The sequence below is a fragment of the Carassius carassius genome, chromosome 44 (assembly GCF_963082965.1).
Source record: "Carassius carassius chromosome 44, fCarCar2.1, whole genome shotgun sequence".
Classification (NCBI taxonomy): domain Eukaryota; kingdom Metazoa; phylum Chordata; class Actinopteri; order Cypriniformes; family Cyprinidae; genus Carassius; species Carassius carassius.
Genome location: NC_081798.1, coordinates 14,796,701 through 14,910,552, shown reverse-complemented (window position 1 = coordinate 14,910,552; position 113,852 = coordinate 14,796,701). Strand labels below are relative to the sequence as shown.

Genomic DNA, 113,852 nt, shown 5'->3' with positions numbered 1-113,852 from the left:
CCATGATTACTGAAAGTACCTGGTAACCTTCTGAAGCAATAACACTAACCTGCTGAGTGTTAAAAATGAGTGTCAACATATCTAACGTTAACACACACACACACACACACACAGCTTCTTGGGTAACTCAGCTTCTCAAATGACAAGTTTATCAATTATCAACCAATTTTGCACATACTTCAGGTCAAATTTTGAAGTAAAAACTAGAAGTATAAAAAAAAAAAAAAAACACGAGTGAAGTATGTGCCACTTAAACGGCTAAACAAGTAACCGCTCGCTCTATCTTAGTTGTCATTTTTTCTTCAAATCCGTTGACAGTTTCTCGCAGGCCACACCTGAGGAAACCTGACACACATGCATTACCTAGAAACTTGCCCTCAGACTTTGCAAGATTGTCTTCCTTTCTGCCTCAGAAACGTTTAAAACGAGCTCTTCAGTCAAACAGAGACTTTACGGAGTGACTTATAAACGTGATATTTTACAGCAGCATCGAGTCGCTGACCGTTATCTGAGATCCGTCACTCACCCAACAGCAGCAGTTTCACTTCTTTGGCGGCTTTCTCTCCGTCCTCGCGCAGATTCCTGTCAATCATCTTGGACCGCTCCGCCGCGGCTTTATCTTCCTGGCTCACGGTACAGCCCATGGTCCCGAGTGCGCGCTTCAGGGCGACGGATTTATGAGTGTAGATTAAGGAGAAAAAACGAAAAGGTATAACCCTTTCAAAGCGACTGGAGGTTTTTTTTTTTTTAATAGTCTTCCGTGACTAACTTCCTCTTTTGGCTTGAAAAAAAAAAGCCTGTCGCAAGTCCAAGGACGGGAAATGTCTCTAAAAGACTAGTAAAGTTAGATCCAAAAGTGACGTTTTATACGTCCGAAAAATCTTTTAAAAGACGTTTTGGGATTGGACAAAAAAAATAATGTATATATTAAAGATTACACTCAGATTAGGACAACACCTGGAATGTTTTGACGTGTAAGGCTCCCAAGAGAAACCAAGTAACTTCACGTTAACAAGTAACGCTGGAGTTTTACATCACGCGGACAGGGAGGGAGAAAAACTCATATCCACAGATCCAAAAAGTTTGTTTAAAAAAAAAAAAGTTGAGATCAATCCCTTGTGCTCAGGTTTTTAAAAAGCACACTGGACGATGAGATCGATAATGGGCGACGAGAAGCTGAATGAATCTGAAAAAGCAAAAATCTCCGCTGTTTTCTTCCTCGGTTAAGTCCGTTCACTGATTGTCGAGGGTTTTGGATATTATGCGCCGTTAGTTAGCTAACGTTGAGCGCTCTCTGATTTCCTTCAGTGTTTTCACAGCCGCCACACCCCAGTCTGCTGAGAAGTTGCTCTCTCTGGCACACACAGCAGAAGACAGTTCAGAACTGCTGGGCTCCTCACGCGTTGCCAGCCAGCTTCTCTCTGATTGGTCCGCCGCCGACGCTCATAGGAAATGTAGTTTTTCCGCAGTATTCGACTTTAAAGAAAATACCAAGTATCTACTCCCGAAGTACCTTAAATAGCTAAATAAATAACAAAATAACAGCGAATTAATTACAGAACAATGTAAAAAAATATTATTTATTGTATTTTATAAATTCATTTAAACTCTCTTTTTAAATTTAGTGGGTTATTTATTTATTTGTAGGCTATTAATTATTATAAGAACAACTATTTTTGATTATGTAATATATTATATTATATATGTATTGGTATGTTTCTTTACACAAAATGGCCTGTGTGTGTGTGTGTGTGTGTGTGTGTGTGTGTGTGTGTGTGTGTGTGTGTGTGTGTGTGTGTGTGTGTGTGTGTGTGTAGTACAGCTGACTTTCTCTTGTTTGCCCTTCAGTGGTGACAAATGACATTCTTTAGGGCCTCTTTTAGAAATGTATTTTGTTGAGACTTATGTCAATATTGACGCACTGATTTCAGCATGTGTTCTGTATGATTTGCGCTTAGGCAGGAGATAAAACCTTGTTTAAAGTAATAGCTCGCAATGATCTTTCCATATGGACTGCATTTCCTTCGTTGGACTAGCTAGAGCAAACAACATTAGGACAGAGAGCTAGACCTGTCTGTTTATACCGCCCCCGTGTGTCTGAAAGTAGTCATACTTTACTCTAAATTCCATTTAGCCTGTTTAAAAGTCATTCAAAAAGTGAACTGTTAACAATTGAGTTTAATAGCTGTTTAATTTGCATCTTAAGTCTTTATTTCTAAACTCAAGATAGAAAGACAGTAGCCTACTCTCAATTAGCAGAATTTCTTTTTATTTTGCAACTCGAAATTTCTGTGAATGTGCGAGACTTCTGATTTATTAGCAACGATATGTAAATGATTAGAAGAATCGTGTAGTAAACAGCAAAACTATTGTGTGAAATAATTTGATAAGAAATACCATTTTGAAATATTAAAATATAAAATGAAGTAAAACAGCATAAACATAACGAGTTCTTGTAGCTACTACTGCTAACAGAATATGAAGCTAATGACACCGGAAGTTTCACACATTAAATAATGTGGATAAACATTATATATATAGCCTACTGAAAGGAGTATAAAAGTGTGACTGCATAATTTCCTTGTGAAATGAAGATTATATCAGATTATAATTGGATAACACATGCAGATAAACAGCATTATATGGAAAGTAATTTAGATAAATTAGAGCAATTTCAGCAATATGCCACAGAAGAAACATTTTGATTCTGAAAGAACCTTTCAGTGAATCATTGTTTAAAGAACTTTTTTTTTGTATCATGTTTGAAAACAATTAAATAATCTAAAGATAGAACTTATACAGAACTTTTTGTCCAGTAGAAAAGTTCCATGGGTTTTAAAGGTTTTTCATTCTGCCAATAAAGTGCCTCTATTTTAAAAGGTGTATTGATGTCATCCACTGTACTGTACATTCAACTTTAGTATATTTCTGGAATTCAGCATGTCTGTCAAATCGAATGAATTCAAATAGATTATCCGCACATTTTCTTGTGAGGAGGAAACACAAACCATGTGAACATTTTCAGGAAACTGCTGCTTCAAAGCAAGATTCTGTTTTGACATAAACAGCTTTACACTTAAGTGAACAATCAGCAGGAAGGAAAAGAGACAGCTGCTGAGGGAGGAAGAGAAGATCTGTAGGTTTGCTCCCCGGAACTGCTTTCAGACCAATGTGCCCTTGAAATAGACACCTCATCTCAACCTGCAATTTTGCTTTAGATAGATCTATGACACGTAAACAGAGCATTCAACTCCCCTTTGTATTGGTCACCTGTTCTGTGAGCCACAGAGATATCAAATAAACACATGAATATGAGAAATACAGCTGTAGACTGAATCAAGAATGAATTAATATTATTTATTCTTTATTTTATTTTATTTGAACATTGTTTACAGTACAATAACTGCCAGCAATGTACTCGATACTGAGAATAAAGAAAATAAAGACATAAACTGACTTTTTAAAAAGCATTTTTAAAAATTATTAAGTTTTAATCATCAGACTAAACATGATCTGACTATTTACAATATACAAACTACAGATGTGCTTATAATATAAAGGGTTTACATTTATGTACATTATTTATAAATGCTGCCATGTAAGTAATGAACTCGTTTAAACTGTTACAAACAGATGACACTTTCATTACATCACAAGGGAAACATCACGCTGAATGGACACAAGTACACAGCTGCTAAAAAGACAATTCAAATCTTATCTGCTACTTTGCGATACCTTGCAGATTTGGAGATCATGTAACGATGTGATCTGCAGGTGCAGCCCAGGCATCAGCTCAAAATCAACAAAGCTGTGTGTAAAAGCCTGGGGATGGAAGCACTGCATCATGGGGGATCTTGTCATTCAGGTCAGTTTCTGGTGCACCCCTGCTAATGCTGTAGTTGCAGCAATCAGACTGTGCTTTAATAAATGGAACCATATTTATCCATGATTCATCATTGATACTAAAGATTTTTCAACTGATAGGAAGTTTATAAGATCTTACTGATTAACTTGAACTACCGTCATCATAAAATCATTATTTTATGCAGTGGATACATCAGACAGAGTTATTTCTAAGATATAAAATACTCATAGACATAAAATACTCATAGACATTATGCTCTGTTTAAAAATAATCATAAACACCATCAAATCAAAATTAAAATCTCTCTCAGTGAATCTCACCAAATGTCACCCCAAAATCAAATGACAGTTATATAGATATATAGCCTGTTATATAAAAAAAAATATATATATATATATATATATATATATATATATATATATATATATATATATATATATATATATATATATATATATATATATATATATACATACATACATATATTTATATATATATCATAATTGAATAGATATGCACATCTGGGGCCGATGAGATTTTTTCAAAATATTTTTTTTAATATATGCTGATTTTGTGCTGTTTGTTCGAATTCTTTGATAGTTCTAAAAGACCAGAAACATCTATTAATTGTCACTTTTGTCCACTTTGATGTGTCCTAGCTGAATACAAGTATATAAATAATGAAACATATATTATATATTTATTCTTGTCTGATTTTGGGGTGAAATGCAACTTGGGCAACGTGACTACTTTCAAAGTAAAGTTCAGACTTTGAATCATTTAGAGCCACTGGTATATTCAAGGACGGATACTGGCAATTCTTTAACAACTGGCACATTTAGTTCTCAGGCATGTGAACAGACATCAACACACACTGCTAAAACAATGGGACACTTTTGTGCTTGAGAAACCACATTGGTGTGTGAGGCATTACACCACTACAAATAACATCTCACCATCACCAGAACACACAACTTAATGCTTCTTTACCAAAAAATGATCAATGGGTTATTTCAGTGATGCACTTCAGCAATCATGCAGACATATTTAATCATTAATTTCTCTATATATGTATCTATATCCAAAAGACCACAAAGAGGGAAATGAAGCCATGATAAACAAGGAAGTACAGATTGTAATCTGGAATAAATTACAGTGTCTTTTTACTGTCTGACAGGCCCTCGATGCAGCACCAGGGACATGTAAAACACTGAAAAAATATATCAAGATATGTAATTATGCTAATACAGGTTCACAGATATGATGATTTAGTTATATGTGTGGCTGGTCTATCCATTAAACATGAATTAAACAGACAAAAATGAATAAAAAAGTACCACAATTTATCCATTTAGACATCTTATAGTCCATTACAGTACATTCACATACTGAAGTATTTTTTCTCCATTAGCAAGAAGAGGAGAGAACACACACATACACACACACTAAAACACCACAGTGTTACCACTAAGATCATTATGGGCCAGTAAGTGCTTAATTTATAGTTTTTTTAGGATGACAAGTTTCAATTACAATGTTTAAAATATTCATGTACCATGTTAGACATCCACACATTACTTTTTATCTTCAAACAATTTACAGTTAGTAGTACATGTGATTTAATTCATATATCTGTCTACAAAATATATTAATCTATGATTATGTTGTAACTTGTAGCTGGGTCAAGAGACTGAACGCAAGTTGTGCTTCAACTGAAAGTGCTACAGTTTCAATATTCGCTAAATGACCAAAATCATCTGTCTACTTGGGTTAATAGCCTCTCTTTGAAGCCTATCTAGAAGCAAAACTGATCAGCTTCCACCGGGCAATGTTACCATCCTGTAGCTAAAACATTAATGTGCATCAATGCACCACATTTGTTTCTCGACCCTGTGAATCTATGTTTTTGGTGTTTCAAAATCAGTCTGTCAGCAGAACTCATGGGATCATTATAAACTGACCCTATGATTGACTGTGCTTTCCCATTGCAACCAGTAGTGTTCCTAAAAAAAGAAGATTGTGCCTTCATCTTGGATGATTCTGTCTTTTTAAATCTAAATCTTCTAAATATCGCATTTTAGCTAAATATAATATTGTAAAAGGATGTGAGAGACAACCTTGAGAACACCAGATGAATCAGAATACTCTTATATATATCATGTATATTTATGCTCATATATCTACTAATATATTTATCTGTAAATACTGTAGAAAGGATAAATATTATAAATCCATATAAAATGTGACCAGTTCATCTATACGTACAGTTTGCATAAATTTGAAATTGTGTAATAGACTGCAGCCAAATCAAGGCTGGATTCTGGACAAGGCTTCTCAAGAGCCTTCAGTGTCAGATATCTCACAGCTATTGCACAGAGTATTGCTATATCTAACATGAAATATGATGAAATATGCTTTAATAACCACCAATCCTCCCATAAGGACTGAGCACTTACTGTGATTCTAATCTCTTGTGAATGTGGCCGAAGGGCAGAGGTATGAAGGGATGGATGGGAGGTTGGGCCAGTGGATGAGTCTGTTTGGTTAGAATGCAAAATCCCTTTTGTTTGCAAACCCTGCATACTGCTTTGTTTTTCTTGTTCTGGTTATTTCTCCCTATTTCCTTGTCCCAACCACTCCTTTTTAGGAGCGGATGGACTTTAAATGTTTTTATTGCGGCCTGAGATGGGGCAAGACCCCATTTATAGCATATGCAGGTCGCATGGCTAAATAATACAATAATTGAATGCAACTAAAGCTAAGAATCTGGTACTACTCTTGTGACTGATCACTGAGAGATTATGCATCCTCCCCAACTACTGACCCGAGAGTAATACTAAAGAGCATAAACCATTAGAGGGTGAGGCCTTAATGACCAATGCTTCCATTGCTGGTCCCTGATGTCCAATCAATGATGATGAAGCTCAGGCTCATTATCATAAACAGGACTCCTAATAAGGCGAAGCAAGCAGCCTATAAAAGAAGGAGAGAGGCAAGATTACTAACAATGTTGCCAAAATGATTAACGAAACATGTGATCTAAAAAGTATTACAGGGTGCACATTATCAAGAAATGTCAGGGTCAAAATGAAATTTGCAAACAAAATTAAGACTTTTCAGCACATTACAGGTTTTTTCATACGTTTTCTTGCATTGTGTGATTTAACTTTTAAAATTAAGCACATTTAAACATGTTTTGTATTAAAATTAAGCTCATTTGAGCACATTAAAATGAAATACATAATGGAATATGTATTCTAAAAATATGATTGGGTGCATATTATGAAGAAATGTCTGGGTAAGAAATGAAATAAAATGTGCAAACAAAATGAAGCCAATTTTCTGAACATTAAGGTATTTATTTATTGCATTGTGACATTTGTGACACTTTTATTTTATTTATATATATATATATATATATATATATATATATATATATATATTTGCAAACTTTACAAATGTATTTTTAAAGTTACTGTAATAAAAAAAGAGAGGGAGAAAAAATGCTTATGTCATGTTAAAATGTCTTTAAAAAACACAAAAAATATACTTTTTTAAAAAAGATTTAATTATTTTTTGAACGTTTCATGAGACTCACATATACTAAAATTATACATTCAGGTTTCGCCCCAAGATTCCTGGAGTTTGCTGTAATTTAAGGAGGAATTAGTTTACTAGTTTACAATAGTCTTGGATCGCACCAAAGATTTACCCAAGGGATTTCCGAAGCTCTTAGCATGATTGCTTTTCAGAGGATCTCAATTTAACAGTGTGAAAGTTTTCAAAGCATCTACATTCCTACAAGAGGTAAGAAACCTGATCCCACTGTGGATGAATGGGAAGGAATCAAATACAGCATGTCCAAGTACTCACAATGATTTTCGGCGCTGAGCGCAAGGGTTCCTCTTCCTTGGGAACAATGCGGATGTAAAACACAGCTGGAAATATAAAGATGAGGCACGGCGCGGACGTGGCACCTACGGAACAATAAACACATGTACAGTAAACCTAAACCTTCATACTTCACTAACATCGTGCCTCATGCCTAAGTCTTAACAGTGTCAGAAAATCTTGAGCTAATGCTATTTAAGTTACATAAGCCACTGAGAGATTTCTCATGGCGGTTAGGCACTTGCAGAACAATAGTGTTCATTCTTCTCTGAGGTAGGTAAAACTCACAATTAGTGTTGTCAAGATAAGTGTGAGACCAGGAGAAACTGGACTTTGCTGATAATTATATACACATTCCAAAGGAGATTAATAATGTTGCTGGCAATGGATTTATGCACGGCTGGAACTGTTCATACAGTATTATAGTCTGAGACTTTAATGCATGTGGAGATAAAAGTGACTTGAGGTCCTTGATGTTGTCATGGTGAAACTTAAGGACACTGTATCTCACACTCTTTTCACGCCAATGAAACTTCACAAGAAAGAAGAAGAGAATGTGTGCTATAAAGAGACTAGAATAGCACCAAACCCACCGATGACCCCGAAGATGCCCAGGATGTTCGGGGCAAAGATGACCAGTAAGTTGATGAGGGTGAGGAGGGTGACAGCTATGGCAATGTGACGTGGCCACCAGAAGGTTTTATTTGCGAAGAACAGCTGCTGAATCGCTCTCCTTACCTGAGAAAAGACATTAAAAGGCAAAGCTTTGAAATACTGCCAGTCATCTGATCCTGTCTCCTCTAACAAAGCTGTAACCTGGTAAGATGTAGTTTATTTTGAATTGTAAAGGTCTCAAATGTGTGTGAGAGTGTGTAAAACTCACGGGAAACAGCACGATGGGTACAGTGAGTGTGACGGCGGTCAGCACCGCCACACGAACGCACAGGATGAGTGTGTCATACGGGTCGATTCGACTGTAGGTGTGCAACAGCTCAGCTTCCACCTTATCTACACACAAATATATTCATTTCAATGTAATATCAAGTTCAATTTCATTTTAAATGTAGAAAAAAGAAGGTTTATTCAATTATACTAATTCTTAATAATAAAAATGATTCAATAGTTCTCAAACTTTTTTAAAGTGGTGGACCATTTAAAAAAATACAAATAAAATAAATAAAGAAATAACTTTTTGAAAATTGCGGAGCACCTAACAACTAAAATCTGGGGGAAACCAGAAAATACTCTCACTTTTAATAAACCTTTTAATTTACTGAAATTAAACAGACTAGTTAAGAAGCTGGACCGAATTGAATCAATTTCTAAACTGACACAACAGAAATATTTGATCACAAATAAATGTTAACACAAGTTAATTCATTAAAATATGTTGATAAACCAGCTGAATCATTACATTTATCACTGTACATTTATACCTATTTAACATTGATAATAATAAGAAATGTTCAAAGTTTTTCAAATCAGCATATAAGAATGATCTCTGAAGGATCACGTGACACTGAAGACTGGAGAAATTATGCTAAGAATTCAGCTTGCATCATAGGAATGTAAAAATTTTTTTTAATCTTTTAAAATATATTAAAATAAAAAATGGTTATTGTAAACTGTAATTATATATATATATATATATATATATATATATATATATATATATATATATATATATATATATATATATATATATATATATATAAACAATAATAAAAAAAAAACATTAAGACCAAATTAACTGAGTAACTGATTTTTCATTGACCACAGTTTGAGATTTACGATTTACTGCATCTGATTACTCTTATTCCACACACAGTTATGGTTTTTATCCAGACACAACGGCCACTAGATGGAGTGCTAGTACTACTTCAACATGACCTTGAGTTTATAACACTGACGAAACTGATGAAAATAGATCTGTGACATCAGCAAACACATGCTGACAGCTGAGCAGGTCTCAATCTGCTCTTATGCTTCAAAAGCTGTAAATATTACAATTTTGTATCTAAAACAAGAAAGAAAGAAAAAAACCTCTTTCCTGCCTCTTTACCGCTGCAGTCACTGATCTCAGCTGGCCTCTGACATCTCAACTCGAGTGACCACTCAGCACATTCATCCTGACAGGTCTCACCTCCTCTTTCTCCTCAACAAAACCTCCTCCACTCTCTCCATCTCAGCTGAGTCACACTGCTGTCTCCTCATGATCTGTAGTAGTTGTCCTGGACGACCACATGACCTTCAGCAACTGTGGCAACTACCATTCCCTGCTGCTTCTTGCTCTGTAACGTACTGCATTTCTGTCTTGCCCTAGATTTTGGTTCACTCTGCATTAGCCATCCAAGCAAGTCCAAAATCAGACTCTGAATCTTATCTTTGGCCTACAATGGAGTCAACAGCCTGACCACAATGAAACATGAACATTTGGAAACTTGGAAACAGTTGCATGCATTTTAAGATACTCTTATCTGTTTTAAAATAGTGTTCCCTTCATATTTGCTCATCCAGTACAGAGACTTTCTTATGGATTCTATAGTTTAAGCCTTAGCAAGCTAACTCAAGAAATAAAATAACACCTCCCATTCACACATTTACTGTTGTTTGATAAAATTTCATAAGCGAAATTCAGTGATTTCAAATTTTTTCTGTTAAATGTAAGCGTGACTACACCTTAATATTTCAATATTACAAATGCCACTGCAATCCGACTGTTATTTTTATTGTCACTTACTCCTGTCATCATTTTACTCATGTTCTATTTATTTTGAGAAAATTGTCTGCATGAAGAAAGAATGCACATATAGTAAAGGGAGTGATGGTAATAGTCCTCACCAACGAAGGTCAGATACCCGAACAGAGCAGCCAAGAGGTACATGATGTACATGACTCCAATGGAGATGTTGGAGACGTGTTGCATCTTTGTCTTTGTAGGGCTGAAATCAGTGAACATAAGGATGGGACAAAAAAATAGTGATAATAGTTCATAAAGTTTATAAAGTTTAACACACTCCAGTCTCATCTAACAATCTCTGATATAGTCATAAGGCAGAAATATTTACACTAATTTCCAATTTTGGCATTTTAAAGTCTTTATAAGAGACCGTTTTTTCTATGTACTTAAATATAATATTCCATGTTTTGTGGTGTAATGTTGATAACCAGAAATAAATCATTTCAGCTTGTTTCTTCTTGTATAAAAGCAAAAATTAAGGTTGCGGTGTAGAGAAGTTTTCAGGGTGTGCAAAATTGTAAATACACTACTGTTCAAAAGTTTGGAGTCTATAAGGCTTTTAATGCTGTTGCAAGAAGTCACTTATGTTAACCAAGGCTGGATTTATTTGATCAAAATACAGTGAAAACAATAATATTGTGAAATATTATATTATATTTTAAAAGAACAGTTTATGGTTTTAATATATTTTTACATTTAATTTATTCCTGTGATGCGAAGCTTAATTTTCAGCATCATCACTCCAATATTGAGTGTCACGTGATCCTTCAGAAATCATTCAAATATTCTGATTTGATGAACAAGAAACGTTTTTTATTATTATTAATGTTGAAAACAGTTGCTGCTTAATATATATTTTAAAAGAGTGATACAAGTGCCTAAAAGGCTTTACTGTCAACTTTAATCAATTTAATTTAATTAAAAAACAAAAACTCTTACTGATCCCAAACTTTTGAACAGTTTAACTTCAAATAGAAAAGGTTAGAAGTTTTTTTTTTGTTTGTTTTTTTTGCTAAAACCAAGCTAACATGCATATTGCTTAAGTTCTGTGGCTGTATTTTTATAACAGTATTTTAATGTTTAGAGATCAACCCCAATTTACTTTCATTCTAAGTGCCAGTGTCTTAAGTCACTGGGGTATATTTGTAGCTATAGCCAAACATAGATTGTACGGGTCAAAATTATAGATTTTTTTTTTAATGCCAAAAATCATTAGGATATTAAGTAAAGATCATGTTCCATGAAGATATTTTGTAAAATTCCCACTGTAAATATATAAAATGAATTTTGATTAGTTATATGCATTGCTACGGATTTCATTTAGACAGCTTTAAAGGCAATTGTCTCAATATTTCGATTTTTTTGGCACCCTCGGATTCCAGATTTTCAAATGGTTGTACTGTATCTCAGCCAAACATTATTGTCATACCATACTAACCATACATCAGTGGAAAGCTTATTTATTCAGCTTTCAAATGGTGTAGAAATTTAGAAAAAAAAATTACCCTTATGACTGGTTTTGTGAACATTATTAAAAGAGCATGCCAAAGATACTGTTGGTTGGGGTTAACTTGCATTGAATCTGTAATATTCCTTGAATGCCTGAGTAAATCTGCTACTTCCAGCATGGTTAAACCCCAGCTCTCTGGACAGTGAAGCAGATGGGTAGCCACGCACAGTGTAATAGCATCCATATGCACAGCGTGACTCATGTGTGATTCTAGACCTGTGAAAGAACTTGCCACCTACTTGCGCAGCTCAGTGTAAATTGGCAGCACCTCTGGGTGGCACACGAACGCGAACGCCAAGATGGGAACTGTGTAGGCCGTCTAAAAGCACACAAACCAGACCACATCACGTCACCACGGATACAACAGCGGCAACCATAAACCCCAAACCCCACGCTTTAAAGCCCATTAAACACTGTAGCACATAACAGAGAGCTAATTGTAGCTGTGATTAAGTCAGAGTTGGACAGAGCTCAGGCCTGGACTCATTTAAAATGCCAGTCCTGTGCACACAAAGACGGACTGAGCTGACTACAGACTTACACATTTAAGAAAGCTATATGGGTTTGACATGAGGGTCAGCAAATGATGACAAATTCTTTATTTTTGTATGAACTGTCACTTTAAGGAGATGTTTGTGATTTTTGTACCCTACAATAACAGAGCGGTAGTAAAAAAGGTAGTGAGAAATGGCCATCTTTCGGCTCATATTTTTCCAATTTAGCGAACTTCTTGGCAATAATATATAAAACCACAGTCCATTAAAGGTTCCCGACTACATGTACTTTATAAATGTGAATATATTACATAAGCTGAAAATCCAGATTTTCATACAGTTTGAGAACTGGTATCTAAAGGCTTGTTTGGATTAAGCCCAAATATATGCGAGTCATGCAAAGGCTTATTGGGAACTGCAGTGTTTGTCATTTAATTTTGGCTTAAAGTCTTATATCACACGACTCATATGAATGTCATAGCATGATTTCAGTCACACGGTGATATACCTGTGAGTTGATGTTAAAGAGGCGGGGGGTGCAGGCAGGGTCACCCTCAGGGGTCATCTCCACTCCTCCGGGACCAGCTGCCACACTTGTGTTAAAGCCCAACCCTGTCCTGTTATAGGCAAAGTCTTCAAAAGGACATTTCACCTGGAACTTCTTATAGATCACCTGGAGAGAGATGAGAGATTGAATAATTAGTCCTGTGTAGGTTGTGCTGATCTTGCAATGAGTTTTTATGGGTTCATGTCATCATTTAATCATTTTTCTCTTTAGGTTCCACTTATAGTTAATCACATTGGGAAATTAATGAAAATTTCTTGATTTCTGTCCCTCATTATAATCAAACAGGACATGATTTTTAAATCATATAAAGCCTTTTATGTTATCAAAACTTATTGTACATAATCTACTACATGCCTTCTGATGTGTGACTGCCAATTGTTTACTATTTTTAGCAAGTTAAAAGTCTTTTAGTATAATTCTAAAAACATCCCATTTCAGCTTTTTTCCCTGTAAAACCTATTTTTATAAAGTAAACATAAGAATATATTTTATATTGTTAGTAATATATCAAGATAAACACTTGGATTGAAGCAATCTTTTTTTTTTTATCATGTTAAAATGAAAGTATCAAATATGATCAGGCTTTTGGGGAACATTTATCTGTTAATTTCTCAATAATTATTGTATTACATTGCATTATATGTTGTGCACCACAATAAATAAATATAGTGCTTTGATCATAATACTAAGCATTTAAATATCATCTTACTAAAACATATTATTGCGAGATATAGTGTGACAACTGATATTCATATGCATTTTATGTTAGTAGTTTGAGCTCCATATTCTCCAGTATCATACTTTATGAGCCATAAAAGCCTGATGTATTAAATATGATCTCGCACAAAAAACACATATTGACACTATTGACATTGTCTAAAGCTTTAATAACTGTTCTATTTTTAAAAAACTAGATTATTCTAAATATTATTTTACACTTTACAGGCTTAAGACTTAAAACATGCATTGCTATAAATGTAGGTAGTATTTGTTTTTTTTAGTATTCTGATGTCAGAAACCCAAGGAGGAGTCATTCTTACTGCTTGCTTAGTTTCAAAAGATGGTCTTTTTGAGATGGTTTAGCATGATTTCTCATGATATGACCCCTTTAATCCTAAAAGGTACACATCACTGCTTTATAATGTCCTTCATCAGTCACATGACCAGCCGGATGAGAGAGAGAGAGAGAGAGAGAGAGAGAGAGAGAGAGAGAGAGAGAGAGAGAGTGTATGTTGAAGTGGCTCCATTGTGTCTTTTCATTTGGTGCTCGCTCACATCACAGCAGGGATGATGAATCAAGAGAAGAAGAGAGAGGCAATGTTATCATATTCAGACTTTGGTGTGAAGACTAGACGGTTTTATAAATCCAGCGCAAACATGTGGCACAGCCAATGCCACAATCACACACCAGCATGAGGAGAGAGAGTGAGAGCCGTGTGCAAAGATTAAAGCTCCCCTTCAAAACTAGGTCAGTGAGGTGCACCAAACACAACCCCACTCTAAAAATACAAGGCACACTCACACAACATAACACACTGATCCTGCTGGTGGAAAACATGAGCACATCCTAAAATCCCCCAGCTTACTATGAGATTTATAAACTGTTAATTGGAACTGTTTCAAGATTAAATAATAATTTTCATGCTCTCAGCATTTTATTTAGAGATAAAATTCAAAATAGCAGAGTACTGCTTTGTGATTAGAATACTAAGCAGCACATGGCAACTGAATGAAGCATTTTTAAAGGGATAGGCAACCCCAAATAAATTAACTTTTTTAACAGTTAAATAAACAAGAAGTAATTTAAATTTTAGACACAATATTGAAAGAAACGTTGTCTTCATTCTTTGGTCCACCATTGACAATATTTATAATTAGAGCATAAAACATACCGCAATAAGGAAGAAGACCATACAAGTGAGAGAGAAACCGCTGGTGTAGCCCAGGTACCCTGAAACACACCGTGAGATGAGTAAGTGACAATTACCCACAACACCTCTGTGAGAAGTCTGATCATTGCAACACTCTTACAATTCAATAAAATATATATGCTAATAATTTACATCATGTGGCTGTGCAGACATCAAGTTACAAGCAGAATAAGAGATGTGTGCATAAGAATCAGTTTGAGATGACTTACCGAGCTGCTTCATTAAAGCCAGCGGCAAGATGACACAGCACGATACAATGACAACCAGGTAATTGCCGTTTAAATACCACTCCCTGCCAAACATCACAAAAACAGAATTAGAAATGGTTCAGTCCACACTTAGTCCGCAATCCACAATCCTCTTATCCACAACTGATAACTCTGTGTAAATGAAAATTTCCCTAAAATAGTATGGAAGATGATGAGGATTGTAATTTTTGTTACAACAATAGATGTATTTAGTTATTTAAAATAAATCAATTTCTTTGTTTGTTTATCCTTTTTCACTTTTGGTATGCGAGTCAAAGTGACTTTCCTTTTCATTTAGTTTATGTCAGATAAAAATGATGGTCAGATATTATTCTTACCAGTGCTATTGTAATCTAAAACTATTAAAAACCATTTTTGTTAATTGAAATAAAAAGGAAGAAAAAAAACATAATGAATACATAACATACAAAAAAAAATTTTTTGATTCTTACATTCATAAATTCAAACTGTGCGTTGTTTTACCATTTTTATTTGTTTTTTTTTTGGTTGTTTTACTAGCTTATTTTAATGGAAGACTTGTTTATTGTGATAATTAATACTGATGCATTTATTAATTTAACTTTGTGTGTTTTTTTTATCATATTGCTGTTCCTGCTGTTTTTTTTTTGTTGTTGTCAAAATCGGACTTAAAGTTTTTTTTGGAGCAGCAGGAGTGATCAGTGCCCTTTAAATGTTTTGTGATATGTGACTAAGCAGCTATTTAGACCCAAACCCTTGTGCTCAATCACAGGCCAATTTAGAGGAAATCCTCTCCCTCTCTAAATCGTCCTAAAGCTGCTAATCTTGTTATTCTGCACCCATTAAGACTAGAAACATGGCATCTCTTGAAGAAGCTCTGAACAACAAAGATATAGAGAGAGAGAGAATTATTAGGGACGGCCTGTACCCTGCCTGGAAATTCAGCTTGATATGAGACAACAGAGTGACTCCATCAAGCCAAAGATGTTCAGTTGAGGGAGGATTTTATGAGGTGGAGATGTGATCTCAGTGAGGTGAACAGTACCAGGTACAAGATCAGCAGCACTGGTGCTCGTCCATGGTACTGGTTAGCTCAGCATCCATATGTGTGCGATGTTCATTATCTTTCACATGGGCAGGAGTGTGAGTCAGCCATTGAAAGGCATGCCAACACTTGCCTGAGTTACTTCTTCTCAACAGTTCTGCACCCATCCACCCCTCCATGTCTAGTCTGGATGAGGACATGTCTGAGTGCAGAATGAATGGCCACATTTACACGCTTTTAACCAGCTTTCTTACCAAAGTGACTTAAAATACATTCGACAAATAGCAAGACAGGAAAGAAGGAAAGCAGCCACTTTCACACATGGAACAGCTTTCTGTCTTTTATCTGCATTGCCATCATTCGCATATCAGGACCAAATTGCTGTTAAAGATTGCTAACAAAAATATCCAGACTGTAAAAAAAATTCTAGTTCTAAATATATCTAGTTTGTTCTAGGAGTCATTTGAACTTTTTTAAAACTGTTTAGTTGAATCTCATGATTTACAGAAAAATAAAGTTGCAATATGTAGTCTGATTGATCATGTAATTTTTTTTTTACATTCTTTATATTTCTTTTTACAGTTTATCCTAGCTGTCAAAAGGTTTTTATTTTATTTTATAGAATGCACATAAACATTTTACATAATACATCTATTTAAAATAAATGCTATTATTTTGAATTTTCTATTCATCAAAGAATCCTGAAAAAACAAATGTATTGTGGTTTCCACAAATAATTTTAAGCAGCACAACTGTTTTCAACATTGATAATAACAATAAAAAATTATAATAATTTGAGCTGCAAATTAGCATATTAGAATGATATCTAAAGGATTTTGTGACACTCAAGACTGGAGAAATGATGCTGAATATTCAGCTTTGCATCACAGGAATAAACATTTTAAAATATAGTGAAATAGAAAACAGTTATTGTAAATTGCAATACAATTTCAGAATATTACAGCTTTTAGTGTATTTTCGATCAAATAAATAAGTGACTTTCAAAAACATTTAAAAAATCTTACCAACCCCAAACTTTTGAATTGTTGAGCATATAATCAAATATTTTGACATATTTTGTCTTGCTGGCAAAATTTACAGAATGGACTGTTTATTCTTCTTCCTTGTTTTCATTTGTGTCACGGTCTACAATGACAGGTCTTTTTTTTTAACTTTCCTACTGGTGTTCATTTCCACAGACTGTCACACATGTAGATTCATGGGCACTGCCTGCTAAAACTGAAATGAATAGTCACTGTTACTGCTTCGTGATCCTCGCTCGCTCGCCTGGAGAGGTGAGGAATTCAAATGAGGCAGCCAAAGGTCGTTTCCGTGGAGTTTTTGAGGCGTCCTCCAGAGTGTGTGCACAGGCCTTCGGTCAGGCCGAGCTCCAATCACAGCATCTGCAGTCAGCTTGCGTCATGGACCGTCACACACACATACACACACATATCCTTTGCTGGCCATCCGAGTGTTATAGTCAGGGGAGATCTGACCTTCACATGCATACAAACCTGTTCTCATCAAATCTAGTCCATCTATCATAGTATTCCTCTAACACGCACACACTTCCACACAATACTGCCGGAGGATTTTAGTGTGTGACTCAGAAATCCTCAGGGACCTATTGATCTGAGAGAAACTGCACAGCTCACACATACACAAATTGGCAGTAATCATTACCAGGGGCCAAACTGATGTGGTGGCTAGCATTAACACCCTCGTGCCCACGATGAAAGGCTGGCATTTGACAAAAAGAAAAAGGAAAGCATTGAAAGAGATGCTTTTACAGACTCAACTAATCAGACAACCTTTTAGTGCCCACACACTGCTTTCTGTCTCTTACCATTTTTCTCCCCAAAGGACATTTTTAATGCTTTTAATTGTGTTTCATTTAAATAAAAGTTCATAAAATTCTAACTCGGACGACGTTTAATCGCATAAACACAGTCTGAGACTTTTGATGAGACATCACTGGGTCTTTTTCTCAAGAGAAACATTTGATGCAGGAAACTTGCAACTCTGTTTTTCATTTTATGCCACTGTTATCTCGCAGAAACATTTAGAGAAGTGACACAGATCTCATGTTTTATTTGTCTTTCTAGTAAGTCTTTGTGCACAGCTGCTGATACCCTAACACGCTCGAAACGGGTCACATGGTAATAAAGAAATTCAAGATGATGTATCTGTGTTGCTTTTTGAGAACTAAACCACGACTTTAAACGTGCACAGACATGTGTACTCACCCTGATGGATTGTCCACCTTGAGAAAAGCCTGGATAACCAGTGGAAACTCATACTTTACTATGTACAAGTAGCTGGACATGGCTATGAAAGGAGAAAGAGAGAGAGGAGACTGTGAGATTTATACACACGCACTCACATATACAGTAAACAACCAAATCCAGGACACATTCGTCCACTCCAGGGGATTGTGGTTATTATCCTGGAAGCAAATGTCACAGTAAAGAAGAGAATGAGTTCTATTTTTAGTTTTAATAAACATGCACCAAACGCCAACCAGCTCAGGGTCTTTTTCCATCACTGTAGATTAAGACACAGTTCAGCTTTAAAAAATAAAATAAAATCATGTTGTACAACAGACTCATTTAATTAATTTAGATTTATTCATAGTAATTAACTAATTATCAGACATCTTGGAATAACCTATAAAAACATTCAATATTTTTTAAAAGAAAATTATTTATATTTCCAATAATAATCAGCAGATAGTCTGTAATAGAAGTGAAATCCTGGGAGGACAGGTTACCTTGATAATGAAGAAACTAAAAAATAACTGTAAAGACCTAGAGTGTAAATGAGAAACAAATAGCATTGCTATCTATCTAAGCCCAGTCACTCTCTCTGCAGACGTGTGCTGTGCCCTTGACAGGCCACAAAACAATACATTGTGTCTCCTGAGACGTAACGTTTGACAATCTCACCTCCAATGTTCTGTAGGGTGATCGCAATGCCGGCAGCCATCTTTCCTGGTGTGCCAAAGGCTCGGAAGCCCAGTTGTTCATAAGCTCTAATGCCTGACAACAAAAGGACAAAGATGTGAATAATAATAAATAAATCAGGTTCTGTTTTATAACATTTATTTGACAGTCATTCAAATTGATCATTGAATTGTAAATCAGTAAGTAATATCATGTTATATGTAAGGTTTGTTTGTATTTCAAGGTAAGCATGGGGTAAACATTGATTTGGGGAAACAATGTAACCATGGGCTTATACTGTCAATGACAGCCACAACTGATCAAGCACAGCAGACGCTTGGCTATTTTTAGCTTAACGCACACCAGAAATATTTTGGCCAATTAAAATCTCTCACAGAAGAGTGAGGCAGATGGTCAAAAGAGAGAGCAATCCCACATCAGTTAAGCACCTCCATCTAACTCAGCTCTTCAATGTAGGCTAAGTCTACATTAATCCGGAAGCATCTGAAAACTGTGCTTTCGTTTTAAATTGCTCCCCGTCCGAAAGTGTCTCATCTGCACTGAAACATCAGAAAAAGTTAAATTCGCTTTCTGTGCATGTGTAAAGCCGTTAAGCTGAAGATGATACACACAGAACAGATATGAGACGTTTTCATGCAGTTTTTCTGACAGGATTATTTTATTTATGAAAATAACTCATCATTCACTGACGCGTCCAGGTCGCACACACTCACGATTGTATGTCTGATCTATAACGCAACTGCTCTCGTATTTTGCCGCAAATAGCGATCATGAGTAAATTTGCTTTCATCTTTGAAGGACTGTGATATGAAGAGTGTACAAAGTAACACCTCTGTAGCAATAGTGTGAAAGTGCATAGCACATAACATGCACATTACCAGTATAAACACGGATATGTATTGGTATAATAATTGTCACATGACAAAACTTGTGTTTTTCAAAAGCCTCTATTTTCAGAGTCCACACTGCGTCGTGAATACAGCGGTAACTAATACTTGTATATCCACTTTGTAGAGCATTTTCAAAAATCTAAGTTATCCTTGATGAAAACGCCATCTCAGTGTGGATGGAAGGCCAAAACGGAGAGAAAAAGATGCATTTTCAAACGAAAACGTATCAGAGTGGACATGACCTTAGCTCAGGCCAAAGCTTCAGGAACAGTTTTTAACTATACTGAGGAGAGCCTTAAACTGGTACCGGGTCAGTGTAATGAAATACTCACCCACAATGCCTGAAGATTTTAGCAGCAGGTGAATGGAGTATGCAGACAGACCAGCGATAACAGTGAGGAGGATTCTGAAAGACAGAGAAGACAAATTAACTGCAACTGGAACCAAATGTCACTGTCAAGTCTGAGTATGGCTATGTGTTATATTTATAGAGTTCTTTAAAACAGCCTTCGGTTCAAAAGCACAGTATGGAAAGCTTAAAACACACATGGAATAAGCCCACTCAAGACACAAAGTAATATTCTAGTGTAAAAACAATTACAAAAAAAAGAATTTCTATCAATCATACAATATAACTGCACTGTCATATACATCATACTTGCTGAATGAAACCCAACACTTTCCCAAGATACTGTATGATGCGTTTTGTCACATTTTTGCTTTAAGAACCATTTGTAACGTAAAAATATATCATATAATTAATGTATTAATATAATTTGTAAAAGCTTAATTCTTATTTTTATGGGAGGAAAAACTGTATGTTAGGTTATAATTGGGTAATTGTAGGCCATTTTTTACAAATCAGAAGAAAATTTTCATGCAAAATGCAGGATTGTAGTGTGTGTGTGTGTATGTGTGTGTATATATATATATATATATATATATGGCCTAATTATAAGAGCTCAAAAGTCTCAGTAAGGTGGAAAAATACTAGACATCGTAATCACAGGCACATCACAAATAGCACATAAATGCAACGGCACCCTCCAGCTGCCAACATCTGGATAAACATCTCAAGCTGGGAACCCAAAATATGATCTACTGACTCTTTTTCATCCATCCAAATGCCCTGTTTAGTCCCCTTTCCTAGTTCCAGAATGTCTTGGCATCTATACTGACCAGGCCTAACCGCCCTCTGCCAAGCACTCAGTTTCAACTCCACACTTCTTACGTCTTCCATTTTCCTTCTTTTTTTCCAAACGACATGGCCAGACTGCAGGAGAAGAAGTCAATGAGTGCAGTTCTGCAAGAAACAGCAGTGCCCTGACTCACATGAGCTCTGAAACGGATATTCAGCATTAAAAAAACAGCCTTGACTAACATTCCACTCATATTTAAACAAGTGGAGCACAACTAGTACAGCTAATCGCTTACATTTAATAACAAATTACACTGGAGGAGGCAACATTGTGAAGGTTAAAAAGCTTTGAAAAATCGAAGACAGAACATGCGATTTGTTCACCAGCTGCAGTGTGTCAATGGAGGCAGCTGGCTTGAATGAATGTGATCAGTTCAGTATCAATTCATCCTCTTTAGCAGCTGATTGTGATGAGATATTTAATATCATCTAAGCTCAAAAAGTCACAGGAAAAAGTTCTTAATTTAGCATTTATATCTGCTCCAAAAGCTTCCTAACTGAAATGAAATCTCGCTCTCACTATTGACTGATTTGGAACACTCAACTTACTTGCATCTTAGAGGGCTTTTACACTGGGTTCGTTTGCTGCGGTCCGAGCCCGAGCGCGAATGTTCCCGGCACCGCCCGCAGTGTTGGTCTGCTTTCACACTCAATAGTTGTATCAAACCCAGGTGCATTTGCAGTCACCTTACGTCATTGCAAACGCACACGGAAAACGCATGGAGAACACAACGCAAATGAGCATAGTTGTAATTTTTTTGTTATTTTGGTGCTATTATGCACAGCATAATTTTAATTATTTAATTTTAATAAATTTAATTGGGACTTTTAGGAATGTGTGGAATCAACCTCGGCTCTCTAGTGTGTTGAGGAAACAATGATATCGACAACAGTGTTGGCAGACGTACGATAATTATCGTATTTGTACGATAATTTTTACCTCTGTACGATGTACGATCAATAATGAAAAAAATCCCGTAATGTACGATAATTTCAGAATTTTATGAAAATTTAAATGAGGGTAGTTGCAGTCATATGGCTTCTTTACTCATACAAGAAATCGGCTCATTACAGACACTCTAAATGCGTTTGTGTGTACCTGAGGGTGTGTTAAGAATGCAGGAGGGTGCCCTGCTTTAAAGACAACGAGCACTAGTTGCGGTCCATGACAGAAAGAACCCCTTCAACATCGGGCAACACGCAGGATTCCGATGACAGCGGCTCAGATGTGGAGTTAACTGCACCACGCATAAACAGCTAAATTCCTTCATCACTGGATGCGACGAAGCAAGTGTTAAAAATCATTTAAATATGTTTTATTATGCCACGCCGGAGACAGTAACTGAAAATAATGGGATAGTATTTTGTCTCACTGCTTCCGTCCAACAATACGCCTTGTTATCTATTGTGGTAAATTGCAGGTCGTGTCGAAATGTTGTTGGTTTAGAATAGATAAATAACTCTTTTGACTCGTGTACGATAATTTTCTTCCAAATACGATAATTTTGAACTTCTGGTACGATACTTGGGCATTTCCAATCTGGCAACACTGATCGACAATGTTACGCATGCGCGGGATACTTTACTTCCTGAACAAGTGCGCACCCAAGTCCGTGTTGCTTGCACATTCACGCAAACCGCGCCACAGTTCGGGAGCAACCGAACTCAGACCGCCTTATACAGGTAGCCTCGGGTTCGGTACCCCAGAGTCCGATGACAGCGTTCACATTAGCGATTTTTCATGCGAACCGTGCCCTGTTCCGCACTAAACTGCCAGTGTGAAAGCCCCCTTAAATGACTTGGATGAATAGAATAGAACATGACTTGCAAATGGTTGCGTAGTTATAGCCATTTTTTGTTTTTTTCCCTTCTTATAGCACCACCACGTGGCCAAACTCCACAATTTTTTTGAAGTGACCTCCGATTGAGCTCTTACATAAGTGTTCTGAGTTTGGTGACAATATCTCATTCTGTTCAAAAGCCATTTTAGTAAAAGTGGCCCTGCCCCTTTCAAAAGTTTTGGAGTCCTTTTGCGATGGTCAGTCAAAAGTTCTACTTTTTTAAATATATATATTTAATTGATATTCATTGTCCAGAGAAGTATATCTGCACTGGTTCGGTTCCAATCCGGTGAAAAACCTATGACTAATAGTTCACAAAATAGTTTTTTTAAATAATCCAAAATACCCAAAATTTTTGCCAGGCTCACAAGCAAACCTTGCATGCATTTTGTCCAATGTAAGCCAAGGATTCCATCAGCATAAGACACTTGAGCCTGCGACTGACAGTTTAGGAGTTATAAGCGATTACATACTTTTGACTGCTGTAGCGCCCCATCAAGCCGATTAGGGCGAGCCTTGGTGACGTTGTAGACAGTGTGAGTACTTCCATCTCTCCAAGATTCAGATTCAGTGCTACATGCTTGAATCCCTAATAAAATCTTTTGTAACATTATTAAAGTCTGACTTAAAATAATTAAAAAAATAATCTTACTGACTCCATATTCTTGAAATGTAGTGATATAAATGATGATAATATAAAAAATTATATTATAAATTTTTCTGTTGATTAATTTCAGCACAGAATAAAATTAATAATCAACATTTCTCTCATTTCTTTTTTTTTAAGAGTGTTAAATCTGAGCTCAATACCAGTCTTGAATGCTTTGGTGCTAGAACACATTAATTTAGTATCTCACACAATTTATTCCAGAGTGTCTAGACGTGTTTTTACATTTATTAAAGGCTGTTTATCCAAGTGGCTTCATCAGATCTAAATTAATGGAGCAAATGGAGGAAGAAGTGGATGACTAGAAGCACACTGTTAAATGAGACTCCAACAGCACTCTTGTCAAAGATTATTTTAACTGAGAAAGAATATATATACATTTAACTGAGCATGGTGCTACAGCAAATCATCATATCAGATATTCAGTTCTATTTTTGGCATATCTACTTTGTATGACACAATTCTTGTTCCCACTTTCCCGTTTTGAGACTTGACTCCTAAACATGTCTTTATAATTCCAGGAACATGAAATAAACGCATATCCTTGAGCAATAACATTTCCCGGTAAGCCACTGGAAGCTGAATTTCAAAGCAAAGGTTTTTTTGTTTGTCATTATCTTGTACAAAGAGCTGCTCTTTCAAAGCCAATCAATGGAGTCCCCAGATATGTTTAGGCTAATTTAGATAATGAAGTGAAGTGAAGTGAAGTGACATTCGGCCAAGTATGGTGACCCATACTCAGAATTTGTGCTCTGCATTTAACCCATCCGAAGTGCACACACACAGAGCAGTGAACACACACACACACACTGTGGACACACACCCGGAGCAGTGGGCAGCCATTTATGCTGCGGCGCCCGGGGAGCAGTTGGGGGTTCGGTGCCTTGCTCAAGGGCACCTAAGTCGTGGTATAATACGATTGTCCCAGATGTTTCTCCTAAAATTTCTTAAAAATAGAAACAAATATATATAAATACATACAGTGTGATGACAAATAGTTTATTGATATCTTTTCCTAAACTCCAGAATAGACAAATGTGAAATCTGTGAGCAGTTTGCTCTCCATTTAATGTCACTCCTGTAAGAAAAGAGGAATAGAAATGCTGGATATTCATAAGTTATCCTTGTTTTTGATGTTATGTATTTCTCAGAGTCGTGAATTCACTCTCGCCTCTAGGGAACCACTGCCAAGATTCAAAGTGACACAAGTCAAACCCACAGCTCAACAAAACCCAACATCACCATTTCAGAATCTTTCTTCTATATACACCATATACAACAATAATCAGCAGAGATGTTCCTATGTAAAATTTATGATAGTATATACAGTACAAAATGCTCATCATAAAAGCCATAAAGCATACAGATGAATACAAAGAAAATGTTTTTATACTAGCATAGAGACTCCACAATGATGTCCTCATAGCAAGGTCTAAGAAACTTCCATAAATCTTATGAATTCATTCCCAAGAGCCGTCCCATTATTGAAAGAAATAGTAGCTGCATTATTAAATGGTGTCTGGGATTGATTTATGAGTAGCCCGAAGCCACAATCTGTACTGGAGAAACACTGCTCTCAGATCAGACAGGTACAACATGTAGAGAATGGGGAGTATGGAAAGATCAAGTTTGCCAGATATCGCAGAACCCCAGTCACGCCAAACAGCTCAAACCCAAAACCCTCTCAGAAAGAAAAATTAAAAATCCTCTGTACATTGCTCAAGCAAGATCAAAAGGCTTGACAGGTTTTCATTAAGCATGTACAACCTAATCTTCACGATCACAGCAGAAAGCCCACGCTAAGTAGCACAGACCATTAGATCATAACTACTGTAGACGACAGACCCTTAGTTAACAAAAGTAATACAGTGTGCCTGGCGTGAACATGGAGCTCCCGTGGAAAGTGACAGTCTTGGTACAGCCCGCTCAGCTCTACTAAAGGTCAATCAGGACACAAATCTCTCTGACATTCTGACTTTTCTAATAAAGGCTGCTTTGCTAGAGGATTAATACAGCAGGAGGACCAGTTCACAGAACGGGAATTAACACAGATCATTACAAACTGTAGGGAAGACGTGACATTTAAGAAATTTCGCTGAATAATAGTTTTTCTTTCAAGAAAAAATTACAATAAAAATGTCAATGAGTCAAAAAGTAGGGGTCCAGAATCTCCTTATTAAAGGAATAGTTCACTTCCAGTATAAAAAAATTCGTAATAATTTCTTTCTTTCTTCAGTTGGAAAGAAATTAGGATTTTTGAAGAAAACATTGCGGGATTTTTCTCCGATATAGTGGACTTCAATGGGGATCAGTGGGATGAAGTTCTAAATTACAGTTTCCGTGCAGCTTGAAATGGCTCTACACAATCCCAGCCGAGGAATACGGGTCTTATCTAGTGAAACGATTGGTCATTTTCTAAAAAATAAAACTTAAATGTATATACTTTTAACCACAAATGCTCATCTTGCACTAGCCTGACCTCATGCATAACGTAATCAGGCACACATGACGTAGGCAGATGTACCGAACCAGTACTTTCAATGAAGAAAGTAAAACACCCTTTACGAAAAAAACAAAAACAACGTTAACGTTATTCTGGAAGTGAACTAATCCTTTAAAGGTTGTGCAAGTTCTTCACAAGCATTCATTAACATTATCAGTTATACTAATTTAACAGCATGATGACAATTCAATTGCACATTAATACACACCACAATAAACTCATTAGGATACATATTCAGCAAGAATTACAATGGCTTTCATTCTCAATAAAATATCAAAATTTGATGTTTCAATTCTGGCTCTAATGTTTCCCCACAGAGTGGTTTAGGATGCTATCAAATGCATGATTTTATTAATTGTAGTTTAAAGTGGATTATCTATTCTCCATTAAGCCATTTCCTACAATCTGAATGCATAGAGTTTGACCTAAAACTGGAACTTACACAAAGAGGACAATGCCCGTGTTAGCCATTGCATACGCTAATCCCAGAATTCCACTTCCCATGATGGCGTTTCCCAAGTTGAAGACAGACATCCCAAAAGAAGTCTTTCCCTCAAACTAAAAAAAAAAAAAACAGAATCCACACATTTACATCTGAAAAATATCATGATCTTGACACACTGTCAAAAATTGACATACATGAAATCTTACCAAAAGCTCAACTTACATCCGTGAAGTGAGGGGTTTTCTTGTCATCTGTTTTGGACAGGAACTCTGAGCTTTCTGCCAGGTTTGCCTCTGCATTACCTGGAGTCCTGTCAGTACTAAAGACACACATAACACCCATGAAGGATTGACTGGCAGTGCATCACAGATAACTTACTAAAGGGGTTAATGCCACCAAAACACTGATTTACAGTGGGTGCTTTGCTTTATTTACAGGTGCATGATGTGCAGCTGCAGAGAAGTAGTGTTTTGTTTGCTAATGATTTTGCTCTCTGCATGACATACAGTACCTGGCATTTTCAGTGCTATTTGGTACAAGTTCCCTACAGAGCAGTGTTGGAGCCGCATATACGAAAGCACAAGAGACAGGGAAATCATGATGAACACACCCGTAGAAAAACACACTACTGAAGGCATGTGGCAACAAGGAGAAAGTGATGTCTAGTTGAAAAACATTTCATTTGCTTTTGTGAAGACGAGCGGTTCTTCTACATGCAGGGTGATTTTGTTATGCATATAAAAGAACATACAGCTGTTTCTTCAACTATAGGCACGTTTAAGTCTTGCAAAGAAAAGAAATTACATTCAAAAACACTTTTTGCTTTCTCAATAATAATCTTAAATACACACCATTGAAGGATACTATCACACATTTTGCACAATCTGAGATCAATTACAGCTGAATATTTTCCCAGTGTTTACCTTGATGTATACCCTGATGTTTACCTTGGTTTCCCATCTCAAGCCTGCTCTTCACTGTTAAAAAAAACTATTAGTTGAAAAGTTTTTGTTGTATTCTAATAAAAATGATGGCATAATTGTGGGACTGCATTAATTTGACTAAAAATATAATTTAAATGTAAAAGCTTCATTCATCTTCGGAACACAATTTAAGATATTTTGGATGAAAACCGGGAGGCTTGTGACTGTCCCATAGACTGCTTAAATTGTGTTCCGAATCGTGATGTGTTTGGATCGACATGGGGATAAGTGATTAATGACAAGTTTTTAATCCCCAAAAATGAAAATTCTCTCATTAATTGCTCACCCTCATGTCGCTTCAAACCCGCAAGACCTTAGTTCATCTTCAGAAAGTCGTACAGGTATGGAACAACATGAGGGTGAGTAATTAATCATTTTCATATAACCTAAAAAAACTAAATTAGTTGTAATGAAAAATGTATAGTTGTCACATAAAAAGCTCCTGTAGTTGAAGAAACATCCATACACATTAATTTGCACAAAAACATCTACACAATCACAGACACGTTGGAGCTTTGAACATGAGAGCATATCATCAGTGCTACTGAATGTGCTCAGTGATGTCTGAACTATGCTATTCAGTGACATTTAGGACTGTTATGACAGACACGCTTCACCTTATTAAGATGACATGACTGGATGCTTTAATGCTAGCTGGAAGATACTGCAAAAACACACACTAATGTTCACACATACTGTATATATGCACTAAACGTATATAAAGCTTAAGGCACCCCTAATATAGACTGAAGGAGAAATATATACAACCCGAATTCCGGAAAAGTTGGGACGTTTTTTAAATTTTAATAAAATGAAAACTAAAGGAATTTCAAATCACATGAGCCAATAATTTATTCACAATAGAACATAGATAACGTAGCAAATGTTTAAACTGAGAAATTTTACACTTTTATCCACTTAATTAGCTCATTTAAAATTTAATGCCTGCTACAGGTCTCAAAAAAGTTGGCACGGGGGCAACAAATGGCTAAAAAAGCAAGCAGTTTTGAAAAGATTCAGCTGGGAGAACATCTAGTGATTAATTAAGTTAATTGATATCAGGTCTGTAACATGATTAGCTATAAAAGCTTTGTCTTAGAGAAGCAGAGTCTCTCAGAAGTAAAGATGGGCAGACGCTCTCCAATCTGTGAAAGACTGCGTAAAAAAATTGTGGAAAACTTTAAAAACAATGTTCCTCAACGTCAAATTGCAAAGGCTTTGCAAATCTCATCATCTACAGTGCATAACATCATCAAAAGATTCAGAGAAACTGGAGAAATCTCTGTGTGTAAGGGACAAGGCCGGAGACCTTTATTGGATGCCCGTGGTCTTCGGGCTCTCAGACGACACTGCATCACTCATCGGCATGATTGTGTCAATGACATTACTAAATGGGCCCAGGAATACTTTCAGAAACCACTGTCGGTAAACACAATCCGCCGTGCCATCAGCAGATGCCAACTAAAGCTCTATCATGCAAAAAGGAAGCCATATGTGAACATGGTCCAGAAGCGCCGTTGTGTCCTGTGGGCCAAGGCTCATTTAAAATGGACTATTTCAAAGTGGAATAGTGTTTTATGGTCAGACGAGTCCAAATTTGACATTCTTGTTGGAAATCACGGACGCCGTGTCCTCCGGGCTAAAGAGGAGGGAGACCTTCCAGCATGTTATCAGCGTTCAGTTCAAAAGCCAGCATCTCTGATGGTATGGGGGTGCATAAGTGCATACGGTATGGGCAGCTTGCATGTTTTGGAAGGCTCTGTGAATGCTGAAAGGTATATAAAGGTTTTAGAGCAACATATGCTTCCCTCCAAACAACGTCTATTTCAGGGAAGGCCTTGTTTATTTCAGCAGGACAATGCAAAACCACATACTGCAGCTATAACAACAGCATGGCTTCGTCGTAGAAGAGTCCGGGTGCTAACCTGGCCTGCCTGTAGTCCAGATCTTTCACCTATTGAGAACATTTGGCGCATCATTAAACGAAAAATACTTCAAAGACGACCACGAACTCTTCAGCAGCTGGAAATCTATATAAGGCAAGAATGGGACCAAATTCCAACAGCAAAACTCCAGCAACTCATAGCCTCAATGCCCAGACGTCTTCAAACTGTTTTGAAAAGAAAAGGAGATGCTACACCATGGTAAACATGCCCCGTCCCAACTATTTTGAGACCTGTAGCAGAAATCAAAATTGAAATGAGCTCATTTTGTGCATAAAATTGTAAACTTTCTCAGTTTAAACATTTGCTATGTTATCTATGTTCTATTGTGAATAAAATATTGGCTCATGTGATTTGAAAGTCTTTTAGTTTTCATTTTATTAAAATTTAAAAAACGTCCCAACTTTTCCGGAATTCGGGTTGTACTTATACCAACTGAATATGTATTACTAAATATATAAACATTGGATGACTGACAATAAACCATCCTTAACCAGACGGACATTATATTGCACCCTTGAGCGAATACTTACTGAGCTGCATCTTCTGATTGGATTTTTATTGCAGTCACAGTAGTCTCCTCTACAGCTCCGTGGCCCTTCCCGTTGGGGATAGCGTTCATCTCTGCGGGCTCCATGCTTTCAGAGCGATTATTTTCAGCCTTCAAGTGTGCGAGTGTGAGAGAGGAAGATCTTTAGAGAAACTTTGTGTTGGTCCCTTATTTTCCTATAAGAAAAGGATGCAAAAACCCAGCTTGTTTAAAGAACACATGATATGTTCATGTGTAAAATGGAGCAGTGAAGTATTAAGTAAGACCTTGAAATAACATATGATGTGAACCTCAATGTCTGAAACACACTATACGTAGGTACATGAACATCTAAACAAGTTCAATTTAAGGTTGTTGCTTTCTGAAATTTGAAGAGTTTGAGACAATTTTTCTAGTTAGTAAAAGTTAGTTAAACTGAACATATTTTTGAAATGCTACATCAACAATGTCCCATTTGGTTTAAAGCCACAAGCGTTTAAAGGTAACTTTATCAATTCAATTCAGTTACAGAATTTAAAATGAACTTAAAGCAGAACTGCAATTCAAATTTGAGTAAAAGGAAGGAGATTTATTTCTACACCGGATGCTAGCAGTGCGACACAACCAAATACAACAGAGGTGATCATAAAGACAAATTTCCAACAGTAAACTGATTCCCTGGTCTATTTTTGCCATATTCAAAGCACCTTTTAATCTAAAACATTTTATGTGTGCTGAAAAAAATGGAAGCAACAAAAAAAGAACAGGATAAAAGCTTGAGGTAAGCAGTTTTATGTTTTAGCGCCATGTTGCATTGACTTCATGTCGCATTTTCATTGGTTGGTCAGTAAACGTGGATCATACCAGCAAACACACTGTGCGATGATCATGCTGTTTCGTAGCCTATCTTTGGTCACGAGACACGTCTTTGAACCTCTCTCACTGTACAACACAGGACCACCGATTTAGGAGCCACGATCACAGAAATCGGCACAATTGTTTCACGATGCCAATCTTTTGTCTGGGCCAACCGAAAATCATGCAGTGTGTTTGTGGCTTAACACTTCTGGCACAAAAGACAAATGGATTTGCAACAAACACTTTTTGACACCTGGCATCTGGTGTGACGTGGTGTTAAAATAAAATAATAAATAATGAATTTAAATAATCTAATACATCTATATAGCTGTAACAAAATAGGTTTTTTAAACAAAAATTAAGTGTATATTTATATATATATATATATATTCTCTGTATTTCTCTCATGTGTTTCTTACTTCTTGCATGACAAAACAGCTCCATCAAACCTCTGCCACTGCCAAATGAACTTTGCAAAACAACCAATAACCTTTTGCACCGATACCATACATCTGAATAAGTTTGTCACTTTTTTCTGACTCTACTGAGGAGTTGTTGTCGCTTTGCTCCTTTCACTATATGGCTCCTGATGTCTCTATAGCTGTTTTTGTGGTCTCTTCCTGCCTTCATTGGTGCCTGACTCCCTGTGGCTGCTTATGATGGACCTGTTGGAGTGCTGAGTACTGAAAGCACAAGCTGACATGCGTCTCCAGGCTCCCGTTTGGCCCCTGGTATTCCCAATCCTGGTCTGAAAAGAACGAGCCCTAGTATCACATTAGTTACAAAGCATAAACAGAAGTAGAGGGGAAGAGGAGGGGAGGAAACCTACACTCCAAACCAGCGGGCCCATTGAGGAAGGCCATGAAAGCCAGCAGAACCAGCTATGACCAGCTCAGATCCAGTTCTGGCCCTCTTTGTCCATTCATCTCACTTTTTTTTTTACAGCTTTTTTCCCATTCCTTTGCTTTTAATTAGGAGAAGCTTAACATAACAGTCATGCTCTCTTCATGCTTGAAACTCTGGGCTGGCATAACCTCAAGTTCCCCCTTTTTATCCTCCTGCTCCCTCGCTACGCCCCGCAATCGTGAATTAATAATCGTGCAGAAACTAATCGGTGTGAACTCTGGGAAGATAAACTCTGGTTCATCCAGCGAGATGCCACGTTACTCGGCTTGCTGTGCAGCCACGGCGAGAGCAATGTGGTTGGGCAGCAAAGCGCAGTATGCAATTGTGCATGCTGTGTGGATTCCTGGGAACAGGGTTGGAGGAACAGAAGGGTGATTGTGCCAAGCGTCATTATACCAGTGGGGCCTCCTCGGCTCGAACTCGCCAGGGCACTCGAAAGGCTGAAAAGGTAATTCATCGGGCTCCCTAATTCAAAAAAACGGTGAACCTTAAATTTGGGAATGTCTCATGAAATGGGAAGCGGACCTATGATGGGGGCAGAGGTCTGTGTCAAGATGCTGAATGGAGGACCAGCCTGTCATTCATGCACTGCACTAATCAGACAGACACTGGACTGACCTTACCAAATAGATTGTTACACCTGATTGGCTGAAAAAGTTCAAGACTTTGGGCGGAGTCAATTGAGTTAACCCGCAACAGGTCCCATTGTCGCATATTCAAACGTGTAATAGCAGCTGTGTTTACTCTGTGCCGGAACATATGACAACTTTCAACCGGGTCTGAAAAACACAAACAGAATTTGTTTTCCTGATGTCTGGCAGCTCCTAAACACACTGGGGAAGAAACAGCTTTGCCAACTGGGTCATAGCTTAAGTTTCTTGAATAATGAGAAGTTTATTCATGGATTAAATACTCCACGGAGTCTGCTTTCAATTGTGCATTGAGATTAAACTCGCTAGTACAGACGCACACTTCCAAAGAGTAATAACATCGCCTGACGTAACAATGTCCCACTATCTCAAAAAGAGGCTGGGACATGCTCATCTGTACTCATTATGTCTGCATGACTTCGAACAGTCACATGCAAAAAAGCATGAGCGCTGCATTTGTCGTGACATGATGTGGTGTTGTCAGGAGCTGATTTAGCTCTGTGTCTGTGAAAAGCACTTATTAGAAGTGCTGCAGTGACACATCAGTGCTCATTAAAAACAGCCTAAGTGTCCATAAATTACTGTTATTAAGACTGGTGCATCCCTCTCTGTCACAGGATTCAACGGCAGCGAAAATTTGAGTGTGACTAGGAATGGAATAGAGCAAGAGGTGGAAAGAAAGAGATTTAGAGCAAGAGGGATTCAAATTTCATATTATCAGAAGAAAGTGTAAGATTATTGTGGGTGGTTGTCAGGATGTTGCTACGCAGTCACTCTGTTCTGGAAGGTTGGCTCTGATAGACTTTCCATTCTTAGACTCTCAAGCTGACCATTTATTTCTTTAAAATTATTTCTAAGAAATTAATTTGATTTCTTTCCTATTTTAATATATTTTCAAATGCAATGTATTTCTTATTCCACTTACTCTTAGTGTCACGTTACATTAGAAATCATTATAATGTGCATATTTTTTGTTGTGCTGTTTAACATTTTTTTTGTACCAAAATTCCTTGATGAATAGAAATAAAATTAAAAAAACACTTTATTTAATCACTAATTTTTTTGAGTAGAACAGTAAGTTGTGCAACTAGTGTATGTTCAATAGTAATAACACAGGCAATACATCTCTCCTGGGGACGTGAGAACAGTGTTTTATGCGGGCACAGCATGATTTTCTAGGGTGAAGCAGTCCTAAGATAACCCAAACATCGGGAAAGTTATCATCTCTTTGTCTCCTTAAACCACAGAATCGTATTTACAAAAGTGAACTGAAAGACAAAATGAAATGAAGTGAGACTGAAATATAGATTAGAAAAAAGAGATGTAGAAAGAAAAATCTAGCACCACCTTAACACAGCGAGACCAGCTGATGCAACTCCATGGCATCAGTGACGTGTGCAGAGCTGCATTAGGATGTCACTCGGCCCAGAGGTTTACACAGCTCTGGAATGTTTGCCCTCAGCTTTCAGATGTGCGTGAGCTGTGTACGTGGTTTGGTGTCCCGCTCTTTTAAATGATCCCTGCTGTGTGATTACTTACAGACATACCAGTGGTGTGTATCTGGCATATACTTACACACCTCTGCTATTCACTTCGTTAAACCTGCACTGTAATATCCAGGCTAATTGCTCAGTCAAAAGCCCCAGGTCTTTAATTAACTGATGAAGGATTTGGAACTGCTGCAAACAGCCGTCTGTCCACCCTACCATCTGGATTATAATCTCAGATTAATTGTACTCTGACATATTCTCCCCGTTCCAAGAAAAATGAATCAGGTTATTACTAAAACTACATTCTTGGAGACTTGTTTCAGTTTAACGTACTGGGGAAATTGAAGGGGCTCTTCCCTTGCAGAAAGCCATAGGATTTTCTATAAAGAAAACAAAAAGCACACAAATGTTCAAAACAAGATTAATATTTCAGATGAATGCTGTTCTTTTGAACTTTCTCAATCAAATTTCTGAATCAAAGAAACCTGTAAAAATTATTCTCAGCTGTTTTTGAGCAGCAAATCAGAATATTAGAATGATTTCTGAAGAATAACGTGACTGGAGTAATGATGTTAAAAATTGTGCTTTGAAACCACAGGAATAAATTACGTTTTGAAATATATTCAAATAGAAAATATTATTTTTATTACTTTATAATTATATATATTACTTTATATTATTTTAAATACTAAAAACATTTCAAAATGTTACTGTTTTTGCATCAAATAAATGCAGGCTTGATAAGCAGAAGAGACTTCTTAAAAAAACATTAAAAATCTTACTGTTCAAAATCTTAACTCTTGACTGGTAATGTATATTATATATTATTTTATAATAAGAAATATAATATAAAAATAAATAAGAAATCAAAAACTAAATATAATTAATTATATAATTATTAAAAAATAAACATAACAAATAAGCCTAGCCTAGTGTTTGACCTGAAAATGAAAATTCTGTCATCATTTACTCTTTTACGCTTGTCCTAAGCTGGTTATAAACTGGTCATGTGCTAGTCCTAAGCATATACTCATAACTCATCAGGACCAGCTTACACCAGCTCAAACCAGCTGCCATGCTTCAAAACATAGACATCGATATATGGAGGAGTTATTGAGAGGTATATAAAGTACATATTTTTGCGGTTTTTGGAGCTTGATGGCCTCAGTTCACTTCACATTCTGTGGAAAAGAGTAGCAAACCTGCTGCCTGATTCCACAGAAGAAATACAGTCATATGGGTTCAGTTGAGTAAATGATGACAGAATTAAAATTGGAGAAATTAAGGGGATTAAACATTTACATTTATGCATTTAGCAGATGCTTTTATCCAAAACGACTTACAGTGCATTCAGGCTATACATTTTTCACAGCATGTGTGTTACCTGGGAATTAAACAGACTAAGACACTGACAATGACATTTCTTTCCTATTTTAGAAGAGCAGCTAATACAGCAATGTTTTAATGAGCCATACTCCAAAAACACAATCCAACGCACATTCACACAAGTGCAGAATCTGTTGGATTTTTCAAAGCCGTCACACAGGAGCTAAACTGGATTAAAACTGGATCACATGCCCGCCTGACTGCAGGATAAACATCCAGAGTCTCCATTTGCTGTCAAAAATAGCAACGAACATTCACACTCAGTCACCGTTTCTCCTGTGTGGTGAAGAGTAGACGTTCTGTCAAGGCTAATGCTGAAGTGTGTGGGTAACAGTCTTCTGCGCAGGGCATAAACAACATATAAACAAATGCGTCAAGGATTGACTATCATGATAAAAACCTTGCATTCATGCAAAATTCAGTTGACAGTTTAAGTAAATGAGTGTCTATATTAGCTGTTCAATATTCAATATAAGCGGAAAATTCTGCTTAATTTTAACCATAATATAATTGGTTTCTAATAGAGCTCTGGGCTGCCCTTAACAAGTGTATGCCAAACTACAAGAAGATGCTGGATGTCAAATGGAATGGACTGTGTAAAACTGCATCATGCATCATCAGTGCTTGTCTTCATGTACTGCACCTCACTGCTCTTTTTCCCTTTATCCGGAGAGGATTTGAAGACTCTGTGATTAATGAGATCTGTCTGACGGAGATTAATTCCAAACACCTTTAGACATCAACTATCAACCTTTAGTAAGATTTTTTTTTAACAATACAAGTCTCTATGCTCATCAAGACTGCCTTTATTTGATGAAAAAATAACAAGTGCTCTATTTGAATACATTTAAAAAAATAATTTACTCCTGTCATGTCAAAGATGAATTTTCCTCATCATTACTCCAATCTTCAGTGTCACATGATCCTTCAGAAATCCTTCTAATACGCTGGTTTGCTACCCAAGAAAAATGTATTTTTATGAATGTCAAAAACAGTTACGCTGGTTAATATTTTTAATTTTTTTTGTGAAAGCTGTAATTATTTTATTTATTTTTTTATTTATTTTTCATTTTTTTTCAAGTTCAAAAGAACAACATAAAACAATTACTGACCCCAAACTTTCGAAATGTAGTGTATATATATATATATATATATATTTAAAAAAAACTTTTTTTGTTAAATGATGCAAATGTACTGTAGTATTACAAATCATGCATGCTCATCATCATCTCAAGAAGGGGATGATTGTCACATGGAAGTACGTCACATGCTTCCAGTGCAGCAGGGAGATTTAGCAGATCTCATTCATCCCTCATCTCGAAAAGAAGCTTCAGGCTCAGAATGAATCTATCAGATCCTGGTGAAGAGTTTTTTTTTATGTCGGCTGCTGCAGTTGAGGGGTTGGAGACGTCACAGACATCAGGCATTGGCTTTCAGAATGAGCTTCGCCTGGCCTCTTTTTCCTCCCCAACTCTCCTTCATTCCCTCTTTCCACCCCCAACGCTTTCTGTGTCTCTTTCCCCTGAGGCAGCGTGGAGAGTGACTCATTGCAAATGTGATTTATTTATAGGCCTGTGCTCCACATCCTGTCGGAGCTGCTCAAGTTACCACACTGAGATCGCCACAGGTAGTGGAGTTAACATCACACATGCACAAACCAAGCACAGGATAAAAACCACACCACTTGACTCACACGGCAGACACATGTTCTAGTAGACAGGGAAACAAGATGTAGTAGACATAGTCCTCTGCTTAATTATGTCTTTTATGTCAAATGAAAGTGATTTTCATTTCATTTAAGACTGAAAAAATTATTACCATTAACAGTTACTCCAGCTGTAAATGCTGTAAATGGTGAGGGCTTTTTAAAGTTACAAGGTTTTGGATGAAAGCCTTGTGTGAAGAATAAAGCCTTATCCAGTGAGAAGGGACAGATTAAAAAGTGTGACTAACATGAGGGATCTCATTACTTTACTAAGCTGTAAATAAATAATGTCAGAGAAAAAAAGCAAAGAAAGAAGTTATGTGCTGGCAAGCTGTCACATTAATCCAGATTGTATAAGATGATGGCATGAAGAACGAGAGCATGTGAGGCCATAAGAAACGCAGAGATTAGATGCTACTGCCTGACTGCACCGAAGATAATAAATCAAGTTGTTTTTTGTTGAAACTGTAAAGAAACAGTTACAATAAAAGAACTGAAAATCATTCACATATTGCATTATGGGTAGATGACCCTAACATAATAAGATCCTTGTTGCATTATGGGTAGATGACCCTATCATGACAAGATCGTAATTGCATTATGGGTAGCTGACCATAGCATGATAAGATCTACGATCCATATTCTTATTGCGATTATTTTTCATGTTGGTTTACTGAGCAGCAGTATAGTATAACTGTCCTCATTAAAAAAAATATAGCCATACAAAGTAACAAAGAAAAACAATGTTAAAAAAACATTTATTATATTAATTATACATTAATTAATTAATTAAATTAAATAATAAAAAAGTACATACAAACTATTAACATTTTACTTTTTTGGGATCATCATTGTATATATTTTTCAGCATTATTTTAAATCTTTATGTGAAAATATTTTGTTTCAAAAAATTAGTTGATAGTTTCTTATTTAATGCTATGACATTCACTTTTTTGTCTGTTGGCTAGAAGTATTGAGAGAGTGATGGCAATTAAAAGTACTTACTCTCTAAGTCCCATAATTAGTATCTAAAACAATCAAGTTAGAGTAATTACAGTATATCCTGCTTACTAAAAAAAGGCTCAATCTTCAATAAAAATCTTGCTTATTTTACTCAAGTTCACTAGGTTCAAAGGCTGTGACCTTCACACTTTCTTCACACAACTGCCATTCCCGGTGAGTAGGGCCATGTTTCGCTGTTAGGAAGTTATTGTGTGTCTCTGAGCATCGAGGAGAACACTGAGGCAGTGTTGAGTCAGTCAGGCGCTCGGCAGATGAGGGAAGACTCCACATGTTGGCATGTCCGCAACAATGGAAGAGAGTAACAGTGGTCCAAACAGGGCATATCGTTTCATGTTGGCCCATCAAATGACATTCTGTGCCAGTGTCCACACACCAGCCCCAAACAAAGGGACACCCTCTCCAGTCTTCCCTGATGTTCTTCTCTTGAGTCACATGATATCGTGAGGGGATGTCACCATGACCAGATGGCAAATCTATATACTGTTGACACCTCTGATGAACCCGAGCGAAGAAATGGGATGCCAAAGCTCAGATGATGACATGAAAGGAGCCCCAATCACATTCAAGGTCTCAGGACAAAGGATACTAGGCGTTCATTTCCTTTTTACCAATAACACTATTGGTTGAGTAGAGTGAGACAATGTTTAATTGACTTGCAGCATACTTGGCGAGAATTAACGGTGTTGTAATTGGAGTCACCTTCCATCAAATCTGAATAAAGCATTTTAATTGTGCCCCTTAAAGCCTGACACATATATTTTTTTAAATGGAACCTTTAGACAAAATATGAGTATCATATCTGATACATCGGGCTTTTACAGCTCATATGGTATTATATAGGAAAATATGGAGCTCATACCCGAAGAGTAAATAACTAAAGTAAATGCAATACAACTACTAATAGATAAACAAATAAACATTCCTCAGATGATCTCATTTTTTATTCTCATATTTTCACATTATTTTTCTATAAAAAAAACATTGTGGATAATCAAGTAAACCTATGCTGATTCAATCTAGTAAGAGTTCATCTTTAAATATTATGAACAATATAAGTAATTCTTATATTTACTTTGAAAAATCAGTAAAGATTTCACAGCAAAAAGACAAATCTATTATAACCTGAAGGGAGAACTTTTTAGAATGATATTAAAGGGGTCATATGATGCGATTTCAATTTTTCCTTTCTCTTTGGAGTGTTACAAACTCTTGGTGTATAAAGAAGATCTGTAAAGTTGCAAAGACTGTAAAAATCTGTAAAGTCTCAAATCCAAAGAGATATTCTTTATAAAAGTTTTTTATAAAAGTTAAGATTCAACCACGCCCTCCTAAAATGGCTCATCCTAACACAGCCCCACATGTCTACATCACAATGTGGGAAGATTTGCATCAGCCACCCAAATGTTCACACAAAGAAAGAAGGTATAACTTTTATTCTCGCTGTTGCCAGCAGCATGCAATGTTTCTGTGCACAAAGGCTGTTTCTATATTTCTATATATATATTCTAAGTGGGGCACTTCCAACTTTGCAATGATAGTCTGGCGCTTCAGTTTCACAGACTGTAAGTATGTTTACATATTTAAAGAATTTGCCACTGATGATTCAAACGTGAGTTTTGAGCAGTGTAGAGTAGCGCTTGTTGTTTGTCGTTTCTCTGATCCCAAACACAGACACGGTTTTATGTTTATGCAGCACGAAACTCAACACAACCCGTATAAATACAGTATAAGTCATTATAATAAGTAATTATGTCCCCACTGGATGCAACAAATGCCTCGTTTATAATGGGTTTTATTGCTTTTGACTTGTTACACCATCACATTTTGATAAGGGGCATAACATTTCCGTCACACGCTTGAGGTATTCAGCCAATCACAACGCACTGGATAGCTGGCCAATCAGAGCACACCTTGCTTTTCAGAACGGGATTAAAATAACTGAGAAGCTCTGGTAATAATTACTTTACCCCATCACCTCTCCATGAAAAATGTATCCCGTCCAAATAGGGCTTAAGTAAGGCTGGGGAAAAAAATTGCAAGTCATCCTCTCTGTCAAAATCTTCAAGACATGTTTACATCTAACTCTGCTTGTAAACAAGGCACAGCATATCCGGGTTCTACGTCAGAAAGGCATCTCCTGCTTCAACAGATCCACATGCATGCATCGATGCTCTTGTGAACGGGCGTTGAAGACTGACAGGGAAGAGAAGAAATTGTTGAATAAAGTAGAAATTTTGTTTTCTTTCTGCAGAAAAAAATATTCTCAGAGATTTATAAAATTATGTTTGAATCACTGATGTCACATGGACTATTTTAAAGAAGTCCTTACTACCTTTCTGGGCCTTGAACGTTGTAGTTGTATTGCTATCTATGGAGGGTCAGTAAACTCTCGGATTTCATCCAAAATATCTTCATTTGTGTTCCGTAGATTAACGAAGGTCTTGCGTGTTTGGAATGACATGAGGGGGAGTAATTCATGACAGATTTGACAGACATGACACATGTATCAGTTAATGGTTTTCATAATGACTGTTTAATAACCATAACATGCATTAAAGGGTTAGTTCAACCGAGAATGTAAATTCGTCCATTTTCTACTCACCTTCGAAGCATCCTTGTTTATTAAGTTTGAAATCTGGATATTTATCTTACAAAAACTCATGTATTCACTACAGGGGGCCTTTATTCACCCCCCTGAGCCATATGAGGGACGTTTTATTACAGATGCGTGCACTTTATTTCACGTCTTCTGAACAGTTAACAACAAACACCAGCTTACCCCATTGAAAGGCTTGGAAGAGCAAGGACCATTTTTAAGATAACTTCGATTGGATTAATCTGAAAGTGGAAAGAGCCTTTACGTTATTTTATTTTTATTTTTTTATGTTTGATATGTTAGGCTGCAGCCTACAACTATCACATGTTTTTAAATTAACTTTTAAAAAATTCATTTCAAATTGATTTTTAAGGATGTTATAATGTTATATTATAATGTTATTGTTATTGTATTGTATTGTATTATTGTTTTATTTCGTTATTTGATCTCTGTTTACAAAACAAAATATATGTTGCAGTTAGTTTGAAAACTGTCCTTTTGTGCCACCTGGCAGTAGTTTTGTGAACAACTTTAACACTTGCACTTGACTTGCAGTTAACGCAGTGGCCCTGCGGTGTAGTCATTTTGGTTGGCCACCCACTGTATGTATCAAACTTTAATATAATATACCTATACTTGTCTGTTTTTGTCTAGAATCTAGTACTTATTCATAAACTGTAAATTAGTGTCAAATAACATTGTTAAAACCTAGCACACTCACATTTTACATTTTACGCATGAATTTATTGTGGTAATCAAGAATTTACCTTCTCAAAATAATTATTCCACCCACCAAGTATTTTAATTCAAACTGAAAAACACACAATATAGAAAATATTTAATTCAGCACAGACAAAAATTAAGGGGAAAAGTTTTTTGTCCTGTACATTCTTTAGAGTTGCATTAGAATTGTGATTCTGAAGTGCACATTCATGGACACTTTACTATCCCATGAAGCCACAGAAGAGGAGTTGTGAATGGCAGTGGAGCGACACTGCTAGGTCACATGACAATAACAACATACCAAATGTAGTATGTCATTACTTCTACTATTAATTTAGGAGGGTGCTAGTCACATATAATAATGAAGGCAGGCACCATGTAGCACATTTATGAATGGTTAAACAGATTGTGTTACAACTCACTGCATGTTACAACACTCCCCTGACGTCTCTACTTAATAATTCACAAGAACTAATTTAAAACCTCAGTGACGCACAATCGTGAATTGCTTATTATAGTGTTTAAATTGCTAAACAAAACATAAGTATCCACAAATGGGGCATCATACAAAAGACATCTTATCTTGTGCAGTGATGGAGGTCCTGTCTGTGTTTTCAGCCCACTCCAAGCACACAACTGACCCTACTGAGAGCTGTCACATCAACACTCACAATCTGCTTAGGATGTGAAGTGCTTTCAACAGAACCAGTGATAACAGACCAGCTGCCCTGTATCTGTGTTCAATAACATCCTCTCTTTCTTTTTGGCTCTATTGTGTTATTCTATTCAGCAATTTTTGGAGCAGCACACATGCATTAATTTCGACATGCATGAAGAGTGCTAATTAATTTTGTTATGAAACTTTTGAATCTAAATTTGGAAATGAATGATAGGCCCAAATTTTGTCAATCAATAAATAATCTACAATCTTAGACTAAAAAAATAAATAATAATAATAATAAATAATAAAGAAAAATACTTAGAAAATGGAAAATTCTCACGCCACCCAAGATGTAGACAAGTCTGTTTCTCTATAATTGGAGAAATTTTGCATTATATCACTTGATTACCAAGTGATACTCTGCAGTGAATGGGTGCTGTCCTCTCACATCAAAGTCCACTGACATATTTGTTTACTTGTTTTTGTAAATGATGCTTGATCTGTGCATATTTCTCCACTGATTCAGACGAGATTACTTTTTTCACTGGAGGAAGTGTCATTATGGATTATGGGTTATAAGGAGGCAACAGTTAAAAGTTGAAAACGTCTTAATGATGAAATTGTTTATTACAAGCATGCAGCTTTTCATTTCACAAACTGTTCATTGATGGATTCCAATATTCACTGCACAAATATTGAATGGTGAGCAAGTGATATTACTAAATTTCTCCAAATCTGTTCAGATCAACAAACAGTCCTTACAATGAGTTATTTAGCAAATTTTCATTTTTGGTTGAATTATTCCTTTAAGAAGAACAGTCACCTTGAGTCGTGTATCCTAACCATGCTTTGGATTCAAACTCTCTTACACCACACTATCATTTAATTTTCACACATATTGTGCAAATTAAGGGGAAGTCGTGGCCTAATGGTTAGAGAGTCGGACTCCCAATCGAAAGGTTGTGAGTTCGTGTCCCGGGCCGGCAGGAATTGTGGGTGGGGGGAGTGCATGTACAGTTCTCTCTCCACCTTCAATACCACGACTTAGGTGCCCTTGAGCAAGGCATCGAACCCCCAACTGCTCCCCGGGCGCCGCAGCATAAATGGCTGCCCACTGCTCCGGATGTGTGCTCACAGTGTGTATGTGTGTGTGTTCACTGCTCTGTGTGTGTGCATTTCGGATGGGTTAAATGCAGAGCACAAATTCTGAGTATGGGTCACCATACTTGGCTGAATGTCACGTCACTTTCACTTTTTCACTTTTTTTTTTTAATTATGTTAGTTTAAAAAAAAACAGCTGCACTCATCACAAACAATCAAACATCAGACCCTACAAAAACTAACATGGTTCAGATCTGACCACCTGTTCCGGAGCGTGACCTCTAATGTGTGACTTCACATCACACTGAAATTGAATTCTATCTCAAATACAAAACAGCCGTCCCAAAATGCCTTGGGATAAGAATAAATAAACTTTGTTGAAACATTTCTTATTGAACCACCTTTTAAACATCTCTAAAATGGAATAGTTTGTCAAGTGATGTTCCAGATAAATTTCTGTATATTCGGAAAGGGCATATAATAAGAAAATCAGGAACAATGTATATCAACTTTGTGCACAAAGAATCATATTTCATGTATTCACCTGTTATCTTCAAATGTCACTTTAGATAACTGGGAAACGCTAAGAGCAGACCTTAGACATCTAAGACGAGGTGTATTCAAAATGACAGGATTAGAGAGAAATCAATTCTTTTGAAGTCAAGATGTGATTTTAATGCTCTGTCTAACACCCCCTGTGGTTGCACAGAACTAAACAGAAAGGAAGAGAAGGAGAGAGACAGGGAAATCCTGTTTTCACTCCTCCTCAGCTAATCACTGGTTAGAGCACAGCACCTTCTGTGCCTTAATCTACCACCTCAACCACCTGACATGCTCTAGAACACACGATACTGAATATCTCAGCTTCACCTAGGTCACTTCTGCTGGGTCGCATCTGCTACCCAGACGCTCTGGGATGATAAAAGGCACAGGTGCACACAGGAACACAAGAAACTCCTGTCCATTCATACACTGAAACTGTACTGTAGTGAGTCTTGACATGAAGTCTGGAGGGGGAAAAAACTTGATGCCAGTGAGAGGTGAGGTATAAACTTACTAGTTATAGGCTGGCAGCTAGATCTTAGGTAATCTTTGTGTCAAAAAAAAAAATAATCAGAAAATTGTAATTTAATAACTCTAAAAATGGTGTAATAATAAAAAAAGATCGGTAACGCTTTATTTGAAGGTGTCTTTGTTGCACTGATCACGTGCACTTACTATTACATTAACAATAAATTATGCATAATTGCATGCAAGTAACCCTAAACTAAGCCCTAATCCTTACCCTAACCATAGAGTAAGTACATGTAGTAATTATTACTCAGTACTTAAAATGTATATTACACAGTAACAAGGGCACCTTGGAATAGTAAACGAAAATCTATTAAAATTGTAATCTACTAATATAATAGTATTATATATATATATATATATATATATATATATATATATATATATATATATATATATATATATATATATATATATATATATATAATGACCTTAAAACAGTCATGAGGATCTTTTTGTTTTTTTGTTTTTTTTAAGCAAACAGTTACACCACACTGGCATTTCATCACATCATTGACTGTGTCTCTGGATCCCTACTGGACTGTCTACTTGGACAGCATTTTGGGTTATTATGGGCGCATGCAGACTTTTGGGGAATCAGATGCTTTCCTCTTCACGCACTCACTAAGTTCAGCTGATTAGGATTTAAGTTTTATATCTGCACACGCACTTAGGATAACATAAAAAAATGCTGTCTAGGTAAGCCCCAAGATTTGAGACATTAGCGGGCAGTAAAGTTTCTGCTGTTACTAAGCGAGATAAAGTATTACACACTCACTGATATTCAAATCAACCTCACAAGGAATTAAAGCACGTTTAGTATATTTAGAAATAAATATTCAAGATGTCCATGAGTCACAGGGGCAGTAGTTCTATATCCTTTGAGGAATAATAATGTAATTGTTATAAAACTACGTCTAAAATGTGGGTCACAGCGGACTAAAAACATGGGAAACTGCGACATATATCGTGTCTATGACAGATGGAATTTATTATATGAATAATATCACAAATTAAAAACGTTCAGTCTTACCGGACGGATTTTCTTTGATGGTGAATTTCTGAGAAAAGTCCTTCAGATGAAGCTCTCCCCGTGGTTTACCTCGGATAAAACATGTAACACCACAAAACTTAAGGATGGGGATGTGAGGACCGTCCTCTGTGAATTACTGCCGTTTCATTGACTTGGAGCCCGTGAGCCGGTTTTGACTGATTTTTAGAGTGGGCTGTAACGACTCTTCAGTTTCCCCGCCTCCGATTGTCTAGACCTCGCAGCGACCAATGCACTCACTCCGGGCAATCGTCGTCACGCGCAGGACGCAACGCTCCCGTTTCGCGCGCTGATTAACGTGGCGCCTTCAGCTTGTGTCGAGTCGCGTCGCGCCACTAGCATTTAATTGGTCGAGGATGTATATGGTGCTACGTCACAATTCGCAACCGATCACTTGCTGCTGATGGAGTGATGATGGACGCGAGAAAAGAGACATTGAAAACTGACATCAAATCTAACTGTGCATCAAATATTAGCACTGTTATAATAACATTATCTATCTATCTATCTATCTATCTATCTATCTATCTATCTATCTATCTATCTATCTATCTATCTATCTATCTATCTATCTACAGGTGCATCTCAATAAATTTGAATGTCCTGGAAAAGTTCATTCATTTCAGCAATTCAACTCAAATGATGAAACTCGTGTATTAAATAATAAAAAAAATAAAGTCTTTGGTTCTTTTAATTGTGATGATTTTGCCTCCGATTTAACAAAAACCCACCAATTCACTATCACAACAAATTAGAATTCTTCATAAGAATTGTTGGCCTACTGGAAAGTATGTTCATTTATTGTACATGTAGGCTACTCAATACTTGGTAGGGGCTCATTTTGCTTTAATTACTGCCTCAATTCGGCGTGGCATGGAGGTGATCAGGTTTGTGACACTGCTGAGGTGGTATGGAAGCCCAGGTTTCTTTGACAGTGGCCTTCAGCTCATCTGCATTTTTTGGTCTCTTGTTTTTCATTTTCCTCTTCACAATACCCTAATAGACAATACCACTATAGATTCTCTATTGAGTTCAGGTCTGGTGAGTTTGCTAGCCAGTCAAGCACACCAACACCATGGTCATTCAATCAAATCCTGCTGGATGAAATGAACTCAGCATCTTCAAAAAGCTGGTCAGCAGAAGGAAGCATGAAGTGCTCCAAGATGTCTTGGTAAACGGGTGCAGTGACTTTGATTTTCAAAAAACACAATGGACCAACACCATCAGATGACACTGCACCCCAAATCATCACAGACTGTGGAAACTTAACACTGGACTTCAAGCAACTTGGGCTATTAGCTTCTCCACCCTTCCTCCAGACTCTAGGACCTTGGTTTCCAAATTAAATACAAAACTTGCTCTCATCAGAAAAGAGGACTTTGGACCACTGGGCAACAGTGCAGTTCTTCTTCTCCTTAGCCCAGGTAAGACGCCTCTGACGTTGTCTGTGCTTCAGCAAATTCCTTGACCTTCTGTGTGTGGTGACTCTTGATGCCTTGACCCCAGCCTCAGTCCATTCCTTGTGAAGTTCACTCAAATTCTCGAATCAATTTTGCTTGACATTCTTCATAAGGCTGCGGTTCTCTCGGTTGGTTGTGCATCTTTTCCTTCCACACTTATTCCTTCCACTCAACTTTCTGTTAACATGCTTGGATACAGCACTCTGTGAATATCCAGCTTCTTTGGCAATTAATGTTTGTGGCTTACCCTCCTTGTGAAGGGTGTCAATGATTGTCTTCTGGAAAACTGTCAGATCAGCAGTCTTCCCCATGATTGTGTAGCCTAGTGAACCAAACTGAAAGACCATTTTGAAGGCTCAGGAAACCTTTGCAGGTGTTTTGAGTTGATTAGCTGACTGGCATGTCACATATTTTAATTTGTTGAGATAGTGAATTGGTGGGTTTTTGTTGAATGTGAGCCAAAATCATCACAACTACTTCAGTCTGTGTGTATAGAATTTAACACACGAGTTTCACAATTTGAGTTGAATTGCTGAAATAAATTAACTTTTCCACTACATTCTAATTTATTGAGATGCACCTGTATCTATCTATCCGTCTGTCTGTCTATCTATCTGTAATTTCTAAGCTACACCTCCATCAATTACTTTAATATCACTCTTTTTTTTACTAAGATCTCTGTGAATATCTGCTTTGGCAAAATATTTACTGTATTTTCACAGTAAATAAGGAGTATCAACACATTCAAAAAAATTATGCAATATTTTGCTACTTCAAATGCTTGAGATTTACATTTTGATATTTTGATCATTTATTTCTCTATCCCCAGGCAACTGAATATAAAATCTGTAAAACCTCTGTGAATGTGTTTGCCACAAAATTCTCCACATTTCATCCAGTAGTTATTGAGATGTGATGTAGAACAGTTAACTGCTTTTCCCCCCTCAATGGCTCAAATTTTCTTCAGCATTCAGCATTCTGTTGATTAGGAAAATTTGTGGTTAATTTGGATTCAGATACAGGTCATTATGGCTATTGGAGAGGTACGCAGCATCTAATTCTGTATGTGTGTGTGTTTTAGAGGGACTAGAAGGGGTGACAGCATGTGTGCAATGTATGGGTCTCTACATAAAGACAATGATAGACACAAGTCATATATCCGGCATGTGGCCGCATAGCAAGGATATACAATATCGACAAATCCCCAACAATACAATGACTTCAAAGACCAGTTTAATATTGAGCATGGATGTCACACAGTGCTGTGGCTATGGGGAGCTAGATCTTAAAGGCAGAGGCATATCCCCAACCACTGTGTCCTGCTGTACTGGTCACAGGTGCGTCAGTACAGCTGCATCCATAGCACACATGTAGCACAGCAGTGAGGATCTCCGGACAGCCTTTGGGGGAAAGTTAAAGGGGCCACACTGTGTACCTTCGCACAGCCAGAGTCTGAAATACTCATTTCCTTAACAACCTCACTACCAGGAATTATGGGAATTCATATTCATAATTAAAATTATATGGAGCATAAAAAAATTATTTTTTATTTGTACGTATACATTTAATATTTTTGAGAATTGTAATTTGTTATTTTGAATGATTTAAATGAATTTTTGATGACCTTTAAACATTAAATATATTTTGTGCATGTTTATTTATTTTTTGTAATTGTATGTATATTTACATGATTGAAGTTTGCAATGGAAAAATAGTCAACATAAAAAGGTGAATATATTTTAGGAATAGTACAGAAAAGGATTCTAAATGTGAGCTGATGCGTAATCTTTGACACTTCATTATGATGTGATATCGAAAATGTCTTTGCACTTTTTTTGTTTGTTCCCTTTTTGGTGTTCACTGAGCAAATTTTTATGAATAAAGAATATTTTATGCAGGCTTTTGTGCTATTTTACCATAATTCATATTGAGTAAAATATCTTAAGATATGGCAATGCTCTTAATATATGGCAATAATAAGAATATCATGCTACAATGAAAAAAATGAGTGTAGGATACTTTATTTTATGCTCAAAAATTGGTAGTGAATTTCATGATAAATTACAAAGAATTTATTCAGAACACTGAATTAAACATGACATTTTGAAACAGAAAGACTGAAAAGGTACTTTCTTGCAATCTTTGTTTTATTTATAACTTCAGTATCCCATTCGATACAAATGCTTTTTGAAATAAAAGCCTCTTAAAGAAGTTATTCTGTTGTTGTAAAAGTGTAGATTTAAAGACTGAGTTAGATGTTTTGACAAAGGATGAAAAAGGAAAAGGCACAATTTAAACATAAAAAGCACTAGATCTTAAATTTTCATGTTTTTCAGTCGTTTAAAAGTGACAGCACTTCTGCTAAATCTCTCTGACTGTAGGCTATTCCTGCTTTGATTCATGTTTTGAACAGGCGCAGGCCACTGACAGGGTGAGATAATTACTTTAGACACAAGTAAGTTGCATATATAAATTCAGATCCGTCAAACATTTCCGTTAACTAGCAGCACATGATGCATCTGTTGACGAGGTAAAAATGTTGACATACAGTAACGTCATTGCTGCAGCTTGGCCCAGCACCCCTAATTAGGAGAACGTGGGAAGGGAAAAATCTAGCACAGATAATTAACTCCATTGAACATGTTGTGCTACTCCTGTTGTTGGACATTAACGATCAAACTCAATCAAGGCCAGTTTTTACAGCCCACCCCAACTTCTTATGGGGGAGGGCACTTTTTACACTGTTGTGGATAGAGAAACATTTCTCAGAAACCCTTACAGTGTATAATACAAAATTCTAATCACATCTTGTTAAAATGATTGCATAATCCCTCACTCTGTTTTTTTAAACAATGAAAAGAGACCAAATTTTTTATTTCTTTATTTTAACCAGAAACCATCAGGATTATGTGGCCGGTTTACTGTGTTAGGTGTAAGTTATAATATTGCAGATTTTCAACTAGACTATTCTTTTATACTGTAGTCATGGAAATTGACTTGCCACGTGGCTTGTGGCACAGAAGCTGGCTTTATTAAAAACAGTAGTGAAATACTAATCATGTCTGACAGTGAAAAATTTGGGCTTATGTTAATCAGGACCTCTGGCAGTATGCCTTAAATCTAAGACATTATGAATTCATATTACATAGAGCTAAATTGGCCATGTATTCATAAAGACATAAAACATCATTAGCGTTTTTCATTACCTGAATGCATCAGTGGATGAATCATTACCTCAAAAGGATAGTTCACCCAAAATAATAATAAATAAACATGAACTTGAAACTTAGTTTTAATAAACTCTAGTCCAAACAAGATTGAACCACTTTGAATTGAATTATATAAGAGAAAAAAATTACATTTAAAACAAAAATCTGAAACAACATGATCAATATACGTACACATATAAATATATATATATATATATATAAACTCACCTGAAGGATTATTAAGAACACCATACTAATACTGTGTTTGACCCCCTTTCGCCTTCAGAACTGCTTTAATTCTACGTGGCATTGATTCAACAAGGTGCTGAAAGCATTCTTTAGAAATGTTGGCACATATCATATTGATAGGATAGCATCTTGCAGTTGATGGAGATTTGTGGGATGCACATCCAGGGCACGAAGCTCTCGTTCCACCACATCCCAAAGATGCTCTATTGGGTTGAGATCTGGTGACTGTGGGGGCCATTTTAGTACAGTGAACTCATTGTCATGTTCAAGAAACCAATTTGAAATGATTCGAGCTTTGTGACATGGTGCATTATCCTGCTGGAAGTAGCCATCAGAAGATGGGTACATGGTGGTCATAAAGAGATGGACATGGTCAGAAACAGTGCTCAGGTAGGCCCAATAGGCACTAAGGGGCCTAAAGCGTGCCAAGAAAACATCCCCCACACCATTACACCACCACCACCAGCCTGCACAGTGGTAACAAGGCATGATGGATCCATGTTGTAGCCTCTTTTTCCTATTTGTGGTGGAGATGAGTGGTACCCGGTGGGGTCTTCTGCTGTTGTAGGCCATCCGCCTCAAGGTTGTGCGTGTTGTGGCTTCACAAATGCTTTGCTGCTTACCTCGGTTGTAACGAGTGGTTATTTCAGTCAAAGTTGCTCTTCTATCAGCTTGAATCAGTCAGCCCATTCTCCTCTGACCTCTAGCATCAACAAGGCATTTTCGTCCACAGGACTGCCGCATACTGGATGTTTTTCCCTTTTCACACCATTCTTTGTAAACCCTAGAAATGGTTGTGCTTGAAAATCCCAGTAACTGAGCAGATTGTGAAATACTCAGACCGGCCCGTCTGGCACCAACAACCATGCCACGCTCAAAATTACTTAAATCACCTTTCTTTCCCATTCTGACATTCAGTCTGGAGTTCAGGAGATTGTCTTGACCAGGACCACATCCCTAAATGCATTGAAGCAAATGCCATGTGACTGGTTGATTAGATAATTGCATTAATGAGAAATTTCCTAATGTTCCTAATAATCCTTTAGGTGAGTGTATATATATATATATATATATATACACACATTTAAGCAGCAAGCACTTTGAAGGTTATTTCAGGTTACTATAAAATGAAACATGAGAGACTATAAAAGCTCTCAGATCTAGTGCTAAGAAATGGAACAAAAGAAGGTGCAGCACCTCTAAACATTGCATAATACAGTGTACAGCAGCAGCACAATCAGTCTTTGAACGGTTTATCAACATTAGACATCTGTCATACCATAAACGTCATGTTTGTTGTTCTTCTCTGGATATCAAAGGTCAGAGATCACTTTCACAGAGTAAGTTCAGAGAGCAAATCCCCCCACCCATCCACTCAAACCCCCTTGCTCCCCCCTCAGGTCTTCACACGGCCCGCACCGCAGTGCTCGGATGCTCCACTGGGAACAAAGAACCGCTGAGCATTGTTCCTCCCCATGTGCGGAATTCCGCAAGCAGGCCAGGTGCACCTCTATTAGGGCTCAGACATGATGAGGAGGCCCCGGGGGGGCCCGAGAGTGCAGATGGAATTCGATTGAAAGTGAAGCTCAAATGAAAACCAGAACAAGTCCAGATTTGAAAGATTACAGCAGTCTACAAACACAAACAGAGACATAAAAACATACTAAATTTAACCCAGGGACGGTACAGGGAAATGTACAAAACAACAAAAGTGTAGGTGCTTGGGGAAAGCTATAGATGAACCTGCTGATGTTGACACGGCTGGAAATAGAAGTACGGTTCAGTGAGGTGAAGCAGTTCATGCTATGGTAAATATGACTAACCTCATCTACACCACCCCATTGTACAATTCAAAGGCATTCAGAAATCATTTATAAGTCTTTTCAAGAATATTACAAATCTTGAACAATTTTTTTCAAAGCAATCAATTTAATTTATCAATTTAAGTCTTAATGCATAACTTAATGCATAACCCTTAAACCATTCTTACATTTTTTATCAGTGTATCATTGTATAAGTCTTTAAACTGGTCGATCTAGTTGTCATAAACTATCAAGAATTTTTTCTACACATTTCTTAAAGACTTTTTAAAATTCGCCATGAATAGTGCAAGTAAATCTTGACTTTCACTGATGAAGAGAATGTAGATCAGCTAATGATAAACCAATTCTCTGAAATAGCTCAAAGGTGCATCTCATGAACCTTCAATTGGAAAGAATATATATACAGAGGACAAGAGGACAACACAGAAGTTACAAATTCTGGCAATGGAATTTCTAATTCTGTATTTGTGTGTGTGTATGTATATATATATATATATATATATATATATATATCTTACAATGATATTGTAACGTGTGTGTGTGTGTGTGTGTGTGTGTGTGTGTTTTGTCAGACCACTAGTAAAAGTGTAACAGTAAATCCCATCCAGTCTCTTTCAATCACTATCCCACAGTGTACTGTATGTGTAAATTTGTACTTTTGAAATGGATATGAAGCAGACAGAATTGCAGCCTTCTGCATTTCAGTACAGAAACTGTCATCCATGCCACGGACGGACGGACGGACAGAAAGACAGACAGACAGACAGACAGACAGACAGACAGATAGATAGACTGGATTTTTACTATAACCATATTACCATTTTGGACATTCTGGTTGTCAAACCAGATCACATTCATAGTTAATGTGCTAGCTAAAAATAATTAGTTTGATACTTTATAATCTAATGCAATGGAATGATTTTGTCCAAACACAGGATATTGTCTAATCCAGCCAAACATCATGTGCACACACAAGAAGAATATGACAGCCAAAAAACACAAACTGCCTCTTAGAAACACTTAAGAAAATAAAAACTTTCAGAGCTACTCCCACTGAGAAAGCCATACAAAAGTATTTTCCAACCAGATCCATTGTAGAATTTGCAGTAGTAAAAACTGTGGGAAACATGAGCAATAATAACCTCAGTGTCTTGAAAACAGGTATTGGCATGACAAATTACCAATCTCTTCAGTTTTCCATAGCTCAAAACACTTTTTGTTTATACCCAAAATAGTATTTCTGAAATGAAAGGTTACAAAAGAGCTTTGTAATTACCCTGTGCGCTCATGTACAAACACTCGTTTTCCTTTCCATTCAAACATTTTTTTTTCAAACACTGTGAAAGTAGCAACAAATACAGGTGGTAACTCCAATTGTACACAAATTGTAATATCCTGTTATGGTGATCTGATACTTTTTTAATTCAAAGTTTCCATTTACACAGAAAATGAATACAAAACCTGGATTTTATCCAGTGGATTTGGTTACTGAGGAAAATCAGGTCAAGTAGCCTAGTTTTAGGACAAAAAGCTTCAAGTCTCCAAAACATAGCTGTCCAGTGATACCCAAGATTTGAAGCAAAAGTAAATTCACAGTGGGTTTATTTAGTTAGGGTGGATAGAATGCAACCCCACAGAGTCTCACAGGTAAAACCAGATTAAAACAATAATAAAAAAGTTATCTTCCACAAATGAAGTCTGTGTCTGTGCTTTATAGAGTTTATTGGGTTCAGATGTTGTCCATTTAGACAGCTGCAAGGACCGTATCAGACAAACTATCGGCTTGAATCACTCCTACATGGCTTTTTATATATTGTTTATTCTGACAGCAAATTTTGATTTAGTTTCAGTCATAATCTTTTGTTTTAGTCATATTTTAGTCATCTGAATTGTTTTTAGTTTTAGTCTAGTTTTAATAGATTGATTATCATAAGATTTTAGTCGACTAAATCTACAGCAAATTTTGTCAGCTAAAATCTAAATGGGTTTAGTTACAGTGCATTTATGAAGCATTTCTCTAAAATTTCCTAAGTCATTATATAGATTTGATATTAAGGTTTTATCATGATAGATACCGATTAAACTGCGGTGACACACAACATGCCTTTATGTTAAATAAAATAAAACCACTTCTCATAAAGGAAAAGAACATGGGCTACTTTTTAATGAAATACTAATGGTTATACAGGCTTATTATGCATTCTGTATAACAATGTGTTGAGACTATATTCTTAATTCTTTCAAGCAGACATATTTATTTATATAAATAAATTTGGATTAATTTTTAGGGCTACTACATTTTTTCAGTCAAGAGTGATTTTCTGTCTTTCTTTTGTTGCTTGATTAACATCAAAGGCTCGGACAATAGCAACTAAATTAGGCTACTGTCTCTTTAAAACCGAATGCACAGCTGCAGTAGATGCATTGTGATGCATGCAATAACTGATATACGTTCTCCCTACTGTTTACGTTCACTTAAGACGTAATCAACTGTGTTTACATAAATACTCATCAAAAATTACAAAATGACAAAAATTATGACGAAAATTCAACGAAATCGACACTCATACAGTATTGCATTTTTTTCCTTTGTGTCTTTTCTGTCTCAGGTCTCAGAATTCCTCAAACATCAATAAACACATGCAGAAGTGGAAAATTTAAATTGATTATAAAATGAAAATCTAATTTTAATTTATCCTTTGAAATAAAAGAGCTTAATGTGCTATGAAGACACTTTTACTAACTGATATCAAACAGATGAATACAATAACATGTAACAGCCCACATTACACATAAAAACAGTTTGCTATAGGCAAAAAGAGCTATAAATGGCCAAAGGTGTTGCATGTGGTGTTGAAACACCCTGTTTCCACAATGTTGTAAGAGATCTGGGTTTAATTAAAATTTTCATTTGCTATTGAGCAAAATAGGGATTGCTGACTGATAATTGTTTTATTGAACTCCTTGGCATTTTTATAGAAGTATCAAGGCAAAGTATAAAACACTGCCCATTTAAGCCTGTAAATCGGCATATTACAATAATTTCAAAAATAATTACAAAAATGAAGACTGGAATAGCTTTTTACCATCACAGGAATAAGTTACTTAAATTACATTTGAAAATATATTAAAGTCTTGTAACAATATTTCACAATATTACTGTTTTTACTGCATTTTTATCAAATAAATGCAGCCTTGGTGAGCATAAGAGACTAGTTTCTTTCTTAACTGCAGTGTATAGTTTATTTTTGCTTAAGAAACCATGACCGACACTGTAAGTGGACATCAGGAAATGAACCCTGTTATTACCCAAAATACCCTATTTCAAACCAATGGTGGTAAGAGGTCAGTCTATAATCAAAGTTTTTATGTGTATACTTGTATATGCTCTTAAATGTTTAATGCTGACACACAAAACAGTTCTTTCCTGGGTCTTAACACAATACACAGACAAGGAAAAATTACAGTGACTGCCGGCGCCGGTGGCTCAACACCCTCCACTGAGAAACCCAAAGCCTCTTCAAGTTCCCACTGAACTGAAGCCAGAGCACTAAAACTACAGAACAGAGCCACCTGAGGACAGTCTGTTCCAAAAGGTCAGCGGGGAAGACATGTGAGGAATTATGCATGTAATGTGTCTAGATTTATCTTGCACAATAAATTAAAGCAGTCCAAGTGATATTAATTAGGCCAAAGGTACAAGAGAGAGTGTTAAAGGCACTTGGCTGTTCTGGTGCTAATATACTTCCTACTGAAACAGGAAATTAGGGTGGAACATATCAAAGTGCTAGTCCTTTTTATTAGCCAATAGCTTCAAAGTAAACGACATGAACTAAAAGCCCCAAAAATTCTAGTAAGATTAATTTAGAATAGCAACCACACAGCAACATCCTAGTAACCACCCAGAACACTACAGAAACCACAGTGCTGAGAATGACTGATTACATGTAATCAGATTAAAAAAAGAAGTACTGTATTTGAATTTGGATTATATTACATTTGAAAATACATGTAATCAGACCACAGCACTTTCATTGATTACATGTTTACATATTATTCACACAACATCAATAAATTAAATAACTTATGGATTCTTATACACATTCAAAAAGTTGTGAACATTCACACACAAGGTCTAGTCACTAGTCAGGTGGGTAAAATTACACTGTAAATTGAGAGGCCACACTGCATTTAAACACTGGATTTAACAAAAAATGATTTCAATTCTATGGCATTTTTCTCAACATTTCAACACTGAACACATTCATGTTTATTTACCCTGAAGTAGCTTCACGAACGACGGTTTGGAAAACCATGACGTAGTATAATGTTTAAAGCACTTCATGTTGTAATTAACAACAACTACAATATATTTTCTTTCTCTTTGTATTTTATATTAATATGGTACAAGATTACCTTATTTACATCAATAGAGAAAGTAATGTAAAAGTCATCAAAACGTAGTCTGATTATGTCATCTAAAATACAGTATGTATGTCATGGATTATATTATTAACAATTTTTATCATGTAATTCGGGATCAGTAGCAAACTGCAATTCTGTAAGTAATTTACCCAACACTGCAAATAGTAACACCCTGGCAACCATTCAGAACACTAACAACTATTTAGAATACCTTAGCAACTGCAAAGTGATTTAATGATGACTGTACGCTAATGTGATGTTCTTTTCATCTGTTGTCGACTATTCAGGGATCCTGCAAGAGATACGCATGTCCAGTTCGTCCAGCACGTCTCTGCTTGCAACCCATTGTAAACTAATCTCTTTGGAAGCAGCAAGGATCAAATGCCCTCATGTGACTATCTGTGTTCCACAACAGTGTCCCACTTTCTCAAGGGATTCGGTGGCTCTGAGGGACATTGACATACATTCATCAGCGAACTGTTGTCCTTAAAAAGACCTTAAACTTTCCATTCTATGAGAACGATTCATTTGGGTCTCAGATTAGCGGAGAACAGCACTAACACTGAGATTGATGAGCTCAGCGCTCCTCTTTGTCTTGGACAGATGGCTGTCTGGATTGTAAGTGCGAAAGGAAAATAAAACTCAGAATTCAGATCTGAGATTCTTAAGAAGATTCTTCTGTGTCATTAATAAGGAAACTCAGTGTTAACAGTGTTCTTCAAACATTGCATCCGTTTTTCAAGTCTGGATCACACTTAATGTAATGATGTACAGTAATCCATCTTGCACTATTTGCGTGACAATAATGAATGTTAACTCAAACAATCTGCTTTGCTGAAAAAAAGCATGCCATTTGTTTTCAAATAGATCAGAACACCATATCAACAGACTAGCAAACATCTAGAACCCCACAGCAACTATTTACATTAGCAAAGCCCTGATACATCATCAGAATCCACGGTTTTGACATGATTTAAATACTGATTTAATGTTTACTCATCTTGTTAATTAACAGTAAACAGCTGGCAGCTAGATTTGCCTGCATAATGCTGTGATTCTACAGTACACCTACTGTAATTAGAACAACAGTTTATTACCGTAAAAATATAAGATGTACAGTATAACACTGTAGGTGTTTGGTTGAAATATACTGTTTTAGTATTCATACTGTAAACTCATAAACTTTATTACTGTAAAATGTATTCAAGTACCGTAAAATGTGATTTTTATGTTATTTATGATTTAAAATTTACGTTGAAAATTTGAAATTAAAACCACAGAAAATGACTTAAACACAAATGGCTCTGACAAAAAATGGTTTCAAAACATTAGGCTTTTATTAAAGCCATTAATATATGAGATGCATCATTTCCACTGCACCATTGGATTTGAACAGAACACAATGCTCTGACTTCACATGTGGTTGCATAATAGAATATAGAAACTTTACAGAAAGATGTAGTTGCACAACAAAATGCTGTGATTTCACATGAACACTGATTTGGAGAACACTGTGCTGTCTTCAAATGAACATCTGGTTTTAGAACAGAATTCTGTGACTTCACATAAACATCTACTATAGCTGCAGAACACAACGCTTTGACTTTGCATTGCTAAACAAAGCCCCACTCAAAGTCCAAAAGGTTTTTCATGAGGGTGAACATGATGATTCACAGTTGAAGCCTTTTTATGGACAAGTTTCCCTGTCTTCTTGGATATCACCTTCACCTAACTGGCCTTTGTTCCTCTCTCAGGGTTCAATCCAAAGAAGTGCCTAAAAAGCAATATAGAAATATGAAAAATTAGTCTTGGTAAGTCATGATTTGTATTATCTTGCAACTCTACATTTCTGCCATATAAATATTACTTTGACACAATATGTACTGTTAAAGCACTATACAAATTAACAAGATTTGAACTGAATATTGACAAACTTTTATCCTTAAAGGGTTAGTTCCACCCCCCCCCCCCCCCCCCCCCCCCAAAGTAATAAAATACTGTAAATGTAATCAATTACGCACAACCATAAGGCTTTTGTTCATTTTCAGAACACAAATGAAAATATTTTTTATCAATTCTGAGATTTCTGTCTCTTCGCTCTATTCACTCAAAACTCTGACCCTTCAAAACATTCATAAACAGATCATAAAATAAATCCATATAAACCAAGCAGTTCAATGCAAGCATAAAATTGCATTTACCTTAAGTAGGCCATGAGGAAAACTCCTGGAATATGTTGTTTTATACAGTAAAAATAAACAGTAGTTTGCAATTAATAGTTTATTTCGCAAAGCTATCATCACAGTATTCAGCTGTATTTACTTACTGTATGAAAATTCCTGTATTTTTACAGTAAAAAGTTTGTCTGACCCATATTCCACAACCTTTTTTTATTTATTGCTGGTCTATATGTTATTATTTTCTTCTTCCTGAAAATTCACACAGATCTCAACCCCAGAATATGGATTATGAACCAGCCTGGCCTAAATGGAACAGCACATTTAAAAAACGGATAAATAGGACCAAAACATCACAGTCGTTACCAATAAGAGAGGAAAGCAGGACCAAACAAAAAGAGGTTATCTACAGTTGCCCTGTGATGCTGATTTCATCAGTGCTTAGGCAGCTGTGAATGATTTAACGGGTTATGACAGACACGTCTTCCTGTTATACCAAAGATGTCATCAGTTGCCCAATGCAGTTCTAGCTCTGAGAAAATGATTGCACTTAAGCACAGAAAGACACCTCAATGGATTAGATAATAGGTATGTGACAGAATAAATAGCGTGCTATGAAAAGAATCATGTGCTCCTGCATTTATCATGTCAAAAGTACAGCTTAAAAACATTTTATTGACTATTATCACATTTTTCTCATATAGACAAGACATTTTTTGTCCATTCATTATTAATACACTGAGAGCAGGCAGTTGCTATAAACACAAAAACCACAATCAATAACTCTGTATACTGGCTTGAGGTCTCTGCTAGTGTTGTATGTCGGCCACCTGAATATCTTTGGATTTGTCAGAGCATTATGAATTTACAGGACATTCTCTCTTTCAGACTTTCAGACTATTGGTGCAGACTGAGCTAAAGAACATGGAACGCCACAGGCACCAGACGACTCTGCTATAATCTATAAAATATTAGCTGACCCCATGCTGCTTCAAGACGAGGGCGAATTAAATACAGGTCATGGGGACCACTGATTCTCTGAGTTATTTGTTTCAAGTTCATTTTTAATAAATTCCTCAGCAGCCCTAAGCAAAAAACCACTACTACTGAAACTATATTGAGAATAGAACAAACGGAGAGCTGGGTTGGGTTAAAGATTAAGAAAATTGAAACACTTCTGAGCCCAGACTAATCTGATGGCAAGACCCAAGCAATTTCATTTTTATTGTATAGGTTGAGGAAAAGGAGACCTGATAATTATATTTATAATAATTCCAATCCAATCAAGCACTCTCACCATTCACACCTCCTGCATCCCCCCTCTCCCCCACACCTGCAATACAGATCAGCGATGATGCGGTGCGCCAGGTCTTCCGGGAGCAGAAAAGGAAAAAAGCACCAGGCCCAGATTGTGTTACACCAGCCTGTCTGAAATCCTGTGCTGACCAGCTGGCCCCCATCTTCACAAAGATCTTCAACAGATCGCTGGAGCTGTGCGAAGTCCCTTCATGCTTCAAACGCTCCACCATCATCCTCATCCCAAAGAAATCCAAAATTACAGAACTAAATGACTACAGGCCTGTGGCTCTAACATCTGTAGTCATGAAGTCATTTGAAAAACTGGTGCTGGCCCACCTGAAGGACATCACTGGACCCTTGCTAGATCCTCTTCAGTTTGCCTACAGAGCAAACAGGTCTGTGGACGATGCAGTAAACATTGGACTGCATTATGTTCTGCAACACCTAGACAGACCGGGGACCTATGTGAGGATCCTGTTTGTGGACTTCAGCTCGGCTTTTAATACGATCATGCCAAACCTCCTCCTGCCCAAACTAACTCAGCTCTCCGTGCCCACCTCCGTCTGTCAGTGGATCAACAGCTTCCTGACAGACAGGCAGCAGCTAGTGAGGCTGGGAAAATACACATCCAGCACCCGTACTATCAGCACCGGAGCTCCCCAGGGCTGTGTTCTCTCCCCACTGCTCTTCTCCCTGTACACTAATGACTGCACATCTAAGGACCCCTCTGTCAAGCTCCTGAAGTTTGCAGATGACACCACACTCATCGGCCTCATTCAGGACGGCGACGAGTCTGCTTACAGACAGGAGGTTAAAGAGCTGGCTGTCTGGTGCACTCTCAACAACCTGGAGCTTAACACGCTCAAAACAGTGGAGATGACTGTGGACTTCAGGAGAAACCCCCCTGCACTCCCCCCACTCACCATCATGAACAGCACTGTGACTGCAGTGGAGTCATTCAGGTTCCTGGGCACCACTATCTCTCAGGACCTGAAGTGGGACATTCACATTGACTCCATTGTGAAAAAGGCCCAGCAGAGGTTGTACTTCCTTCGCCAGCTGAGGAAGTTTAACCTGCCACAGGATCTGCTGAAACAGTTCTACTCCACCATCATCAAATCCATCCTCTGCACTTCAGTAACTGTCTGGTTCAGCTCAGCTTCTAAATCGGACCTCAGAAGACTACAGAGGGTAGTCCAGACTGCTGAGCGAATCATCGGTTCAACTCTCCCATCTATTCAAGAACTGTACTTATCCAGAGTGAGCAAAAGGGCTGTTAAAATCACTCTGGACTCCTCACATCCAGCACACTCCCTCTTTGAACTGTTGCCATCTGGTCGACGCTACAGAGCACTGAGCGCCAGAACGACCAGACACAGGAACAGTTTCTTCCCTCAGGCAATCCATCTTATGAACAGCTGATACACACTGAACACACTGAACACACTACACTTTATATTTATATACACATACACTTAATTTATCTAACACACATACTTAGTATACACTTAAATTTTGCACATAATATACATGTACATACATAACTGCATTTTTGTAATATACCTGCCTACAATTGTCAATTTGTATATTGTCATTCCTTGTCTACTTATTTGTATTTTTTGTATTTTTATATTCTTTTATTATGTGTTTTATATTCTGTTGCTGTCATTCTGTTGTACTGCGGAGCTTCTGTCACGAAAACAAATTCCTCGTATGTGTAAACATACCTGGCAATAAAAGCTCATTCTGATTCTGATTCTGATTAATTGTGGTAAAAGTTCACTGGGCGACAGAAAAATACAGGTCACCAACCTCATTTTCAGAATTGGTTATTTACTGTTTAAGTATTGAAATATTTAAGCACACTCTTAAAAATAAATATGTTTTTTTTTTGCTGGCATCAATGGTTCCATTAAGAACATTTAACATCCATAGAACCTTTCCATTGGACAAATGGTTCTTTACAGTGGAAAAACATTAAAATGATAGTTTAAATAAAGTGGATCTATTAAGAACTGTTCACTATAAGATTCTTATGAAGAAACAAAATGTTTCTTTTTTATTTTTGGTCTAGTGAATTTTTATGCATTTATCTATACAACATGTATAATATTTGTCCATGCAAAAGCAGGGAATTTTTTTTTTTTTTTTTTTTTGACAAAACAACTATCCATCCACAATGGCCTTGTTTACTCTGGTTTATACTGGTTGGATAACAAACACTGTGGACAGATCATGAAGAATGGAGCAGAGCATGCATGAGGCAATGTGGGTATTGAGGCTGTACGAAGAGAGGCAAAGTGTGAAACTGCCAGGCAGCCACCCACCAATCTGTGAAAATCTGCCTTTGCCTTAACTGCTTGCTTTAGACTGAATTAAGTAGCCTATTACATGATCTAAAAGGGTTTTTAAGAATTAAAAGCTATTCAGCCTGCATCTACACAAAGCAAATAACAAAAAGAGATAGTCAGACCGGCGCTTCCAACAGGAGTAAAAACAACACAGACAACAATTACATAAGCATTCTGATGGCAGTCAACGAGCAAGACCGCTCCAAGTAACAGATCGCCTACAAAGCTTTAATAAATTCAAGAATGCCCTATTTATTTTACACACACAATCTAGCTGTTTTGTAAATGAAAGCAAGAGATTCTAGCATTAGAACGCTATAATTATCTGTCATATTCATCATATCCTAAAAGCGCCTTTCTTTAACCAGACATTTTCCAAGTACAGCTAAGCCGACCACACAAGCTCAGAAAAAGTCTTAAAGGTATAGCTCTGATGTCATTCCAAACCCATAACATATTGTTTTATATCTTTAAAAAAAAGTGTTCTGAAATAATTTATATATATAAGTTATATATAATAAACTGCAAGAGTGTGTCTGCCTCCCGAACAATGTTATGTAGGTTATTCAAGAGTTTAGGTGCTAAATAGGAAAAGGCTCTGCCACCCGCTGTTGATCTTGATTTTCTAGATATTATCAAATTGCCTGAGTTTTGAGAAAACAGCGGACATGGAAGACTATAATGTAACAAGAGCGCGTTCAAATACTGAGGTGCTAAACCATTCAGGGCTTTATAATTAATAAGCAAGATTTTAAAATCTATACAGTGTTTAATAGGAAGCCAGTGCAGTGTTGACAGAACCGGGCTAACATGGTCATACTTCCTAGTTCTGGTAAGAACTGTAGCTGCTGCATTTTGGACTAGCTGGAGTTTGTTTATTAAGCGTGCAGAACAACCACCCAATAAAGCATTACAATAATCTAATCTTGAAGTCATAAACGCATGGATTAACATTTCTGCATTTGACACTGAGAGCATAGGTCGTAATTTAGATATATTTTTGAGATGGAAAAAAAGATTTACAAATGCTAGAAATGTGGAGTTTTTAGGTCCTCTAATTAACACCTCTGTTTTTTTTCAGAATTTATCAGCAAGAAATTACTCGTCATCCAGTTTTTTACATCGACTATGCGTACCGTTAGTTTTTCAAATTGGTATGTTTCGCTTGGCCGCGAAGAAATATAGAGCTGAGTATAATCAACATTACAGTGAAAGCTAACACCGTGTTTCCTGATGATATCTCCCAAGGGTAACATGTAAAGTGTGAAGAGTAACGGCCCTAGTACTGAGCCTTCAGGTACTCCATACTGCACTTGTGATTGATATGATATCTCTTCATTCACTGCTACGAATTTATGGCGGTCATATAAGTATGATTTAAACCATGCCAATGCACTTCCATTAAAGGAGCCGTATGTAGGATTGTGGCCAAAACTGGTACTGCAATCACTATAAAAATACTGAAGAGCAGTGTATCCCCTCCCACTACCCCCTGACTCGAGGTTGCCGGATAAGCTGCAGGATTCAGCAGAAACGTAGGCTGGTTCAATGAGCTTCCAATGGAAATAAAAAAAGAAATAAAAGTGGTACTGACTACTGACTGATTTGAAAGTGTTTCAGATGATGCACATACAATACTGGAAAGTGATGGTGCAGTCAGGTGGTGCTTCTACAAGTCTCTCTTACTGGGTGTTGAGGTGCTGGGGCCATAATAGCTGAAGAGATAAGCGTTTTTGATTTGATTTCTCTTTTTTTGAACATATAAATACAATTACAATAAAAAATAAAAAAATCTGAGAAAAAAAAGGATAATAGTAACAAAACAACAAACATATAAACAACAAAATAAAAATTCCTTATTTTTCAATAAGAAAAAAAAATTTGATTTACAAGTACTTAAGTTTTTGTCATAAGTAGGCTAACAAATAACCAAAACATTTGCCACAGCAATTATAATGCGGGACAAATTCAATATCAACAATGGCTATCACAGGGTTGTTTTCAGTTCCATCAGAAAATATTGTTAGAGTAACTAAATTACATTAGCAATGGTCATACAGGTCAACTTGCAGCAAGTGTAACTTAGTCCACGATATACATGAAGAACAAATGACGAATCATTTTTACTGAGGTAACATTAGGCTACTGTCTAAATTATGTTTCAAATTGCCATAATGGGCGTGCTAATGTTGTTTTCCTCAGCGTCTCAGCATAATGACAGAGAAACGGGCTCCTATAATGCATTGCTAATGTTAGCATACGTCCATGTGAGCTAACGTTATGTTACTTTGCACAAACATGCATAACATTGTTCGACTGTCATGAATATATGAAATGTCCGTTGACATCAAGTACAAGTAAAGGCCAATTTATACTTCTGCGTCGAGGGTACGCCGTAGTGTACGTCGTAGGCTACGCACGTAGGTGACGCCGTCGTGAGCATTTATACTTCTGCGTTATGTCTGCGTTGCTCTGCAGTTGCACCGCCGAAACGCTAGTTGGCGGGGGCGGGTTTTAATGTTCCACTGTGTTTAGATTCCGACGTTGGAGGAAATCTCTCTCCATGAATTCGCTGCCATCTGGCAGTCTTTGTATTCTGCAGAAGACGAGTCATACAGATGGCTATATTTCCGCACTTCTTCAACTAATCGCTCGGTCACTTGGTCCATTTCCATTTTCTTCACTGAACTTTCACCTGAACTTCTGAATTTAAAAATGGCGGGCGGTGCAGAAGAACACGCCGGAAATGCGTAGCCGGAAATGCGATGCTACCAAGCCGACCAATCACAGATCTTGCGGTCCGCGTCGCCGCGACGCGTAGTTAAATTTTTGAGGAGGTGCGCGTCAGGGTACGGCGAAGGGTACGATGTATGGTACACGTCAATGCGTATGCTACGCCGTACCTTCTACGCGCACCCGACGCAGAAGTATAAATTGGCCTTTAGCCAAGCATACTTGGTAACGTTGGCGTCTGTGTTCAAATTCTTCTCCGTTTTCAGCCGTCTCCATCTTTCAAAAGCATCTCCAATACAAATTCTGGTTTTATTTCGGACTTTGTCAGGGCGAATTTCTGAATTATTACGAGGTCTTTTTGATTTATTAACATTAGACATTTTTATCCGACTGGAGTTAGGGTAGGTTACAGCAAAGCTGGCAACACGGATCCCGAAACACTACTGAATTCGTGATTGGTAGATAGGTGGAGGGAGGCGTGTCAGGCCAAAACACAAAATGACAACATCAACATCAGTTGAGGGCTGCAAGTCCACTTCTTAAATGACAATATCCTGGCCGGACTACTGTTTTCAGTGATGTTAGTATTTGAAATGAACATGATTTCTTAATGTCTAGTGACACATCAGGGCCATTTTATGATTAATTGAAATAGATTTCTTACATACAGCTCCTTTAATGCCAACAAAGTTTTCTAGTCTATGTGTGGCCCGGGATACAGATTGGTGACACCGGACACAGGATGAATAATTTAAACGGGATCTTTATTCCAGACTGCACTTGAAACAGCACAGCATTAAGTATCCAAATTTTGGGGAATTGGGACAGAGAAATTAAAATTAAATACAGCCACGGAGAAAAATAAAGTTTGTTCTTCACAACGAAAGGAGTGTGTCTCTTTTTCTAACATTCACAATAACCAGCTAACATAGACAACGGTAGTAGCCTTTCATGCTGGAAAACAAATAAAAACACAGGTGTAACAGCAATCAACAAAACAAAATTGTTAAACCAAATAAGGCTACCCAAATTACATAAAGTGCAAAGGAAATTACAAGGTTGCATTTTTAAATGTCCCTTATACATTACACACACAGCTGTACAATTTAATATTCAGTCAACCTTACATTACTAAATCAGTACTCATAGGTATTCAAAAATGAGTTGGATGATTCAAACTTACAGCTCATCACCACTGTAGCACATGTTAACACTGCCTATGCTGACTTGATTTCCCTCTGCGGATAATAAGGGGACAAAATACAAAACTTTTCCTTAACATCTATATACGGTGATTTAATGAATTTTAATGTCGACGATCCTCCACTTCACATGGAACATTCACCCTGCCATGATAACTCGCGCTGCTCATTAGTAGCTCTCACGTCACTTCACGAGACTCATGCAGCCGCGTTTCTTAAAGGGCCAGTGTAACTTAATGGCAACAGATGAGAAAGACATGAAAACCAATCTATGTGCAGTACACTCAAACCAGGGTGTAAAGAAAATACAGTTGAACGTTTGGCAACAACTCTTCCACCTGGTTACACTCTCCCCTGCTGAATGTCAACGTCCTCGGTGACTATCAACACTAATCATCTTGCCCCCCTTGAAGCTGCCCTGTGGTATAAAGGACCATTCCAGCTAACACCTGAGAGGGGACATCAGGGCTGAAAGACAATGTATTGCATGTAGATTTGGGCAATCGGTACGGGTTATTGTGTACACCTGCAGTCGTCCTCTGCGTTTTACGCACAGTGGTATAATGCTCTTCTTGCCCAAAACTTTCTTTTCTTATTTTCCTAGGAGTAGGCACAGGTCTCATCGCTGGATCCCCAACAGGTAAGTGGACACCTTCCACTTCTGGCTCAACAGATGTTGATGGCAATTCCAGGGCATCTTCAGTTATCTCCTGATTCTCAAATCTTGCACAGTCACCCCTCCTGACAGAATGCTCCACCTGATGATTCAAACAGTCACTGGGCTCAAGAACTGGCTGTTCTGCACACTCAGGTATCAAGGCTGCTGTTGCTTCCTCCCTAGGACACAGCACTTCCTCCACTAGAACACACTCTGCCTCCAGCGATGGCATCTCTGGCTCTGAACCTGAGATCATTTCATCTTGAACAGGTGGTTTTCGACCTCTTGGCATTGGCACCAGGACTGGATTAGCGCAAAGCCTGAGGTTGGATCTGTGCACTCTTCTTGCTGGACCTCCTTCGACAGGCTCCACAGTGTATGTGGTTCCTTGAACTTCTGACATTCTGTACACAGTGGGAGACCAGGCATCCTGAATCTTGTTTCGTCCAGGTGGGCGGTGTCGCAGGTACACATGTTGCCCCACCGCTATAGCTGGGTGGGGCAACACCCAGCTGCCTCATGCTGCCTCGCTCTTTCTGCAGCTTTCCGTTCAGCATATTCCTTTGCTCGAACATGGGCATCACGAAGACGTTCTTGATGACGTTCTTGATGTCTCTCAGAGAATGGTTCCTGAAGTATGGAGTTCCCCAACGACTACACTCTGATCAGGGCAGGAACTTTGAAAGCGCTGTGATTGCGGAGCTCTGCAAGTTATATGGTGTCAAGAAAACTCGCACAACACCACATCACCCCCAGGGGAATCCGCAATGTGAAAGGTTCAATAGAACCATTCATGATCTCTTAAAGTCTTAGAGTCTCTCGCGTGTTTTCTTGACCCCATATAACTTGCAGAGCTCCGCAATCACAGCGCTTTCAAAGTTCCTGCCCTGATCAGAGTGTAGTCGTTGGGGAACTCCATACTTCAGGAACCATTCTCTGAGAAGGATCTTGGCAGTGGTCTCAGCCTTCTGGTCACGAGTGGGAAATGCTTGACTGAACTTTGTGAACACATCAGTCACTACTAGAATATTTTCATGCCCATCTGTGGCTGGTTCAAGGGTTGTAAAGTCAACGGCTACAACCTCCAATGGTTGGGAGGCCAAGAATGAAGCCCAAGGTGCCTTAATCTTGGGTTGCGGCATCTTTGCTAACACACAGCGTTGACATCGCTTCACCCACTGCTCCACATCCTCATTCATTCTTCCCCAGAAACATCTCTGTCTCAACAAGCCTAAGGTTCTCTCGATCCCCTGATGACCTATGTGATCGTGGACATTTTTCAGGACTTGATCCGTCAGGCAGGCGGGTAGCAGTAACTGATGACATACACCAGTATGGATATCTTCAATTACACGGTATAGGAGACCATCTTTTTCTCTGATCTTTGGCCACTGTTTCAATAGAGAACACACGGATCTGGGCAAACCTAACCTTTCTGGCTTGGTAGGTTTCGTTTGTCGACTCCAGAACCTTTTGAACACACTAAGCGTTGGGTCTGACTCCTGAAATTGACGAAGCTCTGCCTTTGAATACCCTGGTAAGGTGGGGGTATTCTCACCCACAACATCATCTTCTCCAGCCAAGGATGCCTGCAGCTGCCTGACCTTGCTGTACTCCACACCGGCTGCTAACAGGTCTGGCCCCAGAGCGGTTCCTGTCCTGAGGGAGTTACAGATCGCCACACAGCCATCATACTCTGTGTCTTCGCTTTCAGAGTCTGCTTCACTGGATCCTGACATCCTGGAAAGGGCATCAGCAGCAGTGTTGCATCGTCCAGGCCGGTATTTGACTTCAAAATCGAAAACAGCCAGCTGGGCAGCCCAGCGCTGTTCAATGGCTCCTAATTTTGCAGTCGTGAGGTGACAGAGGGGGTTATTGTCCGTTACAATGGTGAATTTGGACCCCAGCAGATAACTTCGGAACTTTTCAGTGACTGCCCACTTAAGCGCTAACAGTTCCAGCTTCATGCTACTGTAATTTTGATAATTTCTCTCAGCCCCTCTCAACCTCCTACTGGCATATGCGATCACAGTCTTCTTTCCCTTTTGATGCTGGTACAAGACTGCTCCCAACCCCAGGTTGCTCACATCAGTTTCAATCACAAAGGGAAGCGTGAAATCAGCATACCCCAGGGTTGGTGCACTGGTAACCTTCTCTTTGAGACATTCAAATGCCGTCTGACACGGAGAAGACCAAGAGCTCTTAAACACCCGAGCTGCCTTGATGGGACTTGACTCTCTAAGGCACATATTCACTGTATCATGCAACGGCCCGGCTATCTGGGAGAACCCTTCGATGAATCTTCTGTAATAGCTACAGAACCCCAAGAATGATCTGAGTTCCTTGAGAGTGCTAGGGACTGGCCACTCCCGAACTGCACTAATCTTATCAGGGTCTGTACTCACACCAAGAGATGAAACTTGATGGCCAAGGAATCTCACTTCTGCCTGCAGGAAATGACACTTCTCTACTTTCACCTTTAGCCCAGTTTCTCTCAACCTTTTGAACACCATTTCAAGGCGCACTAGATGTCCGTCAAAGGTGGACGAGTACACCAACAAGTCATCCAAGTAGATGAGCACAATTTGGAAAACTAAATCACTCATGGTGGCCTGCATGAGCCGCTGGAAGGTTGCGGGCGCATTGCATAGCCCGAAGGGCATGCGCCGGTATTCATAGTGGCCAAACGGTGTAGTGAAGGCCGTTTTAGGTCTGTCATTTTCATGGACCGCAACTTGATGGTAACCACTAGCAAGGTCTATTGTTGAGAAAACTTGTGCTCCACCCAATACATCCAAGCTCTCATCAATGCGCGGCAATGGGAAAGCATCACGTTTAGTCTTGGAGTTTAGTCTCCTATAATCCACACACAACCTCAGACTTCCATCAGCCTTGCGCACCAGCACAATGGGTGAGGCATAGGAACTTGAGCTTTCCTGTATGATACCCTTCCGAAGTAAACCCGAGATATGCTCTTTGACCTCCTCAAACTGAGTCGGTGGTATCCTGCGATATGGCTGAGAAATGGGAGAATCATCTGTCAAATGGATCTCATGCTTTACACGATCTGTGTATCCCAGGTCTTCATCACGAACTGCGAACACATCTGCATGCTTCATAAGTAGTACACCAAGCTCTGCTTGCTGTTCTGGAGTACCTCCTATATGTAGCCTACTTAACAGTTTACTTAGATCAGAATCAGACATTGTTTTATCTCTCCTGTCAATTCTCACCTCCTCATGGTCAGCAGAGATGCGCTGGAATCTCAACTCACAAGCGTCACTTGCAGCACACTGACAGTGGGTAAGTATCCCAAGCCGAACTTTAGGAGGCAGCCAAACATCTTCCTGGGAGAAGTTGACCACTTGAACAGGAAACACTCGACTTTGGGGCGACACTAAGGTGGGCATGGGAATCAATCCGCCTGGTAATGGTGCACTCCCTGGTTCCAGCAGCAGCCACGCACTGGTGTCAATGGCCTTCTTGGTTACTCTGGCATAGACGGTGGCTAGAGAGGAGGCTGGTATATGGGTTTTGCCCTTACCACTAACTCTGGCTAATGACATTGTTTTTACCAGCTCAATTTCCTGTACACGATTGAAGGCTTCCCTCCACACAGAGTCCAGCTTCCCTCCTAAAGTCGTGTCAAACTCAGTCAGTGCAAACTCTCTGCATCTCTGGGTGAAATTCATGCCTAGTATACCAGGGGGCGTTGGATCTGGCTCAGCGGTGTCCCCGTCTCTGACAATCAAAAACCCACACTCGGGTATAGCTAGCCCCATCACCTGTATGTCTAGTTCAACATAGCCCAAGTATGGCAGTGGTAGTTTGTTTGCGGCAGTAATTCTTAGCCACTTAGAGGTGCAGTGAAGGTCCGTGTCCTCCCCATGGAGGTTTTCTCTAAAGAAACTTTCAGTTAAGGTGCTCACATTACTTCCTTTGTCTAGCAGACATCTAACTGGAACACCCCCAATGTGAATATCAACCTCAGGGCACTTGCCAACTGCACGCTCAAGGAAACGTTCTTTTGTTAATGTGTTACATCTTGAGCCTTCTGGTTTTCCTCGCATTGCTCGGCTCACAGCAACGGAGGGACCCCGTTTCCCTGCTCCGCAGAACTTGTGGTGGCAGTGGACTGACTTCGGGAGCTACGTGGCACAGGACATTGTCTAGCTACATGTCCCACCCCTTCACACCTTAAACAGATGGGTTGACCATCATCTGTGTACTTGGGCTTGACTTTGGGCTTTCCTGTCTGGCTACTACTGGAATGGGCCTTTTGCACTGTGAGTTCACGAACTGCATTAGTGAGTTCTCCGATAGCTTTACCCTGCTGAGTGATAATTTTTACTACTTCCTGCAAGGCCGCCGTAATGTCACTTTGTGCAGAACTGACTGTATTTGAATGTTGTTCTGACATCTCCCCAGAACGTGTACTTACGATATTTCGAGTCCTGGCCACATTAGCACCACGGGGTCTGTCCTCCACAACCCACATCATGGCCTCTTCACGGACATCAAATAAGGTGGACTGAGGCTTTTCTCTGACCAGCTTGCGTAGCTCTCTGCGCAAAGTCATGTCTCTTATGCCTTCGATGAACTGATCTCTTACAGTGAGCTGCGGATCAGACACAGCATTGTGGGACTGTTGGAGAGCAGAATTCAGAAGCTGAGAGAGAGCATGAGAAAAGTCACGGAAGTCTTCTCCCTCTAACTGTCTGCGTGCATAAAAAGCATGCAACAACTGAGGTGTAGTGCGTTTCTCTCTAAAGGCCCCCCGTAAATATGTAAACAGATCACTGAGTTGTTTGGTTTCTCCCCCCATACGCAGTTTGACTTCGTCTAGGGCTGACCCTCTTAAATGAGAAAGTATAAAATCAACTTGATCATCAGTGTTCAAACCCCTTACCCGAATTACACGTTCAACCTCATCAATGAACTCATCAACAGATTGACCATCTTTAACATAATCACCACTGAAGGGCACAATTTGCCGCTCTCTTGGAATATAAACATATAACCTAGTGGCAACATTACTCATATTAGCAAGGGTTGATATTACTTGGTCGTGTCTTCGACCTAGCTCCGATATTTGTGACTGGAGCTCTGCAACCGGATTACCTTCAGCTCCACGACTCGCAGCCCCAGCACTGTCCATATCATGGCTGGTTCCAGCCCGAGCAGCCGGCACATCATCGCCCTGATCCATGTTTATATCAAGTGTATTTTGAGTGGCACACAGTCATAAAACAGTCACAGTCACTGCAGTGTGACCTGAAGAGGTGATTCCTCACAGTCTCCTTTGCAAAAGATCTCAGTGGTGAAGTGAACACCCTCCTGCGTTTCTGAAAGCCGGTCCCTTGCTTCCCTTGCAGGCTTGCCAGACACACCACACTTCACGTCGTCGACCTCTTTGGCACTGTTACGCAACCTCTCTTCACCACTACCGTTGTCTATGCTCCTACTCAACCCAACTGTCAAAAATGTCCCAAACTTTGCAATGGAAAGCCCACTCCTGGTACCAAAATCTCTGAGTGAATACAGATTGGTGACACCGGACACAGGATGAATAATTTAAACGGGGTCTTTATTCCAGACTGCACTTGAAACAGCGCAGCATTAAGTATGCAAATTTTGGGGAATTGGGACAGAGAAATTAAAATTAAATACAGCCACGGAGAAAAATAAAGTTTGTTCTTCACAACGAAAGGAGTGTGTCTCTTTTTCTTACATTCACAATAACCAGCTAACATAGACAACGGTAGTGCCTTTCATGCTGGAAAACAAATAAAAACACAGGTGTAACAGCAATCAACAAAACAAAATTGTCAAACCAAATAAGGCTACCCAAATTACATAAAGTGCAAAGGAAATTAGAAGTTGCATTTTTAAATGTCCCTTATACATTACACACACAGCTGTACAATTTAATATTCAGTCAACCTTACATTACTAAATCAGTACTCATAGGTATTCAAAAATGAGTTGGATGATTCAAACTTACAGCTCATCACCACTGTAGCACATGTTAACACTGCCTATGCTGACTTGATTTCCCTCTGCGGATAATAAAGGGACAAAATACAAAACTTTTCCTTAACATTTGAAACACATGACATTAGAACATGATACCATTTCACTCTAGTGAAACACTATTAAACAATTTTACAATCAATAAATGTCTACACTCACTTGAATGATTTACACTCACCCTGGAAACACAAAGGGTCTATATGGAACACTTTCTCCCCTCTAAATAAAATAACTAGGCATTAATAACATTGTTCTGCATTAAGTTATACACAAGTAAAGTTTTCAGCAGTGCATTAATACAGATTAAATCAACAACACTTATGCTTTGGAGAGAAACAGTTAGCTTCCCCACCCTGACACGTTCGTCAGCAATCGCTAATGATGTGCAAAGTTATACAGCCATCCAGGTCACCAAATAACAGAGAACGAGTTTATAACTCACTGTATGTGCATATTTCTCTATATACAGTGATTTAATGAATTTTAATGTCGACGATCCTCCACTTCACATGGAACATTCACCCTGCCATGATAACTCACACTGCTCATTAGTAGCTCTCGCGTCACTTCACGAGACTCATGCAGCCGCGTTTCTTAAAGGGCCAGTGTAACTTAATGGCAACAGATGAGAAAGAAATGAAAACCAATCTATGTGCAGTACACTCAAACCAGGGTGTAAAGAAAATACAGTTGAACGTTTGGCAACAACTCTTCCACCTGGTTACATATGTAAAAGAATGTTGTGGTCAATAGTGTCGAACGTAGGACTAAGATCCAATAGCACTAATAGAGAGATACAACCATGATCAGATGACAAGAGCAGGTCATTTGTAACTCTAAGGAGAGCAGTCTCAGTACTATGATGTTCTAAATCCTGACTGGAAATCCTCACAGATACCATTTTTCTCTAAGAAGGAATATAATAGTGAGGATATTACCTTTTCTAGTATCTTGGACAGAAAAGGGACATTCAAGATCGGTCTGTAAATAACTAGTTCTTTAAGGACAAGTTCTGTTTCATGATGAGAGGCTTAATAACAGCCAGTTTGAAGGTTTTAGGGACATATCCTAATGACAGTGAGGATTTAATAATAGTCAGAAGAGGATCTATGACTTCTGGAAGCACCTCTTTTAGGAGCATAGATGGAATAGGGTCTAACATACAGTATATGTTGTTGGTTTAGATGATTTAACAAGTTTATACAATTCTTCCTCTCCTATTGTAGAGAATGAGTGGAACTGTTCCTCAGGGGATCTATAGTGCACTGTCTGATGCGATACTGAAGCTGGTGGCTGAATTGTTACAATTTTATCTCTAATAGTATCGATCTTAGAAGTCATTACTGCTGTGCTGTTGGGAAATGTCAAAACTTATTGATGCTTTATTTTTCGTTAATTTAGCCACTGTATTGAATAAAAACCTGGGGTTCGTTTGTTTTCTTCTAAAAGAGATGAAAAGTAATCAGATCTAGCAGTTTTTAATGCTTTTTTTGTAGGATAGGTTACTTTCCCGCCAAGCAATACGAAATACCTCTAGTTTTGTTTTCATCCAGCTGCGCTTCATTTTCCGGGCTGCTCTCTTTAGGGTGTGAGTGTGCTCATTATGCCATGGTGTCAGACTGTTTTCCTTAATCTTCCTTAAGCATAAAGGAGCAACTGTATATAAAATGCTCATCAAGTTGTTCTGAGGTTATATAGGCGGCTGCATATATGTAAAAAAAACACCTAACCCTAAAAAAATTCTAACAAAAGGTTTCTCAGCTGTTTCTTGTAGTATAAGGTGTCCTTAATAACATACTAAAAGTTTAAAAAAGTTTGACCACTAGAAAGGTGTAATTTTCAAGATGGTGTCCAAGATGGGCAGGGAGCCCTTAAAATATCCTAACTCCTTCATTATTTGACTTAGTCAAGTAATCTTGGTGTCTAACCCCATGTTTTCTGGGTCTTTGAATCCATTGGACTTGTCTAAATTGCATTGACATGATTACATACTTATGGAATACATGATTTTGTGAGAATACTGTAAGGTTTTATCATTGTTTGGGGTGAACCAGAGATGTAAACATTTTAGCCTATGTCATGTAACTCCTACTCAGTACCTGTTTTTTTGCTAAAACAGACTTTACATTCAATGTAAAAGTTATTGCACCCAAAAGTAACTTAAATTTGAGGTAAGGTAATACATATGTAATGCATCCTCTATAGATCTATTTGAGTATAAAGGTGGCATTATACTAAACCCAACAAAACTAAATTCTCAATTTTCAGCAATTCAGAAGATGGTAGAAGAGAATACTGACATTTGATACTGCTTGACTCATTGAAATGTGGTTGACAGCACAGTGTATACCATTTTGCTCAAACACAATTCATCCTTGACTACTTAAAAAAAGAAAAGTTCTTTATTTTTTGTAATTTAATTCAAAAAAGTAAACTTTTGTATATTCTAGATTAATTGCACACAAACAGAAATATTTCAAGAGTTTTTTGTTTTAATTCTGTTTGTTACGACTTACAGCTTAGGAAAATAAAACATTTGAATATTCCATTTTGAGCTTGATTAGTTTAATGATGAGTATAAATACTGGGTACCGCCTGGGCTAGTTCAGAACATGCAACCACAATTATGGGAAAGACTACTGACTTGACAGTTTTCCTGAAGACAATCATCGACACCCTCCACAAGGAGTATCAGCCACAGAAGGTCATTGCTGAAAGGGTTTGCTGTTCACAGAGTGCTGTATCAAAATATATTTATAGAAAGTTGACTGGAAGAAAAAAGGGTGATAGGAAAAGGTGCACAAGCAACAGGGATGACTTCAGCCTTGGGAAGATTGTCAGGAAAAGCCGATTCAAGAACTTGGGAGACCTTCACAAGGAGTGAACTGAAGCCAGAGTCAGCGCATCTAGAGTCACCACACTCTGACGTCTTTAGGAAAAGAGCTAGAGCTGTCACATTCATAGAACCAAGCCACTCCTGAACCAGAAAAAAAACATCAGAAGCATTTCACCTGGGGTAAGGAGGAAAAGAACTGGACTGTTGCTCAGTGGTCCACAGTCCTCTTTTCAGATGAAAGTAAAATTAGCATTTCATTTGGAAATCAAGGTCTGGAGTCTAGAGAAGACTGGAGAGGCACAGAATCTAAAGTCCAGTGTGAAGTTTTTGAAGTCAGTGATGATTTGTTTGCTGTGACGTCTGTTGGAGTTGGTCCATTGTGTTTTATCAAGTCCAGAGTCAATGCAGCCATCTACCAGGAGATTTTGGAGCACTTTATGCTTCCATCTGCTGACAAGCTTAATGGAGATCAAAATGGCTATCAAAGCGACCTGCAGTGCCACAGACAGTAATTGCAAAAGGAACCTCAACCAAGTATTGAGTGCATAATTAAACCTACTTTGGAGATCTTGAACATTTCTGTTTTGTAAATATTTTTGTGACAAGTGGGGCGGGGCCGAGAGACGTGGGAACAGAGCGAGGCCGGTGGAGTGATTGGAGATGAACGACACCTGTTCGACCCAACGGTCTCGAGTCCCACGGAGGAGATGGAAGGATATAAAACTGGAGCGACGACAGTGAAGGACGAGAGAGGACCAGGCCTGGGTTTTAGTTTGTGTTTGCTTTTTATTTGTGCGCGTCAGTCGTCCGTGAGGGGCTGACGCGCTGTTTTGTCTTTATTTTGATTATTGAAATATCATTTGATTGTCCGCCGGTTCCCGCCTCCTTCTTCCCGATGAATATGACGTTTGTATCGTTACAATTTTTGTACAATGTTCAATTTTTTTGAGATACTGAACATGTAAGTCATAACCATCAGAACTCAAACAAAAAAAACTAAATATTTCAGTTTGTGTGCAATGAATCTTGAATATAAAAATGTTTGCTTTTTTAAATTAAATTACAAAAAAATAAAGAACTTTTCCATGATATTCAATTTTTTTACATGTACCTGTACTTAAGGGAAATTGTACTTATTTTTCCCATAAATATGCTTGTAATAAATTGCTTTAATATATAATTGTACTTGTAATCACTTATCTATCATGCAAATACAGTCGTGGCCAAAAGTTTTGAGAATTCATAAATATTGGAAATTGGAAAAGTTGCTGCTTAAGTTTTTATAATAGCAATTTGCATATACTCCAGAATGTTCTGAAGAGTGATCAGATGAATTGCATAGTCCTTCTTTGCCATGAAAATTAACTTAATCCCCAAAAAACCTTTCCACTGCATTTCATTGCTGTCATTAAAGGACCTGCTGAGATCATTTCAGTAATCGTCTCGTTAACGTGATGTGGAGGGGCGGCTGCCGTCTGTGAGGGAGCAGAGGAGTCGGCGCCGTTCACCAGGGGGCTGGAGCCTGCTGCCTCCGTGAAAGAATCCGGAGGAGCAGGGAACGGGGGACTCCTGCCTGCTGCCCAAAACCGGAGGAGCCGTCGCCGTCCACCGGGCGGCGGAGGAGTGTCGTGCCGTCCGCTGAGGGCCGTCCAGTGCCACCGCCAGGCACCGCGGAGGAGATCACCCAGCAGTTGGAGGGCCGAGCAGCAGTGCGTCTGGGAACCGGAATTTTTTTTTTCTCCTCTCTCCCCTCTCTCGTCTCTGTCGCTCCTCCTTCCATCTCCTCTTCTCTCGCCTAGTCTGTCCTACCCCAAGGTTCCCGCAGGTCCCCGTGAGCGGTTCCCCCCGGAGGGAGGGGGGGAGGGGAGTAGAGCGCAGTCTCGAGGGTACCCCTCGGCCTGCGAGGGGCGATGGGGGTATGTGACGAGTGGGGCGGGGCCGAGAGAGGTGGGAAAAGAGCGAGGCTGGTGGAGTGATTGGAGATGAACGACACCTGTTCGACCCACCGGTCTTGAGTCCCACGGAGGAGATGGAAGGATATAAAACTGGAGCGGCGACAGTGAAGGACGAGAGAGGACCAGGCCTGGACTTTATTTTGTGTTTGTTTTTTATTTGTGCGCAACAGTCGTCCGCGAGGGGCTGTTGCGCTGTTTTGTGTTTATTTTGATTATTAAAGTTTCATTTGATTGTCAGCCGGTTCCCGCCTCCTTCTTCCCGATGAATATGAAGTTTGTATCGTTACAATTTATTCGATTGATCTTTGAGAAAATATTCAAATTTTTTTGAGATACTGAAGCTGAAAGTCATAACCATCAGAACTCAAACAAAAAAAACTAAATATTACAGTTTGTGTGCAATGAATCTAGAATATAAAAAAGTTTGCTTTTTTAAATTAAATTACAAAAAAATTAAGGACTTTTCCATGATATAAATTTTTTTACCTGTACTTAAGGGAAATTGTACTTATTTTTCCCATAAATATGCTTGTAATCAATTGTTTTAATATATAATTGTACTTGTAATCACTTATCTATCATGCAAATACGTATGCTAATTAGAATATCATATGGCCAAAACATGTATCAGGCACTAATATTTCTGGTCTAGGAGGAATACAAAGGAGTAATGATCATTTTAAGGACCTGGCGGCTGCCATTTTGAAAACGGGGCCTTTCTTGGAGTCAAATTTTGGTAAACTTTTAGTATGTTTTAAAGGACATTTGACACTACTGTAAACCACTGAGAAATTCTTTTGTTAGATTTTTTTTGGGGTCAAGACATATTTGCAGCTGACTAATAGTCATTATTATTATTATTATGATGAATTGTTACGTGCTCCGAGGATATGGTGGTTTTTTGTTGTTGTTTTTGCTGTCACTCTCTCCGCTATCACTTTTCAGGGCGGTGCTGCTGGCTGTCCATCATCATTATGACGTACACCTGAATTGGCGTCCTTACTATAAAAGATGGACATAGGACATCTGTTGGTTTTTCGTTTTGGGCTCACGCGGTAGCGTGCCCTGTTTTTTGTTTGTTTGTTTTGTTATATATTGTTAGATATTGAGTTAACCATTTGGTTTTCTATTGGTGGTTGTTACTCTTGGTTTATGTGGAACTTGAGTTCTTACGTGTTTTTTTTTTTTATATATTGCTATATAACCGGCCAGGGAGTAGTGAGTAGGAAAGTATGTCACGTGACTTCCATTCATGCAACACCTAGGGAAATCCATGTTAATACATCAGGTAAGGAGCGGGTGCTACTTGCAGTGTTGGGGAGTAACTAGTTACATGTAACGGCGTTACGTAATTTAATTACAAAATTATTGTAACTGTAATTAGTTACAGTTACTACGAAAAAATGAGTAATTAAATTACAGTTACTTATGAAATTTTTAACGATTACAAAGGGGATTACATTTGAATATTTACACACATCCACATACAGATTTAACTGATTTCTTTCCCAAATTGCACTGACTATTCTGAGACATACCGCCCTAATAATTTCCGGGATGCGGAAACACAGTCTGGTTCGTAGAATCCAGTCATAAAAACGGAATGCCTAACGCGGACGGAATATGCCACATTTTGGATGACTAAATCAAAAGTAGGTCAGTACACTTGAATCAAAACATGACATCGACTAGTCTGTGAATATTAAGCCCCAAAAATGCAATATATGATTTGCACATTCTGCGTGTCTGTGGAAATCAGGCGCGGACTGGACACCGGGAGAACCGGGACAATTCCCGGTGGCCTGGCAGCCGATTTTACCCCACTATTCAATATCATTATTGTATACTAAAGCGATCATTTGCGAATCCGCCATTTGATAATTAAATCTCTAATAAGTCATGAAGTGTTAGTCATGACTCGCGCGCTCTCCGTGCCTCCGCCAAACAGTTTGGATCAGACTCAGAGTAATCAATGCGAGAGAGAGAGAGGACTGTGGAAGCGCACAGCTGGAGCAGAGAAGCAGAACTACTGTTCAGGGTTTCAGGTCAGTTTCATCTGTAAAGATGCTTTTTTGTCTTTGTTTTTTTATTTAATTAATCAAGCAGCAGCACGTTGCTCATCAGTCATCACTCAAAATACTATATAAAGGACATCATTATTATCTGTTGTAATGTTATAGTAGGAATTTAGCTGAAAAAAAATTCAGATTTTTTTTATAGGTTTAGGGGGAGCTACGACAGACAACAACACAACCCTTACGAAAATTAACATTTTAATATTTAACTATAAATCCAGAGAAAATGGTTACTATTGTTTAACTGTGGTTACCAAAAATGTAAAATTATTTTACAAATGTATTTATTTAAAAATAAATACAAATCCATTTGCAAAAAAACAAAACAAGGTTATTTTATATAGGCTAATAAAAGCATGGTAATTTTTTGTAAGGGAAAAACATGACTCGTGTACAGTATTAGGATTTTTCTATAAAGATATTGTAGTATTGTAGAGTATTGTATTGTTAAGTATAGTTTTGTTCAATCTTGAGTATTAAAGTCATGACAGAGATGGATAACAGGGCAAAATAAAGAGACTGAAGAGAAAAATAGAAGTGAAGGTGCAGTTCAGGAGAGAACTTTAAATTATTTTGCATGTCCCCAAATTAAAGATTTAAACCTTTTTTTATGTCAGGTCCATACAAAAAAATAGTTTTGTCCATGAATTTGTTTGTATGAGTTTGAATTTTCCAGTCTGAATTTTTTTCCCAGTCCGCCCCTCCTGTAAATTAATGGCAAAGACATGGTTTCATTTACTACACATTGGCCTACTGAAGCTCGCAGCGTTTTCAACCTCTGCCATCTCAATATACTGTAGGAGTACACGAGCACATAAACATAATTTCTAGAACTGCTCTGTCACTTCATGTGCATTTTACTTATTTTGAGAAAACTATCATCATATACAAAGAGACACCAATGTTTCAGGAGTTTATTACACAGAATATGTCACATGCTTATTAGATAACTGTATTTAAGTTCATGTATATGCTTTTATTTATTATTCTTTAATTTTCACAAATTTAGAAAAGTAATCAAAAAGTACTTAAAAGTAATTAGTTACATTACTTTAATAAAGTAATTGAAAAAGTTACACTACTATTACATTTTAAACAGGGTAACTTGTAATCTGTAACCTATTACATTTCCAAAGTAACCTTCCCAACACTGGCTACTTGTGTATATTAGTGAGGATGGGGAATGTAGTTGGATAGTGGGTTTTATTTTTGTTTATTTCTTTAATTTAGCCCCACTCAGGTTCCTACTTCCTGGCCATGGTTTTTGTATTCCTCTTTTATGCACGTTGGTGCTATAATTAAATATATGTATTTTTATGAATCAAACCCTATTTTTTTGTCCTTGCGTCCTTTTGCACCAGAACCTTAAACACGTTAACAGGGTTAATTAATCCGGGAATTATTAATATTTTTTTATGTTGTGTTCCCTCATGCCCTTAGCCATTTCAGGGACGTAACATGACTGCATAGATTAAAGTTTATGGGTCTGTCACGTGATGAATGAATGATTAGAAAAACCCAGTCCCCAATTACTAATTTTCCAAATTAGGTGTTCTCCCTTTCCTGTTGATGTGTAATTATAATATTGCTAGAATCCCTTACAATTTATCTAAATTCCATAAACAGGGATTACTTGCATGGTCTTTAATTTTTAAGCAAAATTTCTCCCCTCACCAGTACTTCATTTGGAACAATCAGAGAAAATCCTTGCTTTTTAATAACTGGTTTGAGAAAAACATTTTGATTGTTTAACTCAGAAGGTCGTATTTTAAGTTACAAAGAGTTCTTAAGTAAATTTGATTTTCCAGTAACTCCCAAAGATTTCTCCATTGTCATGGACACTCTTCCTAAACGAGCTGTTATGCTTTTAAGGGACTTTATCCAGCACTTTATCTATTTCTTTAGACCCATTTGAAATCCCAGTAGGAAAACTATGCTTTTTGGCACATCCTTCATCACATTAACTATAGGATTAGATCGCTTTTTCAAAAGGAGCTTGTAACAACTCCATATGTGGTGTCTTATTGGAGGAATGTGGATGATCATATTGATTGGAAAAAAGTATGGACTCGGTCTTTGGAATATATAAAAACTAACAAGGTTAGAGAAATCTCATTCAAATTGTTACACAGATTTTACCCAGCTAAAGTGTTTTTAAAAAGGTTTAAATCAGACATAGATACAAGCAGTTTTTTTCTTTTCCAGATTTAGTCATTCAGGCTAATTTTCATCTGCATCCCTGGCAGTTTGATGGTAAGAACCATAGTCCACAAACACACAAAGAAGAAACAAACATATTACAAAAAACAGAATACAAAAAAAAAAAAAAAAAAACACGATACAACAAAACACAAAAAAATACACTAATTCACATTATGAAGACATATTTGATTATCCAATAACCACATAGTGGAAGCGGAGCCAAACCATGCAAAATTTTTAATACAAGTATTTACATATTTTCACAACTTAAAACCCCATATTTAGTAAAAATTTTACAATGATGATATGAATTAGACCTTTTATCCGATATTTTCAAAGCCTGCTTATAGATACTTTCTATTGATTGCAAAATATAGTTTTTTAAATGCAAGTTGTGAATCAAGTATTATACCTAGATATTTATACTCTTGAACTACTGATAAACTTTTAACTGCAACTGTGACATCTGGATCGAGATCTCTATTTGCAGACTTTGAAAATAAAAAAAACATACTGTACATATAGTTTTGCCAACATTCAGATGTAAACACAACTTTTTTAACCAATTTGTAATCTTAACCATTTCTGCTGATAATTCATCTGCTGCTTTTTTTTTTTTTTTTTTTGCATGCAAGTATATAATTGTATCATCAGCATACATCTGGCAATTTACAGCAGGTAAACAAACAGCAGGCAAATTATTTATATACAAACTGAATAACAGAGGACCTAATATTGATCCTTGAGGTACACCAACTGAATTAATAAGTGATTGTGAGATTTTATTGTCTACTCGAACACACTGTTGTCTATCTGTTAAATATTATTTTATCCATTTAAATACTCTTGTTGAGAAATTATAATTTAACAACTTTTTAATTAAAATGTCATGATTTACTGTCAAATGCTTTCCTTAAATCCAGAAAAACAGCTCCCACCACACTACCTTTATCTAATTTTGCTTTAATATTTTCCAAAAGAAGACAATTTGCGGTTTCTGTTGAATGGTACTTTCGAAAACCAAACTGCATTGGATACATTGAAAATAATGTGTTATTCAAATGTAATATTATCTGTTCGGAGATAAAATTTTCTGCAATTTTTTTAAACTGTGGGGAGAATTCTAATGGGTCTATAATTACTGATTAACATATTATCTCCCAATTTAAACACAGGTGTAATGACTGCAGTTTTCCAAGCACTCGGAAACATTCCTTCATTCAGCCAATTGATAATTTTTTAATTAGAGGAATAAGTGCCTCTTTATACATTTTTCAAAATATTGAATCCATTCCACACATATTTTGCCCTTGATATATTAAGAGAAGTAATAATCATGTGTATTTTGGTATTTGTCAGTTCTTTAAAAGCCAAAGTTGGAGCATTAAAATTTATATAGGTAAAGCTAAATCTTTTGAATCAAATGCATTATTAATTAGTTTTTGATCATTAAACACTTCTGCCACCTTTTTTGAGTCCTTAATCATATTTCCATCTATATTTAATTCTATAGTTTTATGTATCTTAAATGTTCCTGTTAATTACTTTAAATTATGCCATATATCTTAAGTATTTCCTTTTGCTTCACTAATAGTCTTAATTTTAAAATGTAGCTTTCGCCTTTTTAAGTTCCTTTACAATGTTATTTCTTAATGTGGTAAATAAACGCCTATCATGTTCCGTTCTAGACCTGAGGGCTAAGTTAAGAGCATGATCCCTTTGCTTTTGTAAGTAATCAAATTGTTACATTTAACCAAGGTAAATATTCTCTTTGTCCTGGCTTTAGTTTTACTTTCCTTATATAACTTTTTATACATTTTTGAGTTTAAGTCATAAAAGATGTATAATTTTAATCTACACCCTCATATGTTAAATATGCGTCCCAGTCTATTATTTTTTATTTATGTTTTTTTTTTCAAGACTATCAAACTGACTTCTAAGTATTTTATATTTTTCTATCTTCTTTTCTGAGATTAAATTAAATCTGGTTTTAGTGAGCTTTCTTACAATCAAAATAATATTATGATCGGATAGTCCAGTTACCAGATTATAGCATTTCTTTTTCCTTTCTGGTCTATTTTGTAAAAGCCTGTTTTGTAAAAAACATTTACATTTAAAAAAAAATCCTAATAAAATTATCTCTTTATTTGTATAACATTTTTTTTAGAAAGGCATCCAATTTTTCAGAAAATACAGCCTTAGCAGATGGTGGTCAATAAATTACAATTACAACAAATGACATTTGCTCAGCCAATATTAATTTAAGAAAAAATACATTCTCTCTCGTTCATACAAGACCACTGAAATTGCTCACATCTTCTACTATACTTAACATAAAATAGCACACCTCTACCCCTTTCATCTATTCGATCTCGTCTATACATTTGAAAACCACACACATTTAACTGTCTGGGTCTGTCACATGATAAATGAACGACTCGAAAAACGCGAAGAATCATGAGATGAACTAATCGATTCTCTTTTCGGCTCAGACTGCATTGACTGAAACAGGTGAACTACTGAATAATTCCAGAACAGAACCTATATATTTTGCGCGTGCGCGACTGAACGAATCACTCCCAGAGACGACTCGTTCTTGCAGAGTCACATTGAAGATTCATTCAAAATGAACGAATCGTTCAAGAACAACCCATGCCAAAATCAGATAAGCTGATTGATAGAAGCTCTACACACACACACACACACACACAAAGTGACTAAGGGGGCAAACACTTACAGTATATACAAACTTAAGGATCCACCATCTCCAAGAGGCATTGTTGGTGAAGGAACCTGCAGACAGCCAGAGGAAACAGCAAACAAGATGTAGAGGAAGATGAGGTGAATTAAAAATGTTTCCATTTTTTTCTAATACTTTTTATTTTACTTATTTATAAAAAAAAATAAAATAAAAAAATAAAAACAAGCACAGAAAACTGATATTTCTTTAATACCACTGATAATCGCTGGCATTAAGCTAAACAGTGGTAATCAACATATACTGCCACCTAGTGCTATTGATATCAAAATACCTTTTATCTACAAAAAAGAAAAGAAAAGAAAAAAAGCTATACTGTATAAAAACAAATATTTAAAAAAAAGTTGCAAGTTAAATAAATATTATTGGATTACGTTTTACAAATTATATATATATAATTTTAATCTTTCTACTTCACTCTAGATTTCACACTTAGGCCTAATTGAATTCAGTGTATTATTACTAGCCGATTTATTGTAATTATTTGTAGCAAATTCTAAGCGAAAATTGTTTCTACACCCACTTTTAACAGTTAGTTAACAATCAATAATACAGTTTTAATCCAACACAAACTTTTTCTGTTTCACAAAAATCAAGTATAAAACCTCTGACAAAAACAAAAATGAAACATATCACATATCAATTAAAATATTATGCCCAGTTTGTGTTTTTCAGTATGTCTTCTGTAATGAGGTGTGTGGGTAAAAAGGCTGCAGTTCACCTAAGGTGCCTCGTTAATTAGTAAAACACAGCATGAAAACTGTTTCCTGACGAGCTGTCGGTGAAGTCTGAGGGCATAACAGTCAAATACACTGTTCAGTCTCCCGAAACTGAGATTCCCAGCACACAAGCCTTTTTAAAATAATTAAACAGAATAAAAAGTGGCAGAGGACTGCTATGGTGGAAACTGTACTACTGTATTCTTGACAAATAAAAAAATTCTTAAACTTTACTGGGCCAAATAAACAGCCTTTTCAGACACACAACTGAGTGACATCATTTTTGTATAAATGATGAAAAAACAATAAATCAGTTTCATAATGTAAACACTGGCAGCTTTTTTACTCCCCTCTATGCCTGGATTATCATAGTTTTAAAAATGAAATAATTGTTTCTAGGTGCACTTTCATAGTTTTTAAATGACTGAAGTCTCGGTCTTGAAAAAGGATAAAACATTATAATCTGTACATATAAATTTGAACTTAAAAAATGAATCACTTGCTCGGTCAAGAGAATCGTTATTTTTCTTGACTTTTATTTTGAAACACACCGGCGTTGACGTCACGTGGTCGCTGTCGCTGCCTCCATGCTGGAGTTGATGTAAAGGCCGTGTGGACTGGTCATTGTGCCGGTGTTTGAGATTCATTGATCGGATAAGCGGCGATTAAACGGATCTGTCAGCAGACATGTCGTACTGCAAGCAGGAAGGTATGCCTGAACTGACTCGGACCGTTTAATCCCATTATATACCCATCTTTCACTGTCGTTTAGCGGTGCAGCTAATGCTCATGCCCTTAAAAGTCACTCTCACCAGCCATGCTTAGTGCTGTCAGTGAGTTATTAGAATATATTTATGAGCAGCAAATTATTTTTATTTTTCAGATGTGGTTGAATGTGTGGTGTTATATTGTTGTGAGTTTAGTTATGAATTACTGATTATTGGTTAAACAACAGATACAAATTATAGTTAACCACCCGCTTCCGGTAGTGCTCAATAAAATATCATAACTTACATACCTAACGTTAGTGTAATTTAATACGTTTTCCACGAGTCCTATATCTGATTTATTTTGATGTAGTTCCTCAACTATCATAGCCATGTTGTGTCACACTACATGAAGCAGGTGCCTGCAAGTTCATAACCCGGGCAGTTCATAACCTAAAGTCCAACAGAAGGTTTTTTTTTTTTTTTTTTTTTAAATATGAACACATTCTGAGTTATATATAATGTAATATGAACCTAAACACAGAATATTGCAACAGTTTGTATGTTAGATTAATTTAAATCTATTAATAAAAAAATGTTTTAGTTCATTTTCATTCAGTTCATGGCACAGAGCTTGTACATTGACATTGATTGCAGGGGTTTAAGACCATTTTAAATGATGCTTCTGATAGACTTGCTTTGGACGAATGATTTTGAGTTTTGTCTGCCCACCAACAGTGCTATTATTTTAATATGTAATATATGTATTTTCTTTTTATATATATTCATTTTTCATTAAAAATTTTAGTTTGCTCTAAATATTTTGTGATGTTTGTCATTTGTAGTAGTTTTTGTTTTTAATATTTCCATTTAGCTTTAATAGTAGGGGTGCACGATATATATCAACCAATGATTAATGCGCAAATGAATGGTGATAATGAACGTGGATTTGCGCAGCTTGTCAGTTAACAACGGCTCCGTGTAGTAACAGCTGCTGACTAGATACATTAATCATCGGCCGATATATATCGTGCACCCCTGTTTAATAGTTAATTACATTATTATTATTATTGTTTTTGTTGTACTTAAACACATTTCAGTTAATTGCTAAGTCAACATTTGTATATTTAATTGATCATTTCATATTTATTTTTAATTTGAGCTTTAATTCGGTTGCATAATCTTTGTGTTATTTTTGTTTTTAACAATAATAACACTGGTCTAGTGGTCAGTTAATATAAATAACACTGGTCTAGTGGTCAGTTAATATATGAATTAGTGGCTGGTTGTTTAATCCCCCCTAAAACATTTTAGTATAACGTCCTTCTTGTCTCCCACTAGGTAAAGATCGCATCATATTTGTCACCAAGGAGGATCATGAAGCACCTAGTAACGCTGAGCTTATCGAAGATGATCCGAATGATCCATATGAGGATCACGGTAAGTTTTTGAACTAATAAAGTTTTTGAACTAGTAAAGAATCATCATGAAGTTTAGTAAGAAATATGCCTTGTGTCTAGGATACTCATTTTTACACTCATTTCATTTGATCCTACAGGTCTTATTCTCCCTAATGGTGATATAAACTGGAACTGCCCATGTTTGGGGGGTATGGCCAGTGGCCCTTGTGGACAGCAGTTCAAGGACGCCTTTTCTTGTTTCCATTATAGTAAAGAGGAAGTAAAGGGTTCAGATTGTGTGGAAAACTTCCGGAGTATGCAGGAGTGTATGCAGAAGTACCCTGAGCTCTACCCTCAGGAAGATGACAATGACAGCGCCCCCTCTGGTGGGGCGGATACTGCACCCACTGACTCTGTCCCTACATCCCCTCCTGATTCCACACCAGTAACCACAGAAAACCCAGCAGCTAGCTAATATTATTTTGGCTTCAATCCCTTCACACCTCCCAGCAAAGACCGCTCCACTTTTGAGTATGAAGAGATAATATCTAACTATGCCACTGGATCGATGCTCTCCACCTGACTGCAGGAAACCCATTAATGTCAAGTTTTGTGAATCAAATATTTGAATGACATTAACATGCACTTAAGGGACCTATGAAGAAAAGAGGATCTGTGTGAATGGCAGGTCGACTTGCACTTGGCCTGTGAAACATTAGCTGCCATTTGAACCGTCCGGCTTTGTATTTTCTGGTTATCATTTGCTCCACAATCTAAGCTTAGCTTGTTTGACTTGTGTGCTACAACAGATCAAAGGCCAGTTGGCATTGGGGATCGAATATAAAAAACAAATCAACATTTCATGTGCTGTTTTGTTGTAGAACATGATAAAACAGTTTTATGATGAAGAAATAATCTGTTGCAAATGTGTTGGAAAGCATGTAGCCCTAAGGTTGCACACAAAGTACAAACATTAGGGGTGTGAGTAATTAACCAGTGACTTACTCATCATCTGCTGATAAAAATACATAATTTGTTGATGTTAAACGATTATAATGGCAAAACAACACATTATAAAAGAGTAGACCTTCTGTTTAGTAAGAACTGTTCCAAAGAGTAATAGGTTTCGTTCAAGTGAAGTATCTTAACACTGAGGGCTGTTTCTAAAACCATTTTTAACACATGCTAATAATAAACCGTGTTATAAATTGTGCTTATTCATATATTCAGTCAATGACATTAGTTTATCCAAGATTGACTGTTTTGAGTTTGACATGTCATTCAAAGCCTTAATGTGAATTATCTTACTTTGATGAAACAAGAAACATGATCTTTTCATCTGTGATGTATCTGTTTCTGAAAAGTCTTTTAATAAAATAAAGGATACGGAGTTCAAATCATGCATAAACACTAGGAGAATTTAAATCAGACTGGACCTTAGTAGCTTTTAATTTTTCAATTGTGTGATGTTCAAATATATTTTTCAAAAACACTTGACTGAAATGTATTAAGAGAAGCAAATAAAATGAGTGTGAATGAATCGCAAAAATGTCTATGGATTCACTGACTTGTGTTTATCATCTTCAAGAAACTAATTTTTGAAGATGATAATCTAGAAACTACAGAGAAATGAGTACAGAAACAGTTCATTCAGTCTTATGAATGCCATATCCATGTTGTTCCATGTCCGCAAGGCAACAGCCACCAAGATAAAAGAGTTATTTTTAAGAGCCTTGCCCAAGAAGTGCTGTATGACAATTGCAGTTATTTGAAGTGGCTATTCAGTGCACGTTGCCATGCGATTTCTCCATGAATCTTGTTTCTGGTAATTACCCTCATTCCATTTCAGTTGCATCCGGCGATCACGGTCCATTTAGGATCCGGCTGCCAGCTTTGATATAGTGAGGGCTTTCAAGTTTGGGCAGTGTTGAGCTACGGTACATTTGGGTAATGTCACGCTCATAAGCAGCCCTGATGCAGTGCTTCTGTGACCTGAAAGCCCAGGATGGGGGTCCAGGGGACTACTAGACTCTGCATGGTGACCAGTAGCCGTCCTGAGTCAACATCTTCTGGACCTGCCAGTAGATAATTCCCACCTAAAGATGGAGACACAAAAGTCACTTCTCTAATGGCGAACTTCACTAAATCAAAGTCATGAGCCAAATAGTTGTTGGGTGCTGTACCTGGGTTGAGAATGGGACAGGTGCAGCCACGGCTGGTCCAGGAGAGCGGATAGAGACTGTGCGTGCCCTGGGAGAGGGGCAGTTTTCCAGAACGAAACACCTTCCTCACCTTCACCAGGACAACTGCATGTGAGCCTTTATCATGAGCTGACAGCACGCTGACTTTGATCACTATGAACGCCACAAACAGTCAATTCTATCATTAGATTTAAATGTTTAGACAGTAAGTGTTAACCGAAACGATTCGTAGCATGAATTGAAATGATTCAACACAATATAAAGCCTCACCGTATCCGTGTTTCATCTTGCAAAGATCTGACACGCTTTTCAGTTTCTTTTCCTTACAGCTGCACTTCCCTGTAAAGAATTAACAAGAAACATTTCAGAGGTTCTTTTTACCGCAAATTCTCATTATTGCACTTAGCATGAATATTTGATTTTTAAGTCAACAGAAGAGACGGACGACAGTGGGTGAGTGTTTTGCTTAATACTTTGTTTAGAGATGTTATTACATTATTACTTTCTGCTAGGAAAGAATATTTCATTGTTTACATATTTCTACTTTATGTTTTTGTTGTAGTTTGTATTTTTGATTGCACTTACTGGTAATTATAATAACTGCTGTCAGCTAAGGAGCCTGTGTTATTGGTATTGCTCTTTCTGCACTTAAGTGTGAACTGTAGTTTCAATTTGATCAATTGGACTGCTATAGGCTATTAGCTGTGCTAATTAGAAGGCGGCCACAGCTGTTTTCACTGTAGTCTCTTAGAGACTGTGAATTTCTTTGAAGTGTTTAGCCTCCATGTGTGATGACCGATGAGTGTAAAGACAACTGACTTTTTCTGTCCTCTCTTTTCCACCTCTATCATGTGTTTCCAAAACATTCCCCTTGTCTCTCAACAACGCTCCGCAATCACACGCAGATGGCAACACAATCTTGCTGACCTGCATCCTATCTCTACATCATCTACTGCATCTCTTTCTTTCTCTGTGGGTGTCTGGAATTGTCAGTCAGCTGTCAACAAAGCAGACTTCATTTCTGCTTTTTATTTACAATCCACACTCAGCATCTTGGGCTTGACTGAGACCTGGATTGGTCCAGAAGACCCCAGCTGCTCTAGATAACATTTTCTCTTTCTCTCACACCCCCGTCAGTTTGGCCGGGGTCGGGGCACTGGTCTGCTCATTTCAAACAATGGAAATACTCAACCCACTCTGCCCTTTGCAATTATAACTCATCTGAATCTCATGCAATTACTGTAAGAGCTCCTGTAAAACTCCAGGTTGTGGTAATTTCCCGCCCTCCTGGGCACATTTAAACTACATTTTGCTACCTGTGTGCCATCGTTTACTTTTAGATGAAACCTAAACTACCTTCCACCCTCCCATCTTTCCTCCGTAGTAATCCTCCTCTCTACCCTCACCAATCCATTTCTCATATCTGGATGTGAATGCAGCAACTGAAACTTTATGCTCTACTTTAACTTCAGTTCTAGACAATATTTCTCATATATTTTGCATAATTATCTCAGCCTTACAGGTGAAAGAACCACATAAAAAGCCATGTTTTTGAAAAGCCGCCTCTTGAAGTCACATTTTGTGCTGTGGTTTCCCACGTTTAACAATAGCTGATGTTAGTGTGGAATGTTTTGTTCCTGTAGTCAGCTCACCTGTATAGTACAGCGCTGAGACGGCCAGTTCTTTAGGCCACACCCTCTCGTCCTCTTGAGGTTTAAAGTGGGACAGTTCAGGAATTTTCCCACCAACTGGTACATTGTAAAGCTTGATACCGCCTTTGCTGTCAAAGGAAAATGATACAACAACAAAAATCTATTAAAAAATCCCCAGCAGGTATGCAATTATAATTGACCTATTAAGTCACTAAAACCATATATTTACATCTGATATCACAAATAGTACATTTAGAAAGAACTAAAAATGTAGTCTGACCTGTCTAGGCAATGACCTGTGATGGGATCACAGGTCAAAGGGCACACACAAGATTTGCAGCCCTCCTCTCCAAAGCCCCAGTACCCTGGTAGACAGTGGCTGCAGGTGGTGCCGCCCACACCAGCTTTACAGTGGCACTGTCCACTTCTAGGATGGCACCATGGTGTCCCGCTGTCGGAATGTACTGGCACTGAACCAACTGGGTCACACCAGCATCCTGAGCCAAGGAAAAATATCTTTGGTCATCGGCGCATTAGCTCTATCCACTGCTTTTGAGTCACTTTAGGGATCGTGTCACTCTGCTACCAGTAGGAGGCAATAAAAGAATAAATGATTGCATGGTTAACCAAGTTCTGAGTGGCTGCTAGGACAATGATGGGTGGTTACTGTATCATATTGACCATCAATGTGCTTTAATAAAATAAGTACATTCTGGGATCAGTTGGGAATAATTATTTGAGGCCAGAACCCTTAGAGATCTCACTGTCCTTTTCTATTTGTTCCTTCCTTTCTTTCTAGCGGTCTTACGTGTGCAAGCATGTGGGGAGTTGAGGGGTCTGGCAGGGTGACGGTGGTATCCAGGGCGACAGCGCTGGCACCGGCGGCCCACAGTGTTATGCTGGCAGTTGTCACAGATGCCCCCGCTACTGCCCCCTGTGGACAACCACACTCGCTGGGAGAAGTGGCAGCTCTCTGCGTGGCCGTGACATTCACACTCTTCAGCGACAAAGAAAGAGAACACAAAGTGAAAAAGTTAGGGACAGAAAGTGCTTGTAAAAGCTTTTTGCATTCCTGTGGCTCAGTGGTAGAGCATTGCGTTAGCAGCACAAAAGGTTGTGGGTTCGATTCCCAGGGAACACACGTACTGGTAAAATTAAAAAAAAAAAAAATGTATAGCCTGAATGCACTGTATAAGTCGCTTTGGACAAAAGCGTCTACTAAATGCATACATGTAAATGCAAAACAGTGTATCTTATTGGATGAGAAAAAAAATTGGATAGTACAAAACAAATTCCAATATTACACAATATATAATTAAAAGCTGTATAAATAACTTGTTTTTCTAAATTAACATTGTCCAACCGTGACACCAGCAGGTAAAGTTACAGCACGTATACGCATCTCTTTTGCCTCCCCTGAGCCCACTGAGTCTTAACAGACCCCCTAAAGCATGCTGTGAGTTTGGTGGGGGGTAATAGAGAATGTACGGGGGAAAGTCATGTGAAAGGAGGCAATAGCTACAATGCAATATGATTGGATAAGACTGGTTATGATCGGCTGGTATTGGTTCATGCGATAAATCCCGCATCTTGTGTTTAAGAGCATTCTACATTCGTGAATCAGTCTGAATGAACAATATAATGGGAAGACTCTTTTAAAAAAGTAAGTAAACAATTCAAACACTTATAATATTTATATATATAATATAATATATAATATAATATTTTCCATACTATGGAAGTCAATGGGAACCTAGCTAGCAACATTCTTAAAAATATGTAATGTTCATCAGCAGAAAGAAACTCATAAAGGTTTGGAACAACCTGAGGGTGAGTAAATAGTTTTTTGTGGTTTTAGATATACATGGGATCCTTCCTGCATTAGAAAGTGCCATTAATTATGACGTGATAAAAAGATCTTTCATAGCGCAATTTCAATAGTCATGGATTAAAGGAATTTAAGGCTGAATCAACCCATACAGTAAATGCACTCACTCTGGCATGGGTTGCTCTCCCCGCTGCTTCCGTTGGCTGCTCTCCAGAGCAGGTCGTTGTAGAGCGGGGCACACCTCTCGCAGTGCTCGCCCACTGTGTGGTGGGTACACACACACTTGCCAGACACCTGCACTCCAGATGAATGATTCACTTTCAGTTGCTGCCCATTCAAGCCTCACAAAGCCTTATAAAAAATACATATAACAGCCTTCTCCTAAATACTGGGTGAGGTCACATACACCCTCAAGTATGCAGAAGAGGAAACAAGTTCCTTCAGACAATCACTCTGTCATTTAAATGTGGCTGTGCTTAGATGTGCTTAGTCTAAACACTTAGATTCCACACACTTACCACATTACTAGGTTGCAGGCTGTCTTGTCCTTCATTTTCAGGAAGGCAATGTTCAGCATGGCCATGGCACAAACACGTCCCTTTAGCCAGAAGAGAGTACACAGCAAATGGGGTTGAATCCAGAGGATCAGAAGTTGGTGTCGGAGCAGTCAGTGTCCTGTTGTGAATTGTGGGTAAAGAGGAAGGGTTTGACTGTTCTGGGACACTTCGCTGGACCTTTGAGATGGGACACTGTTGAGATTTTAAAAGCTGGATTCGTAAGTTAGTCACTGTCAGACGGGACAGCGCCTCAGGACTGTAGGGATCAAGAATCCCACTTCCTAATCCTATGGACCTGAATATGATCTAGAAAACAATTAGAAGCAAATCATTATGAATGATCGTATTTATAGGTATAATACACCCAAAAATTTCTTCAATTCTGTCATCATTTGCTCCCCCTCGTGACTCTCGTTCTTCCATGGAACACAAAAAAATATAATTTGAAAAATGTTGCAGTCCCGTCTACTCTATAGTTTGGATAAAACACACTATGGAAGTCAATGGGATTGTGTTGACACCATTGTGTTTTTATGTTACACCGAAAAAAATAAATGCAGTGGAATGACATCTGGGGGAGCAAATGATGACATGATTTTCATCTTTGGGTGAACTGTAAATTTTAAAATGTATTAGAGAGATAGGCTATAAACAATTTTGATTTAAATAGTTGTACTCAAATTTGTATGTTGATTGCCACAAAAATGACAGAACTTACATACTTCTAGGGCTGGATGAAATGACCAAAATCTTATTTCGTGACAACGATATATATCTCCACATAGCTATTTTTTTATTAGAAATATTAGAATAAGAAATAAAAGCATATTACAAACACAACAGATCAAATAAATATGAAACAAACTTTAAAGTTTTTCATCTATAGGTTTATGCAGTATATTATGATGTAGGGGTGCTCCGATCACGATCGGCCGATCGTTATGCACATCTAGTCGGTAAAGCCGGTTCTCTAATCAGCGGTAAATCCCATCAGGTGCGTGATTTCACATAGAGCAGCTGTTACTACACAGAGCCATTGTTAACTGAGAAGATGCGCCAATCCACGTTAATTTTCAGCGTTTATTTGCGCATCTTCTCATTTAACAACGGCTCTGTGTAGTAACAGCTGCTCTATGTGAAACCACGCACCTGAGGGAATTTACCGCTGATTAGCGAACCGGCTTTACTGATGAGATGCGCATTAACGATCGGCCGATCGTGATCGGAGCACCCCTATTATGATGCAGTAGGCTATATAATATTACAGAAATGAAATAAAGTGTATAAATAAAACACTGCATAGTCTTCACTGTATCAATCAAACATGAACTGATTCTTATTAAAGATCCAAAAGTGATTCAGTCGAGTTCAGTGAGTGATTAACATTAATAATGACATACTGCTGTCCCTTTAAGCCCAACTTCATGGATCAGACATACTGATACACATTCGGTTTTCACCCAACTGTTTATGTTTAAGACATGGCCATTTTGACATAACTGTGTGCATATTTGACCATGCAAGCACAATAAAACCCTAAAGAGATCTGTTTTCGCAATCTCATGCAATCTGACAGGGGCTTTCAGTGTTTGGGGCTTTTCGGCTGTGTGTCAGTTAGAGCAAGCAGCAGATTGAGTTCACATTCACTGCTTATTGCACTTTATAACTCAAGTGCATCCCACTCTTTATTTTCTCATTCATGCATGTTTCTCTATCAATCAAAGGCGTATATAACTTTTAAGTAGTATTGTGTTACGCAAATATATTTGCATACTTTGGAAAACACAATATAGCAAAATCTCTAACACTTTAGACACTTTATTCCACGGTAACAATATATAGAGTCATACTGCATAGCCCTATATGCTTTACATTTACACATACTGCAATGCTGCAGAATTGGAATGTACAAAAGAGAAAGATGTTTTGTGATGCTTATTTCCTTCCTTACCTCTCCTCTGCTGCACGGGACCACATTCGAATATCTGGAAGTGCAGAGAGATCCTGGTTGACTTCCATCATCAGGAAGCCCGAACATCTCAGTGCAGTTCCTGGCAAACAGCTTTAGTGTCTCCCAGGTCTGGCCAAAGTCCTGCGAGCGCTCCAACCTCATAGCAGCAGGACGTGGGGAACGGAATAACAACACAACGTGACTCATGCAGAACTGTGTCTCCAAGTCAAGACGGATTTCTTCCTGTTCTCCAGTGGCAGCCGCTGAGCCCCACCAGGTATCTGGATGAATAAACGGGTCATCGGCCATGAGGGCAGGAGGATGGAGCTCTGCTAGACAGCGTGGCTGGGTTGGAAGGCAGGAAGAGCTATTAGTGCAGCAGCTAGTCAGCGTGAAAAGGGTCCTGCCACTGGCCAAGTTACCCATAGGAGGGCTGCAAGCACGGCCAACACATCTGGACTCTGGAACAGAGGAAACACGCACATGCATTCACAAACAGATCCAGAGAAACTTTCATGCTGATGATTTGAAATGCACCATTTTCGAACACCGAACGCCTGTAAACACTAGTCAGGTTCTGGCATGTCACAGCACAATGTTTGACAACCTGAGCCTTTAATGAACCTCACAAAGAGCTTTCACAGAACCAAAAACAAGCGTGTGATTTCTCCTGCAAACGTTTCAGCACTGCAACGGTTGTAAGATATAACAACAAAAGTGAAAGAATTAAAAATTTTAATAGTAAAATAGTAAAAAAAAATTTAATGCATCAATTGGGCACTAACTTGTTATCCAAATGTGAAATTAATTACACAGCTTAAACCTTAAATAAACATGAACAAAAAAAGTTTCTCACTCTAAGTTGCATTTGACAACTTTATTATTACAAGTAGAAATCTGGCTATTTTAGTGACTCTTCCCACAAATTGCAAACACAGTATTTGTTTCTTTAGACATCTGTTAAAAATCATTTAACAATTAAATTAGTTAGTTATGGGGAAACATATGAATACAGGTTTATAGATAGATAGATAGATAGATAGATAGATAGATAGATAGATAGATAGATAGATAGATAGATAGATAGATAGATAGATAGATAGTTTTCTATCACTTACCTGTGAAGCCTTGCAGGAATCCAGGAAATAAGATCACTGCGCACTTTAGTATCACCATTACAAACTGAGGACTCCAAAGAGTCATGTTTACTCTGGATGTAAAGGCAGTTAGTTATCCAGTTACAACAGATAAACCATCATGTCCCAGTGCATTTTCAGTTTGGAGAGATCTCCTTCACTGTCTGTTTGGAAACAGAGTTTTCTTGACAAGCTGCATGAAATCCAGCTGCTGGTAATGCATTTTCAGAGCAAGTCAGTGAGAAAGAGTTTCTGCTATTGGTGATGCACCTGTCCGAGCGGCACGCGGTTCATTCCCTTAACATTGTTGTTTTTGCGCATTCAGGTGAAAAGGACACTATTGCCCTTTAGACATGACTGCCCTTTCCAACGGAAGGTAAAAGAGTGATAAAAACGCATAGGTTGCTTTGGTAATAGCAGCGTGTCGCTTCTATTATTAACGCGCAGCGTTTGTTCAAGCTTCTTAGAGCAGTGCACAGATGCGTGACTGTGATCCACTGGCCTGTCTATGAATCATTGAACGGATCGAAAAAGAGCTCTCTTCTGCCCCACAGTGGAATTATACATTAGTACAGTTCCCTGCAGACATCAAACAAGTGATCTTGATTACATTTTATTTACGGTACCAGACATGATTATCGCTATGATTCATGCCACTGAACGTCCTATATCTGAAGGAAGCGTCCTGTGAAATCAAAAAATTATAGAAAAGGGACACATAGCCTACATAGTAATTATTATTTTTTTATTTCTTTATTATTTTATCTATTTCAAACAAAAGGTTTAGTTAGTTAATATTTAAATAAAAATGAAAATGTTTTCAGAATATATTCACCCTCATGCTATTCCAAAGACATTTTCTCATCTTTCATCCGTGGGACGCAAAAGGAAACATTCATCAAAATGTCCACACTGCTTTTTTCCAAACAGTGAAACAGGAAATAAAAATATTTTGTAAAAGTTTGATTTGACCACATTAATATGTAGTATAATAATACTCGAGTGTATTATTATTATTATTATTATTATTATTATCAATATTAAGATTATTTTTTAAATTAATAAAATATAAAAGAAAAATACATTCATTTACTGAATCATTATATTATATACTGAATCAATATATTTTTTCTTCACAAAGCACTAATGATTTTCTCCGTCTTTTATGAGTTTGCAGGTGGGTGCATGTGTGAGTTAGGTCAGATTCGCTGGGGCTGGAGAACAAAGTTAATGTGATCCAGCCGCATGGAGAATTCCAGAAACTGTCTGTACATATATAACACCACCAAAACCTGCTCTCCTTAATGGGGTGAGAGATGTTACTTGATGTGCCTTTTCCTCCTGGTTTTAAACAGCACTGGGTCTGTATTATGAGTGCCTTTGATGTTTCATTTAAGGGAAATTTAAATACATACAAAAATATATGTGGACTTCTAGATGTATATATGATATGACATGAGGACATGAGGAAATACAGCACTATATTATGTTGGAAGAATGTTTCTGGCTGGTGTTTATGGAAATCATAAATTCTCTACATAAAACTATTGCGATTTGCTCATTAAAGGAGGAGGTAGTGTATATTTTGAAAGGTATTGAATGTAGTTAGAGCTGAACTGTCCAAAATCTTCTGCCTTGAGTTGAGATGCAAACCATTTGGAATTAAATTTGACTAAAGGTCAGAAAATTCTCAGCCTATACTTAGTCATAATCCATCCAAAAACATCAACATAATCCCTAAACTGAAAATAATTCACACAATTCTAATCATTCAATTAATCAAAAAATTAATGTTGTGTGAAAAGCTGTGTGCTTGTAATAAACAAATCCATCATTAAGATGTTTTATATAAAAACATTACTTTGGGCTAATATACAATTCCATAATCCATAATAACAGTTTTTCAGTGAAAAAGGCCTTCCATTTTTTTTTTTTTGGAACTGTTTTTGCTTGTAAACAGTGTTTAAGTTACGTAATTCTTTCCTGATTCTGTTCTGACGGCACCCATTCATTGCAGAGGATCTGCTGGTGAGATAATTTCCCTAAATCTTATGCATTGAAGAAACAAACTCATCTACATGTTGGATCCCCTGAGGGTAAGTATTCAGCAGATTTGATTTTTGGGTGAACTATTCCTTTAACCAAGTGTTTAACCATGCGCAATATAGACAAAAATCCCCCATATGGTTTCATCATATGGCTGAATGCTTTTGTGTGTCTTTGCCAACTTGTCTTGCCTGTTATGTGCTCAGTTCATATTCAAACATATGCTGCACTCATCAACTACACATAAAACTCTCAAGACAAAGATGAAAACTCATTCATCTTCAATTAAATGATGTGTGTGTTTCCATATCTTTTTTTTTAAATAAAACTGTTGTTCACAAATAAAGACAATGATTTTATCATGCCTTCCTCAGCATATAGGCTACATCAGAGGATAATGGGCATATTAATTCACAAGCTAATGAATAAAGAAAGAGTCATGCCAGCAGAAAGAGAATGTTTTGTGCTGATGGGAAAAAATGTATTTCAAAGCCACATGCGTTAAACAAAAGGCTTAAATGAAGTCTTTGGTTTTATGGTAGAGCGTTACAAAGCAAAGTTTTATTGTAGTCACGTAAAAGCTGTTTACAATATGTGCAAATTTCCAGCAAGCCCCTTTGAATTTTTTCTAGGTTCTTTTGAACTAAACTAGGTTCTTATAGTTCCCTTCATCTGTTGTACTTGAATGACTGAGTGAATTAAAGAACAATTCTATTCGCACATAAACACTAAATCTGTTAAAAAATCAAATGCACTATGCATTATGCTTGGTCATTGCAGAACGTAGGGACTCCAAAGGTCTGAATGTAAAAAAAAATTAATTCTGTGGGAGAAATTCTATGCATGGTGACAGCATGTTGAGTAAACATAAAGATATATTCAAAGCAATAAATGTATTGCTATATTCAAAGCTACTAACTAACATACAAATAAACATTGCCAGAATTTAATTTAATTTAATTTAATTTAATTTAATTTAATTTAATTTAATTTAATTTAATTTAATTTAATTTAATTTAATTTAATTTAATTTAATTTAATTTAATTTAATTTAATTTAATTTAATTTAATTTAATTTAATTTAATTTAATTTAATTTAATTTAATTTTGTGTTTTTAATAATACAAAATTAGTTTGTATGTCTAGTTTATTCATAGCAATGAACTACTAACTAAATACAAAAACAGATGCAAAGATGGATTTAAAATTTAATTATTTTATCTAATTTAATATTTAATTTAATGGTTTCACATTTTGTGTTTTAATAATACATAATGAGTAGGTGCGTCTATAGACTGCTAGTGTAGTTTAGACATAGTGCACACTCACTGCACATAACTTCCTACTTTTTGATTCCTCTTATCTTTTGCTTGAGTTTAATTTCATGTCTTTGATTTCTATATATGTGCTCTTTATTAGTTTTCCTCCCCCATTCTCATATCCTACATATATCTCTTCATGCTTTCATTCTCCTCTCTGACACTCACTACAGCGGCTGGCTGCCCTCCAGGTCATAAAAAAAGCTCAGAGAGCAGACCTTCATCTCCAAACCTCACATCATTCTGTTATGGGCCTTTCTGCCGCCCTGCAGACTGCATGAGCAATAACCATCTTTACTGGGGATCACATTAATCCTATTGATGGTGAATTAGCTGTGAGCTATTTCTATTTATTACTTCAAGATGTGGAAAATGGATGAATCTGTCTTTTTAAGAAGATTTGATTTAGACGCCGTCAACTTTTTTGACAGAATCAAAGCATAATTTAGGATTTGAAATTAAATTGTATGTGTGTGCCATATGTGTGTGTCATAGGGCATAAGAAGTTTTTGTCTCTCATGTTTGTCAGCAGCATATTAATGCGTAATTTATTTTGTGCTGACAAAGAAACCTCATTCTAATATCCCTTTGCTGTTGTCGCTGACTTCATACGTGGTCAAATATAACCAGATGCCATTGCATAATTCAGAAGTTTAACTCACTTCAGAAGTGTGTGGGGTTCATCTGGCTGTTCTCATGGTCTCCTCATGGCATTACAAATTAGGGATAATACAGCAACTTTAGTGTCTAGGTTGCATTTTGTGAGCGTGTCGGTGATGTCTGGTCTACTGGATGAGCCTCAGGCTATCAGTGTAACACACCTTATATCCACTGACTGAGTGCATGCCAAAAACAGGAAGAGATGGTCTTGCCTGGAATTAGAAACAGCCATTTCCACCTAGAAATAAAACAGATGACACATAGTTGGCATTCCTGATCAGAAGTTATAAAAGATACACTGTCTTTTGTGAAATAGATAGTTAGCTGCTGAATAGTTTTTGTAGATAGAAATAAAAAATGGCAAAAAAAGTTTATTTATAAATTATTTTATGTGTGTGTGTGTGTGTGTGTGTGTGTGTGTGTGTGTGTGTGTGTGTGTGTTGTGAGTGATGCCTTTTTAGTCTGATTTGTAGTTTTAATTTAAAAAAAAAAAATTCATACTTGGATGCTTGTTTCAGCTAAAAATGCAAAAGTTTATTGACTTGATGGTAACTGTGGTTCATTTAAATGCTGGGAAAATAATTGGGTTTTAACCAGCCTGCACCCGATAAAGCTTTTCAGCCGCTCATTAAAATATTTGTACAAAACAGTGTGTCGCTGTATTGTTGAACTAGACTTTCTCAAAAGGGAAGGAATTTAAATGGCAAGCAACTCTTTGCACAGTATTCATTTACAGTATATCAGCTTGCCTACATTTGGGAAGGACCGTGTGTTGGCCAGATTTTGCCCACTTTGTAGGCTTTTCACACTTTAAATTGTCAGTCATGTGTCTTCTAAATCTTGCGTTATCTTTTTTTCATGTTTCACACGCTTCAGTTTTTACAGAGTTGAGAATTTTTCCTGGGGGTGATCATTCTAAACTGCAAATGTGTAATTATCATTGATTAAATGAACAAAGCATGTAACCTGTTTAAATAACAGCTTTTGTAGCTTATTTCAGACTGTAACTGTTTTTGGTCACTGTTTGATATTTCATATGGAAAACACTGCTCAGTTTATGATTGGTTGTTGTTGTTAATCAGTCGGCCATTACATTCTTAAATTGAAACGTTTCACTCTGCATAACCCCTAAAATTCAGTAAAATAATAAAATTAAGTAGAGAAGCTCCACCACAATAAATATCCCCTATACAGGACAGAACATCAGTATAAAGGTCAAAGGTGAATCAAAAATTTCTGTTTCCCAGGGAGCTGTTAATGCAACCACATCAACCCTGCTATAAATGGCAGATGTTACCAAACTATCCATATTCATTATAGCAATTTAAACCATCCGACCATCATATTCAGGATTGCTAAGAGGTTTTGGCATCAAAGTATGTTCAAGCACTTGAGATGATTGTTTATCCAGCACTGGTACTGTATAATGGAAAACATACATTTCGTAATGAGGGATGTTTGAAATTAGGCACATCGGAACATCTGTGTGTATATCCCACATTAGTATTCATTGAGGTTGAATGAGAAACTTTAAGAGACAGAATTAGCTTTGTGGCATTTTGGCTTTTGTAGCCCTCATTTAATTTTGCCAATTAATTGGATGACTTTGACATTGCTAGGACAATGTTTTGTTGTTTGATATGTTTAATTTCACATTCAGTTTTTTCCAATGAAAATAAGAAATATAAAATAGAGAAATAAAAAGTAATTATTATGACAAAAAAGGCAAAATTCTGAAAATCATTTATGATGTAATTTTTTTTAATGGGATAATAATGAAAAAATAATTGTGACAAAAAAAAAATCACATAAAAAACAGTTATGAGATTAAAGGGTCATAATTATGACACAAGTCAGTGACATTTGTGACAATTATGATATAAAAGTTTATGACTAACAATTATGAGGTCAAAATTATTAAATAAAAAGTCATAATTATGACATAAAAATTCAAAATCATCATATAAAACAATCATGAGATTAAAAAGTAGAAACAAGTAGCATGAGTAGAAATTATGACAAAAATAATTATGAGATAAAAAGTTGAAAGTATGACAAACAATTTTGAAATATAAAGTCTTGATCATGACATAAAAAGTCTAAATTATCATATAAAAACAATTATGAGATTTAAAAAGTCATATTTATGGCACAAGCAGAAAATACAACAAAAACATTCTTAGATAAAAAGGTGAAATTATGAGAAAAACTTATAAAATAAAACATCTTGATTATGACATAAAAAGTGTAAATTAACACGTAAAACAATTATGTGATTAAAAATCATAATTACGTATTTTTCGGACTATAAGTCGCACCTGAGTATAAGTCGCATCAGTCCAAAAATATGTCATGATGAGAAAAAAAACATATATAAGTCGCACTGGACTATAAGTGTCACAGTGTCTGATCTGTGTTTCCCTGAGTCTCCACTAGTGGTCTCACTTCCCCATAGGCACCTCACCGCAGGCACTACAATTCCCACAAAGCCTTGTCCCTTCATCACGGTAATTGCACACCTGTTAATTGAACTCAGGTGTCTTCACTTTCATAGTCATCATCCTGCCTATTTAAACCGGTCTGTTTCTGTTTGTGTCATGGGGTCCTGACTTTCCGTCACCTCGTTTCCTCGCGTTCCTAGTATTTCGAGTTCCTGTTTGTTCATTTGTTTGTTTGTTTGTTTGTTTTTTGGACTGATTTTGGTTATGACCCTGTAATGATAAAACCTTCATATTCATCCGGAAGAAGGAGGCGGGAACCGGCGGACAATCAAAAACATTTTAATGATAACAAAATAAACACAAAACAGCGCACCAGCCCCTCACGGACGACTGGTGCGCATAAAATAAAACCCAAACACAACTAAAATCCCAGGCCTGGTCCTCTCTCGTCCTTCACTGTCGTCGCTCCAGTTTTATATCCTTCCATCTCCTCCATGGGCCTCGAGACCGGTGGGACGAACAGGTGTAGTTCATCTCCAATCACTCCCCCGGCCTCGCTCCCATGTCCCTCGGCCCCGCCCCACTCGTCACATACCCCCATCGCCCCTCGCAGGCCGGGGGGTACTCCCGAGACTGCGCTCTACTCCCCCCCCCCCCCTCCCTCCGGGGGGGCCGCTCACGGGGACCTGCGGGAACCTGGGGGTAGGACAGACGAGGCGAGAGAAAAGGAGATGGAAGGAGGAGCGACAGAGACGAGAGAGGGGAGAGAGGAAAAAAAAAAAAAAAAAAAAATTCCGGTTCCCAGACGCACCGCTGCTCGGCCCTCCACCAGCTGGGCGATCTCCTCCGCGGTGCCTGGCGGTGGCACTGGACGGCCCTCGGCGGACGGCACGACACTCCTCCGCCGCCCGGTGGACGGCGACGGCTCCTCCGGTTTTGGGCAGCCGGCAGGAGTCCCCCGTTCCCTGCTCCTCCCCGTTCCGGCGGATGGCAGCAGGCTCCGGCCACCTGGCGAACGGCGCCGACTCCTCCGCTCCCTCACGGACGGCAGCCGTCTCTCCACATCGTGGGCGGCCGGTAGCGAGCTCGCCCGTCCCCGGCAACTCGCTCCAGCCCACCGCCTCGAGCGTCCATGGCGGCACACTCCTCGCCAGCTCGATGGCACCGCGGATTCACCACAGCGGCGAGGGATCTTCAGCAGCGCGTCCCTCCTTCTCCCGGGTTACGGCACCACTGTAATGATAAAACCTTCATATTCATCCGGAAGAAGGAGGCGGGAACCGGCGGACAATCAAAAACATTTTAATGATAACAAAATAAACACAAAACAGCGCACCAGCCCCTCACGGACGACTGGTGCGCATAAAATAAAACCCAAACACAACTAAAATCCCAGGCCTGGTCCTCTCTCGTCCTTCACTGTCGTCGCTCCAGTTTTATATCCTTCCATCTCCTCCATGGGCCTCGAGACCGGTGGGACGAACAGGTGTAGTTCATCTCCAATCACTCCCCCGGCCTCGCTCCCATGTCCCTCGGCCCCGCCCCACTCGTCACAGACCCCCTGCTTGTTGGATTCTGATTTTAGATTACCTAATAAAACTCACACTGCTCTTGGATCTCTCGTCTCCTGTGCAGTGGCGGATCTAGAAAATTTTGCATGGGGGGGCAAAGGGGTGGCAAGAGGTCTTGGCAGGGTGGCAGTGGTACATGGAATCCCTATATATGAATTGCTTTAAAAAAACCACAAAAACACTTTTAAACTACAGTAGTTATTGTTTAATCATGCCCTTACACACTACAACGTTTTTTAATTCACAACACACACCAGTTATGTTTAGACTACTTAATTCTATTGTATTTGTTATTTCCCCAGTTGTAACCTGGTTTCATTGCTGTGATATCTGAGAGGAATTGGATTTAATAATTTATTTACTTATACTAATAACTTATTTAATAATTTTGACATTGATGAGCTAGACCGCTGAACTTTTAGTCTTCATAACAACAAACAGAGCGTTGCGTAATGTAGTGCATCAGAGCAGCATCAATAATAATATCAAGTGAATCTCTTATCTGCATCTTAAGTTTATTGGCAATAATAATGACAGGTTTGCGAACGTGAACTCGGTGAGCTCGCGCAAAACACATCTTCAGCACAGCGACTCATTTAAACGCCTCTGATTGGCCGATGTGATCAACAGACATGTCTGTGATTGGCTACAATGCTCAACGTTGCAAAAGCACGTCAAAAGTACCTTTAATGCAAAGGGAAAAATATAAATAAAAATGTGAGAAAGACAAGTTAGCAAAATATTCGGGGCTTTACTAAAAACTTTCGGGGCTTAAGCCCCATTAGCCCAGCCCTAGCGCTGCCCCTCAATATTTTATATTTTTTATTAAGCTGTTCTTGTCTTCAAAATCAAAATCAGGCTAATCAAAGAGAAGAGTGCTCTTACAAATCACGAGGGAGCGATTTGACCGCTGATTTTGCCTAACGTAATAGACTCGCTGTTTTTGCTGATGCTGAATCGTCTTTAGCATACAATACATTCATTACAAATTTAACTTTAAGTTAAATGTGTGTTTAAACTACACCTGGGGAAACTCACTTCACCTTCAGAGGATCTGACCGGGGCAGCTCAGTCTCTGGTTGCAGGGCCACCGCACCGAAGCAGACTCGCTGTGTGTATGAGCCAGACTGAGCGAACGCCGCTCTGCACGTTTGAATCAGGGACGTAACTAAGTATTTGAGGGGCAGGGGGGAAGGGCGAATAATACATTTAAAATTAAAAATTAAATTGTTCACTTTTGGTAAATGTATTGGACATAGTGGTGGGTTGTTTTTGTAAGTACAGTTTTTGGATCATTAAAGTTAGGGGGGCAGCTTGGGGGGCACCTGCCCCCCCTTGCCCCCCTGTAGATCCGCCCATGCTCCTGTGTCCCAGTCGTTACAATAAGTCGCATTTATTTAGAAGCAAGAACCAAGAGAAAACATTACCGTCTACAGCCGCGAGAGGGTGCTCTATGTTTTCAGGTGTAAGCTACATGAGCACTGAGCAGCACAGAGCGCCCTCTCGTGGCTGTAGACGGTAATGTTTTCTCTTGGTTAATTTCTCTTGGTTCAAGTCAAATTAATTTTGATAAATAAGTCGCACCTGACTATAAGTCGCAGGACCAGCCAAACTACGAAAAAAGTGTGACTTATAGTCCGGAAAATACGGTATGTCAAAAAACTAAATTATGAAAAAATTATGACAAAAAACTGTTCAAATCATGACATAAAGAGTCACAATTATGACATAAAATGTCAACATTTTTGGCCGAAAATTATAATCATGAAAAAAAGTTTTAGAAAAAATGTAGCCTGTTTACAGCAAATGTGCATGAAGTACAATTGGAGAAACAAAAATCTTTAAATACATGTATGTTTGTGTAAATGTGGGCTTGTGAAGGTCTTTGCAAGTCTGTTTGCAAACATTTGTGTGTGTGTGAGGGAGAGAGAGGGTCACAACATGTGAATGTGGGTAATAGGTTTAAATTACAGTGTGCTGCTTTGATCTGTGAGAATGAATGAGTGAGATTAAGTTGTCAAGCTGGGCACTGATAGAGGCCAGATGAACGGCTATGACAGTCCGGAGCCCCTGTGGAACATGTAGGACGCTTGCCAAAGCAATTGTGTGACTACATGCATGCTTGTGTGTCTCCAGGGTCACTAATGTTTTTCTGTGTGGGTCTATTGTTTATAGATAACCATTCCATGCAGTAGCTCATGTCACTGTTTATACATACGAATGGCTGATCACGCAATTGTATATTTGTATATGATGGGATTTGTTGCACATAAACACTTGCACATGTGCCAGCGTTCCAAATCCATTTAATTTCACCATTAATAGGCCTTAAGAAGCAGGAATGAGTGGAATTTTAAGAGGGGTGGTTTTGATTGAAGAGGTTTTTGCCTGATTGGTAGTGCCCTGCTGCACTGACGCAGCTGAAACCACATTTTATTCAAGCAGAGTACAGCTTCCCACACATATGGAGGTCTGTATAAACACGCACAGGCACACACCCCACATCCTTCATAGGGGTTAGTAAGTAAATAAGACAAGCGCTTACAGAGGGATTTAGCAATTTCCAAGTCTCATCACTGAGGACTATTCAGCAAGCTACTATTGCCTCTGCAAGATATTAATGTCTATGAAAGGGATTGTAAATAACTGTAGAGCGAAAATGTGCAACAGTAGAGTATAAATTTCCCTGCACCCCATGAGGTGCTTTAAAAAGAAAGGAGGCATGGTGGATGCAGTGGCATTGATAAATAATGTAAACCCTTTATGCTTTTTACATGTGCATTGCAGCCAGTTATTTTATATTTTTATTTGATTTATTACATTTTAACTTGTTAATTATGGAATATTTAATATTGTAATTTTATGATTGTTATTATATTATAATACATATTTTACTATAATCTATCAAAGAATCAGTGAGTTATTTTTTTGTGATTTATTACATTTAAATTTTTTTCTTATTTTCTCATTTAATCTTATATCTAATTTAATAATTTCTCATTTTCTTATAACTATTTTTATTTATTATTATTATCTGTCAAAGGATCAGCAAGTTATTTTATAATAAAATTTGATATATCTTAATGTTAAACTGTCTTTTTTTTTGTAAGTTTCTGTTTTATAAGGTCAATACTTTGGGTTAGGGGTTTCTAATAGCAACTGTGATCCCTGAATTGTGACCAGGTGTCTATTAGTAACCAAAAACCTGCCTAATCTCACCACCAGCAATTAAAACCTTTCTTTTTTTATGGCACATGCAGGCCAGGTATCCACCCGTGATCTCATCTGACCCTTAATGAGCATTCAAAGGTCATGCGGGTCACCATTAAAGCCACTAAGTCTGTCTGGTCTGGCACAAAGCATCGTCATTTCAGGACACAGCTCTTTTTTTATTCTCTCATAAAACACACTTGGAGTACTACAATGTGACACTCACTGACCTGATGGTGTATACATTTCACCCATTAAATAGAACAGACGACGGTCATGCACTAGTGCAGGGCTGTTGAACTGACTTTTTAAAAATCATATTAGACACCATGTTTAACTATTTAACTAGTGGTAATATGGGACATTAGCTAGATTTTGTGTTGTTATTGTGGATGTGTAAGTGCTTTACATTACATCGGCTGGTATTTGTTCCACATATTCTACTGTGGAACAAATTCCAGCTTAAATGCTTTTTGCAATCTTTGATGTGTTTGCTAACTGAGATAAAACAGACTCCGGCGGTTTAAAAACACAGATCAAATACAAAGATGTAGACTTATAGAAGCTTCATATTGTTCCATAGCTCTTTAGCGATGTGACACTGGGAAGCTGGAGGCCCACCTCTGCTGCTCTCCAAAACCAACATCTGGGTATCATGAGCAGCTAAAGTTAGAAGCACATGTTGCTTTCATTACTGCAAAATAGGAGTCACACTCAAGCAGGCGTGACACCCACAACCGCCTGTGGAATAAAGGCAAGAAGGGCAGATGAGGGGTGTAAAAGGAGAGAATGACTGGAAGAGGAGGACTTTTTGTGTGTGCAAGTAACAGATCAATTCAGTGGATGGTTTTAATGGACAGTACAATCAAAAAGTCAGCAGATGAAAGTGAGCTCACCTCCTCCATGTCAATAATAATATCGCCCTCATTTAAATGTACACATTTGCCAGCTGATCTGACAAATTGACTTGGGAATCAAACTCTTTGCCTTGACATTGCTAACTGTTGTTTGGTCTATTATTTTTTCATATCGTCTTTTGATTTGCTTTTCCTTTACAGTTGTTAACACTTGATTTAAAACTATGGAAGACAATTTCTGCTACATAAGGGGGGAAATCAAACGTCTGGAAACTTTCCAAAAGCTTTTGAAAATTTCTTAATTTTTTTGCTAAAGCTTCCAAACAATCTCAGAAATGTATGCAAAGTTTCCAACTTGATGCATCCCCACTCGTAATTATGAGATAAAAGTTGTAATTATGAGATACAAGTAATAATTATGAGATGAAAAAGACATGAAGTCATTATGTTGAACTGAAATGGAAAATTATGAGATTAAAAGTTGCAATTGGAACAAAAAGTAGACATTATGAGATAATAACTAATTATAATTTACAATTATTTCATAATTATGACATAAAATTTCAAAAAAGTCAAAAATTACCAAAGCATATTTTTTCTTATCTGGAGGAAATTGACTTTTTTCGAACAAAACTGATTGAAATCAAATAAATGGCATTCTCTGGCATTCAGTAATTTAATACAGAACACATTTTCTCCTTAAATAAAGCACAGTTCTGTGACATTAAGCACAGCTAACAATCATAGTAGGTGTAAAATGAAAGTCGAGCATAACAAGTTTGAGTTACTTCCTGGACCTGCTTTAAAAGTCTGAAGTTTTCTTCTTGATACTGGCATAGTTTTTCAATTCCATTCAAGTTTATTTGTATAGCTCTTTTACAATACAAATCGTTACAAAGCAACTTTACAGAAAATTATGTTTCTACAATATTTAGTAATAGCTTATAAGTGGTGACTGTCAGTTTGTGCACGTATGACAGGATTTTAAGAAAAATTAATACAAGACATAGTCAGCCAGACGATGAACATTATTAATATTATTAATAATTAATAATTATTATATGATGCAGTCACACTTGTAGCAATATTTGTTAGTTCTGTTGTTGATTCAGGGTTAGCATCATCTGAGGTCCTCTGAGGGTCAGCATCATCTCTTCTCAGGTGTTCTGGATCCAGACTGGAGCTTGTGTAAATCCTAGTTACCACGGGATGTAAATCCTGTGGCAAAACATAGAAACAAATTAGAGACATCATTAGCATAGCTGCTGATCCAACAAAGTAAAATTAATTAGTTTAACCCAAGCTAAAGAATAAAAATTTGCATTTAATCAGATGCAACTACACTCACAATTTAAGATACATTATTCAAATGCTTGGCGAAAGAGATGTGTTTTTAATCTAGATTTAAACAGAGAGAGTGTGTCTGAACCCCGAACATTATCAGGAAGGCTATTCCAGAGTTTGGGAGCCAAATGTGAAAAAGCTCTACCTCCTTTAGTGGACTTTGCTATCCTAGGAATTACCAAAAGTCCAGTGTTTTGTGTAGCTTGTTTGTTGAAGAAGCAGGACAACCACCTAGAAGTGCGTTACAATAGTCCAGTCTAGAGGTCATAAATGCATGAACTATCTTTTCTGCATCAGAAACAGATAACATGTTTTGTCGCTTGGCAATGTTTCTAAGATGGAAGAATGCAGTTTTTGTAACATGGGAAATATGATTTTCAAAGGACAAGTTGCTGTCTAATATAACACCCAGATTTTTGACTGTAGAGGAAGTAACAGTACATCCGTCTAGTTGCAGATTGTAATCTACAAGATTCTGTGTAGTGTTCTTTGGTCCAATAATTAATATCTCTGTCTTATCCGAATTTAATTGGAGAAAATTATTTGTCATCCAAGCTTTTACATTTTTAACACACTTCGCTAGCTTAGATAATTTTGAAGTTTCATCTGGTCTCATTGAGATAAATAGCTGAGTATCATCAGCATAACAGTGGAAGCTAATTCCGTATTTTCTAATAATATTACCAAGGGCAACATGTATATTGAAAATAGAAGGGGACCTAGGACGGATCCCTGTGGCACTCCATATTTTACTGGTGATAAATGAGATGACTCCCCATTTAAGTAAACAAAATGGTAGCGATCGGACAGGTACGATCTAAACCATCTTAGAGCCTGCCCTTGAATACCTGTATAGTTTTGTAATCGATCTATGAGTATGTCATGATCTATGGTGTCGAACGCAGCACTAAGATCAAATAAGACTAGAAATGAGATGCAGCCTTGATCTGACGCAATAAGCAGGTTATGTGTAATTTTAACAAGTGCAGTTTCTGTGCTATGGTGGGGCCTGAAACCTGACTGAAATTCTTCATACAGATCATTTTTGTGCAGGAAGGTGCTCAATTGAGCAGACACAGTTCCCTTTGGGACACAGTTTCATTTGAAAGTCCCAGTTGTGCATCATTTTATCAGAAATGTCTTTCATCTGAAGCTTATCAGTGACCTCAATCGCTTGGGGGACTAATCTGCCATGATTTTTGACCACAAAATGAGAACTTTTCTGTTCTGAGGACCCAGCGCTCCAGAGATCTCATCTGAGATCTCATCTATCTTGTTCAAACAACCCTGCAATGCTGTAGGCCAAAGCTATTAGTCATTAATTGCTGGCAGGTGTTTGGATCTACTGACAAATGTGTCTGCTGCATGATGATGTGCCTTTGGGATACAGCATGGGTCGATGTGCCTCATGACGCAACTATACAACTTAAGAAGCTGGAGGGGAGGACACAGTTTTGTAAGAGTATGATTTACAAAAAGAGATTCTAGAGAAATGTGGTTAGAAGTTCTGCAACCATGTGGCAATTTGAAACAAAAGATTTTGGTGACTTTGAAATCATGCCCATTAAATCTAAATAAAATAAATAATAAAAGCAAATAAATTAAAATTTAATTATAAATAATATATATATATATACACACACACACACACACAAGATCACTTTAATCTGTTATGGCATAGAAAGAGTCTTTTAATTTTTTCCTCTACTGAAATTGGCAACCTGTACATCAAGTGCCTCAGTTTGAAAGTAAACTGAGTGGACATTGGTAGCTTGTGGCAAAGTCTTTCCTCTGCTCTCCATTAACTTTTTGACCTGTTGACTTAATGATCTGATGAATCTTCTTAATGATCTGTCAGTCTGTCATGTTCTTCTCAGTACTTTTACAATGATGGCAGTTGTATCCCATGCAAAGTCAGAAGGCATCTCTGGCTCCTCATTTTGAATTTCACACATGCACTTGACTTCTGACCTTGCCCAACCCTGTCTTTGTGTTTGCAAGACACCTTCTGGAAATGACACATGATTTCAGGCACATGAAGAAATTCATGCACGCTACAATGAACCCACTCAAGATGATATGCAGGGCCAGCGGAGGTGAAGGTGTGTGTTGCTTATGATCTCCACTGGGAAATGGGGCAGGATTCTGTGATCTCTTGACCCAGGAGTGTGAGGATCCCTGTGGGTCATTCAGGACCATAAGAGTACAATTACACAGGATGAGATGAAAAGAGAACGGATGAGTTGAGATCACTCTGGGACGCCCATTCCAGTGTGTTAGGTCATAATTACTGGCATTAACTATGGAAGTACAAAATTATAAAGGTCTTGAAATGTTTGAGATTCAGTCTGTCATTGACTATAAGACTATTGCAGTCATACTGTTTTATACTTACATGTATTTTCATAGTGCATCATGTCATATAAGGAAGTACAGAGGTCTACTGATATATATATTTTAAAGTAAGGGGCAACATTTTCCCACTAAAGCTAATTTTCAGAGGCATTTTTAGCCGAAGATGTACATTTCTACTCCTACAAATATACTTTTTCTGTCAAACCTAGGAATAAAGTAGGAATTTTCATATACTTAAAGAAAGCATTTGACATTATAAATCACATATTAGTACACAAACTAGAGGTATGGTATTAGAGGGATTCGGACAGGCAACAGTTTGTGGAAATCTTCAAATATGAACATTACTTGTGGATCTTAAGGATCGGTTTTAGGTCCAAAACAGTTCATAATCTATATCAATGATATATGTAGAATATCAGATACACTAAAATTAATTTTATTTGCTGATGACACATATTTTTTGTTCCGGGGATAATTTACAGCAGCTTTTTAATGGTTGAAATAAATAAATTAAGACAATGGTTTGATGTAAATAAACTGTCGTTAAATATATAAGTAAAACAAAGATTATGTTATTTGGAAAATATAAAAGAAACCGTCAAGTAGAGTTGAAATGTGAATTTAGAAAGTGTATATGGAAATAAGTTTCTTGGTGTAATTTTGGAATTACAAGATATGCTGGATACCACAAATATGTTAAAGCTAAATTGGCAAAGACTATAGCAATTCTGAATGAAGCAAGACATATTTTGGACAATATTACCATATGTGACGAGTGGGGCAAGTAGAGTGATTTGGAAATAAGCGACACCTGCGCCACTCACCGGTCTCGAGTCCCATGGAGGAGATCCGGAAGGATAAATGAGGAGTTACGACAGTGAAGGATGAGAGAGGACCAGGTCTGGATTTTATTTTGTGTATTGGTTTTGTTGGTGCGTGGCAGTCGCCCGTGAGTGGCTGTCGTGCTGTCGTGCTGTTTTGTGTTTTTTTTTTATT

At 37.6% G+C, this 113,852-nt stretch overlaps 4 protein-coding genes across 5 annotated transcripts in view; 1 reads left to right on the top strand and 3 right to left on the bottom strand.

The window, feature by feature from the left end:
• The window catches only part of LOC132126770 (guanine nucleotide-binding protein G(i) subunit alpha-2-like), a 72,555-nt gene extending 71,184 nt beyond the window's left edge, over nt 1–1,371 (bottom strand). Inside the window, exon 1 of the mRNA XM_059538249.1 lies at nt 527–1,371. Coding sequence (XP_059394232.1) covers nt 527–644 — 118 coding nt within the window. The 5' untranslated portion in view covers nt 645–1,371. The remainder of the gene's footprint in view (nt 1–526) is intronic.
• Nucleotides 1,372–4,683: 3,312 nt separating this feature from the next.
• LOC132126381 (sodium-coupled neutral amino acid transporter 3-like) lies at nt 4,684–45,666 on the bottom strand. 2 transcript variants are annotated; one of them, XM_059537597.1, is made up of 17 exons: nt 45,437–45,666; nt 30,238–30,430; nt 27,290–27,322; nt 27,001–27,097; nt 26,776–26,891; nt 20,457–20,530; nt 19,217–19,309; nt 18,518–18,599; nt 15,209–15,291; nt 14,961–15,019; nt 13,009–13,173; nt 12,246–12,325; nt 10,598–10,698; nt 8,640–8,764; nt 8,350–8,494; nt 7,739–7,842; nt 4,684–6,838 (listed from the first exon to the last, which is right to left on the bottom strand). In XM_059537597.1, exons 2-17 carry the CDS (start codon nt 30,339–30,341, stop codon nt 6,734–6,736), a joined length of 1,566 nt encoding a protein of 521 aa, XP_059393580.1. In that variant the 5' UTR covers nt 30,342–30,430; nt 45,437–45,666; the 3' UTR covers nt 4,684–6,733. The 2 variants fall into 2 exon arrangements, with proteins under 2 accessions (XP_059393580.1, XP_059393581.1); XM_059537598.1 differs by lacking the exon at nt 27,290–27,322 and having other exon boundaries at nt 45,437–45,664.
• A 40,509-nt stretch (nt 45,667–86,175) lies between these two features.
• On the top strand, nt 86,176–88,640 carry chchd4a (coiled-coil-helix-coiled-coil-helix domain containing 4a). The gene is made up of 3 exons (XM_059537591.1): nt 86,176–86,327; nt 87,667–87,765; nt 87,884–88,640. Exons 1-3 carry the CDS (start codon nt 86,306–86,308, stop codon nt 88,198–88,200), a joined length of 438 nt encoding a protein of 145 aa, XP_059393574.1. The 5' UTR covers nt 86,176–86,305; the 3' UTR covers nt 88,201–88,640.
• Nucleotides 88,641–89,076: 436 nt separating this feature from the next.
• On the bottom strand, nt 89,077–97,556 carry si:dkey-202e22.2 (netrin-4). Its single transcript, XM_059537590.1, has 10 exons — nt 97,033–97,556; nt 95,915–96,375; nt 93,925–94,269; nt 93,574–93,700; nt 92,387–92,575; nt 91,859–92,075; nt 91,579–91,706; nt 90,197–90,265; nt 89,909–90,079; nt 89,077–89,821 (listed from the first exon to the last, which is right to left on the bottom strand). The coding sequence occupies exons 1-10, from the start codon at nt 97,115–97,117 to the stop codon at nt 89,685–89,687; spliced, it is 1,929 nt and encodes a 642-aa protein (XP_059393573.1). The 5' UTR covers nt 97,118–97,556; the 3' UTR covers nt 89,077–89,684.
• Nucleotides 97,557–113,852: the final 16,296 nt, after the last annotated feature.

What these genes read in the sequence shown, in the direction of transcription:
- LOC132126381 (XM_059537597.1), bottom strand. Translation starts at nt 30,341, where the DNA reads ATGGAGCCCGCAGAGATGAACGCTATCCCCAACGGGAAGGGCCACGGA. An exon ending in TGGTCTTCTTCCTTATTGCG is followed by an intron (nt 13,174 to 14,960) that starts GTATGTTTTATG and finishes ATCTCTCTCCAG; the next exon opens with GTGATCTATAAGAAGTTCCA. An exon ending in TACCCATCGTGCTGTTTCCC is followed by an intron (nt 8,495 to 8,639) that starts GTGAGTTTTACA and finishes GTCTTTTCTCAG; the next exon opens with GTAAGGAGAGCGATTCAGCA.
- chchd4a (XM_059537591.1), top strand. Translation starts at nt 86,306, where the DNA reads ATGTCGTACTGCAAGCAGGAAG. An exon ending in GTCGTACTGCAAGCAGGAAG is followed by an intron (nt 86,328 to 87,666) that starts GTATGCCTGAAC and finishes GTCTCCCACTAG; the next exon opens with GTAAAGATCGCATCATATTT. An exon ending in TGATCCATATGAGGATCACG is followed by an intron (nt 87,766 to 87,883) that starts GTAAGTTTTTGA and finishes TTGATCCTACAG; the next exon opens with GTCTTATTCTCCCTAATGGT.
- si:dkey-202e22.2 (XM_059537590.1), bottom strand. Translation starts at nt 97,117, where the DNA reads ATGACTCTTTGGAGTCCTCAGTTTGTAATGGTGATACTAAAGTGCGCA. An exon ending in ATTCCTGCAAGGCTTCACAG is followed by an intron (nt 96,376 to 97,032) that starts GTAAGTGATAGA and finishes CCTCTGTTCCAG; the next exon opens with AGTCCAGATGTGTTGGCCGT. An exon ending in GCCTGCAACCTAGTAATGTG is followed by an intron (nt 93,701 to 93,924) that starts GTAAGTGTGTGG and finishes TCTGGAGTGCAG; the next exon opens with GTGTCTGGCAAGTGTGTGTG.